The sequence below is a fragment of the Giraffa tippelskirchi genome, chromosome 12, assembly GCF_054371585.1.
Source record: "Giraffa tippelskirchi isolate mGirTip1 chromosome 12, T2T-mGirTip1v1.2.pri, whole genome shotgun sequence".
NCBI lineage: Eukaryota > Metazoa > Chordata > Mammalia > Artiodactyla > Giraffidae > Giraffa > Giraffa tippelskirchi.
In genome coordinates this window covers 124,234,463-124,378,641 of record NC_137286.1, presented here as the reverse complement: position 1 = coordinate 124,378,641, position 144,179 = coordinate 124,234,463, and the positions used below count along the sequence as shown (strand labels likewise).

Genomic DNA, 144,179 nt, shown 5'->3' with positions numbered 1-144,179 from the left:
AATAGTAACTCACCAAACCAGCCTAGAGACAAAAAGAGGATGTTGAGTCATGGTGAGAATCAGTTATGGGAGGTTATCAGGAAAAGAACAGTAAACAAGGGTGATTCTGATGCCACTTTAAGTCTCCATCTTCTCCATGGATACAGATCTTCAAAATTTTGGTCATTCACCTCTTCCAGTTACAGAAAGACATCCTTACAAATGGGGATTTCCCTTACAAATATAAATGTTCTTACTAAAGGGTAACTCCTACTTGGTTTTCCTAGCCCTTCCATGTGAACTGTTTCTCAGAAAAAAAACTAGATAAATGACATTAATATGTCAATGAGATATATTTTGGGTGGGGAATTTTGCTCCCTAAAACCATTTTTCATTGAAAAATAACCAAGAATTATTGGTTCAGAAGGTATTGTATAAGTGAATGAAACCTCATTAAAATGTGTTTATTATGTGGAATAAGGACAAATTGTGTCAGAAAAAAAAAAAAAAACACAGAAAGGGGGAGTCAGTTTTATATTTTCATTCTAAATAAATAGAAAAATAAAAAAAAGTATTCTGAGCTACTATGTATTAGCCTAATGGTGTTATTTTACTTCCTTTCTCTTTTTAACCTATTTCTTGACTTATTTTGTGTATGAATACTCCCTTAGGCTACTTATGCTAATCTTAAGAGCACTAATTATTCAGAATTCTTATCTGACAAATGCACACTCACATACCATTTGTCTCTAGGCTTAGCAGCATTTTAATGGTGATAAACAGAAATACTTCCAAGAGTAATTGACTGCCATTTTCTAATTATGTTTTATTCTATTACTTTGCTGAAAAGTTTTTATTGATGCATGAAAAAATATTGCAAAAGCAGGAGGCATGTGTTTAATTATTTTATTGTCTTCTGTGAAAGGTTTAGATTTTGCTTTAAATCTAGACACTTGAATATTTTTGTATCTAAGCATAACCTTTGCTTTTAGTAGTTGTACAGTTGATTATCACACATTTTAAAATTATTCACGGAAAATGATTCTGATAGTGAAGTTTATCTAAAGTGGCTATTTAAAAACCACACTCTATTATGTACACAGATGTTTTATGATGCTCATTTTTCATGGCAAGTATAAAGAATCTAAAGAAACATCTAAGTAATGCAAAGTGGATTTCAAGTGTTTGAAAACATGCCTTTTTATGATAATAACCAAAATACATGAAGGATGAAATATTTATTATTTCATAATAATATTTAATAATATAATGTCATTTGGCATTTGGGGCCATTTCAATTTAAATGAAGTTTTTATTTGTTTCTTTCATGAGACTAAAACTAAACTTAGATGGAGAAACTTCCCCTATTAATATCTACTTTGAATTTGAAGCAAATTTAGAGTAAATGAATGAATTCTATAGATATTTATTTAATTGAATTTTGCCTACACATAATAATTTCAGTCTTCAAATACATATTTGAAGTAAAAACATTACCATTAAATTGCTAATAATCAATGACATAAAGTATATAGCATACTTATTTACTTATACAAAAAAAAAGAGGCTTGTCACCATACTGTAACATAGCAAGGCCCTATGGGGCCTTTTTGGGAAAGACATCCTTACCCATGTCCTCTGCCTGGTTCTTATTTGTAGAAAACTGTAGTCTCCCAGGCCTCCCTTGAATCACAAAAGCCTGGCTCAAGAATTAATGACTGAAAGGACATGAACATGTAGTGACAAAAATAGCAGTTAGGCCAAGACAACTAGTAACACCTCAAACAGTAAATCAACCATATGATATTCACAGAATCTTTAGCTCCTCTCTGAAGTACTTGCTTCAGAACACTTGTTCCTTAGAAGAAAAGCTATGACAAACCTAGACAGCATATTAAAAAGCAGAGACATTATTTTGCCAACAAAGGCCTGTCTAATCAAAGCTATGGTTTTTCCAGTAGTCATGTATGGATGTGAGAGTTGGACTATAAAGAAAGCTGAGCACCAAAAATTGATGCTTTTGAACTGTGGTGATGGAGGAGACTCTTGAAAGTCTCTTGGACAGCAAGGAAATCCAACCAGCCAATCCTAAAAGAAATCAGTCCTAAATATATATTGGAAGGACTGATGCTGAAGCTGAAACTCCAATAATTTGTCCACCTGATGCGAAGAACTAACTCATTGGAAAAGACCCTGATGCTGGGAAAGATAGAAGGCAGGAGGAGAAGGGGACGATAGAGGATGAGATGGTCATGCTAGGTAGTTAGAATAGGAAAAAGGAGTCCAGAATGGCGGTGGCTAAAAGACAAAATAGGGAAAAGTCGATGAAAATAGAACAAAGGAATGTCAGAGGACCAGAGTGAGAACCTCAGGTAAAAAAAACAGCCCTACTGGCTAGCCCAATTTACATAGGGCAGGCTCCGGGAGAGGAGAAAAAACATAAAAAGAGGAGCCAAAATTGAGCTGGGGGACTCTCTTCGCGTCTTTTGGGTCGGCCTGCCCTCATGCCTCAAGGATGTATTTTCCTTTGCTTGCCAAATAAAACTGAGCTGTAACACTGGTCCATTCGTTGCTTCAAATTTTTGCTGTGGTGAGACAGAACCAGGGAAATTACACACCCCGCTGACATCTATGGTGCTGTGATTTGGACTTAACCTGGCTGAAACAACCTCGGCTTGGCACCCATGAGGTAGAGGCCAAGCACAGTAGAAGCCCAACTAGGTGAAAGTTCCCACAGTGGATGTTGAATGTGAAGGAAACCCAGCACAGGGAAAGTGACAAGAAGCCCAGAGTGCTGGAAACTAGGACAGCAAAAACAAACTCAGCAGAAGGCTCACACAGCTCAGTCTCAGTTTCCAGAAGACCTCTGGTTGGGGTAAGAAGTCCTCACTCCTATGGCTAACAAAAGCTTAATTCCTTTACAATCTCTCCTTTCTTGTTTCCCCAAATCCCCCGCAAAAAGGTGAGTGCCAGTGGGTTGAGGGACTCTGGCAGGAGCTACTTAATAGCTGTTGCCCAAGCGGTTAAGGGTTCTTCTGTCCTTAATCTTCTTTGTGCCAAGGATCAGGCCAATGAAAACTGTGAGCACAGGTCAGGTATTTAGCAGATTTTCTGGTAGGTTATGAAGGGGATTCCTCAGCACATTTTTTCCCACTGCTTTTTCCTTCCTTCCTCCATCTCCACTCTTCCAGGACTTGAGCCTGACCAAAACCCACAGTGTCTGATTTCAGGACCTAATGAAGCTCAGGCTCTTGGTGTCTCATTAAAAAAAAATTGAGTGAGAGACACAACAATAGCTAAGAGGTGGATTTGTTTGGATTTAGAGAGAGGCACACTCCACAGGGTGTGGGCCATCGCAGAGGGAAAGTGCTTCGGCCATGGAATGTGGTGTGGTTAGTTTTTGTAAGATGGGTAATTTCATATGCTAATGAGTGGGAGGGCCATTCCAACAATTAGGGAACCACACTCCTTGGTCTTTTGACAGTGCCTTGGGGCTTCTCCTCTGGTTTAGCTAGTAAAAAATTTGCCTGCAATGCGGGAGACCTGGGTTCGATCCCTGGGCTGGGAAGATACACTGGAGAAGGAAAAGGCTACCCACTCCAGTATTCTGGCCTGGAGAATCCCATGGACAGTATAGGTCATGGGATTGCAAGAATCGGACATGACTGAGTGACTTTCACTTTCACCTGGAACTGTCCTGGCACCTCTGGGTGTGTCATTTAGCTTGCAGATTGAGAATCAAGGTTTACTTGAATTTTACTTGTTTAGTTGAATTTTAATCTTGGATTCATTTGATTTTAGTTGGTTTATTTTATTCCTTTGGGCTATGTCATTCTTTCAAAAGTTGTGCCCTGCCCTCTTCCCTCCTGTTTCATACCCTTTTCCTGAGCCCCTTCCAGGCCCACAATGTTGCCTTTACAATCTTCTGAAGGACAACCAGAAAATAGCTGGACCTTGGGAGGTAAATACTATATAATATCCAATCCTTCTAGATATTCAGGCCTTCATCTTCCATGTTTCCTACAACATGTGCAACAACAGCATCTCTCAGTGAACCCTCTAGGGCGGGTGACAGGCGCACAATGCCTGCTAGAAGTACATCTGTCGGTGGCATCCCTTCAAGGGCAACTGGGCTTCCAGGGATAATGTTTGCCACTTTGGGAGTTAGTCCTGCAGGCCATTTGGGCAGAAACCCTTACCACCATTCTCCTAAAGTTACAAACATATCCCCTGGGTCAAATCTCCGTTCCACTTTTATGGAATATCTGGTCTGTTGCCTCATCAACTTGTCCTTAAGCCATTTACTAACTCCTACAACCAAGACCCTGCTCCCTTGTAGGCAACATTGCTCCACCCCACCTATTATTAAAATACTCTTATTGCCCCTAACAGGACCAGATAACCCGCTCCTTTCTCATTACTTTTCCTATTACCTAAAATGGGTCTATGACAATGAAATGTTTACTATTGGAAATATCCTAAACTGCTCTTATGGAGGACTAGGGGAAGAAATCAGTGACTTACATTCATTCAGAGCAATAAGAGGATATGGCTTATGGATGTTTTACCATGTTCCCAGTCTCAGGGCACAAACATGGATTGCTTTACATCATGATATCTATTCACATCTGTGGTGGACAAACCAGCAATGAGATAAGATTACAACCCCTTAATCCTACCCAGCACTGGTCATGCTGGAGACCTTTGGGACACCCAACTCCAGCCTGGGGTTCCAGGAGTTCAACCTGCCTCGATCTGCCTAGGGATCTGGTCCCTGGGAGGTTGTCATGCCTCAGCCTGCTCGGGGATCCGCCAATCCAGGGGTCTCAGGAAGTCGACATGCCTCGACCTGCCCAGGGACCCAATTCTTGGGAGGCCAACCTGCCTCGACCTGCCCAGGAACTCGATCTCCAGAAGGCTGTCATGCCTCAGCTTGTCCAGGGATCTGCACCTTGACCCTGGGATGCCTGGCTCTCAGGTTGCAACAGTACTGGGTAGGATAATATTCAGAAAGACTCACCCCTAAGGAAGTCCACCCATAAAAATAGAAGGAGACCTATTAGTTTTTTTCTTTTTTCTTTTCCTCCCTGTCATCATTGTCTTTCAGATGGGAAATAATCAGTTCACTTCCCGACAGACACCCTTGAGATGCATCCTTGATAACTGGAAGCTGTTTGACCCTCCAACTCTAAGGAGAAGTCGCCAAAAATTATTTTGTGACACTGCATGGCCATGGTATCCTCTGGGGGATAAGGAACACAGGCCTGAGGATGGGAGTTTAAATTACAATACCATCCTGCGGATAGACTTATTCTGCAAAAGACAAGGGAAAAGGACAGAGATCCCCTATGTCCAAATTTTCTTCTGACTAAGAGATATGAAGGAACTCTGTCTTAAGTATGGGATTGTTGTATGCCCTAAAAGTGAGCCTACTAGGCAAATGGTGTTAGGCACAGACAACCAAGAGAAGGAAGCCCCCGTGAAGGCTCACCTGCCACAGCTCCCAAGTTGCCTGGTGCTCCTTCCTTGTATCCAAATGTGCCCCCATATTCGAGAGCACCCCCTCCACAAAAGCCAACTCGAGTATGTCCCTTAGTTGAACCAGGAGAAAGCGATGGCATCCCACTCCAGTACTCTTGCCTGGAAAATCCCATGGACAGAGGAGCCTGGTGGGCTGAAGACCATGGGATCGGGAAGAGTGGGACATGACTGAGCGACTTCACTTTTCACTTGAAACTGGAAGAGAATTTAGACCAACCTGGGTCCATAAGCCCTTCTCCCTCTTAGAACTAAGACAGATCAAACAAGACCTGGGAAGCTTACAGATGACCCAGGCAAATATATAAATATATTCTAACACATTACCTTGGCCTTTGACTTGACATGGAAGGACATCATGGTCATATTTAGTCAAACTTTATCTGACGCTGAGCATGCTAGGGTCTTAAAGGAAGCCCAAAGGTATGCTACGGGGCTTCACATGTCAAGCGATAAATACCCAGTAGGGAAAACTGAGGTCCCTTCCTCAGATCCTAATTGGAATTATAAGGACCCTGAGCACATTTGGGAAAGGGACCATTTTCTGATCTGTGTAAAGGCAGGACTAAAAACAGCCCAGCAAAAAGCAATCAGCTATGCCCGGGTCTCAGCAATAACTCAGGAGCCCAAAAAGAACCCCATTGCCTTTCTGGAAAGGCTAAAAGAGGCCCTCCAAAAGTTTACCAATATGGACTTAGACTCTTACGAGGGATAGGTGATTTTAAAGGACAAATTCTTATCCCAATGTGCATTAGACATCAGGATAATGTTACAACAGCTACAGTAGCAGGACCCTGCTGCCTCTTTAGATGAGATGGTCCAGACAGCCACCAACACATTTTATAATAGAGAACAGGAGAGGTGGGCCAAGGCCCAGGAAAGGGAGAAAAGGAAAGAGGCAAGGCATGCCCAGATGCTGACTGCCCTCCAGGGAAGCCCTGTGGCAAACCCCGAGTCCTTGAAAGACAAGGCACCAGGCAAATGCCTAATCTGTAGAAAGGCAGTTTATTGGGCCAAAGAGTGTCCAAACTGTGACAAGTCTTCTAAAACAGCTTGCTACAAATGCCATCAACTGGGACATTGGTCGACATTCTGCCCTCAGGACCCAAGAGCCTCAAGGTCAAGTGCCAAGCCTTCCTTCATGATGGTTCAACAGGACTGAAGCAGCCCACTCCAGCCAGCCCGCCTGTCACAGATAACCATCACGGGGCTGGGGCCAAGGGTGCAACAGGATGTGGCAGGTAGGTCCGAGAATTTCTTGGTTGACACAAGGACTATCTACTCTGTCCTGACCTCTTACTCCGGAGCCTTCTCCTCCCTTCTCTGTACCCTTTTGGGTGCTACAGGGAAAATAATTACTAAAAAATTCACCCAAGCACTTCTTTGTTGATGGGAAGGAAAAATATTCTCCCACCAGTTTCTGGTGGTCCCTGAGGGTTCTACTCCCTTTATTGGAAAGAGATCTTTCCTTCCTTCGATATCTTGCAGCTATTGGAGTTCTGATAGAAGATGCTTTAAAACTCTCTTGGGGGCAAACTAACAATTTTTGCCAGCCACCAAGTGAAACAACTCCTGAATGGGAGATGCCATTTGTGGATGTATGATCAAAACATCCTCAGATATGAAGTAGTGCTCATGGAAAATCCAGGCCTGACTATATCCCCTTGTAAGGTTCTTAACCCAGCTTTCCTCCTGCCTACCCACAAGTGCTCTCACCCCTTTCACTCTTGCCTAGAAACTTTGGGCAACTGGACAAAACCCTGAGAGGGATTGGCAGAAGATCCTCTGACCAATCCTGAGGAAATTTGGTACACTGAAGGGAAGCAGCTTTGTCTTGGATGGAAAAAGAGCTGTATATGCTCTCCAGTTTTGAGACCATAGAGGCTAAACCTTTGCCATCAGGTACTTCAGTCCAGTTAGCTGAGCTCATAGACCTGACTCGAGCCTTAAAGCTAGGAAAAGGAAAAAGAGTAGCCATTTACACTGACTTCAAGTATGCCTTTCTGGTGCTACATGCACATGCTGCTATTTGGAAATAAAGAGGCCATTTGACCACCTGAGGGTCCTCAATAAAATATGGTGATCAAATCCTTGGGCTCTTGGAGGCAGTCCATCTTCCTACTGAGGTTTCAGTCTCCCATTGTAAAGGACACCAAAAAGGGAGCACAGAAGTGACACAAGATAACCAAGCAGCTGACCAGGCAGCTAAGAGAGCAGCATTACAGAACAATGACCTAATAGGGGTTGCCACCTTAGTTCCACAGGCTAATTTGCCAGAAACTCCTTCTTATACTGAAGGTGAGACTCCTAAAGCTAAGAGCGAGGGCTTTCAAGAAGATCATATGGGGTGGTTCCAAAAGGAGGGACTCCTTTTTCTGCCTGGGAACCTCCAATGGAAGTTGGCTAACTCCTTACTTGCCACCACTCATTTAGGGGAGAAGGACCTCCAAAGATTACTAGAAAGGTCCTTCAGAGGAACAGGTCTCCAAATGACTATAAGGTAAGTGGTCTCCTCTTGTCCCATTTGCCAATTAAACAACCGCCAAGAAGCTCAAAGACCCCAGCTAGCCATCCTGTCCGATGGCATGGGACCTACCCAGGAGCGGACTGGCAGATGGACTTCACCCAGATGATTCTAAAGGGTATAAATACCACTATTAGCCATGACAGGATGGATTGAAGGCTTTCACACCCGGACTAAGAAGGTTGAGGGAGTAAAAAAATTGCTCCATGAAATCATTCCGAGATTTGGTCTTTCCAAGTCATTACAAAGTGACAATGGGATATAATTTACTTCTAATGTCACCCAGTTCAGTTCAGTTCAGTTGCTCAGTTGTGTTCGACACTTTGCGATCCCTTGGACAGCAGCACGCTAGGCCTCCCCATCCATCACCAAACTCCTGGAGTTTACTCAAACTCATGTCCATTGAGTCAGTGATGCCATCCAACCATCTCATCCTCTGTCATCCCCTTCTCCTCTCGCCTTCAATCTTTCCCAGCATCAGGGTCTATTCAAATGAGTCAGCTCTTCACATCAGGTGACCAAAGTACTGGAGTTTCAGCTTCAACATCATTCCTTCCAATGAACATTTAGGGCTGATTTCCTTTAGAATGGACTGGTTGGATCTCCTTGCAGTCTAAGGGACTCTCAAGAGTCTTCTCCAATATCACAGTTCAAAAGCATCAATTCTTTGGAACTCAGCTTTCTTTACAGTCCAACTCTCACCTCCATACACGACTACTGGAAAAACCATAGCCTTGACTAGACAGACCTTTGTTGGCAAAGGGGGTCTCTAAAGCATTGGGCATTACTTATTATCTCCATTGTGCTTGGAGGCCTCAGTCTTCAGGAAAAGTAGAAAGAGCCAATCAATTCTTAAAATCAGTGATAAAAAAGATAACCCAGGAAAACATTCTGGGATGGAAGGAGGCTTTACCAATAGCTCTCCTCCACACCCATATTATCCCTAAGGAACAGGTTGGTCTTAGTCCTTATGAGATGCTATATGGGAGACCTTTTGTTTATGTCAATGACCTCTTCCTAGATCCAGAGGCTCAGACCCTCCCATCTTATACCGTGCCCATTGGGAAATTCCAACGGGATATACACTTATGGGGTGTCAAGCTGGACCCAAAAGATTCTAAAGAGCTACCACTATATGCTCCAGGGACACATGTCCTAATTAAAGTCTGGAAAGATGGGTCCCCAAAGGCTCAACTCCAGCCCACACGGAAGGGACCCTACCCTATAATACTTTCTACTCCCACAGCACTCAAGGTACCAGGACAAGACTCCTGGATTCACTACTCACAAATCAAGCCATGGAAGAAAACAGAAGAGGATACTCAATACACCTGTGAGCCCCTTAAGGATCTTAGATACTTATTCAGGAATACAAATGAGTGCCATTCTAATGATCACCCCCAAAATCAAGTTTCTGGGGATAAGATTTCTCAGGATAGCTGTAAAAGAGCCAACACAGTTTGGTGGAGGTGGTACTCCAAAATAGATAGGAGATAGATCTCCTGATCCCTGAATAAGGAGAGACTTGAGCCATCTTGAATGAACCATGTTGTTTCTGGGTAAATACCTCCAGCTAAGTTAAAGAAAGTCTCACAATCTTCAAGAAAAAGATTCAGATCCTAGAGGATCTCAAAGAAAGAGCTGGAGAGTTCTCAGGGGTGACAATAATCTCTTTTTGGGGGACTCCTTCACTTGATTATTGGGAATTTGGAGTTGGATAATGTCCCTACTAATCCTTATTATCATCATATTGATGCTGCTTATGATTGCTCCATGTATTTTCAATTGTCTAACCCATTTCATCTCTGCCCAGGTCAACAAGCTACAACATGCAGTGACAGTTCAACTACACCCAACCATGGAAAATATTACTCACCTTTAGATGGACACTGCTATAAGGATTCTGAGGCTTGAGACTAGCAAGAGGGAGAGGCCCATCCCAGTACAGAGGGAATTAGCCAAAGACACCTCGACATCCCTATTCCCAAAGAATTGGGCCTCCCATTTAGCGGGGAATGTTAGGTAGTTAGAATAGGAAAAAGGAGTCCAGAATGGTGGTGGCTAAAAGACAAAGAAGGGAAAAGCCCACAAAAATAAAACAAAGGAAGGTCCGAGGACTGGAGTGAGAACCTCAGGTAAAAACAAACAGCCCTCCTGGCTAGCCCAATTTACACAGGGCAGGCTCAGGGGGAGGAGAAAAAACACATAAAAAGAGGAGCCAAAATTGAGCGAGGTCCTCTCTTCTCTTCGCGTTTTTTGGGTCGACCCGATCTCATGCCTCAGGGATGTATTTTCCTTTGCTTGCCAAATAAAACTGAGATGTAACACTGGTCCATCCATCCCTTCAAATTCTTGATGCAGCGAGACAGAACTGAGAAAATTACAAACTCCCCTGACAGTTGCATGGCATCACTGACTCAATGGACATGAGTTTGAGCAAGTTTCAAGAGTTTGTGATGGACAGGGAAGCCTGACATGCTGCAGTCCGCAGGGTCGCAGAGTCAGACAAGACTGAGAGGCTGAACTGAACTGAACTGAACTTAGATAATAGCATATGATGCACATTTCTTGAGTTGTTTTACAGACACTGAAACTCCCACCAAATGTAAAAGGTTAACTAATTGATGGCCATGAGCACTTAACCCCCAGACCTACTGCAGCCTGAGAATTGATGTTAATCCTTTTGACGTGCCCTGACATCAGTCATGTCCAACTCTGTGCGACCCTATGGACTGTAGCCCTCCAGGCTCCTCTGTCCATGGGGATTCTCCAGGCAAGAATACAGGAGTGGACAAGGGGGTCCACCATGCCCTTCTCCGGGGGATCTTCTGGACCCAGGGATGGGCATGTTACTTCACCATCAACCAGTCAGAGAATTGTGTATGAGCTGATCACACATCCTGGGACTGCGCCTCCCTCTGCTCCCCATATGCCTTTCAAAATTCGTCTGTGAATGCCATCAGGAAGTTCAGGCTTTTTTGAGAATAAGATGGTCTGAACTTCTTGTCTGGTACCTTACACAATAAACACTTCAACACAAACAAACCTAAACCAAGGCATATGTAAGTAAAACTGGAAAAGGTAAAGATAAAGAGAGAACTATAAAGGCAGCAGGAGAAAAACAGAGTCATGGACAATGGATTCCCCATGAGGCTATCAGGCGATTTTGCTGAATGCACTTCACAGGCCAGAAGGGAGTGATGTGATACATTCAAGGTACTGAAAGGGAAGAGCCTGCAACCTAGCATACTCTACCCAGCATGATTATCACTTAGAATAGAGAGACAAAGAAATTGTCAGACAAGCAAAAACCTAAAAGTTTCCCATCAATACTAAACTTACCCAAAAAGAAACATTAAAGGACCTTCTCTAAGTGGAAAAGAAGACTCTATAGGAAAGGAGAAATCCCACAAGGAAAGGCAAATACATAGTAAGAACTGAGAATAAACCACTTAATAGGCAGGCAGGTGAAGAGTTGCTGCCCTGGTTTTCTTTGGAAAACTGGTTGTGAGGGGCATACAAATTAATGGGTGGAATATTCACAGGGGAAGGAGAAGTTTGGGGGTCATATTCCCTGATTTTCATCTCAGCTCCATCTCCTGGAAGGGAAGAGGGATTTTTGTTCTTATTTATCTTAGATCAGAAGTGTCATTGCATTGGTGCATGATGGGTACTTCTTATCTGCAAGACTAATTTTATTGTAATGAGAGTATAATGAGCAACAGATTACCTTCAGAAGCAGGAGGTCTCAACATTTCCTCACCTTTCTTTGTCTGCTTTCGGGACAGGTATCAACCAAAATGTGTGGTCCTTTTGGAGTTTCCTGTTTTACTCTGTCTCACCATGGACCCTCGCTCAGTCTATGGTATTTTGCTATAGCAGTCTGAATAAACTAAGATACCAGGTAAATTTAAATTTTAAACAGCAAAAATTATATGGGACATATTTTACTAAAATGTATTTGGTTGTTTACCTGTGACTCAAATTTAATTGAGTGAATGCACTTGTATTTGTTAAATCTAGCAACCCTACACAGGCTTAATCATAAAGCAGTTAATTATGACACCCAATTATCTAATCTTATCTATTATATTTTCTCAGGTACATAGAACATTTTTGACCCTGATATTCATTTTGATTATTTTAATTTTTTTAATATATTTTCTTTTCTGGTCATTATTTTCCTGACATATATTATTCACCTATTTATATTCAACTTCTCATTATTATTTTATTTCCAGTGATATAGAATTAATACATTGGATTTCTTCACTTATCAAATAAGGTTGCATATGACTTGTGACTTTGCTTCCTTAATAGGGCTCTGATTATTCATCTGCTGTATTAAATGGGTTTCCCCCATGAATGAGACAGTGACCACAGACTGACTAATTGAGGAAAGCTGGATAACTGAAATAATGCCAATTTCAAAGACATGGGTAGGATATGAGGAAAAGGCAAGTAACATTGTATTTTCCTGGAACCAATAATAATGGAGTGCTCAGCTGAACAAAATATTTGAGAGGGTGAGGGAACCTGAGAGGAAAGAAACTCCTGATGGCAATATGGCAGAGATTTAGCCAGGGTAATAATTATAACAACCCCAGTCCTTCTCCTCCTTCCTACAAATGTGTCTTCTCCAGTGGTCCCCACTAGCCTACACATTTGGAAGTCAGATTGCAAAAGAGCTTGGGATACAGGTCAGCTTCCTTTTGCTCATAAACAAGGTAAAGACCAGGAAAATTACAGAATGGATATAGAGTAGCAAATTGAAGATACTCAATCACTTCTGTGACTTTATTTTTAATTTGTATATGCTATGTTTTTCTGTCATTTTCTTATTCTATTTATTTTCTGGATCATTCTTCATTAATCAATTTTAGTTGGTCATTTCCCATTTCTTGCACAGTAATTTATTCTAATTTGCATTCATATTTGAATAGTAATTACATTTGAATGTTCTTAAAATATACTACATTTTATTTTTAATGATCAGTTACTCATACTTCCCTTCCAGTAAATGAAGCAATGATGAAAAGTAGATCAATCAGCACTCATCTAATATACCTCCATGGGTCTCAAACCACGAATGTTTATGTGAAACAGCCAGCAATACAATTCCTTTGAGAAACATTTAACAAAAAAATAACTAGCTTCATCTGGTTGAAATTGAAATGATAAGGGCAAGGGTTACCAGAGAAAAAATAATGAAATAAGGTATTGGCATACTTTGGAGGTGGCAGAGGTTAAAAATAACTGGTAAAGCCGAGGATAGAGAACAATATAAAATGACATAAATGAAAAAATACCATGACCAAAATTAAGTTTACAAAAAGATATGTCAACTCTTTACATTTAACTTTTATTTAAATGGGCTTTCCTTGTGTCTCAACTGGTAAAGGCTCCGCCTGTGATGCAGGAGATCTGGGTTCGATCCCTGGGTTGGGAAGATCCCCTGGAGAACGGAACGGCTACTCACTCCAGTATTCTGGCCTGGAGAATTCCATGGACTGTATAGTCCATGGGGTTGCAAAGAGTCGGACACGACTGAGCAACTTTCAGTTTTACTTTATTTAGATGCCTTTTCTATCTCAGTGCTTTCAGCAATGTTCTGAATGACATTAAGGTTCTCAACTCAAAAGCATATATAACTGCTTGATTTAAAACATTTATTAATTTGATATTTGCAACACAGTCCTGGAAGTCAAACAGGGATATAGATATTATATCCACTTCAAGGGAAAACAAACATACTCTTGGATATGGCCTTTGTCTTCTTGGGCAGTTATAAGGAAATGACAGACTGAGTGACTTTAAACAACAGAAACCTATTTCATGCTTCTAGAGAATAGAGTAGTCATGTATGGATGTGAGAGTTGGACTGTGAAGAAAGCTAAGCGCCGAAGAATTGATGCTTTTGAACTGTGGTGTTGGAGAAGACTTTTGAGAGTCCCTTGGACTGCAAGGAGATCCAACCAGTCCATCCTAAAGGAGATCAGTCCTGGGTGTTCATTGGAAGGACTGATGTTGAAGCTGAAACTCCAATACTTTGGCCACCTCATGCGAAGAGTTGACTCATTGGAAAAGACCCTGATGCTGGGAAGGATTGGGGCCAGGAGGAGAAGGGGACGACAGAGGATGAGATAGTTGGATGGCATCACCGACTTAATGGACATGAGTTTGGGTAAACTCCGGGAGTTGGTGATGGACAGGGAGGCCTGGCGTGCTGCGATTCATGGGGTCGCAAAGAGTCAGACATGACTGAGTGACTGAACAGAGAATAGAAGTCTGAGATCAGAGCACTAGCAAGGCCATGACTGGTGACAGCTTTCCTCCTGGCTTGCAGATGGCTGCCTTTTTTCTGTGTCCTCAGATAGCAGAGAGAGAGAGAGAGATAAAACTCTGGTCTCTCCTCCTTTTCTTATAAGGACACTAATTTAATTCTGGGGGCTCCATGTTCATGATCTCATCTAAACTTAATTACTTCCCAAAGGCCCCAAATGGACTCACTAATGCTAAGCTCCACAACACCAAATTGAGACTTAATTACAGTATTGCTTCTCCCAGAAATGGAATGTTAAACCAGCCAATCAGGAATTACCTAATCAGCACTACTAGGGTAATCTGCCTGATGACCTCTGCCATTCCCTAAAGGAAATTAACCTTGCAATAACCAACCTAATTTTTTGAACTAGTGTAACTTCCTTGTTCCTGTTCCTTTCTGGCTATAAAAATCTTCCATTTTGGTCAGCTCCTGGGAACTCCTTCCATCAGCCAAACTGGATGCTACAAAATATGAACTAATGTTTGTTCAAACATACTCAATATTAGTATGCCTCAGTTTATCTTTTAAGAAGGATGAGGGCTTCATCATATGAATTTCTTGAGGACACAAAATTTAGTACATAAGGGAGATGTGAAATTATGTCATTTACTGATTAGTCTTGCTAGCTCTATTAAAGAAACATAGTTTTACATTCTGTAGACACTGTTAATCGTACTATAGATCGATCTTTAAAAAGTGTTCATCTTATCAATGTGAAAGTGAAAGTTGCTCGGTTGTGTTGGACTCTTTGTGACCCCATGGACTATACAGTCCATGGAATTCTCCAGGCCAGAATACTGGAGTGGGTAGCCTTTCCCTTCTCCAGGGGATCTTCCCAACCCAGGATCAAACCCAGGACTCCCGCATTGAAGGAGGATTCTTTAACAGTTGAGCCATGAAGGAAGCTCTATCAATGTAATAACCTAGAAAATTAAGTCTGTCAAATGGAATTCACTGCAGATATTTATTTCTACCCATCAGTGGACTTCCCAGGTAGCTCAGTGCCAAAGAATCTGCTTGCCAATGCAGAAGCCACAAGAGATGTGACTTCAATCCCTGTGTTGGGAAGATCCTCTAGAGGAGGAAATGGCAACTCACTCCAGTATTTTTGCCTGGGAAATCCCATGGAGAGAGGAGCCTGGCAGGCTACAGTCCATGGGGTAGCAAAGTGTAGGACACATCTAAGTATGCATGAACATTCTCAATACTAAAATATCTTATAGTAGTAATGATGATTCTTTAATATTTCCAATTTTCAGCAGAATTTATTTGTTCATTTCAAAATTTTTGTAAATTTTTAGAAATTGACAGATGATATGGATCAAACTGATTTATTAAATGGAATATTTTATTGAATATAACCATATACATCGTTAGCAATTTATTGTGACCTAATCAGCTTTCCTGGTGACTCAGTGGTAAAGAATCCTCCTGCCAAGGCAGGAGTCGTGGGTTTGATCCCTGGGTCAGGAAGATCCCCTGGAGAAGGAAATGTCAACCCACTCCAGTATTTTTGCCTGGGAAATTCCATGGACAGAAGAGCCTGGCAGGCTATAGTCTACAGAGTTGCAAAAGAGTAGAACATGACTTAGTGACTAAACAGCAACAAGAAATCTGATTTTTACTTGAAAGAAACAAAGATCGCTAGAATGATAAAGATATGATAGGCAGAGATAGTTAGATAGATAGGATAAACCCCACTCATATTTGGGAAAATGTGGTGAATTCTGTACCCAAATATTCATTCTTCAACAATGAAGCATTAGATTCTAAAAGGAAAGGCAACTAGGATAATAAAGTAAAATGGTGTCATTGAGTCAGCTCTGTAAAATTTAAATAAATGTATCAAGCTAAATTTTAGATAATTCTAAAGGCATTAAATGCAGAAATAAAGGATTCTGCTAGCTAGCATCACACAGTTTTAAGTATGTTTACGTTGTTGCTGTAAAAATTTGAAGCCATACATAATTTTTTCTTAACTGTAGAATTCTGAAAAAAATCTAATGGAATAAGTAAAAATGTTTGCAAGCTATTATTATGGATAATAGTTTATCACTAATTTGTTCTGGAAAATGATGGTAGCATATGATAAAATAAGTTATACCTTTCAAGAAGCTTAAAGTATTCTTTACGTGCATTAATGAAGTTTGAAATAAAACATCATGCTGATTATAGTGAAAGCTGTGCTATATTGAGTGACTCCAGCATGCCAGCGTGGTCTGAATGTAGTAATAAATGCAAGACCAATTATGATTATGATTACATGCAATTGATTTTATATATAATATATCTCTTGGTATTCTCTAGTTAACTAAATTTTATTTCAATGACATTTTAGAAGCAAAGCCACCACTACAATCCAGTTGTTGGTAAATGGAAATAATAGAGACTGTAAGAAAAAACTCACATATTCATGAGTAAAAATTTCCAAACTCCAGACAGTTGAGAAGACAAGATACAAGACATAGCTTAAGTTTCTTTTATACGTGAAGAATTGCTATATTAAATAGAACCTACTATATCCACTGAATAATCAGTTCCTTTTAAAGTTAAACTGGGCCTATCTGGGGTATAAGTATCATTACACATGAGTCTATAATTGTTAGGTACAATTTCTTTTGACCTTACTCTTGTAGCCTCCCCTCTTCCAAATTACCACACAAATGAGTACATGGTAAAGAGATATATGACTGTGATTTAAAACATTATTACTACAAGAAGATGCAACAAGCTTAAATTGTATATACTTAATAGGAGAATCTCCCTCCAAAAAAGTTGAAGTTTTGACAGAACTAAATCCTGAGACAGAAAAATCCACAATCAGAATTTAATAGACCTCTCTCAAAATTTGATAATACAAGCAAACAAAAAAAAATCACTAAAACCATAGTAATGTACATAACACGGGTAAGTGTTGATGTATTTGAGACATGCGGAACACCATATCCAACATCTGTAAAACATAATCTTTCCAAGTGCATGTTCAAATTAACATGCTCCATTATAAATTATGTAGCAACTGATATAAAAAGATTGAAATCATGTGCATATGTTCTATTAATAAGTGGACTCAAACTAAAGAGAATGCAACATTAGAAAGCTAAGTGGAAAATCCCTAAATGTCTGGAAATTACACAATTCCATACAATCCATGGATCAAAGATGAAATACTACAGAAGTGATAAAATATTTTCAGTGGAATGGCTATGAAAATGAATATATTAAACATTATGAGGTATAGATAAAACATGATTAGAGATTCTTTTTTAGCAGCAAAGAATGGGAACCAATTCAACCATTATTTATTCACAAAATAGATACATAAATTGTTTCAGTCATACAGGGGATACCTCAGCAATAAAAATGAATGAAAGATGTATATACACAAGATAATGAATAAGTGTCATAGACATAAAACTGAGGGGAAAAGCCAGTTACACCATAACACTAATGCTATTATATTCTATTTATATGAATAATAAATACAAAATGGGAAAAACTAATCTTCGATGGCAGAAGTCAGAATAGTGGTTATCCTTAGGGATATACTGCTTGGATGGTAGGATTGGGGAGCCTTCTAGGATGCTGAGAATACTTTATATCTTGACAGGGGTGGCATTCACATGGTATACATTGTAAAAATTAACACACAGATATGCAAAAAGTCAACAAGTTGTACACTTAAGATGTATGTATTTTACAATACATAAATTCTACCTCAATAAAAAATAAAGCAAGCTACTGTCATACAATATTCCACCTGTCCATCCACCTGCAAAAGGCAATGCAGAAAATACATTCTTTGTGTGTGACTAAAGAACCAATAAGTCTGAAATATTATTGCTGAGTGTGTACATTGGCACAAACTTCCTGGAGGGGAAATTGGCAATATATATCAAAATTACACGTGTACATGTAGTTTTTCCCAGTGATTATATGCCTGGGGATTTATCTTATGGATATTCTTACACATGTGAAATGATATATGTACTAGTTTATTAACTTTAGCTTTCTTTGAAACAGCAAAATATTTTCAGCAACCCAAATAACCAGCTATGGAGAACTGGTGAAATAAATCATGATATATCCACAAATTTAATAAAGTGCACTAAAAAAGAAAAAGAATGAGAAAATATCATGGAACAATCTGAATTTTCTCCAAGGTAAACTGTTAGTCAAAAAACTATGTGTGAAACAGGCAAGTGTCTTATCTTTTGTATTAAAAACAAGTGAAGATAAGTATTTATTTCTAGGGGCTTCCCGCATAGCTCAGTCAGTAGGGAATCTGCCTGTGATGCAGGAGACCTGGGTTCGATTCCTGGGTCAGGAAGAGCCCCTGGAGAAGGAAATGGCAATCCACTCTAGTATTCTTTAAAAAAAAAAAAAAAGAATTTATTTCTATATTTGCCTTAGCAAACAATAACAATGCAAGCATACAAAAGAATTTATCAATGAAAAAGGACATTCAAATTCATAGGTTATTTTTTAGTTATATGAATATATTCCTTTTCAACTGTAATTTAAAATGAAAACACAGGAAACTGTCTAGGACACAGGTGCCAGTTTTTAATACAGAGAAAATACAGTGAAATTTACATAGTATAGTATATTGTTGCCACTACAGTATAGTATATGGTGGCAACAATGTGGCAAAAGGAGACATCTCCACTTACCATGGATGCAATTAGTATTTTCTCCTTTTCAGTCTCCAATATGGCTTCAGAATTCCTTTTATCATATGGATAATTATTTATACCAAATAATACAACAATACGTAACATTACAGATGTATTTGAAAAAGAAGAGTTCTGAAGACTGGGTGTGGTATGTATCAGCTTGTTGTCTATTATTTGTAATACTAGATTTTCTAAATTACCATCCTCCTTTCAATCTTTAGATAATTGATCAGGGCAGCTGTATCTATTGACAGTTTGTGCCCTGCCCTAGTGGATAGCAGAAGCAGAAACCAATTCATATTCTGTGCTCCAAGCTTTGTAACCCTGATCTGGGGTTAAAGAAGAAAAGGCAATGCCACTTTCTTACACAAAGCTACCATCTGCTAACCAAGACTTAAACCTCTTTATGCATAATTCAGAATACTGGAGGTCCACTCTTTGCAAACAGAAACATAAAGCCAGATGAGGATAACAAAATAGAATTGGTTCTACATTTATTTTTAAGTTATTTTTAATTTACATAATTTATGAAAGTATACAAACTTTGAGTGTAAAACCACATAGGCACTTTCTATGTAAAGTGTAGGTCACTCAGTCATACCTAACTCTCTGCAACACCATGGCTTCTCTGTCCATGAAATTAACACCTAAATCAAGATGTTGAAAATTTTCATCATCCCCAAAGATCTTTCATGTCCTTATCAAGTCAATTTCTACTGTTTCCACTATCAAGTAAATTTCTACTAAATTCTAATTTTCATCATATCACTTAATTTATCACCCCTTTTTTGAGAAAAGGCTATTCTTTGTGGGTTTTATCTGTAATCATCGCAGATAGGCAGGTAGATTTATTCAAATGCCTCATATATCTTCAAAGCAAGATATATGTATTGAGGCTTTGATGAGTAACACTTCCTTAAAAGGATAAAAAATATGCTATATCAGTAATTTAACTATGTTGAATAATATTAAAACTATTTAGTTGGTCTTTCTGACTAGGAAAAGCGTGTAGTCATTGTTTTTCTCCAGAGTTCTTTTGTAGATGAAATAGTTAAGCTTTCCAACTATTTGCTATTCTCATGGGTTTGTTTTACATGATACCAACATTGTTTTTTATCCTTTTTTCAATTTGTTCTTTTGAATTTTTATTTCCATTTTTGATGTATTGGCTTCTTCTCTTTGGGCCACTGGGTACAGTTCTATTTTAATCACGTTTCCTTTTTGCAGAATGCCCAGATGTGATGATAAAAAACAAATTCGTTGGAAAATGCAGAGCAAATACAGTTGACTTAGCATGCACTTTATTTTATTTGCTGCAGCTAAATGGCTTTCTTTCTATAATGAAATTAAAATGTTGAACTAAAATATGCAGAAATCTGCTTTTGATGTTGTAATTAATATCAAGTAAGACATTTGCAGTACATTTAAGTGATATGTCAGTTAGGTATAATTGTAAATTTTGGACATTAGTGGAAATTATTTCTTAGTGAGTAGTGTAATAGGTAAGCTAATATAAGCTAGACTATTGCGGTTTTTATGTTATTTGAAACTTTTGGAAATATTTTTCTGAAAATGAGTGGTTTTTTAATACTCACTTTTTCTTTTTTCCTATACACTATTTTTCAGTGTGCACTCTTACACCAACACTTTACTCAAAGTAAAGTAAGTAAGTGTAAGTAAATGTTAGCTGCTCGGTTGTGTCCAACTCTTTGCAACCCTGTGGACTGTAGCCCACCAGGCTATTCTATCCATGGAGTTTTCCAGGCAAGAATACTGGGGTGGGCAGCCATTCCTGTTTCCAGGGATCAAACCTGGGTCTCCTGCATTGCAGACAGATTCTTCACAGTGTGAGCCACAAGGAAAACCCTTCCTCAAAATAGATACCAACTAAAAATAAGCACTTGCTATCCACCTCTATACCATAAGAAGCATCACTATGAACAAAACTAAAGGAGGTAATAGAATTCCAGTTGAGCTATTTCAAATCCTAAAAGATGATGCTGTGAAAGTGCTGCACTCAATATGCCAGTAAATTTGGAAAACTCAGCAGTGGCCACAGGACTGGAAAAGATCCGTTTTCATTCCTATCCCAAAGAAAGGCAACGCCAAAGAATTCTCAAACTACCATACAACTCATCTCACATGCTAGCAAAGTAATGCTCAAAATTCTCCAAGCCAGGCTTCATAGTATGTGAACTGTGAACTTCCAGATGTTTAGGCTGGATTTAGAAAAGACAAAGGAAACAGAGATCAAGTTGTCAACATCCGTTGGATCATAGAAAAAGCAAGAGAATTCCAGAAAAACATCTATTTCTGCTTTATTGACTACACAAAAGCATTTGACTGTGTGGACCACAACAAACTGTGGAAAGTCCTTAAAGAAATGGGAATACCAGACCAACTTACCTGCCTCTTGAGAAATCTGTATGCAGGTCAAGAAGCAACAGTTAGAACTGGACACAGAACAACAGTGTCCAAATCATGAAAGGAGTACGTCAAGGCTGTATATTGTCACCTTGCTTATTTAACTTATATGCAGACTACATCATGGAAAATGCCAGGCTGCATGAAGCACAAGCTGGAATCAAGATTGTCAGGAGAAATATCAATAACCTCAGATACACAGGTGGTACCAACCTTATGAAGAAAGCGAAGAAGAACAAAAGAGCCTCTTGATGGAAGGGAAAGAGGAGAGTGAAAACAATGGCTTAAAATTCAACATTCAGAAAACTAAGGTCATGACATCTGGTCTCATCATATCATGGCAAATAGACAGGGACCCAATGGAAACAATGAAAAACTTTATTTTTAGGGGTTCCAAAATCACTGCATATGGTGACTGCAGCCTTGAAATAAAAAGATGCTTGCTCCTTGGAAGAAACGCTATGACCGACCTAGACAGCATATTAAAAAGCAGAGACATTATTTTTCCAACAAAGGTTTGTCTAGTCAAAGCTATGGTTTTTCCAGTAGTCATGTATGGATGTGAGAGTTGGACCATAAAGAAAACTGAGCGCCGAAGAATTGATACTTTTGAACTGTGGTGTTGGAGAAGACTCTTGAGAGTCCCTTGGACTGCAAGAGAACCAGCCAGTCAATTCGAAAGGAAATCAATGCTGAATATCATTGGAAGGACTGATGCTGAAGCTGAAGCTCCAATACTTTGTCCACCTGATGTGAATAACTGACTCATTGGAAAAGACCCTGGTGCTAGGAAAGATGAAGTTGGGAGGAAAAGGGGATAACAGGATGAGATGGTTGGATGGCATCACTAACTCAATGGACATGAATTTGAGTAAGCTCCAGGTGTTGGTGACAGACAGGGAAGCCTGGCATGCTTCAGTCCATGGGGTCACAAAGAGTCAGACATAACTCAGCGACTGAACTGAGTTGAATTGAAGTGACCTACCTCTACAACGATGAAGTCACTAGGACATTTTCACCGCTAACCTTCAACACTCCCTAAAAAAGTTCAGGGTGGAGATCAGGAATGAGGCATTCTGTGCTTTAGAAAAACTGGAAGTACAGGCTTTCAGGTAGTTAGATATTTTCAGAAAGAGATTTTATGAGCCAAATTCTTGTATCTAGAAAAGCAGGGGTTTCCAACCACAAGCTGCACAGCAAGAGGTGAGTGGCAGGCAAGCAAGAGAAACTTCTTCTGTCACTCCCATAACTCTCCATAGCTCACATTACCACCTGAACCATCCTCTCCCCACCATGGAAAAACTGTCTTCTATGAAACCAGTCCCTGTTGCCCAAAAGCTTGGGGACCGCTGTAGCAAAGCACTAAAATTATTCATGGTAATATCCACTCCTCATGACTTACAGAAAGTTTCTGCTAATATTGACTACACACCCCCTCCTTCACTAAAATCATATATTGTACTAACCTTTCCCCCTGCCTCTGCAGAGTCAGTTGTTGATCAGTTGTTAAGTCGTGTCCAACTCTTTGCAAATCCATGGACTGCAGCCTCTCAGGCTTCCCTGTCCTTCACTCTTTCCCAGTTTGCTCAAACTCATGTCCATTGTGTCGATGATGCCATCCAACCATCTCATCCTCGGCCATCCACTTCTCCATCTGCTCTTCATCTTTCCCAACATGAGGGTCTTTTCCAAAGAGTTGGCTCTTCACATTAGGTGGCCAAAGTATTGGAGCTTTAGCATCTCAGTGTTATTTGAGATCTGTCTCTCAGGCTATAATCCTCATGTTGCCCCAAACAAAACTTCACCTAGAGGTTTCACGTTGTGTTTTTTTAAGTCAAAATAGAGATTAACTAATTTTATTGCAGATGAACAAATTGTCCTTGTTCATCATTAATTTCATTTGAAACCTAAAATGTTTCACTATGAAAGTGATTTTATAATTTATTAGAAAATGTGTATTTTTAAAAATTCTTTTGTAGTGCCGAACTGACTTCATTAACTGTTAATTACTATATGCAGAATATGATTTCATGGAAAATAGGAGATGTAAAGTTCTCGTGTGTGTGTATATATACATAGAAAGTGAAAATGACTCAGTCGTGTCTGACTCTTTTGACCCCATGGAATAGTCCATGAAATTCTCTAGGCTAGAATACTGGAGTGGGTAGCTGTTCCTATCTCCAGAGGATCTGCCGAACCCAGGGATCAAACCCAGGTCTCCTGCATTGCAGGTGGATATTTTACTAGCTGAGCTACCAGGCAAGCCCTTGTGTACACATAACATATATACATATATACATATATTTATATATATATATATGCATATATTTTAATGAAATTATTTTATCTTTCAATTTGAGAGACAACATTAAATGAAAGTGTGCAGAGTGGAATTAGTTTCTCCTTGCCACAATGATGCTGGCATATGGAATGGTGTTTATAACTCACATTTCTAGGGTCATCTAGAAGTCAGCAAAACAATTTTGCTGACCTTGGCTGGTTAACACAAAGGGATTTGGCCAGCTGTCAGCTGATTTAGGATGGTTTTAGCTGGAACTATTGAAGCAAGTTATCACTAGCCCACATATCTCACCTGCTAACAGGCTAACCTGGGAACACTCTTGTGACAAAGTCAGAGCTGCAAAGAACATGTTCAATTGTACATGAACTTTCATAAGCCTTCGTTTGTATCACATTGCTTAAAAAAAAACTTTGGCAAAGCAAGTCACACGCTCAAAGTGATTATTAGAGTGGAAGGGGACTTCAAAGCCATATGTCAAGGGGATGCATGAAGAATTGGGGTCACTTTTGCAATTTTCTGCAACACATTTGTCCCACATTACTTAATCATGGCTGCTAGCTGATAAGCAGCATAGACAAGGTCATGGATTTTCGGTAAAAGTTTCCTGGATGATATAAGCAACAGTTTTTCTTTGCTTTTTGCTGATCCTTTTGTGTTTTATCTTTCTATGATCAAAGGGAAAGTATTTGTAGATATCTCAAAATATCATTTATACTCATCAGTATTTTAAAAATACAATAATTATTAGGCCACCTTTAAAATCTTGTTATTTAATACACTAGTAAAGATAAATTTATAATAAAATATAACAAGTTTATTTCACAAATTTTTAGCTACATTGCAACAGAATCTGTTTCCTTTGTAATCTTATACATTTTAAAACATTATTCTGAGAATGAACCAACAGTTTGAAAAGTGGATTTGTGGACCAAGGAAAGTTAAGAAACTCTACCCTATACAGACTGAATACAATAGAAAGGCAATTCTTAAATAAAAGAAAAAAGTGTGAAAAAAAAAAAAAAAGAAAGGCAATTCTATCTTCCTTTCCTTCTTGTCAGCTTTGGAAAGTACTTTATAATATTGTGGGCTGTCAAGATACTTTGGATCTAACTAAAATAACTGAATCTTGATTATGCAAAGATTTCTTTCTCCTCATATATTTTACCTTAATAATTGAATATTCAGCATTAAATTTTAATATAGTGTTAGTCGCTCAGTTGTGTCTGACTCTTTGTGACCCATGGATTGTCAGCCACCAGGCTCCTCTGTCCCTGAAATTCTTCAGGCAATAATATTGGAGTGGGCTGTCATTCCCTTCTCCAGGGGACTTTCCCAACCCAGCGATTGAACTTGGGTCTCCTGCACTGCAGGCAAATTCTTTACTGTCTGCACCATCAGGGACCATGTGTCAGTCTCTGTTGTTAATTCTTCTACTTACACTACAAGCATTCCTTGAGCAATTCTGCTACAGCTAAGTACTAAATTATAAGTTAGAAATTAAATGAAAACTAAAACATAGAACCCCATTTCTTGATTTAATAATTTAATAGTTAAAAATCACAGGCAAATACATAATTAAAACATCTCTTTACACATGCTACAATAAGCATGACCTCAGTGCAAGAATATGTAGTCAGTTAATTATGATGCAAATGGGGGGAAGGCAGAAGGTCTATCAAAATTGAATACTTCTATGACTATATACATGTCATTCCTTCTATGATAACATTTGTTACTACTTATTGGAATGATACTATTTATTAAAGTTTAGTTCAGATGTCACATATATGATGCCTTTCCTCTTTGCAACTGCATAAGATTTTGCTCATTATTCTATTTATCATATCATTTATTCACTAATATTACCTCTAAGATTAAACTGTGAAGGAAGTTTGTGAGTTCAAAGACTTAGTTCTTCCTGTTTGTATCCTTAATACTAAATCAATAGTTGATATATGCTTTACAGTAATGAGGAGCCAAGGATTTGGAGCCAAACAGCATGAATTCAAATACTAAACTTGGTGCTTTCTAACTGTGTCACATTAATTTCTCCTTCTATAGAAAGGACTTTGTAATATTATCTAGATTATACAGATATTCTAAGAACATATAAATTGCTTAACATGTTACCAGTATAGAATAAGTGGTAGTTCACTATTATTATCACATTCTTTATGATCAGTAAGATTTTCTTATGAATATGTGTAGCACTTATCACTAAATGGCCTAAAAGAAAGAAGAAAACTGTGATTATAAACTTCTGTATTTCCTAAAATCAAGTAAAAATAAAATATAACTTGAAATTTTAGATATTTAGAAAATAACTCAGGGCTGGAATTTCAATGACATTTCTAAAAGACATATTACTAATATACATGTTGAGTAATTGATATGGAGACTAAAATCTTTACTACAATTTTGCAATATTCCATCCTAAATATAGATGTGTGAATCAACTGCCATAATGGCAGCATGCAATATAACTGAATATGCTTTGTTTGAAGACAAATAATCATTCTCCTTATAATTAGTCACTTGGAGGAATCAAAATGTTAAATGCATACATCTGAATTTTAACATTTTATTTTTCTCTACTGTTAATCAATATGAGCTACCAGGTACAAATTAGAAAACCTCAAATTGTTTTTGTTACTAAATTCATTACTAAGTTTTAAAACACTTTTTAAAATTTGTTTTTTGGTTAGGTAAATAATTTGCATAAGTATTGTATGGATAGGTTTCATAGTTAAATTGAGCATGAATTATTTAGAATCTTTGCTATTAATCACATGATCCAGAAATACATGCAGCAAATTCCGTATTACTTCAACTGCATGACAATTCTTAAAATGCTTTTGGTGCATGTATTTAGTAAACAATACTAAAATTAAATTATTTTATATATTTAATGCAAATATCTTAGATACAGAGTTAATATACACACAGATAGTACAGAAGAATATGGATCAAGGCAAAGTATTAAATTTCCATCAGTTCAGTTCAGTTCAGTCACTCAGTCGTGTCTGACTCTTTGCGACTCCACGAGCTGCAGCATGCCAGGCCTCCCTGTCCATCACCAAATCCCGTAGTCCACCCAAACCCATGTCCAAAGTGTCAGTGATGCCATCCAACCATCTCATCCTCTGTCTTCCCCTTCTCCTCCTGCCCTCAATAGTTCTCAGCATCAGGGTCTTTTCAAATGAGTCAGCTGTCCACATCAGGTGGCCAAAGTATTGGAGTTTCAGCTTCAACATCAGTCCCTTCAATGAACACCCAGGACTGATCTCCTTTAGGATGGACTGGTTGGAATTCCTTGCAGTCCAAGAGGCTCTCAAGAGTCTTCTCCAACACCACAGTTCAAAATCATCAATTCTTCGGTGCTCAGCTTTCTTTACAGTCCAACTCTCACATCCATACATGACTACTATAAAAACAATAGCTTCGACTAGATGGACCTTTGTTGGCAAAGTAATGTCTCTGTTTTTTTTTAAAAAAAACCACTACAATATTGTAAAGTAATTAGCCCCCAACTGAAATAAATAAATTTATTAAAAACAAAAAATAAGCCGTCTAGGTTGGTCATAACTTTTCTTCTAAGGAGTAAGCGTCTTTTAATCTCATAGCTGCAGTCACCATCTGTAGTGATTTTGGAGCACTAAAAAATAGTCTGTGATGCTTCCACCATTTCCCCATCTATTTGCCATGAAAGTGATGGACCAGATGCCATGATATTAGTTTTCTGAATGTTGAGTTTTAAACCAACTTTTTCACTCTCCTCTTTCACTTTCATCAAGATGTTCTTTAGTTCTACTTCAGTTTCTGCCATAAGTGCGGTGTCATCTGCATATCTGAGGCTATTAATATTTTTCCTGGCAATCTTGATTCCAGGTTGTGTGTAAACAAGTCCAGTATTTCTCATAATATACTCTGCATATAAGCTAAATAAGCAGGGTGACAATATAGAGCCTTGACATACTCCTTTCCTGAATTGGAACCAGTCTGTTGTTCCATGTCCATTTCTAACTGTTGCTTCCTGACCTGCATACAGATTTCTCAGGAGGCAGGTCAGGTGGTCCTGTATTCCCATCTCTTGAAGAATTTTCCACAGTGTTTTGTGATCTACACAGTCAAAGACTTTGGCATAGTCAATAAAGCAGAAGTAGATGTTGTTCTGGAATCTTCTTGCTTTTTCAGTGATTCAGCAGATGTTGGCAATTTGATCTCTGGTTCCTCTGCCTTTTCTAAATCCAGCTTGAACATCTGGAAGTTCACGGTTCACGTACTGTGAAGCCTGGCTTGGAGAATTTTGAGCATTACTTTGCTAGCATGTGAGATGAGTACAATCGTATGGCAGTTTGAGCATTCTTTGGCATTGCCTTTTTTTAGGATTGGAATAAAAACTGACCTTTTTCAGTCAGTCCTGTGGCCACTACTGAGTTTTCCAAATTTGCTGGCATATTGAGTGCAACACATTCACAGCATCATCTTTTAGGTTTTGAAATAGCTCAACTGGAATTCCATCACCTCCACTAGCTTTGTTTGTTGTGAACTTCCTAAGGCCCATTTGACTTCTCATTCCAGAGTGTCTGGCTCTAGGTGAGTGATCACACCATTGTGATTATCTGGGTCATGAAGATTTTTTTGTTTGTTTGTTTAGTTCTTCTGTGTATTCTTGCCACCTCTTCTTAATATCTCATGCTTCTGTTAGGTAGATATCATTTCTGTCCTTTACTGTTCCCATCTTTGCATGAAAATTTCCCTTGGTATTTCTAATTTTCTGGAAGAGATATCTAGTCTTTCCCATTCTATTGTTTTCTTCTATTTCTTTGCATTGATCACTGAGGAAGGCTTTCTTATCTCTCCTTGCTATTCTTTGGAACTCTGCATTCAAATGGGTATATCTTTCCTTTTCTCCTTTGTTTTCACTTCTCTTATTTTCACAGCTATTTGTAAGGCCTCCTCAGACAACTATTTTGCCTTTCCTTTTCTTGGGGATGGTCTTGATCACTGCCTCCTGTACACTGCCAGGAATCTTCATCCATAGTTCTTCAGGCCCTCTGTGTATCAGATCTAATCCCTTGAATCTATTTGTTACTTCCACTGTATATTGTGAGGGATTTGATTTAGGTCATACCTGAATGGTTTAGTGGTTTCCCCTACTTTCTTCAATTTCAGTCTCAATTTGGCAATAAGGAGTTCATGATCTGAGCCACAGTCAGCTCCTGGTCTTATTTTTGCTGACTGGATAGAGCTTCTCCATCTTTGGCTGAAAAGAATATAATCAGTCTGATTTCGGTGTTGACCAGCTGATGCTCATGTGTACAGTCTTCTCTTGTGTTGTTGGAAGAGGGTGTTTGCTATGACCACTGCATTCTCTTGGCAAAACTCTATTAGCCTTTGCCCTGCTTCATTCTGTACTCCAAGGCCAAATTTTCCCATTACTCCAGGTATCTCTTGACTTCCTACTTTTGCATTACAGTCCCCTATAATGAAAAGGATATCTTTTTCAGGTGTTAGTTCTAGAAGGTCTTGTACATCTTCATAGAACCATTCAAATTCAGCTTCTTCAGCATTATTGGTTGAGGCATAGACTTGGATTACTGTGATATTGAATGGTTTATCTTGGAAACAAACAGAGATCATTCTGTCATTTTTGAGATTGTATCCAAGTACTGCATTTCAGGCTCTTTTGTTGACTATGATGGCTACCCCATTTCTTCTAAGGTATTCTTGCCTACAGTAGTAGATATAATGGTCATCTGAGTTAAATTTACCCATCCCAGTCCATTTTAGTGCGCTGATTCCTGGAATGTCAATGTTCACTCTTGCCATCTCCTGTTTGACCACTTCCTTTTTGCCTTGATTTGTGGACCTAACATTCCAGGTTCCTATGCAATATTGCTCTTTACAGCATCGGACTTTGCTTCTATCACCAGTCACATCCACAGCTGGGTGTTGTTTTTCTTTAGCTCCATCTCTTGATTCTTTCTGGAGTTAGTTCTCCACTGATCTCCAGTAGCATATTGGGTACTTACTGACCTGGTGAGTTCATCATTCATTGTCCTATGTTTTTGCCTTTTCATACCGTTCATGGGGTTCTCAAGGCAAGACCTAAACCTGATTTAAGGAAGGTAAGTTTATAAACATATAATTTTAGAAAAATATAAAAGGGAAAGTAAAACAGTATATTTAAAATTTATTTTACACTTTCTGAATTAAGTCCAGAATAAGTTATTTGGTGCCTTACAATATGAATTATCTGTTATTTTTTTGTCATTGTTGAGTCATTAAGTCTTGTCTGACTGTTAGCACTGCAGCCCGCCAGGCTCGTCTGCCCATGGGATTTCCCAGGCAAGAACATTGTAGTGGGTTGCAATGTTCCTTAGTCAGTCAAATTAAAAGTATCAGAAAATATGTATGAACAAAAAGTTGACAATTTTATCAAAATTGTGGATATGTCTATCCCATCCTACTCTTCAAGCAACGCTGCCTGGGAATGCAAACTTGACAAAGGACTGCTGTCCATATAATTACTAGTTCACTACATTTGCATTCGTTTTTCTATCATATACATTTTGACATTTTCTGTTTTAGAAGCTTACTTTAAGAAGAATTTTAATACAGTGGAAACAATTTAAAAGTGAATTTAACTTGAGGCTTCATTTTAAAAACAATACTCTCTGTCCTTTTTCTTTCAATTAATTATATTGTTAGGGGAAAACACCTCTAATCTATGCATCTTAAAATCTATATAGTGTAAAACTTTAAAATAAAAATCACTTTTCTTGTTTGTAAATTACCTCATTTGTTTTCAGAGTGCTGTCTTTAGATAACAAGTCACAACCAAGTTAACAGGTTTATATTTTCTGAGATGGCTGCAAAAGATACTTTTCTTTTTGAAAAAGGAGTTTAATTCTTCACTCTTAGAATCTTGGAAGCTATGACTGTGCCTGCCAGAAATGAGCTAGGAGACTTTCCAGGTGTGCTTATGAAAGTGGATGTAGCTTTGACCTTTCTTACTGGAAAGCTTTGACCTTTCTTACTGGAAAACTGCCTTACAAGACAGAGGCTCACAAACTTGTTCTATAAAGGATCAGATAGTAAATATTTCAGGCTCTGCCAGACATGGTTTATGCTACAACTACCCAGTTCTGTCATTGCAGTGCCAAAGCTCCCATGCATGCCATTGTTTAGTCATGTCCTACTCTTTGTGACCCCATGGACTGCAGCCCACCAGGGACAGAGATCCCTCTGTCCATGGGATTTCCCAGGCAAGAATACTGGAGTGGGTTGACATTTCCTTCCCCAGGAGATCTTCCTGATTCAGAGACTGAACCTGTGTTTCCTGCATTGCAGGCAGATTGTTGAACCATCAGTTTGGCTGTGTCTCAGCCACTAAAACTTAGTGTATATGAACAGAAGGCTATCCAAATTCGAGTCATGGATGCCACATTCCCTAACTGTTTTAAACAGGCCACCCAGTTAAATTTGAATTTCAGATAAACAACAAATACCTTTTTCTCCAAAGTGTAATTATATCCCAAATATTTTCCAGAACATATTTATACACAAAAAGTTGTTCATGTTTATCTGAAATTTAACTCACTGTCCTATCTTACCTGGCAATTCTATTTGTGCTATAGTTTGCTGACTTTTGATGTTAAGTCATCTCAATCACAAGAAGTGGTCATGCTCTGAGGAAGTAGAAAACAGCCAAAAGGAGAGAGAATTCATGGAAAATGACTAAGACAAAATGAAGACAGTGAAATCCCCAGCCTATACCCATCTATTTCACACGACCCCTCCTACTTCAGCTCCAGTTACCATCTTAGCCAGAAGTCTAGAGAAATCCTTGTTCAAATACAGACAGGCAAGACTATGAAATATAATAAAATGACAACTGTAGTAAGTCACTAATTTTTATGTGCTTTATTATGTAGTGATATTAACCGGAATATCCCTGCTACTCATTGTTTTTCTTTCTGTCTTTCCATTATTTTTCCTTTTTTTTTTTTTTTAACATTTTCAGTTTTCCTATGTGCATCTGGATTTCAATAACTCCATAAGGAATGATACCCTAGAAAGATTGTTCCATAATAGAAATATTTTAATTTTACGTCAACCATTATATCTTAATTTTCTGGTTCAGTGCCAACACAAGTAAAACAGTAGCATTATATAGAAACCTATGCATTCCACATTTAGATTTGTTTTTCACAAAATTCAAATGTTAGGGATAGTCCTTCTTCTCTTATTCACTAGAAATTTATTTGCAACCAAATCTTAACATACAGTGATGTTTATTCAAACTTTAGCAATGCAGAGCTGAAATGACTCCTGCTAAGTGGATAAAGGCCTTGACACTAATTTCATAATTTGCTTTGGGCCATTGACTATTTTTTTTTTTAATTCCTCTCAGAAACAGGAATAGAAGTTTTCTTTGATCAAGAAAGAAGACTATTTCTCAGACTATGTTATGAAAAATTGGAATAACTGTCACTGGGAAATTATTACCAAATGATTTAATGATTTGAAAATATATTTAGATTAGGAAGATGTCTAGAATAGAAATTTCTAACATGGTCTTACTGGTCAACTTTGGGAAACACTGAAATGAAGCTAAAACAGAGTGGTCTCAGTGTCATTTTTAAAAATATATCCTTATTCTTTTTTATTTATCTTTCAAATTCCTAGAGTAATGGAAATAAAAACTAAAACACACAAATGGGACCTAGTTAAACTTAAATGCTTTCGCACAATGAAGGAAACTATAATCAAAGTGACAAGACAGCCCTCAGAATAGGATAAAATACAGCAAATGAAATAACTGACAAAGAATTAATCTCTAAACGGTACAAGCAGCGAATACAGCTCAATGGGGCTTCCTAACAGACATTTCTTTAAGAAGACATACAGATGGCTAATAAATACGTGAAAAGTTGCTCAACATCACTCACTATTACAGAAATGCAAATCAAAACCACAATGAAGTATCATCTCACACCTGTCAGAATGACCATATCAAAAAGACTACAAAGAATAAATGCTTCAGAGGGTGTGCAGAAAAGGGAACCCTCTTACACTGTTGGTGGGTATGCAAACTGGTACAGCCACCATGGAAAACTGGAGATTCCTTAAAAAACTGGGAATAGAACTACTATATGACCCAGCAATCCCACTGCTACACATACACCCCGAGGTAACTGGAAGTGAAAGAGATGCATGTACCCCAGTGTTCATCATAGCACTATTTAAAATTGCTAGGACATGGAAACAACCCAGATGTCCATTGGCAGATGAATGGATAAGGAAGTTGTGGTCCATATATACAATGGAATATTACTCAGCTATTAAAAGGAACTCTTTTGAGTCAGTTCTAATGAGGTTGATGAACCTGGGGTCTATTATACAGAGTGAAGTAAGTCAGAAAGAGAAAGATAAATACTGTATATTAATGCATATATATGGAATTTAGAAAGACAGTACCAATAATCTTACATGCAGGGCAGCAAGGGAGACACAGATGTAAAGAACAGACTTTTGGACTTAGCAGGAGAAGGTTAGGATGGGATGATTTGAGAGAATAGCATTGAAACGTATACATTACCATATGTAAAATAGATGATCAGTGCAAGTTCAATGCATGAGGCAGGGGACCCAAAGCCAGTGCTCTGGGACAACCAAGAGGGATAGAGTGGAAACAGGTATACCTATGTCCAATTCATACTGATATATGGCAAAAACCACCATCACAATATTGTAAAATAATTATCCTCTAATTAAAACAAATTAATTAAAAGAAAAGAAACTCAAAACTCATTGAGATTCTGTCCTGCATCTTGGCAGAACGTTCTCAGATTTTGTAAATCTGTCCAATATATGTCCTGGACATATGTTCTTTTCACCAGTTTTCTTCAATTAATACTTATGTTGCTTCTCTAAAAACATAAGAAGCAAAGCTGCTAGAAACAAATCTTTAATGGCTGCATTAGACAGATGCTGAATGGCCCAGTGCTGCTTAGTTTTTAATGCTATAATTAACATCACCTTGTAACTACCTATAGTCCTTTAGCGCTCTTAATGTTTTCATTGGTCCCTTTTTTCCAAACTTTTTCCTGATTTGATGACATTTTTTTTTCTCAAAACATTTGGCTTTTTATCTAATATTTCAGTAAGCTTTTTATGGGGCACCGAAGGTTGATTTCTAAGAAACATCTTCCATTTCTCTCTTTATTAAAATAGCTATCTTTCACAGAGTCTGTATTTGTAAACTTCTAAAGTATTTTGAGCACATCCTGCAGCACAAGTTAGTCTGCAGTTACATAGTAGTATTTTGATTGATTTCTCCCAATGTTATATAATTTATTATGTAAGTGACATATACTTTGTTTTATGAAACTTGGTTAAGTTATAAAGCTTTTATATTATTTCATGTTAGAATCTTCTAGTATCTTCTGAACATATTTATTACAATTTGTATATAACCCTGAGATGATCAAGTGAAAACTGCAGTAAAGCAGCATTTCTGGTAGTAATGCTAGTTTGAAGCATAGAAAAAATATCAATATTCACACATTAAGATTATAAAAGGAGGTATCCTAAGGAATTCCCTGCTGGTCCAGTGTTTAGGACTCTGTGCTCTCACTGCCAAGGGCTTGGGTTCCCTCCCTGGTCAGAGAACTAGGATCCTGCATGCTGCATGACACAGTCAAAAAAATTAACAAGTTAAATTAAATGAAATAAAATGAGTTATCTTTTACAGACTTCACTTCACATTACAGATATAGATAAATAAATACACAGATGGATAGTTAGCAACAGATAGATAGGTAGATGCTGCTGCTGCTAGGTCGTTTCAGTCGTGTCCGACTCTGTGTGACCCCATAGACCGCAGCCCACCAGGCTCCACCATCCCTGGGATTCTCCAGGCAAGAACACTGGAGTGGGTTGCCATTTCCTTCTCCAATGCATGAAAGTGAAAAGTGAAAGTGAAGTTGCTCAGTCGTGTCGGACTCTTCATGACCCCATGGACTGTAGCCTACCAGGCTTCTCTGTCCATGGGGTTCTCCAGGCAAGAATACTGGCGTGGGTAGCCATTCCCTTCTCCAGAGGATCTTCCAACCCAGGGATTGAACCCAGGTCTCCTGCGTTGCAGGCACATTCTTTACCATCTGAGCTACAGGGTAGTCCTATTAAAGTCCTAGTTGGCATTTTCTTCCAATATAAAGCTGCTTTGGTCTTCCCTTATGGCTCAGCTGGTAAGGAATCCACCTGCAATGTGGGAGACCTAGGTTCAATCCCTGAGTTGGGAAGCTCCCCTGGAGAAGGGAATGGCTATGCACTCCAGTATTCTGGCCTAGAGAATTCCATGGGCTACATAGTTAGAACAGGACATGGAACAACAGACTGGTTCCAAATAGGAAAAAGAGTACATCAAGGTTGTATATTGTCACCCTGCTTATTTAACTTATATGCAGAGTACAGCATGAGAAACACTGGGCTGGAGGAAGCACAAGCTGGAATCAAGATTGCCGGGAGAAATATCAATAACCTCAGATACGCAGATGACACCACCTTTATGGGAGAGAGTGAAGAAGAACTAAAGAGCCTCTTGATGAAAGTGTAAGAGGAGAGTGAAAAAGTTGGCTTAAAGCTCAACATTCAGAAAAGTAAATGGCATCTGGTCCCATCTTCTGCTGCTGCTGCTAAGTCGCTTCGGTCGTGTCCAACTCTGTGCGACCCCATAGACGGCAGCCCACCAGGCTCTGCCCTCCCTTGGATTTTCCAGGCAAGAACACTGGAGTGGGTTGCCATTTCCTTCTCCAATGCATGAAAGTGAAAAGTGAAAGTGAAGTCACTCAGTCGTGTCCAACTCTTCGAGACCTCATGGACTGCAGCCTACCAGGCTCCTCCGTCCATGGGATTTTCCAGGCAAGAGTACTGGTGTGGGTTGCCATTGCCTTCATGGCAAATAGATGGGGAAACAGTGGAAACGGTGGCAGACTTTATTTTGGGGGGCTCCAAAATTACTGCATATGGTGACTGCAGCCATGAAATTAAAAGACTCTTACTCCTTAGAAGGAAAGTTACGACTAACCTAGATAGCATATTAAAAAGCAGAGACATTACTTTGCCAACAAAGGTCTATCTAGTCAAGGCTTTGGTTTTTCCAGTAGCAGTGTATGGATGTGAGAGTTGGACTATAAAGAATGCTGATCGTCGAAGAATTGATGCTTTTGAACTGTGGTGTTGGAGAAGACTCTTGAGAGTCCCTTGGAATGCAAGGGGATCCAACCAGTCCATACTAAAGGAGATCAGTCCTGAGCGTTCATTGGAAGGACTGATGTTGAAGCTGAAACTCCAACACTTCGGCCACCTGATGCAAAGAGATGACTCATTTGAAAAGACCCTCAAGCTGGCAAAGATTGACTGTGGGAGGAGAAGGGGACAACAAAGGATGAGATGGTGGATGGCATCACCAACTCAATGGACATGAGTTTGGGTAAACTCCGGGAGCTGGTGTTGGACAGGGAGGCCTAGCGTGCTGCTGTCCATGGGGTCGCAAAGAGTCCGACACGACTGAGAGACTGAACTGAACTGAACTGATATAGTCCATGGAGTTGCAAAGAGTCGGACATGACTGAGCAACTTTCACTTTCACTTTCAAGGCTGCTTTAATTACACTGAAAGTCTTAGTTTTAGTGAGGCCACCTTCATTAATTATCTGAGTAACTTGCTGCAGCTTCTACATCAGCACCTGCTTCATCTTGTACATTTATGTGATGGAGATGGCTTCTTTCCTTAAACCTCAGGAATGAAACTTTGCTAGTGTCACACTTTTCTTCCACAGCTTCCTCACCTCTCTTGGCCCTCAAAAAATTTAAGAGTTAGAGGCTTGCTCCGGGTTAGACCATGCTTAAGGGAATGATATGGCTAGTTTCACTTTTTATCCAAATCACTAAAACTTTCCCCATATTAGCAATAATGCTGCTTTGCTTTCCTATTTGTGGGTTGACTGGAGTGGCACTTTTAATTCCCTTCAAGTGCTTTTCCTCTGCGTTCCCAACTTGACTAACTGGCACAAGACTTCTAGATGCCAGCTTATCTAGGCTTTTGACAGGACTTCCTTACTGAGCTTTTTTATTTCTAACTTTTGATTTAAAGAAAGAGATCTGCAACTTTTCCCTTTAACAACTTACAGGGTACTGTAGGATTATTACTTGGCCTAATTTCAATACTGTTGTGTCTCAGAGAAAAGGGAGGCTGAGAAGAGGAAGAAAGGTGAGGAAGGGTCAGTTAAAACACATGCAACAATTATCAATTAAGGGCATCATCTTACATGAGTGATGTCCATGGCACCCCTAACCAATTACAATAGTAACATCAAAAATCTCTGATTACATGTTGTCATTACAAATATAATAATATTTACAAAGTTTGAAATTTTGGGAAAATTACTAAAATGTGACATGGAGTCATGTACTGAGCAAATGCTGTTGGAAGAATGGCATTCATTGAGTTACTAAACTAAGAGTTGCTACAAATCTGCAATTTATTAAAACACTGTATCTGTGAAGCTCAATAAAGTGGAGAACAGTAAAATGAGGTATGCTGGTATTGAATAGGAAATTAGCAGATGTCCAATATTTTGAAAAGACGTGTTTGAATATTTAAAAGTATAAACTATAAGCAAATGAAAGCTATTATGTACACATATGTATTGGAGAAGGAAATGGCAACCCACTTTAGTATTTTTTCCTAGAGAATCCTGTGGACAGAGGACCCTGGTGGGCTGCTGTCCATAGGGTTGCGTGGAGTCGGACACGACTGAAGCAACTTAGCAGCAGCAGCAGTATACACATGTATAAGCACCATTAATAACAAAAATTAAGCATAATCAGTATTTTTATTTCATATCTTAAATTTCAACTAAATTTACTGTGGATACTTTAAAATAAAAATTTTTTAAGCAAATGCAGTTTGTAGTACATCATGATTTCACTCAGGCTTTTAACATTTATATTTCCTTTGCTGGCCTTTGTATATTGGTTATTCTCAGGACTAAATCTTTAACCGGTGGTGGGGGGGGAATTATTGAACCACTAAAAAAAGATTACTTTTCTATTAAGTTACTAAAATAGCCTTTCAGTTTGCAATCATTTCTAATTCTCTTATACTTTTATTCTAAATAACTCAATGGAAATTCATACATTCACATATAAATATCATTATGAGGCTTCAGAGTCAATGCGCATTAGGCACATGTCTAAAAAATATATGAATTGATTTTACAGGAAGATATATTTCTCTGCTTACTTGATGAACACTTTATTGAGAATTTTTAAATTTGCTATTTATTTTCTTAGAATTCTAGTTTATAGAAATATACATACTATTTCAGAAATTATCTGCAAATAAGTGTGATATATTAATGTATGTAGATTTTTTATATTTCACATATGGTTAATATTTCACAGATGAGTATTTCTACATTTTTTTGTTTAAATACATTAAATTGTTTTCAGAGAATATTCAACTTGTTTCAGTATTTTCTAAATGAAAAGGATCATGGGAATTTTTAAATTGACTTTAGATGTTCTTAGTTTAATCTAGAAAGAAAAACAAATACTCAAAGTAGGAATTAATTAATTGGCAATTGCTTTAAGTCTTGAGACTAATGCTGACTTGAAACTCTGATAGTTAATCAGAGTGTAAGACAAAACCTCTATTTTAAATATGAGAGTTTGCTAATAAAATGCAATGTTTCAGCCAAGTTCTTATGCTTTGCTGGGAAAAATATGCTTAACTGCACATATTTCTTCTGCAGTATGAATTATAAATGTAAAGGAAAAATACACATAATTGTGTTAAATTATAAATCTCTATGGCTTTTTCCTAAAATAAAAGCCTCAACACTTTCCTTTATAGTCAAGAGTAATTTATAATGAAGTTTTTTTATTAGATTCTTAGATTCTAAGACTTTTTATTACAAAATATACTATGAACTTAGAATCCCTGAAATCTTCTACTAAAAATCCCTAGAAGTACAAAATGCATTAAACTGTTGTTTCTCATACAGAGACTTCCTATAGATCTCAAGGATAGACTAACCTTCTGAAACAAGACAACATGTAGACATACACCAGTAATGAATCTTACTCAATTAAACTAAAAACTTTTGTATGAAGAAGGCATTATAAAACAAATAATATGATAAGTCAACATTCAGTGCTTATGCACAAAAATAATATACAAAATAGAGAAAGACCTTTTACCAAATCCATACGAAATCATGCCAAATCTCAATGTGCATATATACACTACCATTGTAAAACAGTGGGAAGCTGCTGTATAGCACAGGGAGCTCAGCTCAGTGCTCTGTGATGATCTTGAGAGGTGAGATAGGGGTGGGAAGGAGGCTCAAGAGGTTTGGGATATATATGTATATCTATAGCTGATTCATGTTGTTGTACAGCAGAAACTAACACAATATTGTACAGCAATTATCTTCCAATTAAAATATTAAAAACATCTCAATATGATAAAAGGCAAAATATATAAACAAGCAATTTACAAAGGAAGGAAAATGGACAGAAAATGTTAAAAGATAGTTTAACTCTCTACAGATTAAGGAATAAAAATTAAAATGGAGTGGGATACATTTTCATATTCATCAGAATGCTATAATTTACTAAAGAAGAACAAAATAGATATAGAAAGATGGCAGGAAGGAAAAGAGGGATGAATATAGGAAGGAAGTAAAGAAGGAAGGAAGCATTGCAGTTTGATATATTACATTTTGCTTCTATAATTTTGAAAGCAAGAAAATGTTACAAGGAGGTATAGTGATTATTTACTTTGCAGAAAAAAATAAATGGAACAAACACTAAATCTGAAGGAGATTTTTAAAGCTAGTAAATGTTCGCATGTTTTTCCACCTGAGTTCATATGAAAGACAGTTAAAACTATATTAGTAATTCAGCACAATTACTAAGAAGTCATTAAGGAATTGTATTTGGGGTTTTGAATTTCTACAATTGAGTTAAATCCTGCTAAGCTACCTAATATTTGCCACCTGCTTAATCATTTACAGTGTCATATTAATCACTGCCTATGTTAATAGTCTGTTTAAAAGACATTTAGTAGAGGGGATGTTCTCTGGATGATAGCATAGTTCTAACTGAAGCTCAACATTTAGATATGCTCTAGAGTCTTTCTTAGTATCACATACAAGTAGCAGCCCTCATAACTTAAGATTTCAAATCATATTAATATGTTAGTAATCTAGAAGGTCATTTGTAGGTGCTTATTATGTATAATATAGAGTTTATTAAAATAATTACTCTTTGAACTGTAAAAATAAAATCTCATCATTTGAACAAAACAAAAATCAAGTATTTGCAAGCTTTCTTTCTCCACATCTTATTTTAATGCCAAAAACAATGGGGAGGAACATTATCCCCAATAATCAAAGAAGAAATATATATATAAAAGTTTGTCTGTGTATCAGTATGCTCTTTAGAGTGAAAACAGTATAATGAAGTTTGGCTATTTTCCCAGTTGAGCATACAGAAAACCTACTAATGCACCTTTCTGAAATGCTGAACATTTGCAATTTAAAACATTACATTAGATACTGTCATGATGATACTGATTATTACAAGAGAAAATGGTAAGACGGAAACATTCTAACAACTTGCTTTGAGGTTCATCAACCAACCTTAAGCCACAAAGACAAAGTTAACAGATAGGGACTTGGAAGCACTCTCAAGCAGCATATGCCATTAATTATAAGACCTTTCCTATGATAACTGTCTGGACTCATCCCCAAAACATAACTTCTCACAAAAGCTACTTGGTGTTCATGCCACTGCCTGCTCCTCCACATCCCTGTCCTTATATGTGTATTAGAACCAAATAAAGGAATTATTAATACATTTACTTGGGAACATTCTAAGATTTTTTTCTTAGGGGCTCTTAAAAATAGGATTGTGATCAGTACTTTTTTTTTTTTTTTTTAAGAGAGATCATTCAAGTCTGTGCTAATCTATATTTCAGGTTGCTATGGCCAGAAGCAATAAAAGTGACTTGGTTCATTTACAGAGCATATATCATCACTATCTTAAGATGCTCCCTGTAATGTTACATGAATAATCAACAACCATTTCTTATTTCCTGGCACAGTCATTTTTTTCTGAAATGACAAATTTCACCTTGCATGCCTACAACTTACTAAAAACTTCCACCAAGAACTAGGTAGAAGAATTTCGATAATCATGGTAAGGATATAATTTACTCTAATTCCTAGTCAAGTAGGAAAGGGAATATGTGAAAGGGTGAACATTGGAATCATCCTTCTACTTCTAAAAGCAACTCAATTCTAGTCATTGATATATTTCTAAGAAACTTCTTAATTATTTTCAAGATTTTCTGTTTAGCAGAAATCTTCCCTCTCTGCCTTTCTCTCTCTCACACACATATATGTATTTAGTTTTTGAGATAAAATACATTTTTCAGCTAATATTGACCATAGAGTGTCTGAAACAGCAATATTTTGAGATTTTTTTATTTTTACCTTGATTAGATAAAAGCATCATATTGACTATTTCTTCAGTGTATTTTCATTGTGAATCTCGAATATGACATAAGCATCATCTTGGTAACCTGGAAAGCAACCATAAAATAAGCTGTGATCTATGTTCAAGATAAGAAAATAAGCATTCTGGATAGTCAAGATCATGTTTAAATAAGATATTTCTACTTTACATCAAGTGAAAATATTAATTTTATCCAAAGCAGTGGTGTGATATAAATTTAAAAATCTGTAAGTTAAAAATGTAAATATTTATATTGCTGACTCAACATTCCCACCAGGATATCTAATAAGCTCACAAAATTAATGTTTCTAAGTACTAACTCTTGTTTCTTGCTGACTACTTTTATGCCTTTTGCTTATTTCCCTATTCACCTACCTAATTAAAAACAAATGTTGTTTCAGCTACTCTAGTCAAAGACTTTGGAATTAACATTCATCTGTCAGACACTAATTCCAACCCACTAACAAATTTGTCAACTTTTCTTTTGAATATATCAAGAAAACAAATTATTTTCACTTCCTGTACCTATATTCTGACCCTATGATTTCTTTCATAGACAATTCAAAACATCTCATACATGGTCTCTCTGCATTATACTTGCTTCCCTATACTCCTTTCTTCATACAATAAATAGAGGCTTGTTTTTAAAACTGCAACTCCCTGCAAGGAGATTTTAACTTTGCTCCCCAATTCATGCAGCAAAACCCAAAGAAAATACCATGATGCATACTGTCACTTATGATATAGTTCCTAGCTGTCTTTACATCATTTCTCTCTATCTTCTTTATTTAGTTCAAATTCAGTGGCCACCTCATTATTAGACAAGCCTAGTGCACCCCTGACTCAGGGTCTAAATGTTTGTTATTCACTCCTACTCAGATGTTCCCCAGATATTCACAAGGCATTCCTCACTCTTTTGGGATGGATCTATATTCAACGTTTCTAGTATCTCTGGCACTTCACCACTCCATATAAAACAGCACTGTTCTTTCACATTTTTTCATAATTTATCACTTGTATTGTTTTTTGTAAAACAACACGAGGAGACATTTTGACTTTATACAATCATTTGCTTAAAGCTGGTCTCTCCCATGAACACTGGAATATTTATGGATGAAGAGGAGGAATTCTGTATTTTCTTTATTGCTTTATGCTCACTACTTAGCATGATTCCTGGCATACAACAGGTAGTTAATATTAGCTGAAACTGGTTGCTGAATGATAGAATCTGGTGTTATACTGCACATGAGTTTACAATGTGTCTATTTTTATCAACAAATTTCTAACGTACTTCTCAAGTAGCAGGGACATTTTCTAGAATGCCAATATCCAGGTGTTCTCTAATTTCAATCATCAGAATCGTGTGGCTTATATAAAGCTTGAATATGTTTTGTTAGATATGTACATAAGCATTTTATTTTTACGGGTGCTAATACAAATGGTATTGTGTTTTTAATTGCTAATTCCACTTATTTATTGCCGCTTTTTGGAACTTTTTGGAATTTCTCATCTATGCTTGAAATCCTTAGATGAAGAATACATGGATATTGAGAACTGACTGTATATCCTTACTGATTTTCTACCTGATGGAACTTCTGATTTTTGATAAATAAATCTTGAAGTCTTCAACTATGGTAATGGATCCAACTATTTCTCTTTGCAGTTCTATTAGTGTTTGCCTCACATAGGAGCCTGGTAGGCTGCAGTCCATGAGGTCGCTAACAGTCGGACACGACTGAGCGACTTCACTTTCACTTTTCACTTTCATGCATTGGAGAAGGAAATGGCAACCCACTCCAGTATTCTAGCCTGGAGAATCCCAGGGACGGCGGAGCCAGGCGGGCTGCCGTCTATGGGGTCGTGCAGAGTCGGACACGACTGAAGCGACTTAGCAGCAGCAGCAGCAGCACATAGGTTGATGCTCTCTAACCTTAAATTTTTAACTATAAAAATAAATGAAAATTTCAGCACCAAATAAATGTTTTTTTATCTTATTCTATATACTGAGATACCAAGAATCTTTCTTCTTTATTCCATAATACAGCATCTTTCAATTCACTGTATCTTGGCAATAGTCAAAAAGCTTTCTACTAGCTATGCACATTTATCAAAGGAATCCTGTGATACAAATTACCTTGTTATAGATTTTAATAAGTTGAAATATGATTAATACATAAGCCAAAGGAGAATCCATCAGAGATTGTATAAATATTAAAATAGCTTTACATTTAAAGTTTCAACAACAAGATCCTACTATGTAGCACATGGAACTATATTCAACATCTTGTAATAAACTATAATGGAAAAGGCAAAAAATAATTACTAAAATGTAATATATCTTTGAGTTTTAAACTTTCATTACTTAAGACTATATTTCTAAATAATCAACATAAAATATAAAATCAGTTCAGTTCAGTTGCTCAATCATGTCTGACTCTTTGAGACCCCATGGACTGCAGCATACCATGCTTCCCTGTCCATCACCAATTCCTGGAGCTTGCTCAAACTCATGTCCATTGAGTTGGTGATGCCATCCAACCATCTCATCCTCTGTCATCCCTTTTATATTAAATGTAAAATAACAAGTATAAAATATGTATATATACTTAAGCATGCACTGTAATTTTTCCTTATTAGAATAACTTATTTACTATATAAATAAACTACATAAATAAATTTACTATATAAATAAAGAATGACTACAGAAACAAAAATATATTTTAATTATAAATACAATTAAACATTATCAAAAATATTTCATTACTCACTTATGATACAATTATTCCTCATGTGACATGCACATTTGTAAGTACTTCTGTTAAAGCTCTGAAATTTCTAAATTTTTGACCCCAAGATGCCAATTTTTTAATGGAAAAAGAAATACCAAACAAAAAAGTAATAAATGTATAATGTAATTGCAGGTATTGATGTTTTATTTAAATTTTTTTGTTTTTGTTCAGTCGCCATGCAGTGTCCAGCTCTTCATGACACCATGGACTGCAGTACACCAGGCTTCCCTGTCCCTCACCCATTCCCAGAATTTGCCCACGTTTATGTACATTGAATCGGTGATGCTGTCTAACCATCTCATCCTCTGCTTCCACCTTCTCCTTTGCCTTCAATCTTTCCCAGCATCAAGGTCTTTTAAAAAATACACCAAGGTAAATGCAGATAAATCTGAGAGACATGGTACTAATTTTGCCTAGAATGGGTCAAGGAAACATTCCAGAAGAATGTGTCATATAAAAAGACATTCGGGCTTCCCTGGTGGTGCAGTGGTTACAAGTCCGCTTTGCAACGTGGGGTATACCGGTTCCATCTCAGGGCAGAATTCCACATACTGAGAGGCAACTGGGCTGTGCACCACAACTGCTGAGCCTGGCCTCTGGAGCCTGCGAGCTGCAACTACTGAGCCCATGTGCCGGTTACTAAAGCCCATGAATCTTAGAGCCTGTGCTCCACAAGAGAAGCCACTGCAATGAGAAGCCAGTACATGGCAATTAGAGAGTGGCCCCTGCACTCTGTACCTAGAGGAGGCCCACACACAGCAGTGAAGATCCAGTGCCGCCAAAAATAAGTAAATATTAAAAAGGCCCTTGAATGAGGAAAAGGGGCCCATTCTATAGGATTTTCTTTTTTTTATATAAATTTATTTATTTTAGTTGGGGGCTAATTACTTTACAATATTGTAATAGTTTTTGCCATACATTGACATGAATCAGCCATGGGTTTACATATGTTCCCCTTCCTGGACCCCCCACCCACCTCCCTCCCCAACCCATCCCTCTGGGTCATCCCATTGCCCCGGCCCTGAGCCCTTGTCTCATGCATCGAACAAGGAATAGTGTTCTGTTTCACATACGATAATATACATGTTTCAATGCTATTCTCCCAGAACGTCCCACCCGCCCCTTATAGGAAAATCCTTATAGGATTTTCTTGAGAAGAAGATTCTAGGTACGTGGAATAAAAAATTCAAAGGTCCTCAGGCAAAAATAATTTTAGAAATTTAAGGCATCATAAACTGAAGTGTCATTTGCTCAAGGCTGATGTAGGAGGGTAGGGAGAATGTTGGAAATAAAGCCAGTGGAGATGGGAAGAAATTTTAGAACCTCAATTCTCATAGTAAAATATATGTAAGGATAACAACTTTCTTCTTTTAAAAAGATTTACTTATATATTATTTATGGCTGTGCTGGGTCTTCATTGCTGTGCGTAGATTTTCTCTACTTAAGGCAAGCAGGGTTACACTTCTTTGCAGTGCGTGGGCTTCTCATTGCAGTGGTTTCTCTTGCTGTGGAGCACAAGCTCCAGGTTTGTGGGCTTTAGTAGTTGCAGTGTGTGGGCTCAGTAGTTGAAGCTCATGGGTTTGAGAGCATAGGCTCAGTAGCTGTGGTGCATGAGAAAAATATTTCTTTCATGAGGTTGTTATGGAGACCATTTGGAATAGCCTAAGAAAACCACCAACCACTTTATCTGGTGATGAAGAGAATCTTAATAAATGATATTTAAGATAATTATTCATATTTCCATATGTGAAATAGTATTTTGTTCAATCATTTATATTTTCTCCAACAGTGAATTTATCCTTGCTTTAGCAAATTTATACAAGCAATTTAGGCAGAACTAAACAAACAAAAGTTTACAATTCATGGCTAGAGGTGGAAAGTATCCATGGTTAATAAATAAATCTCAGGGTCACACTTATTTTGACAAGTTGCAGATAAATGAGCACAGTGCTGCAGAACCAGAGTATGTGTGCATGTGTGCAGAAAGGAATGGAAGGAGGATTGGTTATCAGCTACAGGGTATTGTGATAGCTCTCCCATTACCTTGTCAATAAAGAATCTCATATAATTCTGATATATGACATGTTATTCATGTAATAGCTTGCTGCTGCTGCTGCTAAGTCGCTTCAGTTGTGTCCGACTCTGTGCAGCCCCATAGATGGCAGCCCACCAGGCTCCTCTGTCCCTGGGATTCTCCAGGCAAGAATACTGGAGTGGGTTCCCATTTCCTTCTCCAATGCATGAAAGTGAAAAGTGAAAGTGAAGTCACTCAGTCATGTCTTCCAGGCAAGAGTACTGGAGTGGGTTGTCATTGCCTTCTCCTTGTAATAGTTTGACTTACATTCAAAACTGTAGCTATGGTTCTTTATAATATTAGTCCATTTTTGCAGATAAAAAGCTAAGGCCCCCTCTTTGTCCTATCTCCAGACCAAAAGAGAGGATCACTGTTCAGACACAAATGATTCTTACACATGTTCCTCTTTTGCTGCTCAATATCCCAAAGCAAATCATTGTTTTCAAATTGGAGATATAAAGTTTCCATATGAAAAAAAAAAAAACACATTTATTTGTCACTTGAATATATGCTTATCAAGTTGTTATACATACATGGCACTTTGGGATGTGGCAAGCTAGTGTCTGCCCAACAGAGAGAACCAGATGCTAAGCCTGAGAATCCAGCTACCCTAACCAAATGGCATATGCTGGGGAGTGGGCAATATAGTGACACATAGAAATGTTGTTAGGAAAACAGTTAGGAACTTCCCTGGTCATCTGGTGGTTAACAATCTGACTGACAATGAAGGAGACACTGGCTCGATTCCTGGTCCAAGAAGATTCCGCATGCCACAGGGAAACTAAGCCCACATGCTATAACTATGAGCCTGTGCCCTAGAGCGGGTGCAATGAGAGAAATTACTGAAATGGGAAACCTGTGCACTGCAACTGGAGAGTAACCTCCGCTTGCCACAATTACTGAAAGCCCTTGTGCGGCAACAAAGACCCAGCACAGCCTAAAATAAATCAATCAATTAATTAAAAAATAAAAACAATTTTATGTAGATTTAAAAAGTTAGGTCATTATATGCCCCAACAAAGGAATATAGTGGATGATATGGAGTCAACACAAATACTGTCAGAGAAATCTTGCATAAAAACAAGAGCATAGGAGCAAAAACATTACTAGTGATAGACAATGACAAAGCAAACTGCCTTCTGAATTAGATGAGTAGGAAAAAAAAAAAAAGACAGCCGAAAAGAGGGTAAGATTCAAACGTTAACTTTTACAAAAAATTCTACTTATCAGAAATGAAAGAAAGTGAAGTCGCTCAGTCGTGTCTGACTCTTTGCAGCCCCATGGACTGTAACCTACCAGGTGCCTCTGTCCATCGGATTTTCCAGCAAGAATACTGAAGTGGGTTGGCATTTCCTTCTCCAGGGGATCTTCCAGGCCCAGGGATCAAACCCAGGTCTCCCGCATTGTAGGCAAACGCTTTACTGTCTGAGCCATCAGGGAAGTCACTTACCAGATATGGGATATAATTTAGAAACTATATCTGAGACAGAGTTAAGGAGTATTTATCAGAAACCGATCATAAGATCAAGGTGAGATGAGCAACAAGGATATTGATGCAAAATTCAAAAGCATGGGCTTCAGAACTTCAGTTTATCTTCATAAATTCTTTAACCATAGAACAGTGGTTCTCAAAATTCACTGTGCCTAAGAAGCATGTGTGATACTTCATAAAGATGCAGATTTCTGGGCATCATCTACAGAAATTCTAATTCAGTAGGTCTGGAGTAGACACAGAGATTTATTTTAGATTAACATTAAAGGGTTTTCCATGCAGTCTGTCCCTGAAGTTTCCTTTGCAAACCATTATTTAGAAGCTAGGGCATGCCTAAGCCATAAATTATTTAGTCTCAAAGTTGAGCAGAAGAATTGGGCTAAAAAAGGAAAAGAGAGTGATAGAAACCACAGGGAATCAAAAAAGGAAAGAAACACTGCTTATAAATATTCTCAGTTCCTGGCATTGCTGAAAGATACAAACACACACATGACAACAGTTGGTCTCATAGAGTTGAGCTTTTATATTTTTGTCACTGAATATTTTAAAGAGATTATCGTATTTCAGTGTACTTATGATAATACTCTCGAAAAACAATTAATACTTTAATTTTTAGAGAAGATATGCATAATGGATGGTATACTGATCAACCCTTCCACTGATATATTTACATATTTATAGTCATTTTCAAAAGGGTATGAAAATGACTTTATATGAATACAGCTCCAAAAAGGCAACCTTTAATTTAGCATCAGGAACAGCAGACAAAATGGAAAATTCTACATATCTATCTGCCTATCAACTATTGCACAGAATTGAGTTTGAGAAAGTCAGCTCTTGGTAAGTGATTCATGAGATTGTTATATGCCAGAGACTTTTAAAAACTGCTAACCTCATATTCTTTAATTCTTGTGTTAATCCCATTAGATGGTTAGTATTACCATCACCTTTATTGAACAGAGGAAAGAGAGGCAGAGGAGTTTCAGCACCTTGGTCAAGGTTACATACTTATTAAGTGTTAATACCTGAATTTCTATCTGGACAGTCCATTTCAAAAGTATGTTTTTTTATTTTATAAAAATAATTCTTTAAAAAAGTGATTGAATTAAGCTTAAAAAGTTTCATGAAGATTTGTTTTTAAAAAGAAAATAGATAAATGAATATGACAAAAGCTTGTTTAATATGAGTAGAACTACTATTTAATTTTTAAGATAATTGTTATAATTTTTACTTAAAACATCAATGAGAAGATGCCAGAAGAATAGGAATATATTAATTTTTAACTAAGAAAGAGGGAAACAAGAGTGTAACTGTTGTTGTTAGTTAAAATAGCAACATAGCTCTAAACTGCTTATTTACCCTAAACAATTATTTTCTTCTTCTTTTGGTATCATTACCTAAAATTATACATACACCAAATTATACAGAAGAAAAATGCCAATGGAAAAAACAATTTTGTTCAGAAAAAATGCATTATTTAAAACTATTTGTTTTATATAAAACATAATCAAAATAAGCTATTTAGGGTCATTAATATTTTCCAAGTATCCTTCATGACATAAGAAGCAATTGCCAGCAATTTTTTCTTTCAGTACAATAATCAAATATAATGTAAAAGGAATTAACATTATCAATGGAAACAAATAAAATTGCTATATAATCACCAATCAGGCAGCATCCTTTTAGGCTTAGTAATCACAGCCAGATGCATGATTCATTGATATAATTAGGAGACACAATTTAAATATTATAGAAATCCAGTATATTTACTCCAAGAATTTATGAGACACAGAGGCTCAAAGAAAACAATGAGGGAGATTTGTGGCTGTCTGTATCTGTACTAATGGATAGAGTAGCCACAGGTAGTAAACCAGATGATTACACATAAACACTGTCTAGCATTTTGAAAAAGGAAAAATGTATCAATAATTAGAAACACTGTAGGTGGGTAGCTCCAAGGTAGACTAACAGTGGGGTTTGCTAGTGCAAAGGTAATTGCTGCTGGTGGTATAAAGCACTGTGCTAGACTGTAGAATGCACAGCAGCACACTGGATATTGGAAAAGATGCCAAATTTTGCATTACATCCTCATTTTTATTTCCTAAATGTAACACGTATCAAAATGGAAGATAAACCACTCAGTTGTGAATAGCTAATGAGATTATCAAAATTGCATAATTTTCTTAATAAAAAGAATCTCAGAAACAATCTAATTCTTTATGTTCATTTTCAGATGTGAAAAGTTCCAGTAGGAAATAGCACCACATTGCAGATCAGAAGATATGGAAGCTACAGTTCTGAGATCAGACTCCAACTTTGCTGACAGCAAGGTCAATATTTCTTTGTTTTTATGTAATGTTATTGTCATTGATGTTCTTATCTGAATTGTGTCCTAGATTTATTCATGTAACAATTTTTTTTTACACACACACCATTTCTATTTAGGGGAAAAAAAAAAAGTGTTCTAGGTTATTTAGTTTCTGAGGGTCCTGAGGAGTCATTTCCTTCTCTTGGTGGTGACACCAGCAGATCAGAAATTACAAAAAGTTATGTTGCTTTGATGTTTAGATCAAAATATATCATATAGTCATTTACCTGAGTTACTGATAAAACAAAGTCTGGCAGATTATTCGTCACTATGCACTATGGGGTTACTTATTTTCTTGCTTCTCTGTATAGACTCTTACCAGAATCCATCTCCTAACACTTCCTTTTTTCACAGATTCTCACTTTTCCCTTTGGAACAGGAACTTTATATAGGAACATCCACTCTTAAAAAAAAAAAAAAAAACCTCTTCTCTTAGTGTTCCCTTCCAATTTTTGCTGTGAGGAGAACCTAGTTCTTCCTGAGAATTTGATTCCTCCTGATGCATTCTCCACATGAACCTCTTATTTTTCTGCTGTGAGTCATGTGCCTTACATGGAAGAAGGTTACTTAACTTTTTCATTTCCCACTTCTATCATCCATCTGTTAAGATGATAGCAGTTGAGGAGAGATCACAGAAATAATTACTGAAATATGAAAATATTGAAATATATTATTTCATAGGAACCTTTCCTAGGATTTTGAAAATCTACATTATGTAAGATATTACTTCTGACTGATGGACATTGAAGAAACAAATACGGAAGGTTAGTAGAATGGTTAACTAGTTAGGTGATAGAAAAACACTGAATAAACTCTTTTGCGATTTCTTGGAAAGCAGTTCATGCACCTAATGAAATCTTAGCTTGATAAAGAAGATTAAAGACAAAATATTAGTAAATATATTATGATACATCTGTCTACAAAAAAGGGATAAGCATAGGAAGTAATTTCTGATTTACAAAAAGCAAAATAAGAAATCTGAAAGTAAAAAGACAGTCCAGTAATTTGTGGACTTACAGGATTGGAAGAGGCAACCATCTCTCACAAAGGAAAAGATAGACGTGAAAAGCTATTTGAACAATGCTGTATGATTATGACTCAAGGCTGGAATAAATCAGAAAAGTGACAATGACTTATACTGGGACTATATCTGAATTAAATAAAGTGTCCCTAAAAGTAGGTATTTGCAAAATTTATATTTTCAACTGAGCAAATCTGCTCAGGAAACAGGAAACTTTATAGACAGCTATCTCACCAAAACCTAATCATCTCCATGTATCTGCAACTAAGTTGAGAAAATATTCATTAAGATACTGAAAGTAGAGTGAAGCAACAATAAAATTAAACAATTATCTATCTACGTATCTACACATTTGAAAAGAGTGAATGTTAATGTGTACAAGTTAAGAAAATTAATGAGCAAGTGAAGGGGAGCCAGATATAGAATAAAGACTACAACAAATAAATCTGTTAAAATTTCTCTCATAAACGTTGAAACTAATGGGCAAAAAAATGCTGCATTAACTGTAGATTCTAATTACAAGATGGAATATACGTAAACACCAGACTCTAGGTGAAGCTTTTTCCTATGTGGATATGGCTTAATAATTCTAAAATCACTAAACTTGTACATTGACACTGAACAAATAAGTGAATGGATGACAGATGGTAGAATCCAAATTTCTCACTATATGAAAGAGAGGTTATAGATATGCAAGGGGGCAATGGTTAGGAGGAAGCATGTCCTACTTTATAAATTTCAGAAACCTCAGCAACTGAGCTCATATTCAACTCAGTATAGGTACAAATATATGGAGAGATAGATTAGTATATACAAATATATTTCCTAGTTCTGTCCACTAAAGGGCCTAAAAGACACTCAGTTAATAACAGCACACCATTTCCCAGATCTTGGCTTCTAATGACATTCTTCAATAAGAGGAATATATATAGAGACTCCTTGGAGAAATAGATGATTCTAGGGTTAAGGTGAGGAATGAAAAAAAATAATGGGCCAGAGCATCTTGCAGTAAAGAAATGGTAACAAAACTATTAAAAACAAAATATATCACAATTATGGGGTGCAACAAACATAAGAGCTGAGAGCCCTAAATTAAGAAAAAATTAGAACAATTCTGGAACAAGTTGAGCAATAAGAAAATTATATGATATTAAATTATAACCCAAAATTGTAAGTATCCTTTAGCCCATACTGATATAAATGATTAACTGAATAAATACATAAATAAATAACAGATTTCCAGCACAGAATTTCAAAAATTTTTTGAAGTTACTATCCCTCCTTTATGTGAAGCATAACTCTCTAGCCCTTAAGTGTCAGATGAGCAAAGTAACTTTTATTAAAAGATTAATTGTTCTATAGTTGGAAAGGAGTACATCAAGACTGTATATTGTCACCTTGTTTATTTAACTTAAATGCAGAGTACATCATGCAAAATGTCAATTTTGAATGAAGCACAAGCTGGAATCAAGATTTCTGGGAGAAATATCAATAACCTCAGATATGCAGATGATACCACCCTTATGGCACAAAGTGAAAAAGAACTAAAGAGCCTCTTGATGAAAGTGAAAGAATAGAGTGAAAAAATTGGCTTACAACTCAACATTCAAAAAACTAAGATCATGGCATCAGAAAAAACTAAGATCATCCCATCACTTCATGGCAAATAGATGGGTAAACAATAGAAACAGTGACTGACTTAATTTTCTTGGGCTCCAAAATCACTGAATATAGTGACTGCAGCCATGAAATTAAAAGATTCTTGCTCCTTGGAAGAAAAGCTATGACCAACCTAGAGAGCGTATTAAAAAGCAGAGACATTACTTTGCCGACAAAGGTCTGTCTAGTCAAAGCTATGGTTTTTCCAGTAGTCATGTATGGATGTGAGAGCTGGACCATAAAGAAAGCTGAGCACCAAAGAATAGATGCTTTCAAACTGTGGTGTTGGAGAAGACTGTTGAGAGTCCCTTGGACTGCAAGGAGATCCAACCAGTCCATCCTAAAGGAAATCAGTCCTGAATATGCATTGGAAGGACTGATGTTGAAGCTGAAGCTCCAAACCTTTGTCCACCTGATGCGAAGAACTGACTCATTGGAAAAGGCCCTGATGCTGGGAAAGATTGATGGCAAGAAGAGAAGGGGACAACAGAAGATGAGATGGTTGGATGGCATCACTGACTCAATGGACATGAGTTTGGGCAAGCTCTGGGAGTTGGTGATGAACAGTGAAGTCTGGAGAGCTGCAATCCATGGGGTCACAAAAAGTTTGACACAACTGAGTGACTGAACTGAGCTGAACTTGAAAAACAGTATTCCAGCTGGGTAATAAAGGTCAATACCAGCAGTGATATCATGTTGATAGCATAGCATATACCTTTGATATGAATTGGTGAGAATGACACTTAACCTCTGTGGTCTTCATACCCAAACCCACAGTCACTGTATAATGATAAAAAAAAGAAAATCACATCAATCCAAACTAACTACTCATACCTGACAAGTACTCCTGAAAACAGTCAAGATCATCAAAAGAAAGGGAAATCTGAAAAACTTACACTTCAAAGAATTCTAAAGAAGCTTGGAAACTAAATGCAATGTGGTACCCTGGATAATGTTTTGGAACAGCAGCAATAGGTAGAAACTAAAGTGAAAGTGAAAGTCGCTCAGTCGTGTCTGACTCTCTGTGACCCCATGGACTATATATATAATCCATAGAATTCTCCAGGCCAGAATACTGGAGTGGGTAGCCCTTCCCTTTTCCAGGGGATCTTCCCAACCCAGGGATCGAACCCAGGTCTCCCGCATTGCAGGCGGATTCTTTACCAGCTGAGCCACAAGGGAAGCCCAAGAACACTGAAGTGGGTAGCCTATCCCTTCTCCAGCAGAGCTTCCTGACCCAGGAGTCAAACTGGGGTCTCCTGCATTGCAGGCAGATTCTTTACCAAAAGAAGCCCTAAAGGAAATTCAAATAAAGTCTGAAGTTAGATAACAGTAACATGTCAATATTGGTTCATTGTTTTACTTGCATGTGATAAATGCACCATAATAATAACAGGGACATCTGACCATGGATATATTTAAGAACTCTCTATAATATTATTTCAATTTGCTTATAAATCTAAAACAAATTTAAAATAAAAGTTTATTACATATGAAAAATCAAAAATAACCATGGATTTGAATGAAGACACATAGGACTTACAGGAATTTCAGGTTTACCATTCCAAAACAAATAGGTTACACAGTTTTTAAAATACTACTTTTTAATCAATCAAAAATCAAATTAATAAAATTAAACACAAAATTAAGCAGGTTTGATTTATGTGTGTTGTTATGTATCTCTTAAAAGTTTATTTGTCTGTATTTTGCATGTGGAAATACCAAAATAATAGGAAAGAGATCACACAATCAGGACAAATCAATATACTGATATTTTCAATTATGTCATAGTACTAAGTTTAGAAGATACATTCACTGTTTTGGCAATTATATGTTATCTATAATAGTTGTACCATTTGAGGAAACTTAGTTTCCTATTTAATGTTTTTTAATTTATTTATTTAAATACATAAATTTAATTTAATTTATTTAATGATAAATAAATACTGTTCTGTGCTTAGTCTCTCAGTCATGTCTGACTCTTTGTGACCCCATGGACTGTATAGCCTGCCATGCTCCTCTGTCCATGGGGATTTTCCAGGCAAGAATACTGGAGTGAGTTTCTATGCTCTTCTCCAGGGGGATCTTCCGAACCCAGGTTTCCCGCATTACAGGTGGATTCTTTACCCTCTGAGCCACCAGAGAAGCCCAAATAAACACTAACATAAAGCAAATCTAGAACACAGAGGCTGCCAATGTAGCATTCCATGCAGGAGAAGATTTTTCCTCTTCATTGCATTTGCCTTACTATTTACTTAAAACCTTCTAGGGGAAAGTTTCTCAAGTGAATTCTTTAAGGTACAGGCTGTCATTGTTTGCAATATCTCAGTGCTATAACGTGTAAAATTGTATACACAAATTAGTGAGAATAATAGCTAGATAGCTGTTATGAACAGGAGGATAAGGAGCTAGACACTGAGGAAATGCAGAGAAGAGGATATGAGCCAATCATTTTGCATGATAATTTTTAGAAAAGGAGTAACCTTTAAAATTAACTATATTAGGGATTCTATAAGGTATTCAGTTAATATATCATACCTTTTGACCCCGAGGGAGTGTCATGTAAAATTCAGAAGACAGATATAGATAAAGGTTATGTACTTTTTATTTACTCTAATTTTTATCCCATCATTCCTGTATATCATATATATATAAAAAAAACAACATTTCTCTACTCATGCAGTCTTCAAAATAATGAGATTCCTGGAGAGGGGAATATCTTGTATGTTTTTTGCTAAGCCTTCTAATTCAGGTCAGACTCCAAATAGCTGCTGTTTCAGCATGATTCCACCCTTTATGATAAGAAACTTGTGAAGCAGCATTCACTGGGTTATATGTTCTTTGCTTGGGGAAAGAAAAAAAAAAAGAAAAATAGGACAGACTGTCTTTGGGAATTATACCCTTGCCTACTCACTAGGATGGGTTCTTAGTCCATTGGGTGTTGTTGTTCAGTCAGTGGATACTGGATTTGTAAAAATCATACTGACAATACTAGCATATATTATGTCTCAAGTTCATTGAATATTCATGGCATCTTGATATCTTGAAAAGGCATGTGTTATTTATTTTTTTCTATTTGCAAAAGAGCAAACAGATGCACAGAAAGTTTAAAGTAGTCATCCACATTTACTCAGCTATGAAGTGCCTGGGCACATATTAAAATCCTGTGAGCCTGATTTATAAACTTTATAATTTATCACCAACATTAAATAAATTCTAAATATTTTGCCATGAGTAGTTGGATTGTATTCCTGGCAACTGAAAGATCTCTACTATCTCTTTGACTTCAAACAAATTGAGCAAAATAATAAACCATGGTTACCAGGGTCAAAAGCATTAATGCAGTGAGATCACTTTAGTGTAAAATTGTCACCACCTTCAAGACTAATGTAACACACAGAAGATGGGACATCTGGAGAATCTACATGTCATTTGGTTCCAGAGGCCTAACTGCCAACTCTGACAGAAATTCAGATGATTTCAGCCTAATGTTGTAGGACTTGAGGTGGAATGGAACTATTTCAAAGCTTGGCTATGCAAGGGTGAAACAATTGAAAAATTTACCATAGGAGGGGAAGCACATAAAGTTTAATTTTATTGTAATTAGCATCAACATCGTTTAGTGTTTGAATTCTCTTCTTTGGTCCTCAATCTTGTACAAACTTATACTTCTTTCCCTTTTTCAGAGATGCAATACTTACATGGTCTATATTTTCCTAAACAATATGGGTATTTGCATCAAGTATATGATATAAAACAAAAGCCTAAAAATGAAACTTCACAGTGTAATAACTGGGAAAAATAGTGTTCTAATCTCTTGGTTTCTATGATAATTAGCAAACACACATGACCTAATTGCACTGACCAACCTCACCCCTAACATTCCCTGGTATATTTACACTAGTTGACACCAGTACATAAAAATTATATTCCTTTCTGTTTCATTGGAGTTGAGTTCAATCCCTCTTTCTTACTGCAAGAGTCTTAAATAAAGCCTCTCCTCTTGTTTAAATTGTCTGGTGCATTTTTTTTTATTTTGTCATAAATGCATAATAACTAGATGATTGATTTGCGAATAACTTAATCTACATACATTTCCCATATAACTGAAGTGAAGTGAAGAGAATTGAAAGTCACTCAGTCATGTCCAACTCTTTGCGACCCCATGGACTGTAGCCTGCCAGGTTCCTTTGTCCACGGAATTCTCCAGGCAAGAATACTGGAATGGGTTGCCATTCCCTTCTGGATATCTTCCCAACCCATGCATCAAACCCTGGTATCCCGCACTGCAGGTGGATTCTTTACCATCTGAGCCACCAGGGAAGCCCTTCCATATAATTAATCTTACATTTTTTGACAAGTGACTCTTCAAAATCTATAGTAGATATCCTCAAATTCTAAACCCATTTAAAATCTCCACTTTAAACGTTTCTTTTATTGTTGTTGTGGCTGTAGTTTTTCTCTGTATACATTCATCATATATCTTCACAAAAATTAGGAGAATGTGAAAAAAAAATCACACAGAATCCTGTTACTATTTCTTTCTTATTTCTTTGTTTGTCAGTGTTGAGATTGCTGAAACATAGACTATATTATTAAGCAGGAAGTTGTACCTTCAGCTGCAAGTAAAATACACCTTATTCAAATTCTTCTAACTCATAGAAGCTTTTGTTAGTTCTGTTTTAAGTCCAGAAATAAGCTTTTTAGGACTGTTGACTGCTCAAAGATTTTATTAATACCTCATCTTCCTGTTTTCCTTTTTAACTCCCCTGACACATGTTTCTGTTCTCATGGCTGTGAAACGATGGCTGTCAATTCAGTTATTATATCCACATTTGAAAAGTAGAAGTGCAAAGGTTGCACCAGTAACATTGAAGGGTTGAAGGAGTCCTAACAGTAAGCTTCTCCCTTTAATAATCTTTCCTGGAAATTAGGAGTGACTTCACTTTTAATTTTATTAACCAGAATTAGTCTAAAAGACACGCCATAGCTACAAGGTATTCTAAGAAGTAAGTCCATTTGTTCAATATCCATGCTAGATGAAGTCAAGAGAGAAAGACTATGAAGGACTTTGAAATAGTCAATTCACAAAGTCAGCTTTTACATTTCTATTTGTGTTTTATCAGCATTATGCAAAATAATTTATGTCAAAGCAGGTACATTTTATTTCAATGGATGTCTCTCTCTCTCATGCACAGACACACACACAGACACAGACACAGACACACACACACACACACATATACACACACACAATCACATTTAAGCATCACTGGGTTGGGAAGATCCTGGAGAAGGGAATGGCAACCCACTCCAGTATCTTGCCAGGAGATACTCCAGTATCTTGCTCCTCTGTGGACAGAGGAGCCTGGTGGGCTACAGTCCACGGGGTCACAAAGAGCTGGACACGGCTGAGCAACTAATACTTTCCCTTTCTATAGTGGCGATATTATAGGCAGAATATGTACAAAGTACTTGAAGAGGTAGAAAAAGTTCATTCTTCCTGGACAAGTCAGAAACAACCTCAAAGGAACGGTCAGATTCGGCTGGTCGCTGGAGGTGATATACTCTGAAGATGGGAATAAAAGGTGATATTAAAGGACATTGCAAGAAGGAAAACAGCACGGATACAAACAAAGCATTGTGCAACTGCATGATATGTTCTGGGAGATGTAAGTAATTTAAGATTTCTAGATGTGACATTTTTTCACACTTTTTAATGTAACACTTCTTAGAAGTGAGTCTTTTTTTATTTTAATTCATTTAATGAGCACTTGGCAAGATGAAAGATATATAAGCAGCAAGTAGCACTGTGCTTACTCCCAAGGAATTCATAGTTTCACTGGAAAATATGGCTGTAATATTCCAGGAAACAAAACAGGTATTTTGAAATTTTAATAAAGTGACCTCTGGTTAAAAAAATACAAAGTTCTCATTGAGAAAGTTATCCTAACGATAGTCTATGCTTATTATTTTGTGACAAGATACTAGAATATAGTAATCTCCATGTATCTTTTAAAAGATGGCTTCCCAGGTGGTGCTAGTGGTAAAGAGATGGCCTGCCAATGCAGGAGACCTAAGAATTGTTTGAAAAGCCATTTAGGATCATGAAATGCTAAAATTGCACGTGTTATTTCTGTATGTATGGGTGAAGTCACTCTTAATTCCAAATATTTTAATTCTTTGCAAGCTTCGTATTCTTTTGCTTTTTAGTAAGACTTCCAGAGTATTTATTATCTCTTCTCCTAATAAAACCAAATATTCTACTACTCTTTAATCAGAATAGGGGCTACATTTTTGTTATTTTAGTGTTTTATTATTTCTAAGACACATGCAGAAAACTAAATGCATAGTAATTAATAGCTAAGTGACTGTATTTTTCTTAGGGATACATTTTCATCCAATACAGAGAATCAACATTTATTTTATTTGGTACAGGTCTTAATGGCATTTCTGACTAATATAATAAAACTATATATTTTATACTGAAACGTTCACTTTGTAAACTCAAGAACTTTTAGTGAGGCTCATTTTATGACATGACATTTAATGAAGAAATAATTTTAAAATTTACCTTTAGAAGATTCATCTTATATAGTCTTAACCATTCTTACTTTCATTTACCTCATCTCTTGGGGAAAGCATATCATATGTAAGTGCATACTCAGACATACACAGACGTACTCTCCTACTAAGCAGAAAATATGTTAGAATATTAAAACAAAAAATTGAAGATTATTTTTAAAACTTTGAAATTGTGATACTCATTGAGGTATGCTTTTGTAAAAAAAAAGGAGAAAAGCACTGGATTTTTGCAGAAAGAGTTCAGCATACTGAAATTGTATAAACTGATTAAAATACTTTTGTGTGCATGTGTATTGTTTTTATGATTTCCTTATAACATTACTTGAAAATAAACTAAATATGGGGAAGATTCTTCAGGACAATAATTTAGGGTTAGAGAATCTTTTAATGTGTTTTTAGTTAGAGATAGAATTATAAGTTGCAGATGTTTATACAATTTAAGAATATTGTTTAATGTATGACAAAACAAAACATACGAGCTTCACAATGTGAATCCACTTCATTTTTGGCAAGTACAAGACTTCCCTCAACAGACTAATTACGAGCTCAGATTGGCTACTTCCTCTTCCAAGGTAATTAATATTACCATGATTCTTTCATGACAATCCACTGCAGCCTACAAAGGAGGTGACCATCTCCCCTCTGATATCCCTAGAATACAGTTCAAAATTTTATAGGAAATAATTTTTATTTTACTAGTTTTCTCTTTGAGGGCTTCCCTGGTAGCTCAGCTGGTAAAGAGTCTGCCTGCAATGCAGGAGACCCCAGTTCAATTCCTGGGTTGGGAAGATCTGCTGGAGAAGGGATAGACTACCCATTCCAGTATTCTTGTGCCTCCCTGGTGCCTCAGCTTGTAAAGAATTCATCTGCAAGGTGGGAGACCTGGGTTCGATCCCTGGGTTGGGAAGATTCCCTGGAGAAGGGAAAGGCTACCCACTGCAGTATTCGGGCCTGGAGAATTCCATGGACTAGACAGTCCATGTCGGACATGACTGAGCGATTTTCACTTTCTTTTGAAATAATGTCTATGAATATCTCAGCTCGTTCTCTGTGTATCATCTCTTTAGTACCATCTCTAATGGGCTGGTGGTGTATGTGTGTGTCTGTGTGTATGCATGTACTCGTGCGTTCCTCATATTTTCATGCCTGTTTTAGTCGCCTGACGCCACTGGAGAGGTTTTAAATTTGAGCTGTGGTTGTCTGAGTGATTACTAGTATATTAGGAAGCCTGTTGATGTCAAGCAGCCCAAAGAGAGAAACAATGAACTTGCATTCTTGTAGTTGTTTCCTGTGAGCAATTGGTAGTAAGTTATAGATGAGAAGCTCATGGTCTGTTCTGTTAGTTCAGTTCAGTCGCTGAGTCGTGTCCCAATGCTTTGAGATGCCATGGACACCATGGACAGCATGCCAGGCCTCCCTGTCCATCACCAACTCCAGGAGTTTACTCAAACTCATGTCCATTGAGTCGGTGATGCCATCCAACCATCTCATCCTCTGGTGTCCCCTTCTCATCCTGCTTTCAATCTTTCCCAGCATTAGGGTCTTTTCAAATGAGTCACTTCTTCACATCAGGTGGCCAAAGTATTGAAGTTTCAGCTTCAGTATCAGTCCTTCCAATGAATACTCAGGACTGGTTTCCTTTAGGATGGACTGGTTGGATCTCCTTGCAGTCCAAGGGACTCTCACGAGTCTTCCTCAACAGTACAGTTCAAAAGCATCTATTCTTTGGCCCTCAGCTTTCTTTATAGTCCAATTCTCACATCCATACATGACTACTGGAAAAACCATAGCTTTGACTAGATGAAACTTGGTTGGCAAAGTAATGTCTCAGCTTTTTAATATGCTGTCCAGGTTGGTCATACCTTTTCTTCCAAGGAGCAAGAGTCTTTTAATTTCATGGCTGCAGTCACCATATGCAGTGATTTTGGAACCCCAGAAAATAATCAGTCACTGTTTCCCCATCTATTTGCCATGAAGTGATGGGACCAGATGTCACGGTCTTACTTTCAGAATGTTGAGTTTTAAGCCAACATTTTCACTCTTCTCTTTTAACGTTCTTCAAGAGGCTCTTTAGTTTTTCTTCACTTTCTACCATACAGGTGGTGTCATCTGCATATCTGAGGCTATTGATATTTCTCCAAGCAATCTTGACTCCAGCTTGTGCTTCATACAGCCAAGCATTTCTCATGATGTACTCTGCATATAAGCTAAATAAGCAGGGTGACAATATGTAGCCTTGACATACTCCTTTCCCAATTTGGACCAGCCTGTTGTTTGATGTCCTGTTCTAACTGCTATTTCTTGACCTACATACAGATTTCTCAGGAGGGTGGTCAGGTGGTTTGGTATTCCCATCTCTTGAAGAATTTTCCACAGTTTGTTGTGATCCACACAGTCAAAGGATTTGGCATAATCAATATAACAGCAGTAGATATTTTTCTGTAACGCTCTTGCTTTTTCGATGATCAACAGATGTTGGTAATTTGATATCTGATTCCTCTGCCTTTTCTAAATCCAGCTTGAACATCTGGAAGTTCACAGTTCAAGTACTGTTGAAGCCTGGCTTGGAGAATTCTGAGCATTACTTTGCTAGCATGTGCAATGAGTGCAATTGTGCGGCAGTTTGAACATTCTTTGGCATTGCCCTTCCTTGGGATTGGAATGAAAACTGACCTTTTCCAGTCCTGTGGCCACTGCTGAGTTTTCCAAATTTGCTGGCATATTGAGTGCAGCACTTTCACAGAATCATCTTTTAGGATTTGAAATAGCTCAACTGGGATTCCATCATTTCCACTAGCTTTGTTCATAGTGATGCTTCCTAAGGCCCACTTGATTTGATCACCCATTCGTGGCTATCTGGGTCATGAAGATCTTTTTTGTATAGTTCTTCTGTGTATTCCTGCCACCTCTTCTTGATATCTTCTGCTTCTGTTAGGTCCATACCATTTCTGTCCTTTATTGTGCCCGTCTTTGCATGAAAATTTCCCTTGGCATCTCTAATTTTCTTGAAGAGATCTCTAGTCTTTCCCATTCTATTGTTTTCTTTTTTTTTCTTTGCATTGATCACTGAGGAAGCTTTAGGGCTCTATAAAAGGCTTGCACCAAGTGAAGTCATTCTGTCATAAGTGGTACTTGTAAGAATCATGGGTCAGGTGTCTGGTTGCTAGAAGTGGGTCAGGTGCGCATACTAGTTGATTGACTGTTCAGATTCTATCAGAACACTTTTGTATCAGTTGTGAGTATGACAGAGACAGTTATAGAGTCACTGTGACAGATATCTTTCAAATCTAGTAAAGACAATGAAATAATCTCATTTCCTTTAAGAAAGACCATCAAAAATATGCCCATCTCTATTTTCAAAACAACCAAATTGAAGAGGGAGTATAGATAACTCAAGAATTATTTAAAATTTAAAGTTAATAACATCTCTGTATTGAGAATAATCACAACATTTGTCTCCACTGGATGAAACATTTTATTTGCACTCTTTCCTAATATTTTGAGATTTTTCCATTAGCCAGAGATCTAAGATATCTGACAACCAACTTGCTGATATTTTAAAAATATTATAAAAGTGTTAAAAGAAACCTGGAAGAAAACCCAATTTTTTCTACAATGAGTTGTATATCAAATAACCTTTAATTATCTCATTTTTTATTGTTTTATTCAGATGTCTTTGTCAGTGATAGTTCTTAGTGACTTTACCCTCTAATGTAAACCTAAATAGAGAAGACCTGGTACCACAAACATAAATCTACCAGTGGATTCCTGATACATCTTCCTGGTTAAATAACACACCCTAACACCAAATTTTTTCATAAAAGCTCACAAACAAAAACAGAAGTAAAAAACTAGTAAAATTAATTAAACCTGATCAGTAAAATAGGTAAGATATAGTTAATAAAACTGGATAAATATCAAATACTAATGACTATATCACTAATTCAAGGTCTAATATATTTGGTCATATAGAGTTCAATTGACATATTGGAATTCTTCTAAATAGATAAAATAACTAGCAAATTGCAAGGCTGTATAACAACAGCTCAATATAATCAAACTTTTAAAGATCACAGGCAATAAAAGCATATCATTCACTGGTACTTTGCATCAGCTTTTACAATATTAAAACACTTCATTTGTCACTCAAAATAAAAATACTTAAAATATACTGCCTGACTTAGAATTTCTAAGCCAAGAAGTGTCTCTGTTCATGTTTCAAACTTCCTTGACTCTTCAGTCTAGCATTCCTTATTCTATCATTGCATATAATTTTAAAAAGCATCCCTAATTTTTCTTTCAGAATTTTGTTATCAAAGCTGATAGTATAACTTAACTTTACATTAAAACTGTTGAAATTTTACCACAGGTCCTGCATAATAAATATTCCATCTGCCAGCTGTCATTTTACCTTTAATCTATGTGTTTTTATACACAGTTGTATTATTAAATTTCCACACACTTCAAATGTATTCAGCTATTTTACTTTTATCTAGTCTCTAATTTTACTGTGGTCAGGATAGATATTCTCCATGTGGCAAATTATTTTAAATTCATGGAAACTTGTTTCATTGATTAGAATATGTTTTGTCTTGGTATGTCTTATGTGGATTTGAATGGGCTGTGCATTCCTATAGTGTTGAATAGAATTTTTAAAATGTCAGTTAGGTTAAATTGATTGATAATTTGTGCTAGTATTCTAAATGCTTACTGATTTTGTTGTCTAATTGTTTTAATATAAACTGAGAATAATGGTGAAATATTCAACGATATGTGAGCATTTATCTATGGCTTTTTCCAGATATACCATGTTTTATTCTATGTTTTGAGACTGCAATTGGGTACTTAATACTTTTAGCACAGTGTCTTCTTGATAAACTGATCTTTTATTACAATGCACTGTCCCTCTTTATCTTTGGTATTATTCTTTAAGTTCTAATTTGTCTGATATTAATATAATTTTAAGACTTTCTTTTTATTAGTGTTGCACAGGATATATTTTCAACTACTTAATCTACATCTGTATATTTAAATAGTGTAGATACCATATAGTAGATTAGCTTCTCTTTCAATCCAGTCTGATAGTCTGTTTTATTATTTGGGCTATTTGTATCATTTATATTCATTTTAATTTTGGATGCATTTAAGTTCAAGCATGGCTTCCCAGATAACCCAGTGGTAAAGAATCTGCCTGCCAATGCAGGAGATGCAAGAGACGCAGGTTAGATCCCTGGCTTGGGAAGATCCCCTGGAGTAGGAAATGGCAACTTGCTCCAGTATTCATGCCTGGAAAATCATATGGACATAGGAGACTGGAGAGCTCCTTGTAGTCCATGTGGTTGCAAAGAGTCAGACATGACTGAGCAACTGAGCACATAAGTTCAGTGTCATTATTTTACTATGTTCTCTTAAAAATATTTTATTTTCCTGTCTCCTTTTGTATTAACTTTAAAAAGAATAGTTTTGTATTTCACTATATGTATACAATTGATTTCTCAGCTCTTCTTCATTGTTTGATTCTTATTTTTCTTGTGGTTACACTAGATTACACTAGATTTTCAACGTGTGTTTTAGTTTCCTACAACATACCTTCAAGAAATAGGCCACCATCACCCTAATACCAATTCTGACAAAGATGCCACAAAAAAAGAAAACTACAGGCCAATATCACTGATGAACATAGATGCAAAAATCCTTAACAAAATCCTAGCAAACAGAATCCAACAACATATTAAAAAGATCATACATCATGACCAAGTGGGCTTTATCCCAGGGATGCAAGGATTCTTCAATATCCGCAAATCAATCAATGTAATATACCACATTAACAAATTGAAAAATAAAAACCATACGATTATTTCAATAGATGCAGAGACAGCCTTTGACAAAATTCAACATCCATTTATGATAAAAACCCTCCAAAAAACAGGAATAGAAGGAACATACCTCAACATAATAAGAGCTATATATGACAAACCCATGGCAAACATTATCCTAAATGGTGAAAAACTGAAAGCATTTCCCCTAAAGTCAGGAACAAGACAAGGGTGCCCACTCTCACCACTACTATTCAACATAGTTTTGGAAGTTTGGGCCACAGCAATCAGAGCAGAAAAAGAAATAAAAGGAATCCAGATTGGAAAAGAAGAAATAAGGCTCTCACTGTTTGCAGATGACATGATCCTCTACATAGAAAACCCTAAAGATTCCATCAGAAAATTACTAGAGCTAGTCAATGAATATAGTAAAGTTGCAGGATATAAAATTAACACACAGAAATCCCTTGCATTCCTATACACTAACAACGAGAAAACAGAGAGAGAAATTAAGGAAACAATTCCATTCGCCATCGCAACGAAAAGAATAAAATACTTAGGAATATATCTACCTAAAGAAACAAAAGACCTGTATAGAGAAATCTATAAAACACTGGTGACAGAAATCAAAGAGGACACAAATAGATGGAGAAATATACCGTGTTCATGGATCGGAAGAATCAATATAGTGAAAATGAGTATACTACCCAAAGCAATCTATAGATTCAATGCAATCCCTATCAAGCTACCAAAGGTATTTTTCAGAGAACTAGAACAAATAATTTCACAATTTGTATGGAATTACAAAAAACCTCGAATAGCCAAAGCAATCTTGAGAAAGAAGAATGGAACTGGAGGAATCAACCTGCCTGACTTCAGGCTCTACTACAAAGCCACAGACATCAAGTCAGTATGGTACTGGCACAAAGACAGAAATATAGATCACTGGAACAAAATAGAAAGCCCAGAGATAAATCCACGCACATATGGACACCTTATCATCGACAAAGGAGGCAAGAATATACAATGGAGAAAAGACAATCTCTTTAACAAGTGGTGCTGGGAAAACTGGTCAACCACTTGTAAAAGAATGAAACTAGAACACTTTCTAACACCATACACAAAAATAAACTCAAAATGGATTAAAGATCTAAACGTAAGACCAGAAACTATAAAACTCCTAGAGGAAAACATAGGCAAAACACTCTCTGACATAAAGCACAACAGGATCCTCTATGACCCACCTCCCAGAATATTGGAAATAAAAGCAAAAATAAACAAATGGGACCTAATTAAAATTAAAGGTTTTGCACAACAAAGGAAACTATAAGCAAGGTGAAAAGACAGCCTTCAGAATGGGAGAAAATAAGAGCAAACGAAGCAACAGACAAAGAATTAATCTCAAAAATATACAAGCAACTTCTGCAGCTCAATTCCAGAAAAATAAACAACCCAATCAAAAAGTAGGCCAAAGAACTAAACAGACACTTCTCCAAAGAAGACATACAGATGGCTAACAAACACATGAAAAGATGCTCAACATCACTCATTATCAGAGAAATGCAAATCAAAACCACAATGAGGTACCATTTCACGCCCGTCAGAATGGCTGCTATCCAAAAGTCTACAAGCAATAAATGCTGGAGAGCGTGTGGAGAAAAGGGAATCCTCTTACACTGTTGGTGGGAATGCAAACTAGTACAGCCACTATGGAGAACAGTGTGGAGATTCCTCAAAAAATTGGAAATAGAACTGCCATATGATCCAGCAATCCCACTACTGGGCATACACACTGAGGAAACCAGAACTGAAAGAGACACGTGTACCCCAATGTTCGTTGCAGCACTGTTTATAATAGCCAGGACATGGAAGCAACTTAGATGCCCATCAGCAGATGAATGGATAAGGAAGCTGTGGTACATATACACAATGGAATATTATTCAGCCATTAAAAAGAATACATTCAAATCAGTTCTAATGAGGTGGATGAAACTGGAGCCTATTATACAGAGTGAAGTAAGCCAGAAAGAAAAACACCAATACAGTAAACTAACACATATATACGGAATATACTAAGTCGGTAAAGATAACCCTCTATGCTAGACAGCAAAAGAGACACAGATGCATAGAACAGTATTATGGACTCTAAGGGAGAGGGTGAGGGTGGGATGATATGGGAGAATGCCACTGAAGCATGTAAATTATCATATGTGAAACGAATTGCCAATCCAGTTTTGATGCATGATACAGGGTGCTTGGGGCTGGTGCACTGGGATGACCTGGAGGGATGGGATGGGGAGGGAGGTGGGAGGGAGGTTCTAGAAGGGGAACACATGTACACCCCTGGTGGATTCATGTCAATGTATGGCAAAACCAATACAATATTGTAAAGTTAAAAAATACATAAATTAATTTTTTTTAAAAAAAGAAAAGAAATATTATACTTCTTTGCACAAAATGGAAAAACCTTACAAAAATGTGAATCTTATCTCCTTGGTCTCCCATAATTTTACCAAAAGCACAGGCAACAGAAGCAAAAACAGACAAATGAAATACATTGAGCTTAAAAATGCTTAGCATTAAAGAAACAGTCAATAGATTGAAAGGTAATTTATGAAATGGAAGAAAATATTTTCAAATTGTATATAAGAGATATATAAGAGGAAAGATATACAGTAGATATAAGAATAGGTTAACTCTTACAACTCAACAACAATAACAATAATAGTAATAATAATAAACTCAATTAAAAATAAGCAAAGGACTCTGTCATTTCTCCAAAGAAGACACACAATGAAAAATAAGTATAGAAAAAGATGTTCAGCACTATCATCAGTGAACCACAGGTGCAAGCACAATAAAGTATCTCAAATCTGTTATAAAAACTATTATTTAGGGAATAAAAAGGATAATAAGCATTCGTGAGCATGTGGAGAAACTGGAACCAAGTATATACTCTGTTGGTGGAAATGTGAAGTTTTGAATATGCAATGGAAAACAGTATGGAGGTTCATCAAAAACTTAAAACTGTCCAGCAATCCCATTTCTCTATATTTATCCAAAGGAACTGAAAATAAGATCACAAAGAGGTATGTGCACTCCCATGTTCATTGCAGCATTTATTCACAAAATCCAAGACATGAAAATAGACTAAACATCCATCCACAGATGAATGGATTAAAATAATGTGACACATGCACACACACACAATGGAATGTTATTCAGCCTTAAAAAAAAAAGAAAGAAAGAAAGAAAGAAATCCTGCCCTCTTCAGTAATGTGGAGGACCTTGAGGATATTCGGCTAACTGAAATGAACCAGTCACAGAAAGATGAATACTGTATTATTCCACCTCTATTATCTAAATTGCAGAAACTCATAGAGACAGAAAGTAGGATGGTGGTTGCCACAGCCTGGGGATAGAAGAAAACGGAAGAGGGAAATTGTTGTTCATTGATTATGGAATTTCAATTCTGCTAGATGAAATAATTCTAGAGACCTGCTTTATAGTGTGAATATTATTAACAGTACTAAACTATACACTTTAAAACTATTAAGATGGTACATTTTATATTTTACCATAGTAAACAAAATTAATAAAATATAGCAATGAATAAAAATAATAATATGGGAAACTATATATGGAATCTCTTGGCATTATCCTCTCAAAATTTCTTGGTCTAAATCATGTTTTTAAATAAATATCTAATGTTAAATATATTAAAATCTAAATTTGAAGGTAAATGCAAAAGAAAAATATAGACATTTTTAAAGTAAATTTGGAAAAGCATTTTAAAAATTATTTCCTGTATATGATCTATTCATTCACTATGAGCATTTCAATAAAGCCATTCATATCTTTTTAAGAGGTGGTCAGGTAGCAGACATGCAAATGGTGTCTAGAGAAGGCTTTGGGGACCTGTACTGTTCAGCACAGGACAACACAGGTGCTCAGTATAGCAAATTAGTATGAGAGCAATTGAAGAAAATCATGTGGAAGAAATAAGAGAAGGGAATTGATATGAGGAAGATGAGGAAGGGCCAAATAGTGGTTATATTGTGAATGGCCATGAATGGTATGCTCAGTATTTGGCCTTTACCCTGTAGTATATGCTGCACTGTTGGGGAATATTTGTAGGGGATGTTATGTATAACCCTCAAATCCATTTCAGTCTTTGCTATTGGGTAGCAATAAATATATCTGGGGAAATGACCATCAGCTCCAGAAGTGGGTACCAGTGAGCCGTCAACAATCACGGTCATCCCATCTGCCTTACTCTTTTGCTATAGGGATGGAAACACCCAAGCAAATTTGATTCAGTGAAAGAAAGGAGAGGTTTATCAGTGGCTTCAGTATGGAAAGTCAAATTAACACTTTAGATGAATCAGAAATCTTGGGATGCTGGCTGCTGATGCAGCCATTTAAAACCATAAGGGGAAGAATTCAGGCTAAGAAAGTAGAGCGAATAAAGCTGCAGTGATCACGTTGGGCACAAATTTCAAACTACCACTGTACTTTCAGTGCTGTGGGGCAATGGAATTCCTCATTGTCAGATTCAATATGAATCACATTTCTATTTCTTGGAACTCAAAACATCTTACCTAAAAAATGTTTTGGCAAGAAAAAAATAACAATAAATGATTATTTTAAAGAGTCATATTTTATATACACTTTAATTAGAAAATGAAAGCATATTATTATATTGGTATTCTATGCTGCATAACAAATTACCACAAACAGAATTTTAAATAGCCTAAATTTGTTGTGTCACAGTTCTAAAGGTTGGAAGTCTGGGCACAGCTTTTCTGCTTTAGAGGGTTCACAAATCCAGGTTCACACAACAACACAGATGAGCTTACAAAACAGTGCTGAGTAAAAGATGCAAAATAGTGCATACTGTACTATCCTATTAAATGAATTTCAAGACTAGTGAAATCTAATTGGTAGTGATAGAAATTAGAAAGTGACTATTATCCAGCATGAAGACCATTGTAAAACAAGGAGGCACAAAGGAAATTTTCTAGGTGACAAAACTGTGCAGTGTTTGGATTTCATAAAATTTAATTTGTTAATATTTTGATAATAATTTTTGAATGTCTGTTCATGAGAAATATTGGGGTGTCATCTTCTTTTCCAATAATGACATTGTCAACTCTGGGTTCTGATGTTAGCATCAAAAATATATATGAATGTTTCTGTGAGAATGATATTGTCTCCTTTTCTGGTGTTTGACAGACTTTACCAATAAAATCATAAATACCAAATTTTGTATCCCTAACAAAGAACTATCGGAGAAGGCAATGGCAACCCACTCCAGTACTCTTGCCTGGAAAATCCCATGGACAGAGGAGGCTGGTAGGCTGTAGTCCATGGGGTCGCTAAGAGTCAGACATGACTGAGCGACTTCACTTCACTTTTCCTGTTCATGCACTGGAGAAGGAAATGGTAACCCACTCCAATATTCTTGCCTGGAGAATCCCAGGGATGGCAGAGCCTGGTGGGCTGCCATCTATGGGGTCGCATAGAGTTGGACACGACTGAAGCGACTTAGCAGCAGCAGCAGCAGCAACAAAGAACTATAAATTTTCTGTCTGTGCGTGTGCATTAGAGTCTGTGTGTGTGTGTTTATGTCTGTGCCATGTAAAATGAGTAATGAGAAAGCTTTACTAATTTATATTCACCTAATTCCAAATAATTTTACCAACATAATAAAATTTGTAGAACTGACACACACTTGTATTTTTTTTCTATTTTGTTTACCGCCAACCTTAGTGCATTAAAAATGTATTCTATATATAATGCTACTATATTGTCTTTTTAAAAAAAATATTGTTTAGGAAATGCAAGAGTGAAGTCATTGGAATTTTTCCTTCATTCCTACCCAAAAGAAAGTTATGTGTGTGCTCAGTCGTGTCTGACTCTTTGCAGCCCCATGGACTGGGGTCTGTCAGACTCCTCTGTCCTTAGACTATTCCAGGCAAGAATTTTGGAGCAGGTTGCCATTTCCTGCAGGGGATCTTCCAACCCAGGGATCAAACATGCATTGGCAAGCGGGTTCTTTACCACTAGCACTACCTGGGAAGCCTTAAAAGGAAGTTGCTTGCGTGCAACTATAAGATAAGGTTATACATATTAAAGTTAGTAATTTGCACAATTTCAATAACTTAGCAACTAAGTGATGCAACAAATCCCACATTTTTACTATTCTATATGTCAATATGTAACACATCAGGTCATGTCTGCACCTGGCTTATTTTTGACAAGGACAGAGAGCTCTCATCTCTAACTTCAGGGATAAAGTTGGCCTTCACATATTAGTCAACACTTTAGACTAACCCATTTTCTTTTAAATATATAACACATATCTTTAAGAACTTTCTTTTGCACTTCTTTTGCACTACCTTTGCTGGCATATTTGCATTCATCGACAACATTCTAAGACAATATTTTATTCCATAAAATTGTCTAATACAGAACTTTTAAATGCAGTAATTTTTTTAATAAAGGAATTTTGAGGCTGGCTACTTTCCTGCATACCTCTGAATTCACATTAAGAAATTCTGATTAAGAATAGAGTGAAGTCTGGTTTATAGTCTTTCCTTTTGTGACATAAGGACACAGGGACCATTCTTAGATCAGTTCTCTGCTATTAGAAAAGAAAAGGGTTGAGAAAATACATCTTTCATATAAAACACTGCAGTAGAATCAACTAATGCAACCTTGTGCAAAATGCAGGCTTGCCATTCAAATAGAATGTCCCCGAAGTTGTGTGACACCCTATTCCTGAAATAAAAACAGCAAAACAATAGAAATACATTACAAAACATGACTTGTTTTTGTTGCTTTATGATCAACTCAATCTTTATAGAGACTCTTCTAATATATTCTAACAACTATTATTATTACCTTTATAAAAGGACCTATCAAGCCTCACTTCCTTTTACTCTTTTGTTTTCATTAAAAATTAAGAATCTACCCTGAAAATAAGAATTGTTAGTTATTACTCATTATTGGCTGAACACTCCAGCAATTTAAGAATCCTAGACAATTCTAAGCACTGATTCTTTGTTATAATAAAGAATAGACATAAATAGGGACAAGTCTGTATTGTCAAAGCGGATATTACTTTTTAGCACATTGACTATATGTTTGTCACAATTATGGCTTTTTGGCTTATAATCCACAAACTAAAAGTGCTGAAATTGGCCTTGACAGGCCCAGCTAATTGGCTCCCAAGGAGCTGTTATGTTCTGTCTGGTGAACAGTCCATGAAGTACACAGCCACTTGTCCAAACAATGCACAGAGCTAATTATAAAGCAGCAGGAGATATCACATGGTAATAGGCCATGCACTGTTATTAGTACATAATAATTCCATATTCAAATCATCAATTACAGTACTCTTGCTTCCTTGAAGAAATAGTATTGTGCAGGAATGATTACTTGGGGACTTTCTGTGAGTAGAAGCCATGTTATTTTTATTGTTTCAAATGACTAATTCTTATTTTCCTTAGGAAATTAGATACACTAACACCAAAAACAAACAAAAATTAAATAAAACAAAAAAAGAAACAAAGAAAAGTATCTTTCTGCTCTGCAATCAGAAAAAGAAATATGATTCAAAAGCTATTTATTTGAAAAGTAAAGTGTTACTGATCAATTTTATTCTTTGCCATTACTATCATTCTTTCAGAATGATCAATTTATATTCTTATAGAAGTGTTCTGCCTCAACTTAGTGAATTATTTGAAAGTAATAAGTTCAAAAAAAATTTTTAAGCTCAATTTATTCCAGACTAAGTCTAAGAATTTTTTCTGCTTACTTAATTACCTTCTTTCAACAATTTATTTTATTATCAGATTCAGTCTTATCCCAGACTAGTTTGATCTTGGTTTGGGGTCATTAACTCTGATCTGCTCTTGTCTTTAAGTGAAAACATGAAAATTCTTGTCATTAGGCACCCTTCTAAAGTTTTTCTTTCTCTTTCAGTTGTTTTTCTTCAAAAATAAACGTTAATATTGTTCTTTAATTATAATTTAAGCCACATATATTTCAAAACATAGCTTTATCTTTAGCTGCTAAAAAGAGAGTATAGTTCTTTCATTCTTATCCACTTTAGTAACATTAGAATTTCTCCTTAACTAAACGCCTGGAATTCAGTGGGGAAATAGAGATGAAGACAAAGTGAGACGTAATATCCATAAGAAGGGCCATCTCACAAATTTTTGTATACTATGAAATGAAGGACTCATGGTATGAATGGGATTGAATGAGGACTTTCAATTCTCTCTGTAGTTGTTAAGAAAATTCAAAAGAATAAGCAGGCCAGTATATATCAGCTTGTTATATGAATCATTTTACCTTACAAATGTGATTTCTGTTAAAAATTCTTTAACTATTAATTACTATTTATCTAAAACAATTCAGAATTTTCCCACATAAAAATGAACCTATAGGATGAGTTTTGAAGTTATACCTCTCCTTGTGGGATCAGAAGGGACTTAAAAAATTAATTTTAAAAAAATTGTTTCTGTGATTGTGATCTGGGTTCCTAAAATCCCCATATCCTAAGCATAGCTATTTTCTATGACTTTTTCATCATCATGAATGTTTGTGAAGCAGAAATACTACTCAACTTGGGGCCACATTGTCACAGAGCTTAAGCCATAATTCAAAATTATTCATTAGGTTAGTTAACATGTTGAGAAAATTTCACAAGAGAGTCAGGGAGATTTATGATTTATTGTCCAGTGCCTATTTCTACTGCTTATTTGAACAATAATTGGAAGTTATCCAAACCCTGTAAATCTGTATCTTTTCAATAGTACCTAAGGATTAGATGTGCTTTGGAACTGGAAATAATTGGATCTTATGCATTTAAACTAATACAAGTTCTAGGACTTCATGCAAATTTCATTTGATAGTGGCTTTTTGTGTAGTCTAGCTAACTACATCTAATTGTTACATCTTAAAGATGGTTAATTTGCATTAACCATAAGATGCTACCACATCTTAAAAGTGAAAAGCAATCCAAGGAATAGGAAGATATATTACAAAACATGTATCTGTTAAGGAACTAATATCTGAAATATATAAAAACTCTCCTATAGTTCATCAGCAAAAAAAAGCAACCCCCAAACTACGATTATACAACAAGTAAAGGACTTGAATATATATCTCTCAAAAGAAAACATACAAGAGGCCAAAAATTTAAAAGCATATAAAAAGATGTTCAACATCATAAAAATCTTCCTATAAGTTCATTTTACTGCTTCATCACCATTCATAGAAACTACCATACATTTTTCTGTGCACCGCATTATCATACATGTAATTAATAGTTCAAGTGAATGAGGTTGTTTTGTTCCAGTGGTGACTTAACTGTTTGCCTGTTTACAACACCACCCTCTTTCATTTATTGTTGCATTAGATACATAGAACAATATATGTTGTTCAGTTGCTAATTTGCATCCAACTCTTTGTGACCACATGGACTGCAGCACTTCAGGCCTCCCTGGTGTAATAAATAAAGAGTGCAAATATTTTATATGAGTTCTTTTTTTTTAAGTTGTTTGGATATTATTGGTTCTTTGTATTTCTGTACACATGTTAAAATAAGGCTTTCATTTTCACAAAAAATGGGATTTTTATTAGGCTAAGATGAAATCTATAAATTGCTTCAGGGAGAACTGACAATTTGGAGTAATATGAATATTATTTGTTAGTTGCTTTATTTTTGAGTATTTGATGTTTTTGATATAGCTTTTAATGCTATCACTGTGATCATTACATAATAATGCAAATTAAGTTTGAATACCAATCTATAATTTAATGAATGTGCTAAATTAATATATTGGTCCTATGGTTCATCTGCAGTCTTTTCAGATAGTCTGTATATAAAATCAAGATATATGAAGACTTACAGCTTTATTATTTCCTTTCCAATATTTATGCGTCCCATTACTTTTGCTCATTTTCTCACATTGCCTTGGATCTGTAATAAAGTGTTAAATAGAAGTGGGCATCATGCCAAGTTTCTGAACTAAAAGGGAATTTCTTTTTGTTTCACTAAAAAGTATGATATTTTTTCTAAGTTTTTCTAGACATCCTTTACCAGATTAAAGGTGTGTTTTTACATTCTTTTTGGGAAGTGAAAACTTTAATGTGCAACAATAGAGTGTTTTATAAAATGCTTTCAGCATCAAATACCATTTCCTTCCCATCATGTTAATGCAGAGAATTAATATTTTTGATTTTTGGATGATAAACCAACTTGCATTCCTAAAATCAACTATAAAATTGAGCACAATGCACTATCACTTAAATATATATATGCATATATGTTAAGTTGTTTCAGTTGTGTCTGACTTTTTGCAACACCATGGACTGTAGCCTGCCAGGCTTCTCTGTCCATGGGATTCTCCAGGCAAGAATACTGGAGTGGGTAGCCATTCCCTTCTTCAGGGCATCTTCCCCACCCAGGAATCAAATCAGGGTGTCCTGCATTGCAAGAGGATTCTTTACCAGCTGAGCTACCAGGGAAGCCTTCCTTCTCCGTATATATAAATATGTATATATATATATAGAGAGAGAGATAGAGATATGTGTGCATGCTAAGTCACTCCAGTCATGTCTGACGTTTTGCAACCCCATGGACTGTAGTCCACCAGGCTCCTCTCTTCATGGGATGCTCTAGGCAAGAATACTGGAGTCAGCTGCTATGCCCTCCTCCAGGGGATCTTCCTGACCCAGGGATCAAACCCAGGTCACATACATCTCCTGCATTCACAGGTGGGTTCTTTACCACTAGCGCCACCTGGGAAGCCTATATATATATATATATATATATATATCACACATATATATCAGTTCAGTTCAGTTCAGTCACACAGTTGTGTTCAACTCTTGGAGACCCCATGGACTGCAGTATGCCAGGCTTTCCTGTCCATCACCAACTGCCAGAGCCTACTCAAACTCATGTCCATTGAGTCGGTGATACCATTCAACCATCTCATCCTGACATCCCTTTCTCCTCCTGCCTTCAATCTTTTCCAGCATCTGGGTCTTTCCAAATGAGTCGGTTCTTTGCATCAGGTGGCCACAGTATTGGAGCTTCAGCTTCAGAAGCTGTCCTTTCAATGAATATTCAGGATTGATTTCCTTTAAGATGGACTGTTTTGATCTCCATCCACATGAAAAGGCTAACGAATGGCTAACGAATGGATTGGATAATAAAAACTATCAGAACATTTGTCTCCCTGAAGTCTTTAAAAACTTATAATACCTTCTTATCAGAGAAGATATAAAAATAAGATTTTTAATTTGTCATTTGAACATCATTCCTATAAACATGATTTGATGCACTTTTGAAATAATACAGCATTAAGTTTTAAATTGTGATGAAAGGGAATGAATGTGTTCTACTTCCTCTCCCCAGCCAATTGAGGCAGATTAAGACTACTTTTTTGGAAGTGATTAAGAAAAGCAGAATGAGTCACAAATGCTGGAAGTTAGACAGAACTGAAGTGGTAAATTATTTCAAAGCAGATGTTTAAAGGGAAAGAAATCAACATCTGAGAGGAAAGAATGGGTGTTGGAGAACTGTAATAGTGACCTGTCCTATACTTGACTTTTGAGAGACACAACATGTCATATCACTGACTGTTTGAAAACAGCTGCTTTGAGTGGAGACATTTTAACAATCCTAACTACTGTAAATCTAATGACTGAAAATAATTCTGCAGGCAGGTATTCTGTAATGATAATAACTACTAGTACTATTTATTGACACCTGTACCCTGAAATGCTTCTCATAATAAGACTGAAGTATTAAGAATAATAATCTTATGTTGTGTACTAAGAAATAGAATTAGAGAGGTTATATGAATCACCCTTGCTTTTACAAATCACTTGAATGATTTCTGGAGACAAAAACTTCAGTTACTTTTTTTTCCCAAGACCCAAACATTTCACAGCACTATGATGCTTTATATAGTTATAATAATTCCATTCTTTTTTGTTTGTTTATTCTGAGGGAGAATATTGTCAATAAAAAATGTGAAAGTAAAAATCAAATTTTATTAATTGTGAATATATGTTTAAGAATAATCAAAGGTTACCTAACTGTCTACCCATTGAAAAGAAAACAATAAATTTATAAATACCTACCATGGAAGGCACACTAATGGACTTCCCAATATTTTATGTCCTACCTTTCAATACATGTGAATTTGTAAAGTTACACGACAATGGATTGTTAAGGTCCAGATAAAATTAAGGTTGCTAATTAGTTGACCTCGAAATGGGGAGATTATTGTGGATTATCCAGCTCCTGGAGGAGGGCATGGCAACCCACTCCAGTAATCTTTCCTGGGGAATTCTATGGACAGAGGAGACTGGTGGATTACAATCCATAGAGTCACCAAGAGTGGGACATGACTCAAGTGACTTAGCAGGCACGCTTCCAGCTGGGTCTAATATGATAATAAGCATTCTTATAAAAGGAAGAGAGAGGCAAGAGAAAGAACTAGAGAGACAGTAATGTGATGAAAATTCAACGTTGCTGGCTTTATAGATGAAGGAATGGGGCCCTGAAGCAAGAAATGTGGACAGCCTCTTGAAGCTGGAATAGTCTAGGAAGTGGATTTTCCCAGAGCCACTGGAAGAGGCAGCTCTGAATGTGAACACCTTGATTTTACCTTTTTATACCCATTTTAGACTCTTGACTTCAGAACTATAAGGCAATAAATTTGTGTAATTTTAAGTCACTAACTGTATCATATTTTTTTTAACATCAGATACAGGAAATGATTGCAACTACTGTAGGAGAGGTAAACTTTACATCTAGTCATCTTAGGTTTCAACTGGTACTCTAGCAAAAAGATCAGTGAGATAAAATCAGTTTATTCCCATGTGCAGTACACATCATGCAGAGGAAACATAAATAAAAGGCAAATGAAAAACGGTGTTTTATAAGTCCATTTTATACAGCATCTTCAACAAAGAACAATAAATTTGTAGAGAAATTAAAGGACAAAGGAAATCAGGCTCCGAGTGTGGAAATCTCTGAAAGCATACAAATATGGAAGGAAACTAATGGAATAAGATTTGTTGGTAGATTCCTCAATGGTATCTCTGGGGCTAGTAAGAGTCTGTCTCCAGTAAAAGGTCTCCCGCCTTAGGCAAAAAGAGGAAGGCATGAAAAGTTTTCCCTGCATTTGCTTCTTCTTAATTGCATTCAGCTCAAAGTAATTTTTTTTTAATGTCAAAGAGGCATATTTTAGAGTAACATATTCTGGTTTCCTTTACTACTATACCCTAGTATCTTACCTAGGTACTAGCAACAGACTATTAAACAAGATAGAAAATGCTACTTGCCCTATAAGAGCTTAAATTTTAGAAGTTACTAAAAGAAAACTAAAGAAAGAAACATAAAAAAGAAAAACAAAACTAGGTTGTTAATATCTATAAAGGGAAAAGCATGATGTTAAACAACAAATAAAAGACCTAATCAGATTGTTGCTGTTGTTTAGTCGTTCAATTGTGTCCAGCTCTTTTGCGACCCCATGGACTGCAGCACACCAGCTTCTCTATAGTTCTGTAGTTTTCAAAGGGCTAAACTGTCAGAAAACAACACAGGCACTTATAACTATAAAATTAGGAGTCAGCTATGCTTGTGCTCAGAACATTGTAAAACAACATTTCCAAGGCAGAATAGTGAGTTCACAAATTGTAAAGAGCATTTTCAAAAGTTACTCAGAATATAGAATTTTGACGAGAAAGTGTTTACCAACTGGAAGGGTGCAAATGTTGATCTTGGGAAAGCACTTGAATTAAGTTTTACACAGAAAATTGTAGACTGTGGTAAGTAGTTTAGTACTTACACAAGCTACAATGAAAACTATCATATGACTTAAAAGAGATAGTGATGTTATTGAATATAACTATTTTTAAGATGATTTCTTGCTGATGGATAATGCTAGGTGGAACATGAATAAAAGCAGGTTTGAAGGAGTATAGTGGTTTTGATTAGTTTAATTGCAGCAATATAGAGAGGGTTAAATAAAAATGAGATAGGGCAAGAAGAATTGTTAATGGAATTAATATAACAAATAGGGCGGTGAAAAATGGAAAAAGTATGAGTGACTATTAGGTCTCTAACTTAATTAACTAGACAAATGCTAAGGCAATTTACTAGGATGGGAGAGAATTGCTAAGAAACAGTTTTGGGAAAACAATATAACACTCCATTTTAATAGACTGACTTTAAAAGGTCTAGGAGAAATTTAAATAAAATATTAAGTATGTAAAATATTCAATAGATAGACATACACATGTCTATAGGTGTATGTGTACATACATATACGTACACATACATGAAACATATATGTATGCATGAACATACATATATGCTTGTCCTTGGGTATAAATTGAATGAGCTAGGCCACTGCATTTTGTTTCAGATTTTAAAATGTAAAATACTTTAGCAATGTTATCAATAATAAATTACAATTTGTTGAGTATATTAATAATAGATTCTTAAGGTTACAGTTAATGAACTATCATGATGTTGGTAAATAAAATGGATCATCTATAGAAAAAATAGATACAACTTTAAATGAAGCCTAAGTTAACATCTATTGTTACAGGATTATAAATTAACAGTGAACCAAACACAAAACCAAGCAAACAACATTTTGATATCATAAGAGAGTGTTTTTGCTGTTTTTTAAATAGATGATTAAATGTCAAAACAGACAAAAAATGAATTAAAAATTTAAAGTGAATTAAATTATATGGTACCTGGTAAGTGAAAGTGAAAGTCACTCAGTCTTGTCAGACACTTTTTGGCCCCATGGACTACATAGTCCATGGAATTCTCCAGGCCAGTACTTGGTATGTTAATATTTATTAATATGCTTCCTTTACTATCAAAACAATACTAATTGTTATGTGCTTTGAATTCTCAAAAGCATCTGTGTCCTGTCAAGTTTTATGCTATTGACATGAGGCATATGATATTAATCAAATTTCAACAAGGCTAAATTAAAGGTATTTATGGCCTATGATAGCTGGGAAGAGAAGAGAAGTGAAAAGCAAAGGAGAAAAGGAAAGATATTCTCATCTGAATGCAGAGTTCCAAAGAATAGCAAGGAGAGATAAGAAAGCCTTCCTCAGCGATCAGTGCAAACAAATAGAGGAAAACAACATTGGGAAAGACTAGAGACCTCTTCAAGAAAATTAGAGATACCAAGGGAACATTTCACGCAAAGATAGGCTCAATAAAGGACAGAAATGGTATGGACCTAACAGAAGCAGAAGATATTAAGAAGAGGTGGCAAGAATACACAGAAGAACTGTACAAAAAAGATCTTCACGACCCAGATAATCACGATGGTGTTATCACTCACCTAGAGCCAGACATCTTGGAATGTGAAGTCAAGTGGGCCTTAGAAAGCATCACTACAAACAAAGGTAGTGGAGGTGATGGAATTCCAGTTGAGCTATTTCAAATCCTCAAAGGTGATGCTGTGAAAGTGCTGCACTCGATATGCCAGCAAATTTGGAAAACTCAGCAGTGGCCACAGGACTGGAAGAGGTCAGTCTTCGTTCCAATCCCAAAGAAAGGCAATGCCAAAGAATGCTCAAACTACCGCACAATTGCACTCATCTCACATGCTAGTAAAGTAATGCTCAAAATTCTCCAAGCCAGGCTTCAGCAATACGTGAACCGTGAACTTCCAGATGTTCAAGCTGGTTTTAGAAAAGGCAGAGGAACCAGAGATCAAATTGCCAATATCCGCTGGATCATCGAAAAAGCAAGAGAGTTCCAGAAAAACATCTATTTCTGCTTTATTGACTATGCCAAAGCCTTTGACTGTGTGGATCACAATAAACTGTGGAAAATTCTGAAAGAGATGGGAATACCAGACCATCTGACCTGTCTCTTGAGAAACCTGTATGCAGGTCAGGAAGCAACAGTCAGAACTGGACATGGAACAACAGACTGGTTCCAAATAGGAAAAGGAGTACGTCAAGGCTGCATATTGTCACCCTGCTTATTTAACTTATATGCAGAGTACATCATGAGAAACGCTGGGCTGGAAGAAACACAAGCTGGAATCAAGATTGCCGGGAGAAATATCAATAACCTCAGATATGCGGATGCCACCACCCTTATGGCAGAAAGTGAAGAAGAACTAAAGAGCCTCTTGATGAAGGTGAAGGAGGAGAGTGAAAAAGTTGGCTTAAAGCTCAACGTTCAGAAAACTAAGATCATGGCATCTGGTCCCATCACTCCATGGGAAATAGATGGGGAAACAGTGGAAACAGTGTCAGACTTTACTTTTTGGGCTCCAGAATCACTGCTGATGGTGACTGCAGCCATGAAATTAAAAGACGCTTACTACTTGGAAGGAAGGTTATGGCCAACCTAGATAGCATGTTTAAAAGCAGAGACATTACTTTGCCAACAAAAGTCCGTCTAGTCAAGGCTATGGTTTTTCCAGTGGTCATGTATGGATGTGAGAGTTGGACGGTGAAGAAAGCTGAGCGCCGCAGAATTGATGCTTTTGAACTGTGGTGTTGGAGAAGACTCTTGAGAGTTTCTTGGACTGCAAGGAGATCCAATCAGTCCATCCTAAAAGAGATCAATCCTGGGTGTTCATTGGAAGGTCTGATGTTGAAGCTGAAGCTCCAATACTTTCGCCACCTCATGCAAAGGGTTGACTCATTGGAAAAGACCCTAATGCTGGGTAGGATTGGGGGCGGGAGGAGAAGGGGACGACAGAGGATGAGATGGTTGGATGGCATCACCGACTCAATGAACATGGGTTTGGGTAGACTCCGGGAGTTGGTAATGGACAGAGAGGCCTGGCGTGCTGCAATTCATGGGGTCGCAGAGAGTCGGACACGACTGAGCGACTGAACTGAACTGATGGCCTATGATGATAACTATAAAAGTATGGAAACACCAGCCAGAAGCCAGGGAGATGATCAGCGTTGATTTGTATATAAAACCGCAGGAATAGAAGGGATGACTCACAAAGTGTGAAGAGAAAAGAAAGGAAAACTCATGAATGGATCATCTGGAGCTTCATCATAAGATACTGGCAAAAGTAGATAGGACAAATGAGGTGGGAGGAAAACCCCAAGAATCTAGGGGTATGATATTCATCTAAAATTTCCAGAGAATCATTATCTGTATTAAATAAGAGGTTGAGCTTGATGAGGGTGGATGTCTATCAAAACCTAAATAGTGGTATCCCAGATTACATTCCGTGCAATGGAAAAACTAATAAACTTAGAATGAGTGACAAGGGGAAAAATCAGATGGTTGCTTGAATGAAGGGTTGAGCGTCTTTTCCCATTTTACAGCTGTAGTTGAAAGCTCTTTTCAGATTGGCTTCCAGTGCAGACAGCAATTAGGTGTTTCCCTGGCCTAAAGAGAGGATGCAGAGACGCCTGTGCAAATGGAAACCAAGACTGGTAACTGTCTTTTAAAATAATTGTTAATTCTGATAAACGATTATTAATCTCATTTCTGAATTCCATAACCATTTTTTCTAGGAAGGAATAATTTATGGCTTAAGATAGCATTCTTAACCTAGCAAAATGGAATAAAAAATTCAATCGTTCTTCATTAAATATAGGATTAAATTATGCCCCTATTTAAAATTTAAGTGTTCTTCACAATTTCATTCCAGCTTTCACTGAAAACATATTTTCCTATTATCCTTTACATGGATTTTTTAGCTATCAACTAATTACAAAACCATGTGCATTCTTAATCAAGCTTGACACCCTCATTCTCTTTGCTAACTACTCCTGAACACTAGTCATTTTATAAAACCTTTTAAATTGCAGTGTAATTTTTCTTCATAAAGAAAAATCACACTAATGACCTCAATGAATTATTTCAAAGTGAACCTATCGTTGTAAACACTGCTGCTGCTGCTGCTAAGTCGCTTCAATCGTGTCTGACTCTGTGCGACCCCACAGACGGCAGCCCACCAGGCTCACCGTCCCTGGGATTCTCTAGGCAAGAACATTGGAGTGGGTTGCCATTTCCTTCTCCAATGCATGAAAGTGAAAAGTGAAAGTGAAGTCGCTCAGTCGTGTCAGACTCTTCGCGACCCCATGGACTGCAGCCTACCAGGCTTCTCCATCCGTGGGATTTTCCAGGCAAGAATACTGGAGTGGGTTGCCATTGCCTTCTCCGTTGTAAACACTACACAGGATCAAGAAATAGAATATCACCTGCATATCACAGAAGCTTCTTTAGCACCTTCCCTATCACTATGTCCTATTCTTCTCTTACAGAGACAATATTAAATTCTAATTCTTGTTTACAAGTTTTGAGCTTTATATAAATAGAATAACAGAATAGGTTATTCTGAACCTTCCTTCAGTCATTAACTTGATGAGTTTCATCTATGTCAAGTAGCAGTATTTTCACTTATTTTATTGTTGTAGTTTTTTTATCATGATTATACACATTCTACTCAAATGTGTACAATTGCAAATAATGCTGCTATTAATATTTGTGTACGTCATGAAAGTGTATGTATACATTTAAACTAATACAAATATCTGAATAACTAGACATTAAAGAATTAGGGAGATGTTATCCCTGGCTGAAAACCATAAAATCAAGATCTGAATAAAAAAAAAAAATAAAAAAGAGTTGAACATCATCATGAAATAGAGCACACACACATATACAACACCAATTCACAATGGGGAGAGTAATAGGAAATAAAATGATAAAACAGGACCCAGATCTTGTAGGTCTTGTTATTTACTACAACTAAGTTTGAATTGCAATGGGAGATACTGAGAGATTTTTAAGTTGGTTTATTGAAGTATAATTGGCATATAAAAATCTCTAGTTATCTGTTGTGATATATTCAGGCAAAAGATGTTCTTGATTTGTTTTGCATTGTTATAGTGTAGATGAAGGGTAAACTGAATTGATTTGTGGGTTATTGTTGAAAAATTAGTAGGGGAAACATTTAAAGAAGGAAAGACAAATCAGACATAACTCTGAAGTTTTAAAATGAGCAACTAGGCAGACATGGTCCCTACTTTCCAAAGACTGGAGGAGGCTCAGAATTGGTGATGGGTAAAGAGGGAAATGGGGCTTCCCTGATGGCTCAGTGGGGAAAGAATCCACCTGCAATGCAGGGATACAGGAGATGCAGATTTGATCCATGGGTCAGGAAGATCCTCTGGAGGAGGAAATGGTGATCCACTCCAGTATTCTTACCAGAAAAATCCCATGGACAGAGGAGCCTGGTGTGCTATAGTCCAAAGGATTGCAGAGTTGGACATGACTAAGCACATCATAGCACACAGAGGGAAATAAAAAAAAATTTTTTTTTTATCATGTTGATATAAGGAATAATGCCAAAGGCAGAGAAAGTGCTCATAAATACTGGTTTCTCTTTTCTACCTTTGGGCTTTTAAAAATAATACTTTCTCATTCCAAACTACTGTAACTAATCTAGTAGACAACTTGTCATTTAAAGCAACAGAAAATAATGGATTAAAAAAAAAGCTATACATATAACTCTTAGAGGAAATAATAGTTACTATGTCAGATATTTTATAAATATACTGTTTAATTTTTAAAACAATTTGGGAGTATAGCTAATGATGAGAGATAATGATATGCTATTGTTAAAAAAGTTTAAGTAATTCTCCATGACATGGTTTCCCCATAAAATGTGGTGAGTCAGGATCATACAGTTTTTGGAATATAAATTACTGTATATAAATTTTACTTAAGTTTTCAAACTTATTCTCCCAAGGACATCAGGGTACTCTTCCACAGAAATGTGACAGTGTGACAACTCTAAAAAAGAGACTATAACTGTAAACTAGCCATGGAGAAAGGGGGTTGGTGACAAGACAATCATGGATATCGTAATCTATATTTGCAGAAGGTACACCATGTATTATGTCCCATTTTACATCTATTATGTCCCATTTTACATTAAAGAAAGGTAGAATCACAACTCAAATATTCTGATTTTTTTTTTCCCTAGAAATGAATTAGCTGCCACTGCATGTGTAGGAAGTTGCTTCAGTCCTGTCTGACTCCTTGTGACCCCATGGCCTGTAGCCTAGGGGCTCCTCTGTCCATGGGATTCTCCAGGCAAGAATACTGGAGTGGGTTACCATGCCCTCCTCCTGGGGATCTTCCTTACCCAGAGATCAAATCCATGTCTCTTATGTCTCTTGCACTGGCAGACAAGTTCTTTACCATTAGCACCACCTGGGAGAGCTGCTACAAACTAAGTTAAAGAACAGATGTCTAGTCTAGGACATTTTCCAATTTCCATTAAAATAATGAAGCATTTTACAAATACTTTTATATAGAGGTTTTTAAGTGGTCAGCAATAATGTGAAAATTTCCCAACCTAAATATACATCTAAAGTGTAATAAAATGGTAGCTTTGGGAAACTCCCCATATAAAGATGTGAAACTACAATGTCATAAAGCAGACACTTTGAGTTGTGATTAAAATAGGATTGCTCTGAATGCAATTACTCTGCTTATGGTTTTGCTTTTACTACTTCACATGGGTATAATATTATTATTATTGTCCTAATGTATTTACATTTTTTTGGTTTTATATTTTTCCAATTAATCAAGTTTTCATTGTTTAGTTAACAGCTTATACATTTGAATAAAATGACACTGTTACCAAATATTACTAGCAATAATCATGAATGGAAACCTCATCTTTGTTCTTGGAAATAGTTTTTCATTGTCACTTGATTGATCTAATTTTGTACATGCATTTAGAATATAATTTAATTAATTATGAAGATAAAATAAAATCCATAAATTTCATGCCATAGTATTAAATAAATCAGTTTTTATCGGTAAAGAACTAAAATTTTAAAAACTTATTTTCAATTGTAAGAGTAACTGAGAAGAATTTCCAATGAAGTGTTAATAATTAGAAATTTTATGGTTAAAAAAATAGTATAGAATTCCATTAATAGTGGAACTATATTTGTGTGCAGTACTCCTTAAGTGTTTTTGTGTGTTATCATAGTTTTAGGGTTTACAGATCACTCTGACATATTGATAGAAGAAGATTTTGCTTTATTAACTTTAGTTCTGTCATTAAACTTTTCATCCTCATTAATTTTTTCAATCTATGCCACTTCCCACCCCAACCACTAGACTGGCTTTTATGGTTTAGGAAAGTAGCTTCAAAATAAAAGAAATGGGTTTTTGACCTTTAATAGTCCACAATTAAGAATTAGAAAAATTAAGAATCTGAAGAAAAATATAGATATATTATGAGACTGTACTGGATGTAATATATATATGCATATATATATATATATATACACACACACACACATTTTATATATAGACATTCACACACAGAAATCAAAGCACAGAAGAAAACCTTGAATAGCATGACTTTACCCTGAACTGTATAAATTTAATTTTATTTTATAACCAACTATATAAAAGTATAGTCTGTGATTAAAATTAACTCCCCTGGCCACCTCACAAACCTGAATTAGTTATCAAGAGAATACGACCCTCTGACTTACATTAATCAATTAACTGAAGTAAAGAGAGGTTAAGTTATTTGCAAAGGTTACAGACCTAGACACTAACAAATGTGGTGCTTAAACTTCTTTTAACCATAAATCTAGGGCAAGGTTCAGTAGTGCAATAAATTCCTTCAGTGATGGAGATAAACAATGACTGAGAATGATCAAGTACAACATGTAGAGAAATCATATCTCTAAGACTGTGAGATTTCAGCTGCTCAAGGAAGGCTCAATGTTGGGGTTTAGCTGAATTTGTTTATGCTGGCGATGACATATATCTAGTAATTTTTATTTACCATTTTTTCTGAAGTTGTCAGATACTATGAACTCTTAACTATGTAATATACAATGGAAATGAATTGCTTACTTCTATTTTAAGTACAGAAAATGAAATATTGCATTAAAGAAAAGCTACCAGATGTTGGAATTTGTATCTGTATCCTGATTTATGAATAATAACTAAGGAAATTTTAAAAACAAGGTAGATCTACCTTCTCATGATGTTTTTCTATGTAACTGAGAATTACTTCTTTTATTCATGACAAATTTAAGGAGGAGTAAGCATTAAGCTCTCTTATTTTTCTGGCTTGACTATATGAATGTTAATGTTTTATTTAGACTGTTTATTAAAGCATGAAGAAAAAAAGTTTCAATGTCATGAGCTAGTTTTAGTTATTTGTACATTGAGAAGATACCTGGACTATAAAAGTCAAATATTAGGTGATAAAAACAAAATAAAATGTGCAAATATCTAGAAGGTAATTAAATTTTAAATCCTTAAATTATATGCCTTTATATTAGACCAGTAAGTTTTACACAAAGACTATTTCCAAACCAAAGAGAGAACAGAGCAAAGGCTTGTGGCTCCTCTACACACAAGATTAATTCTCTTTCGGCTACCAGAATGGCCCAACCACATCCAAGAGATTCTTGGATAGAATGTGCAGACATCATGAATTTTAATGGTAAAAAAATTACATCTTTATTTTATCACCTTCTCAATGAAATTTAATTTTTCTTTCAATTACAAATCTTGATCATGAACCACATTATAAGAGTAGTTGCTAAGATGTTTTTAGAAACAGTTGTCACAGATATTTACATATCCCATTATACTTGCATATTACCCTAACAGTTGTTTATGCTCATCACATCTTTGAAATTATGGTGCTTTATTAACATGATATTATATGCTACTAAATGGTTAATACAGAGGCACATGAATTTCCATATCGCAAAATTTTAATAACATGCCAACAGAAGTGGATCCCTTTATAATCCCATCTGTTTTAGTTATTTATTTAAAAACATTAGTCTGAAAAGAAATCCATAGGCTTCACCATATTGCCAAAAAAGTCCATTGTAGCACATACAAAAATGGTTAAAGCTCTTGTTAGGAGTGGGCCAGGGGAGAGGAGACGAGAAAGGAACAAGGGAAGAAGGGGAGAGGAGAGAAAGATCAGGAGAGGAAGGAGAGAGGGAGAGAGCAGTGACAACAGTATGGAAAATAGAACTACTGATTCTCATGGTCTAACTTTCCCCTACTTCACTTAGTACTGGCAGAAAAAATACCCATGGATAATAGTCAGAGACATGACCGAGTGACTGAGCACAGCACAAAGGAAATATAACAGAAATTGTACTTATCTCTCTAGGTAACTACTGCGATTTGAAGCGTTATCAGCATAATTATTTTTATTGTACATATGGTTCACTGATCTGCCACTATAAAATTCTTAAATCATATGTCAGCAAGGAATTTCCATGCTTCTAATTAAAAAAACAGTAACTATAATAGAAATAGTAACATAAAGTGATTGAGGTATTCATTACATTCATGTGTGATAGTTGCTCAGTCATGTCTGACTGTCTGTTTGTGACCACTGTTGCCCACAAGGCTCCTTTGTCCATGGGATTCTCCAGGCAAGAATAATGGAGTGGGTTGGCATTCCCTTTTCCAGAGGATCTTCCCAACCAAGGGATCAAACCTGGGTCTCCTGCATTGCAGGAAGATTCCTTTTTTTTTTTTTTTTTAAGAGAGATGTATTTATTTTTTATTATTTTTTATTTTCTTTTGTCCACACTGTGCAGCATGTGGGATCTTAAGTTTCCCAAGCAGAGATTGAATCTGTGCCCACTGCTGTGGAAGTGCAGACAGAATCTTAACCACTGGACCACCAGGGAAGTCCCCAAGTAGATTCTTTATCATCTGAAATATCAGGGAAGCCCATTATATTCATGATTCAACATTTAAAAAAAAAAAACCAAAAAACAAAAAACTCCAGTCCCTCAATAGTTTTTTTTCAAACTATGATATTCTCGATTTACAGTATTGTGTTAGTTTTTGGTGTAAAACAAAGTGAATCATCTATATGTATACATGATATACCCTTTTCCTCTTAGACCTCCCTCTCACCCTACCCCTTCATCCTGTTACCAAGTCCAAGTTCGCTCTGCTTGCCACACGGTTGGTAAGTAAATCCAAAACAAGGTATTGGGGCAAGGAAAGGACTTTATTTTGGAGCTGGCAGACCGAGATGATGGCAGGCTAGTGCCTCAAAACAACCATCTTGCCGGGGCCTGGATGCCAGGTTCTTTTATGTATCAGAGATGGAAGAAAGTGAGGAAACAAAGTAAAGAGACTATTCGAACCTTGCAAATGTCCGCTAGAGTCACAAGCCTCAGGCAGGGGAATGTGTTAGTTTCACTTCCTTACAGTCCTTCAGAGTGTTAGTTTCACTTCCTTACCGTCCTTCATAGGCATATAGGCTCAAGGTCATTTCCCTGAGGCAGGCCATTATGTATGCCTACCTTAAGGAGAGCCGCAAGATGAGGGTTAAAGTCACAGAAGCAGATCCAGCATGAATTCAAAAGTTATCTTTCCATGTTATAATCCCACCCATATAGCTCACCAAAGAACACTGAGCTGAGCTCCCTGTGCTATACTTCAAGTTCCCACAAGCTATCTATTTCACACGTGGTAGTGTATATATGTCAATCCCAATCTCCCAGTTCATCCTACTCCCCCTTGCCCTTCTTGGTATCCATGTCTGTTCTCTACATCAGCATGTCTATTCCTGCCCTACAAAAATGTTCATCTGCCCCATTTTTCTAGATTCCACATATATGTGTTAACATATGGTATCTGTTTTTCTCTTTCTGACTTACTTCACTCTGTATGACAGTCTCTAGGTCCATCCAAGGCTCTCAAATGACCCAGTTTCATTTCTTTTAATGACTGAGTCATATTCTATTGTATATATGTACCATATCTTCTTTATCCATTCATCTATATATGGATATTTAGGCTGCTTCCATGCCCTGGCTACTGTAAATACTGATGTAATGAACACTGAGGTACATGTCTTTTTGAATTAAGATGCTGTCAGTATATATGCCCAGCAATGAGATTGCTAAATTATATGGTACCTCTATTCCTAGTTTTTCAAGGAATCTCCATACTGTTCTCCATAGTGGCTGTATCAATTTACATTCCTGCCAACAGTGCAAGAGAGCATCCTTCCCTCAACATCCTCTCCAGCATGTATTATTTGTAGATTTTTTAATGATGGCCATTCTGATGGTGTGAGGTATACCTCACTGTGGTTTTGATTTGCACTGTAGTCCCTAATTTTTAAATGCAGGCTTTAATAACATATTGTTTAATACATAAAAAACATTTGACTATTTTGAATTTTTATTAAAATTTTGTAATTTTTTTCTCCTGTCTCATTGTGAAATTTGAAACATATCTACATATTTTTTTCCATGTGTTAATAAGAAGTATTTGATTTCTGCCTGATTTCCTGTATCATCATTTTGTAAATAATTTCAGCTCCTTTAAACAAAATATTTAATACAGTCATTTTATTTCATGTGGATTTTTTTCCCCAAAAGGATAGCTATTCTGTGAGTACAGTAAGTCTGAAATCATACACATTTCTATGAATGTGTATACTTAGTGTGAATCAGCAACACATGTGATTTCTATAAGTAGAATCCATTACATCCCTTTATTATCAAAACATGATGCTCACCAACAGCTGAAGACTCTTCTGTATGTCTTCTCCTGTTGGAAACATAATTTGTTTCTTTCCTTCCTTCTTTCTCTTTGGTATTTACCATTTACTGTTTCTCCTGAGATAGTTGTTTTCCCTGAGTGATGAGTGAGCATAATATCTTCTTTGTGGCTCGCTCTTCTCTACCAAAAATAATTTCAAATGTTGAACTTGATTACTCTGTGTACAGACTTTCTTGATTTCTACTCAATGGATATTATTTGGATACTTGTTATCCCTGGTCCTCTATTTGACACTTGGCTTAAAAAGAAGCATTTAAAATGTAATATCAAATAATCCTCTAAAAGCTTACACATATAGGGTATGTGTTTGGGGTTGGGGGGAAGCAAATATATAAATGCAGAAATATTATCTTACCTAAAAAGTACATTTACTAAGGAATATACATGAAATCCAACTTGAGAATATATCAAACCTCACTACTTAAGATAAAAGACAAAAGTAAACTAACAGAAATGAGAAACAAAAGTTCATTGCAAACAGTTAAAAATATTTTAGCATTTATTGTGAACATTAAAATTAAAAATTATTGTAATAAAAAATTCATCCTGCATTTGTATTTATTTACATTAACAAAATATAAGTTATATTTGTATATGTGCTGATTCTTTCATCAGAATTTGAATCCAGTGATGATTATCTGTTTTCATTTTCTTAATACTACAATATAAAACCATGTCATCAAGTCTCACATTTAGTTCTGAATTTTTCATCATAACCATAAAGGGAAGTATTGTTTTCAAAAATAATCAAGGGAGGCCTCAACTGTCTACAGAATATTTTATTGTTTCCTTTCATGCATCTAACTGTCATTTTCTCCAAACGTTTTTTCTTTCTTTTACTTTGATTTTTAGCATTTCTCCAGGATCATGATCAAATTCTTACTGAAATTCTTTTGGCTGTATTTGCAATTTTATTTGCAATTAATATATGCTGCATATTTATTGCAGATTTCACAAATCAGCAAGAAACTGATTCACAAACAGATTGATATTAAAAATAAGGAACCAAATTCAGACTTTTAAAAAAGACTTAAGAAGACTAATTTAACAATTTGTCATTTCGTGATGCTTGTCATGATTCATTTTGCTTCTATACACAGCAGGAATTCGAGTAAGAAACCCTTGGATAATTAGGATCCCTGTAGCTAGAGAGAGTAAGAAAGTAGTAGAGTGAGGCAAGGGCAGGACAGGACAGGAAAGACATTCCAATTGGATGGAGCAAAATAACAGTATAACATGCTTGTAAAGCAAATTATGTAACTTATGCTACACCATGGTTAGATAGGTAGTCAGCAGAGACAAATGTGCAAGGTACTAGAGATGTGAGAGAGGCAAGTCCAACATACTGTCAGCGGAGTGTGTAATTTCCTCGGTTCTGTCTATTCACAACAAAAATTTGAAGCAACAGACCAGTGTTACAGCTCCATGTTACAACTCAGTTTTATTTAGAAAATAAAGAAAAATACATCCTCGAGGTGTGAGGGCATGACAACCCAAAAGACACATAGAGAAGAGAGAGACCCCCAGCCCTTTGGCTCTTCTTTTTATGTTTTTTCTCCTCCCCCAGGGCCTGCTCTATGTAAATTGGGATAGTCAGGAGTGCTGTTTGTTTTACCTGAGGTCCTCACTCTGGTTCTCTGACCGTTCCTTTGTTCTATTTTCAGGGGCTTTTCCCTTTCTTATCTTTTGGCCATTGTCATTTTGGACTCATTTTTCATATTCTAACTATCTAACAATACTAAAAAGAATGCATTTTATCACAAAGGGAATGAAAAACTACTGCAAGGCTCCCAGTTGAGAATTCATTGATCAGATTATGTTTAAGACAGAGACTTTACCAGCAACAAGATAAATTGGCCTAATGGGGGAAAACTGGAGGAAAAGAGACAAGTTAGAAAGTTAAACAATTATTAAGGAGGAATGGTTGTTAGTTGACATTCCATGACACATAAGATTAACCATCAAAAGTAGCCAAGACAAAGACAAAAAGGATAAATCTATTATGCAACAAAGAAGCAAAATAAGCAAAACATTAATTGACTATATGTCCAAGGTTTTAAAAAAGGAAGTTAAAGGCAAATAATACATTTCTGACTTGGGATTTTGAAAGATCATGAAGGCAGAAGATGAAAAATACTGACATTGAAGGAACGGATATAGGACAGGCATGTGCAGAATCTAAAATGTCTGTGGCAAATACATATGAGGCTATACAGCAGGAAACTGGGCTGTGAGTCTGAAGCACATCTGTGACAACTGTCTTAGGGATCTGTATATTTGCTGGTCCTTGTCTGACAGATATCGGAAATGGAATGCAGGAGAGGAATACTAAAAGTGATTCTCTAAAAGTATGTTGAAGTGGAGATATATATATATACATATATATATATGTATATATATATATATACACAAAACAATAAAACCAAATATTAATAATAAAATTTTAGGGAACTTTTGACTGAAACCCCCCACTTTGGCCTGGCCTGCTTGCCTGATTTGTCTCACAATAAGAAGTTTGGATCTGTCTCACTATAACAGATCTGGATAAAGAAAAGGGAATGGCACAGATGGTAAAAAATCAGCCTGCAATGCAGGAGACCTGGGTTTGATCTCTGGGTCGGGAAGATCCCTGGGGAAGGGAATGGCAACTCATTCCAATACTCTTGCCTGGGAAATCCTATGGACAGAGAAGCCTGGCAGGCTACAATCCGTGTCATTCAGTCACTCAATCCTGTCTGATTCTTTGTGACCCCCATGGATTGCAGCATGCCAGGCTTCCCTGTGCCTCACCATCTCCCAGAGATGGCTCAAACTCATGTCCATTGAGTTGGTGTTGCCATCCAACTGGCTCATCCTCTGTCATCCTCTTCTCCTCCTGCTTTCAATCTTTCCCAGCACCAGGGTCTTTTCTAATGAATCAGCTCTTCACATGAAGTGGCAAAGTACTGGAGCTTCAGCTTCAGCATCAGTCCTTCCAATGAATATTCAGGACTGATTTCCTTCAGGATTGACTGGTTTGTTCTCCTAGTTGTCCAAGGGACTCTCAAGAGTCTTCTCCAATACTATAGTTCAAAAGCATCAATTCTTCAGCCTTCTTTATGTTTCAACTCTCACATCCACACATGGGGCTACAGCCCATGGGGTCACAAAGAGTTAGACACGACTTAGCAACTAACACACTTTCATTAGGAACATGGAAAAAAAAAAAATTCTATGGAAAGCTAACCTGGGCAATTCAGGAGAGGTCCAAAAGAGAGAGGATTCAACCATCCTCTCAGAGCCCTTCTTGTTGGATTCTATCTTGGCTGAGAGATGCACGTGCCACCAGGAAGGACCCTGAGTGAGACTATGGGCCAAGCAAGATAATTGACCAGGACAATCCAAAAATTAGCTGTATTATCATAAAACCTGAGATGGTGAGTCACATGGTGGAGAAGTTCTCCCAGGCTCCCTTACCCTGCTATGCTCAACCTGGATCCCCTTCCCAATAAAATCTTTTGCTGTATCAGCATGTGCGTCTCTTCAAACAATTTATTTCCAAGTGATAGACAAGAGTCCAGCCTCAGGCCCTGGGAGGGGCCCCTTTCCCGCAGCAAAATAATAGAATAAAAATTTAAAATAATACTTTAGAAATAGATAATTAGATTCTATTGTTATAGAGGACATCCATATGGAGACCATCTGAAAAGATGGCTGAAGACCCAAAAACGTTCGTTGCAAAGTGTGCCAATTGGAGCTGGATCTAAGGATTTGTCAATACTTAAAAATAAGTATCAGTTGAAGCCATAGGAATAAATTTCTTAGGGAAAATGTACAGAAAATAGAGAGTAGCATTTTAGAGAGAAAAATGGAAGGATAACAATCAAACAATGATGCTAAATAAGGTTCTGGAAAGAGATCTAGAAGAAAAGTGTAAAAAGCAGAAATAGGATCAATAAAATATGTTTGGAAAGAATTGAAAGGTGTAGAGAATCCAAGAAAGAGGCTGCAATGAATAGCATAAAACATCTTCTAGATTTTCTTGTAAGAAAAAAATTGAGAGGGTATCTAATGAAATGACAGATCACTAGAATAACCATGACTTCATTGTGAAGATGAAGGAAGAGCTCAGATTGAAGTATGTTGAGAGCTGAGGGTAGATAATAAAACGGCCCCTTATATTTCATGGGAAGCTATCACGGGGTGCAGGGATAGGGGGTTTTCCCGTAAAAATAAAAAGGCCTGAGCATCTTTCTAGATTGACTTAAGCAGTGAAGCAACAATAGATCCCGTGTACTGAAAAAGGTAAAAAAATATATATATATATGGATAGTAAGACTAAGGCAACCAGTGGAGGAGCTGGAAGAAGACAGAGTGCTCAGAAGTGTGCAGGTGCATGCTTGTTCTGAGTGCATGTTTATAGAATTTTTTTTAGGGCAAAAATATTGAAACTGATGCAGTTCTGGCCCAATTACTTCAGTTTTCTTGAAGGAAGAGATGGTTGCCCAGGGAAGTTCTAATATCAGCAGAATGGAGATGTGCAAACATCACTGAGATACATGAAGGGGAAAAATAACTGAGGAATAGTGCCAATTGCCGGAGAAGGCAATGGCACCCCACTCCAGTACTCTTGCCTGGAAAATCCCATGGATGGAGGAGCCTGGTAGGCTGCAGTCCATGGGGTCGCTAGGAGTCGGACACGACTGAGCGACTTCACTTTCACTTTTCACTTTCATGAAAAGTGGTAAATGGCAACCCACTTCAGTGTTCTTGCCTGGAGAATCCCAGAGACAGCGGAGCCTGGTGGGCTGCCGTCTACGGAGTTGCACAGAGTCGGACACAACTGAAGCGACTTAGCAGCAGCAGCAGTGCCAATTGCCCTACACAGGTTAGAAATCATTTATCTGAAGTCATCCAGCAGTACTGGAGTTCTTAACCCTTATTAACTATTGGCCATAGGCCTGAAAAAGCTTTCTGACTACGCTTTAAAATTTTTCAGGGATATTTCCCTTCCCCATTTTTGTTAACCAAGCATATGATATATGCCTAATTTTGGCACATACCAGTTGTAAAAAATGAATCTAGTAAAGGTTATCTCCTTAGGGGGCTGCGCTGAACGGTAAATCAATTCTTGGCTTCCTTTTTCTTAGATTTACTTTGCCTTCAGAGCAAGTACAGGCACTGACACAAGCAGTGAAGGCCAGGAAACAGAAGTAAATCCAAGATAATAGGTCAAATTACATTTGCTATGCTCCTAGTGGGCACTCGTCTATGAGAAAGTATGCTTCAAATATGCTATCTAAAAACAGTGCAAAATATAGAGAATAGGAACCATCCTGAGGGTGAAAATCCCTGCTGTTTTCTTCAGGAAACAGAATAGAAACACAGAAGCATCCAGAAGCATTTTTCTGAAAATAGTGTCTTCTAAGAACTTGGCCTTTACAGTGAATATCATTTTCTGAACAGAGTAGTACAAATAGCCAGGAGGCCCTCATAGCTGATTCCAAGAGTACAAAGGGAAAATATGAGATTACAGCATCAATGTCAATAAACACAAAGACAGGACTGTCCAACTGATGCCCCTAAACTCTCTCTCTCTCAGACACACACATACACACACACATGCACACACAAGGCATAGTTGGAGAGAGTACCTGATTTTTCAGATGGTATCATCTTCCCCTTACTTGATCAGGGAAGTAACTATCCCTCTCCATCAATCAAGAGTCTTTGAGAATTTCCTTTCTATGTCCGTGGGTATAGTTTTCCCAAAAGCTGTCTGGGTGGGTTTACTTAGAATTGCTTGCAGACGCTCCTCAAAAATCAAAATCACCTGACTCTAAAATATACACACCATTGACAGAATGGCAGCAATCATCATAGCCATCAACACTATACAATGATAGTTAATACAAACCCCACAGCTCTAAACCTATGTGTTTCTTTCTCTACCACAACATTCACAGCTGGCACTCCTATTTATTTATAACACTGCTTTAAATGCAAGCTTTCTATCTTCTTCAAAACAGAACCCTAATATTGTATTCAGCTGCTAAAAATGGGTATGTCTCTATTGGTTATTTCTAGTCAGTGCCTGTTCTGATTATTTGGTGCCTATACCATACTGATATGTTGGGTATTTAGTTTAAATTACTCACTACCAGGATCTGTGCTTGTAGGTTCTATATCTGATGATTCAACTAAAATCTGGATAAAAAAATATTTTTTAAAAATTTCAGAAAGTTCCAAAATACAAAACCTGAATTTGCCAATGCTGGCAAATAGTTACATAACAATTACATTGTACTTACAACTATTTGCATAGCATTACACTGCATTAGGTATGATAACTAATCTAGAGACGATTTAAATAAAGTATATAGGAGGATGTGAGTAGGTTTACATAAGAGACTTGAGCATTCTCAGATTTTTCTGTATGCAGAGTATTTGGGAAACAATACCCCACCAATATCCATGGGCAACTGTATTTAAAAGTTTTATTCATTCAACTGACTAACTTTTCTAGAATGTATTTTAAAACTTCAATTTATGATCAGCAAATGTTCCTCTGAATGTTACTCTTTATTTTTGTTAAAAGATTACTATCATCTGTGGTTGTTATTTTTCTTAATGTATTATTTTTCTTTCATGCTACATATCTAGCATATTTAACTTAGGCTGTGAAAAAGATGGCCTTGGTATCTCCCTTGCTTCAAACACAATTTTCAAAATAACATTTTTTCTATCATGTGGTAAAAGTGGCAGCTCCTCCAAGTGTCATTTTATATCTATTGTGTTCCTGTGGCTTTCATATGCAGATTATTAATTTACCTTCTCTTAATCCCGTATCATCCTTTAACAGCTTAAACTCCTGTATCACCTTTCACTACCATATTAAACTCTTCTCACTAACATATATCATTTAAACATTCATGTGAATAGCCCATCCATCACAGTCTGTCCCTTCTACTCTACTTTCACAACCCCTATCTAGTATAAACTTGAATTTTTCATCATCTAAAGTGAGTCATCTCTTCAAGAACAAACTCAAAACAAACTTTTCAATTGCAACTCTTAACTTGCTTATCCAAGTACCTTCTCCCTTTGCTCTTTTTCTTCATCAGATTTTCTCTCCTCTAATACATTCACATCCTATTCATCATCAACTTTATTTTTTCTCTATTTTCTTCATATCTCACTTTATTGATATACTCTGAATATGCTGGGTTCTCTGAAAAAATATTACACTTTTATCGTCTAAGTTTATATCAACTCTATTTAAAGACAACCATCTGTCTTGTCCATATGCAAGCAGTAAGGTGCTTCTAAAGAAAACAAAATCACATAAATTGTAATAGAACTGTAATTTAAACTGTTCATCATCAGTCTCAAAGAGGCCCTAAGATTTCTGGATATGTTACCATGGTGATAAATCCAGGAAATATGGAATAAAATTTTGGATGTCATCTGGCACAAGAATTTTGATCAGAGCATGATCAGACTTGACATTCACATATTGGGAAGAGTCAAGAGCCTTCATGAACTCCTGCAATGGGAGAAAATCCATAGGTCTAAAAACACTGAAGTTCCCTGCATTTCAGTAGGCAACTTTCTGAGATTGATTTTTATTTCATACTCCATCTTCATTTTGTTATTTTCATTAACCACACATGGTGATAGGTAGAATACAGTTCCCCCAAATGTCCACATTCTTATCTCTGGAACCTGAGACTATGTTACCTCATGTGGTGAAAGGGGCTGCAAATGAAATTAAGTTATGAACACTAAGGTAAGAAATTTATTCTGGATTATCCAAATGAGTTATTAATAAATCTAGGCAAATAGGTTATTAAGATAGGAGAATATTCTCTGGCTGAGTTCAGAGTCACAGAATCATGCCAGAGAGATGCAATGTTGATGATGATGTAGGCATGTGGGTGATCTCTAGAACCTAGAAAGGCAAGGAACTTGGATCCTCCAAAAAGGAACAAGGTACAACAAAATAATAATTTTAGCCCACTAAGACCCATATCCAACTTCTACAGGACTGTGAGATAAAAAATTTGTGACTTTTTAAGTGAATGATGGTTTGCAACAACACCAATGGAAAACTGTTACATGTAACAATAAATAATTCAACCTCAAATATTTATTTAAGTCAGATATCAATGATATGTTGACTAAATCATTACCACATATTTTACTACAGAATTTTTATGAAGGTGCAGTTATGCAGCCCTCATGTGACACTGATGAGATATAGTATCGACATCACTTCCACTTCAACTTTGCAATCAAAACTTTACCATGATCCATAAATGATAACACATTTTCACTTCTATAGTTTTGTGAAATGTCTTAATATCTAGTGAAAATATTAACTACTTTTATGTTTTGTGTTATAACTGATCTTGCTATTGTGACTTTTAATTCTTCCACATACATTTTAAGAAATATTTATAAAGTTTCTAAGTGCTAAGTCACTTCAGTCATGTCCAACTCGAGATCCCATGGACTGTAGCCTGCCAGAGTCTCTGTCTGTGGGATTCTCCTGGCATGAATACTGGAGTGCGTTGCCATTTCCTTCTCCAGAGGATCTTCCCAACCCAGGGATCAAACCCATATCTCTTATGTCTTCTGCATTGGCAGGGGGATTCTTTACCACTAGTGCCACCTGGGAAGCCCTCATGAAGTTTCTAAATATATATACAAATGGAATTTTTATCTAACAGGATTAAACTAGAAAATTAATTGAAAAACAGAACACGTATATAGGCATACCTTGGAAATATTGCAGGTTTGGTTCTAGACCCCCACAATAAAGCAAACGTAGGAAAAGAAAGTCATATGAATTTTTTGGTTTTCCGTGCATATAAAATTATGGTGCACTATGCTGTGGTATGTTATGTGTGCAATAGCACTGTATCTAAAAAAGCAATGCACACACCTTAGTTTAAAAGAATAAAACTGACACCAAATTTTAGAGCATAGAAAATTTTTTTTGTTTTATTTCAATCTTCCAAGTCTCACACTAATTTCTATCATGTGTATGCTTATTCAGTCATGTCTAAATCTTTGTGATCCAATGGACTGCAGCCCACCAGGCTCCTCTGTCCATGGGATTTTCCAGGCAAGAATACTGGAGCAGGTTGTCATTTCTTACTCCAGAGGAACATTCCAGATCAGGAATTGAACCTGTGTCTCCTGCATTGGCAGGCAGATTCTTTATTAGCACAGTTCCTATCATAGCTGACCATATTTTGAACCTAAAGAGGATTTTTTCAAAGTATTATTCCAACTTTGGTAGGTTTGTAGAATACAAAGTCACCACAGCATCTAATGTTTAGAAATCATATTGGGATTTTCATGATAAAGTAAAATAATAATAAATTGTAAGTTGATCTTGGAGGTGCTATTCTATTGAACTGCTATGAATTTTAAAAACATTGATTCTGTATCTGGTTTTACAGACACTCTTTAAATAGCATCTAATTAACTTTTCCTTCCTCACACTAAAAATAATTACTTTATTCCTTTGTCTTTCCTTACAGCATTGGCCATGACCGTTAAGTATTACAGTACTAACCATATTCTTCAGCACTGATCAAGCTCATGTTAAGTAATCATGATAGGGGTAAACCTTCTCTCATTCTTAAGCTTAAAAAGAATATGTTTTAAAAGTCTTGAGATAGAGTACTAACCTACATTAGCTGTTAGTACTAAATGTGTTCACAAGTGTTCTTAAAAAGTCAGAGGGAGTCAGGAGGAGACGCAAGTACAGAAGAGAAATATCCATTACACCTGATTTGCAAATGCACTTGGTGGCTCAGATGGTAAAGAATCTGCCTGCAATGTGGGAGACCTGGGTTTGATCCCTGGGTTGAGAAGATCCCCTGGAGAATGGAATGGAAACCCACTCCAGTATTCTTGCCAGGAGAATTCCATGGACAGAGGAGCCTGGTGGGCTATAGTCTGGGGGGTTGCAAAGAGTCAAGCATCACTATGAACAAAGCTAGTGGAGATGATGGAATTCCAGCTGAGCAATTTCAAACCCTAAAAGATGATGCTGTGAAAGTACTGCACTCAATATGCCAGCAAATTTGGAAAATTCAGCAGTGGCCACAGGACTGGAAAAATCAGTTTTCATTTCAATCCCAAAGAAAGGCGATGTAAAAGAATGTTAAAACTACCACACAACTGTACTCATTAAAATGCTAGCAAAGTAATGCTCAAAATCCTCCATGACCCACCTCCCAGAATATTGGAAATAAAAGCAAAAATAAACAAAAGGGACCTAATCAAAATTAAAAGCTTTTGCACAACAAAGGAAACTATAAGCAGGGTGAAAAGACAGCCTTCAGAATGGGAGAAAATAAGAGCAAACGAAGCAACAGATAAACAATTAATCTCAAAAATATACAAGCAACTCCAGCAGCTCAATTCCAGAAAAATAAACGACCCAATCAAAAAATGGGCCAAAGAACTAAACAGACATTTCTCCAAAGAAGACATACAGATGGCTAACAAACACATGAAAAGATGCTCAACATCACTCATTATCAGAGAAATGCAAATCAAAACCACAATGAGGTACCATTTCACGCCCGTCAGAATGGTTGCTATCCAAAAGTCTACAAGCAATAAATGCTGGAGAGGGTGTGGAGAAAAGGGAACCCTCTAACGCTGTTGGTGGGAATGCAAACTAGTACAGCCACTATGGAGAACAGTGTGGAGATTCCTTAAAAAACTGGGAATAGAACTGACATATGACCCAGCAATCCCACAGCTGGGCATACACACTGTGGAAACTAGAACAGAAAGAGACAGGTGTACCCCAATGTTCATTGCAGCACTGTTTATAATAGCCAGGACATGGAAGCGACCTAGATGTCCATCAGCAGACGAATGGATAAGGAAGCACTGGGACATATACACAATGGAATATTACTCAGCCATTAAAAAGAATACATTTGAATCAGTTCTATTGAGATGAATGATACTGGAGCCCATTATACAGAGTGAAGTAAGCCAGAAAGAAAAAACACCAATACAGTATACTAATGCATATATATGGAATTTGAAAGATGCTAATGATAACCCTATATGCAAGACAGGATAAGAGACACAGATGCATAGAACAGTCTTATGGACTCTGAGGGAGAAGGTGTGGGTGGGATGTTCTGAAAGAATAGCATCGAAACATGTATATTATCATATGTGAAACAGAACACCATTCCAGGTTCGATGCATGAGACAAATGCTCAGGGCTGGGGCAGTGGGATGACCCAGAGGGATGCCATGGGGAAGGAGGTGGGGTGGGGGTTCAGGATGGGGAACACATGTAAACCCATGGCTGATTCATGTCAATGTATGGAAAAAACCACTACAATAGTGTAAAGTAATTAGCCCCCAACTTAAATAAATAAATTTATTAAAAGAAAAAAAAAATTCTCCAAGAAGGCTTCAATAGTATATGAACTGAGAACTTCCAGATGTCCAAGCTGGATTTAGAAAAAGCAGAAGAGCCAGAGATTAACTTGCCAATATCTTTCAGTTCACAGAAAAAGCAAGAGAATTCCAGGAAAACATCTACTTCTGCTTTCTTGGCTACACTAAAGCCTTTGGCTATGTGGATCAACAAATTGTGGAAAATTCTTAAAGAGATGGGAATACCATCCACCTGACCTTCCTCCAGAGAAATCTGATTGCAGGTCAAGAAACAACAGTTAGAACTGGACATGGAACAACAGGCTGGTCCCAAAGGGGGAAAGGGTGATGTAAAGGCTGTATATTGTCACCCTGCTTATTTAACCTATATGCAAAGTTCAGTTCTGTTCCATCACTCAGTCTTGTCTGACTCTTTGTGACCCCATGGACTGCAGCACAGCAGGCCTCCCTATCCATCACTAACTCCTGGAGTTTACTTAAACTCATGTCCATCGAGTCGGTGATGCCATCCAGCCATCTCATTCTCTGTCATTCCCTTCTTCTCCTGCCCCCAATCCTTCCCAGCATCAGGGTCTTTTCCAATGAGTCAGCTCTTCGAATCAGGTGGCCAAAGTATTGGAGTTTCAGCCTCAGCATCAGTCCTTCCAATGAACACCCAGGACTGATCTCTTTATGATGGACTGGTTGGATCTCCTTGCAGTCCAAGGGACTGTCAAGAGTCTTCAACACCACAGTTCAAAACCATCAATTCTTTGGCACTCAGCTTTCTTTATAGTCCAACTCTCACATCCATACATGACTACTGGAAAAACCATAGCTTTGACTAGATGGACCTTTGTTGGCAAAGTAATGTGTGTGCTTTTTAATATGCTGTCTATGTTGGTCATAACTTTTCTTCCAAGGAGCAAGCACCTTTTAATTTCATGGCTTCAGTCACCATCTGCAGTGATTTTGGAGCCCCCAAAAATAAAGCCTGTCACTGTTTCCATTGTTTTCCCATCCATTTGCCATGAAGTGATGGAATCAGATGCCATGACCTTAGTTTTCTGAGTGTTGAGCTTTAAGCCAACATTTTCACTCTCTTCTTTCACTTTAATCAAAAAGGTCTTTAGTTCTTCTTCGCTTTCTGCCATAAGGGTGGTGTCATCTGCATATCTGAGGTTATTGATATTTCTCCAAGCAATCTTTGATTCCAGCTTGAGCTTCATTCAGCCCAGTGTTTGTCATGATTTACTCTGCATATAAGTTAAATAAGCAGAGTGACAATATACAGCCTTGACATACTCCTTTCCCCTAGCTTTGTTCATAGTGATGCTTCCTAAGGCCCACTTGACTTCACATTCCAGGATGTCTGGCTCTAGGTGAGTGACCACACCATCGTGATTATCTGGGTCGTGAAGATCTTTTTGTACAGGTCTTCTGTATATTCTTGCCACCTTTGTTAATATCTTTTGCTTCTGTTAGGTCCTTACCATTTCTGTCCTTTATTGAGCCCATCTTTGCATGAAATGTTCCCTTGGTATCTCTAATTTTCTTGAAGAGCTCTCTAGTCTTTCCCATTCTGTTGTTTTCCTCTATTTCTTTGCACTGATCACTTAGGAAGACTTTCTTATCTATCCTTGCTATTCTTTGGAACTCTGCATTCAAATGTATATATCTTTCCTTTTCCCCTTTGCCTTTCATTTCTCTTCTTTTCATAGTTATTTGTAAGGCCTCCTCAGACAACCATTTTGCCTTTTCCCACTTCTTTTTCTGGGGGATGGTCTTGGTCCCTGCCTCCTGTACAATGTCACAAACATTTGTCCATAGTTCTTCTGGCACTCTGTCTATAAGATCTAATGCTTTGAATCTATTTCTCACTTCCACTGTATAATTGTAACAGATTTTATTTAGGTCATATCTGAATGGACAGGGAAGCCTGGTGTGCTGCAGTCTATGGGGTCGCAAACAGTTGGACATGACTGAGCAACTGAACTGAACTGAATGGTGTAGTGGTTTTCCCTACTTTATTCAACTTAAGTCTGTATTTGGCAATAAGGAATTCATGATCTGAGCCACAGTCAGCTACCAGTCTTGATTTTGCTGACTGTATAGAGCTTCTCCATCTTTGGCTGCAAAGAATATAAACAATCTGATTTCAGTATTGACCATCTGGTGATGTACATTTGTAGAGTCTTCTCTTGTGTTTTTAGAAAAGGGTGTTTGCTATGACCAGTGCATTCTCTTGGCAAAACTCCATTAGCCTTTGCCCTGCTCATTCTGTACTTCAAGGCCAAATTTGCCCGTTACTCCAGGTATTTCTTGACTTTCTACTATTGCATTACAGTTCACTATAACAAAAAGGACATCTTTTGTTCGTTGTTAGTTATAGAAGATCTTATAGGTCTTCATAGAACCATTCAACATCAGCTTCTTCAGCATTACTGGTTGGATTACTGTGATATTGAATGGTTTGCCTTGGAAACAAACAGAGATCATTCTGTCATTTTTGAGATTGCATCCAAATACCGCATTTCAGACTCTTTTGTTGACCATGATGGCTACTCCAATTCTTCTAAGGGATTCTTGCCCACAGTAGTAGATATAATGGCCATCTGAATTAAATTCACCCATTCCAGTCCATTTTAGTTCGCTGATTCCTAAAATGTTGATGTTCACTCTTGCCATCTCCTGTTTGACCATTTCCAATTTGCCTTGATTCATGGACCTAATATTCCAGGTTCCTATGTGATATTGCTCTTGACAGCATCGGACTTTACTTTCATCATCAGTCCCATCCATCATTGGGTGTTGTTTTTTCTTTGGTTCCATCTCTTCATTCCTTCTGGAGTTGTTTTTTTTTCCCCCCGATCTCCAGTAGCATATTGGGTACCTACCGACCTGAGGAGTTCATCTTTCATTGTCCTATCTTTTTCGCTTTTCATACTGTCCATTGGGGTTCTCAAGGCAAGAATACTGAAGTGGTTTGCCATTTCCTTCTCCAGTTATATTCAAAGTGCATCATTTGAAATGCAGGGCTGGATGAAGCACAAGCTGGAATCAGGATTTCTGGGGGAATACATAACCTCTGATATTCAGATGACACCACCCTTATGGCAGAAAGCAAAGAGGAACTTAGAGTCTCTTGATGAAGGTGAATGAGGAGAGTGAAAAAGCTGGTTTGAAACACAACATTAAAAATAAAGGACAGGGAAGCCTGGCGTGTTGCAGCCCTTGGGGTTGCAAAGAGTCGCACATGACTGAGTGACTGAACAACATCCATTACACCTGTAACCTGCCTTCACTGTTCAAGCTCACCTTGTTTTTACAAAAGCGTGTATGTGTTCCAAGTTTCACTTAACCTAAACAATAGGATGCCTGCCTAAGCTGTTTTCCAGGAACTTGGAATCAGCTCTGTCAAGTCTGAGCTCAAGCCATTTAAGACAGGTTAAGGCCACTGCCCTCCAACTGGCTATATGCCAGTTCAGTTCAATTCAGTTCAGTTGCTCAGTTGTGTCCGACTCTTTGGAACCCCATGAATTGCAGCACGCCAGACCTCCCTGTCCATCACCAACTCCCGGAGTCTACCCAAACCCATGTCCATCGAGTCAGTGATGCCATCCAACCATCTCATCTTCTGTCGTCCCCTTCTCCTCCTGCCCCCAATCCTTCCCAGCATTAGGGTCTTTTCCAATAAGTCAACTCTTTGCATCAGGTGGCCAAAGTATTGGAGTTACAGCTTCAACATCAGTCCTTCCAATGAACACCCAGGATTGATCTCCTTTAGGATGGACTGGTTGGATCTCCTTGCAGTCCAAGGGACTCTCAAGAGTCATCTCCAACACCACAGTTCAAAAGCATCAGTTTTGCGGTGCTCAGCTTTCTTCACCATCCAACTCTCACATCCATACATGACCACTGGAAAAACCATAGCCTTGACTAGACGGACTTTTGTTGGCAAAGTAATGTCTCTGCTTTTAAATATGCTATCTAGGTTGGCCATAACCTTCCTTCCAAGGAGGAAGCGTCTTTTAATTTCATGGCTGCAATCACCATCAGCAGTGATTTTGGAGCCCAAAAAGTAAAGTCTGACACTGTTTCCACTGTTGCCCCATCTATTTCCCATGAAGTGATGGGACCAGATGCCATGATCTTAGTTTTCTGAACATTGAGTTGTAAGCCACCTTTTTCACTCTCCTCTTTCACTTTCATCAAGAGGCTCTTTAGTTCTTCTTCACTTTCTGCAACAAGGGTGGTGTCATCTGCATATCTGAGGTTATTGATATTTCTCCCAGCAATCTTGATTCCAGCTTGTGTTTCTTCCAGCCCAGCGTTTCTCATGATGTACTCTGCATATAAGTTAAATAAGCAGGGTGACAATATACAGCCTTAATGCACTCCTTTTTCTATTTGGAACCAGTCTGTTGTTCCATGTCCAGTTCTAACTGTTGCTTCCTGACTTGCATACAGGTTTCTCAAGAGACAGGTCAGATGGTCTGGTGTTCCCATCTCTTTCAGAATTTTCCACAGTTTATTGTGATCCACACAGTCAAAGGCTTTGGCATAGTCAATAAAGCAGAAATAGATGTTTTTCTGGAACTCTCTTGCTTTTTTGATGATCCAACAGATGTTGGCAATTTGATATCTGGTTCCTTTACCTTTTCTAAATCCAGCTTGAACATCTGGAAGTTCGGGGTTCACGTATTGTTAAAGCCTGGCTTGGAGAATCTTGAGCATTACTTTACTAGCATGTGAGATGAGTACAATTGTGCGGTAGTTTGAGCATTCTTTTGCATTGCCTTTCTTTGGGATTGGAGTGAAAACTGACCTTTTCCAGTCCTGTGGTCACTGCTGAGTTTTCCAAATTTGTTGGCATTTTGAGTGCAGCCCTTTCACAGCATCATCTTTTAGGGTTTGAAATTGCTCAGCTGGAATTCCATTACCTCTACTAGCTTTGTTCGTAGACTTGCTTCCTAAGGCCTACTTGACTTCACATTCCAGGATGTCTGGCTCTAGTTGATTGATCCTACCATCGTGGTCATCTGGGTCATGAAGATCTTTTTTGTATAGTTCTTCTTGTATTTGTGCCTCTTTTTCTTAATATTTTTTGCTTCTGTTAGGTCCATACTATTTCTGTCCTTTATTGTGGCCATCTTTGCATGCAATGTTCCCTTTGTGTCTCTGATTTTTTGAAGTGATCTCTAGTCTTTCCCATTCTTCTGTTTTCCTCTATTTCTTTGCATTGATCAGTGAGAAAGGCTTTCTTATCTCTCCTTGGTTATTCTTTGGAACTCTGCATTAAGATGGGTATATCTTTCCTTTTGTCTTTGCATTTAGCTTGTGTCTACATAATTGTGTTACAATTGTGTCTACATAAATATATATTCATATATTCCACTATTTTGTCTAAAGACCTTTTGTATTTTTTGTCTAAAGAAGGTTAATATTTAAAGGAATGAAATCATAGGAATTACAGAATATATTACAAATTCTTACAAGTGTTATTCTTCCCCAAAGTTCCCAAAATAGGAATTTATATTACCATACCAAAAATACTGTATTCTAGAGTTTCAAGAACTAAGTCTCCTGTATTCCCCTTATTACTCAAAAAGAGTAGAGAGATAGCAGGTCAGGTTAATGGAAATTTCTTCTTTTTATTAATAGATATAGAGGAGGTGACATTTTCCCTCCACCTCTTTGGGTGTTTGACTGGGACCAATAATTAAGATGACATAAGATAGGTTAACAAGAGAAAAGTATACTAATTTAAGTTTTATATGATAGCAGAATCCTCATAATGAAGACTCAAAGAAATGGCAAAATTAAACGCTTTTAAGTTAAGGTTGAACAAAGAGAGAATTGTGGAGATGTAACTAAACTATGTGGGGAAACTGAAGGAAGAGAATAATTATTTTAGCAATATCTCTGTACAGAATTTTCTCTTGAGTCTGACTCCCTGTTGAAGAAAGTTTCTCTTTTCTTGGTACAGGGAGGGGACCTTTCACATGGAGTTCTTATCTCCTCTTTTCACAAAGAAAAGAGGAGATTAGAATGTTCTTCTAGCATCTGCTATTTTTCAAGTACCTTCAGCTCAAAATAATATTATGTCAAAGTGTCACATTTTTGGATGGTGTATTCTGCCACCCTTGATAAGCTAATTGGAGAAAGTGGTTCCAAATCTGAGTATCTGAATATATATCAACATCTTGAAGTCCAGAAAAGCCCATCCTAGAAAAATATTGGTATAAAAGACTAGATACATTTATACAGGCTTACATTGTCACAGAGTGTAGAGTAGAGGAAAAACAAAAGAGAAAAAGAACTCTTGTGAGTTTGTCGTTTATTTTTTCTGAATTTATTTTTTATCACCCAACTTACCTATATTGTGCCTTCAAGTTCAGTCATATCCAACTCTTTGTGACCCCCTGGACTATAGCCTGCCAGAATCCTCTGCCCATGGGATTTTCCAAGTAAGAATACTGGAGAAGGTTGCCATTCCCTTCTCTAGGGCATCTTCCTGAGCCAGGGATTGAACCCACATCTCTTGCATCTTCTGCACTAGCAGCTGGATTATTTAACACTGAGCCACCTGGGAAGCCCATCTTATGCAATTAGTGACAACCTATATTCTGACTTCACTCTGACTCCTTTCTCAGTTTTCCCAAAGCTTCATGTTTCCACCCTACTGGGGTTTGAGGCCAGAAACTTGTATGATCCTGGGTAAGTTAGTTTATTTCTCTATGTCTTGATTTTTATCTGTAAACTGAGAAAACTTGTGCATCCCACCTCATATGTTGTAATAAAAAATAAATGAAGTAACCTATGTAGAAATTTGAAAATTTGAATGATATAAGGTAAGTACTCAATTTTAGCACTATTACTATTATAATTTCTTCCTCTATTTTCACCTTCCAATTAAAAGGACTGAATGGTTTCTATTTGCTAAATTTCAGCTAAATAAAAGAAATGAATATATCATATTTTTATGTTAGTAAACATGTCTTTTAGATGAAAATGGGCTTCAGTAAATGCTTTAGGGCTTAAACAATTTCAGAGCAAGAACATGATTACTGATGAAACTTCACTGCAAATCACCACCAATACCCATCTGAAACTGATAGCTATATTTTAAAGAACAGGTACCACTAGAAATAATAAAACTAATTCATCTTCTTAGTTGAGATATTGGGGAAACAAAATATATAAACAATTGTTAGGAGATAGTCCACTTCCCAGACTTGAATAAGTATCACAGTTTTTATTTATTTTAAAGATTTCTTTTTGATGTGGTCCATTTTTAAAGTCTTCATTGAATTTGCTACAATATTGCTTCGGTTTTATGTTTTAGCTTTTTGGCCACTAGGCTTATGGGATCTTTAGTTCCTTAGTAACTAAAGAATATCTTAATGAGGGTGAAGGAGGAGAGTGAAAAAGCCAGCTTAAAGCTAAACATTAATAAAACAAAACTAAGATCATGGCATCCAGCCCCATCATTTCATGGCAAATAGAAGGGAAAAAGGTGGAATCAGAGATGGATTTCCTCCTCTTGGGCTCTAAAATCACTGCAGATAGTGGCTGCAGCCATGAAATTAAATGATTGCTTCCTGGCAGGAAATAAATGACAAAAAAAAAAAAAAGAAAGTGTGTTGTAAAGCAAAACATCATTTGCCAACAAAGGTCTGGAAAGTCAAGGCTATGGTCTTTCCAGTTGTCACATATGGCTGTGAGGGCTGAACCATAAAGAAGGCAGAGTGCTGAAGAATTAATGTCTTTGAACCATGGTGCTGGAGAAGACTCTTGAGAGTCCCTTGGACATCAAGGAGGTCAAACCAGTCAATCTTAGAAAAAATAAACACTGAATACTCATTGGAAGGACTGATGCTAAAGCTGAAGCTGAAGCTCCAATATTTTGGTCACCTGATGTGAACAGCTGACTCATTGGAAAAGACTCTGATGCTGGGAAAAATTGAAGGCAGAAGGAGAAGAGGATGTCAGAGGATGAGATGGCTGGATGGCATCACTGATGCAATGGACATGAACTTGGGCAACTCCAGGAGATAGTGAGGGTCAGGGAAAACTGACATACTGCAGTCCAGCGGGTCGCAAAGAGTCATACATGACTGGACAACAGAACAACAACAGCAACATATGGGATCTTAGCTCCTTGACCAGTATCAACCCACATCCTCTGCATTAGAAGATGAAGTCTTAACCACTGGACTGCCAGAGAAGTCTCAGTTATCTCAAATTTTAGAGTTGACATCTGAAAGCAACTTTTCTGGAAGTACAGAAAGCATTAATGAGTTTTCACTTAGCATCTTAGTAACCCAGAGAAATGTTTTCAGCCTTTCAACATTTGCACGTTACAAAGATTCTGGCAAGGTTATAAGCCAAGCAGAGAGGGTGCTGCTGTGCCAGGCTGTTTATTTAGTGGACTATATTGTCCATATGGTCATAATTATCTTAGAATTATTTTTTTCCAATTACCTGGCTTCATGAAAATTATATCTTAAAATAAAAGCAGGATAAATCTTTTCAAAAAGTGTAATACAGATTTGTAAATAATCATGCCTTCCTTCTTCTATTGCCCCATGTATTTGTCCTTTCTTTGGGGTCATTTTCCTATCAACTACACCCTCTAGGATTCATTTGGATTCTTGTTTCTCTTCAAACTAAGCTATTCTGCATGAACTTAGTATCTGTTCTGTGCTCAAGAATTAGAAGTCTTCCTGCATATAATAAATGTGTCAGTTCTATATAAAGTTGTAGTAACTACAATGCACGTGTATCACTTTTTCAAGCATGTTGCTAATCTTATTTTATATATTTTCTTATGTAGTAATCACAAGTGCAAAGATATCTTATTTTTAATCATATGAAACTGTCATTCCCTTAAATAAAAAGTTATTTAATGCTGGTAGTTCATGTGTCTCACTTAATATTATTATGGAAGTTTCAAAAATATGGAAGTAGATGCTTATAGCTAAATTTCTCACAGTCACTTAAGTAAACTGTTCATTCTAAATACAGATAAAAGCTCATGGTCTCTAGATCATTATGAGCAATGACAAACTATTCCCAGTTTAATCACATGAAATATTTTGTTACCTGCAATATTTAAATATTTAGTAAACTTAGTGCTGCTAGTAGTAGAGAATCCACCTGCTAATGCAGGAGACGTAAGAGACATGGGTTTGATCCCTGGGTCAGGAAGATCCCCTGGAGTTGGAAATTGTAACCCACTCCAATATTCTTGTCTGGAAAAATTTCCTGGACAGAGGAGCTTGGCAGGCTACAATCCATGGAGTCACAGAGTCGAACACAACTAAATGCAAACACACAACAACGATTACACTCTTATAGGAACGTCCACTAAGTATATAGTCTGCATAGTAGACAGAATAATAGCTTCCTTAAGAAGTCCAAACCTTAATCTCCAGGACCTGTGAATTTGTTATTTTACATGGAAAATGAGACTTTGCAGGTGTGATTAAATTAAGGGTCTTCCATGGGGAAATATGACTTCCCTGGTGGCTCAGTGGTAAAGAATTAGCCTGCCAATGCAGTACCTGGGTTGGATTCCTGGATCAGGAAGATCCCCAGAAAAGGAAATGGCAATCCCCCCCAGTATTGTGGCCTAGGAAATCCCACGGACAGAGGAGTCTGGTGGACTACAGTCCTTGGGGTCTTGAAAGAGCTGGACAATTTAGCAACTAAACAATAACAACAACCACAACAATGGGGAAATTACCCTGGATTATCTGAGTGGGCTCAATGAAATCATAGGGTGTTTGTTAGAGGGAAACGAACAAAAGACAGAGCAAAAGTTAATTAATAATAGAAGCAGAGAGAAAGAGAGTGGTTGAAAGATGATACACTACTGGCTTTGAAGATTGAGGATGAGGCTATAAGCCAAGGAAGTCAGATGGCCTCTAGAAGCTAGAAATGATACGGAAACTGATTTTCTGTTGCAGTATAAAAGGAATAGTTCTGACCTCCAGAACTGTAAGAGAATATATGTGTTGTTTCAAACGCAATCTTGTGGTAATTTGTTACAGCTGCTATACAGCTGGTATAATTTATAGTCTGCTTATTCTAAATTTATATATTGATTTATAGGCACATTGAGATATTAAATTTTATCACTTGAATTCAATAGCCCACTGTATGATACTATGACACAGATTCCTATAAAAAGATGTATAAAAATACATTTGAAGGTTAGACTAAGTGTTCAAGTTTAATAACATAAATTACTTTTAGTTCAATTTATCCTCCTTGAGAGATTTACAATTAAAGGAAACAAAATTTTCAAACTGAAGTCACCATTTCTAGTAGGCTTCAGTGCAGATCTGCTTGAATAGATATAAGCAAGAGACTATTCAAGCAGTTAATTTATTGGTATAGTTCTTTTCTTTGTACTTTGAAGGCTTGTACTGGAAGGTGCAAAATATGTGGGTCTGATAAAGTGGCTTGAATAAATAATGGAAATAAATTATGGTGAGAAAGAATTAATCTCCCATAGATTGACATAACCTTAGATGCAAGGGATATTTCTCTTTTATTTATATGCAAATTAGATGTTCCACTTGAGTTTTAAGAATTTCTTAGTTATTTAACTGGTATTTCTTATGTTATCTGGCAATATCTAAATAAGAAAAGAGGAACATACTGTGTTTATTCATTCATTTTAACACTGATCAATTTTGCATCTGGTACAGAAATTTGCTTAGGATCTGTTTTACTGCTTAACAAGCTTTCTCAATTTCTTCTTCAACACCCCAGAATCCTGACATTTTATCAATATATTTACCTTAGTCTTCCATTAAAAATTCTTCATATTATCAAAAATATTCTGTCTCTACTGTCTCTCTCTCACACTTTCATGCCCTTAACATATGGTGTAATAGTGACAAGTTGTACATTTTCTCATAGATTTTCATTTTTCTTTTTAGATCTTTTCTGAATAAAACCATTTCTTTTGCATGCCATGCTCAAGCTGAACTTAGAAAATCACTAAAGCTCTAACAGGAAATAACAGTAGAAACAGTCTACTAATAAATATTTGTGAGAGTAAATAAATGGATTACAAATATCATGAAGCTAATATAGAACAGAATTCAAAAACTTGCTAGTCATAAGGTATAGGTTTCTGGGAGCAAATTTATATATACTTGGTTGGGGTCTGGATTCAGCTTAAACTAACTGGTTTACAAAAGAAAACTAGAATATCCCCATGGGAATCATGGAATTAATATTGTTGCTTTTGACTTAGCTTTGATCTATAAATATACATACATATTTTCAACAAGATTCTCTAACTCACATCCTCTCCAGAATGTTCAGAAACGTCAATATTCAAATAATGCCCATGAATCATATCCGTGAAGTGTTGTTTTTTCTTTACAAGCTGAAGATGCTGCTAATGAAAAAAGTGTTCTTATGCCAGGTGCATCTTCATATTCATGACACATACTTTTCCTCTGGCTCACTTCATGTATAAAAATACAAAGATGTGTCCATGGACTTGAAAACTATGCATATTAATCCATTATATCACTTTTTCTGTGAGCTTTACCAGAGTTTATATTTTCCTGGTATGATATTCTCACCAATCATACTCCAGAATTCTGTTTTTAATACTGAAGAAGTTTCCCTAGTATTCTATTTGTGATGTAATGCCTCTAGAACAATCTGAGAAGTTCACTTAATATTTATGTTTTCAGCACTTAGTTCTAAAACAACTTTTAAAAATATGTTTACTAAAATATACAACACTGAAAAATAAAACCAATTCAAATATATGATTTAATCAAATATTATAAGGCAACTATCGTCAGGTCAAGGAAAATAAATCAGTCAGCCACTTCACATGCTATCCTGTACCAGGTACACCAATCATAGGCCCTTCTTCCATAAGTAACCATTATGGACATAGTGACTTGCTTCTAGTGAGGAGAATAGAGTAAATGTAATCAGCTTATCCCTTATAAACATTTAGTCTTAATAGTTGCATTTCCAAAATATTAATACAATTTAGGTCATATTTACCTAATTAAGGTATTCTGTACTTTCTCTTTTAATTATTCTATGATCTATCATTGCATCGCACTGGCTAAAATCTCTCTTTCACTTGTTAATCTTAAGCAAAGAACAGCTATATAATTTTACTTATTGCAAACTTCTTTAAGCCATAATAAATTAAGCTAAACTGAACTAAATATTATTTTAAGAATTCAGTTATCAGAATAAGATAATAATATGAATGTGAGTGCCTGGTTTAGATTACATTTTCTTTATTGTTATTTTAATAACTATTTAATCTTAGTAAATTCTTATTAATAAAAAGATTACCCTGTCTTCCTCCTTCCCAACCCATGGATCCAACCCAGGTCTCCCACATTGCAGGTGGATTCTTTACTGACTAGGCCACCAGGGAAGCCCATTAAAATTTATTAAATTTGATTAAAGGCAGTGGAAGTTTATTTGATGAGATAAATAAATGTTGCCATAAAAATTTTATCAGTACTCTCGATATTAGGGTTACTTGATTCAATTATTTATGTAAGCCTATAAGCTTTTTTCTATATCATTCTTATCTCTGTTTCAATGTACATTAAAAACAACAAAATTAATCAAATATTTGAAATATAATTACAGACTGACATTATTTAAATACATAAGACTGTATTTATATTTTCCTCAAGATGATGTTTTTAATTTTTTCCCTCTAAGGTAATCTTGACATGACTAAGAATGTTGAGGTCAAATCCAAATGTAGATCTTGACCTTCATACAGCTTTAGCAGATCAGGCAAACACAAAAATCACACTTCTTATTTTAACTTCCAGTATTTATTACGGAAAACAAATTATTTTGTAGATAGACAACATGGAACATACTAATACACTTCCTTGCTATAAAAAGGTAGAAACTATCGAGTTGTCAGTTTATCAATTTAGATAAGCATTGTTGATCAATAAACCTAACAATGAATAAGTATAGTGTATCTTTCAAGTAATTTTTGATAAATAGAAAAGACAGGACTGCCTAATAGATAATTATATGACCTATAACTAGAATGGTGATCAGTAGAATAATCTTAATAAGAAGGAGGATTTATTTTGGTGTTATCCAGGACTTTTCCTTTTCTGCCATTCAATATTCTTAAAATAAATCCATATCTTAAAAATATGCATACATACTAATACAAGTAGTTTAGAAAGTTAATATAAATATATGACAAGATTGGAATTCAAAATATTTGTTGTCAGAAACCAATAATAACACAAATTTAATTGTGTAGCATTTACAGTATGTCAGTGGACATACCTTAAAAATATAAAATTAATCATAGCTATCACTACTATAAGAAGAAGGAGGAGCAGAGATGACCACAGAAGGAGAAAAAGGAGTTGGAAAAATAAAGTCTGGTGTCCTACGAGGGAGCTGGGCTATCATGGCTGACTTCTGCCAGAAGAAGTACTTGAGTATCAATGTCTCTATGACTAAGCCTCTGATGCTACTGCTGTCACTTCAGTCGTGTCCGACTCTGTGCGACCCCATAGACGGCAGCCCACCAGGCTCCGCCGTCCCTAGGATTCTCCAGGCAAGAATACTGGAGTGGGTTGCCATTTGCTTCTCCAGTGCATGAAAGGTGAAAGTGAAGTCGCTCAGCCGTGTCCATCCCTTAGCGACCCCATGTACTGCAGCCTACCAGGCTCCTCCGTCCATGGGATTTTCCAGGCAAGAGTACTGGAGTGGGATGCCATTGCCTTCTCCGAAGCCTCTGATAAGCATCGTTAAAACTGATTTTATAATCTCTGTTTGAGTGGATGCCTTTGTGGTTCCTCACAGGGTATTTACCAAAGTTGAATAACAAACTAAATTTTTTAGTTAGCAGAAGTGGAAACTAAAATATCTCAACTGGTATGTGCATTCAGACTTGCCCAGTGTGATCATGAATAGAGTTCAGTACAGTTCAGTTCAGTTGCTCAGTCGTGTCCGACTCTGCGACCCCATGAACCGCAGCACGCCAAGCCTCCCCGTCCATCACCAACTGCGGAGTCTACCCAAACCCATGTCCATTGAGTCGGTGATGCCATCCAGCCATCTCATCCTCTGTCATTCCCTTCTTCTCCTGCCCTCAATCTTTCCCAGCATCAAGGTCTTTTCCAATGAGTCAGCTCTTCGCATCAGGTGGCCAAAGTATTGGAGTTTCAGCTTCAACATCAGTCCTTCCAATGAACACCCAGGACTGATCTCCTTTAGGATGGACTGGTTGGATCTTCTTGCAGTCCAAGGAGCTCTCAAGAGTCTTCTCCAACACCACAGTTCAAAAGCATCAATTCTCCTGTGCTCAGCTTTCTTTATAGTCCAACTCTCACATCCATACATAACCACTAGAAAAACCATAGCCTTGACTAGACAGACCTTTAGAGTAGATAAACCCACAAACCCTTAGAACTGATTCACAACATCACAATATACTAATACATTTGTATTACATGGAGAGAAAGGGGATAAAACCTTGCAAGTTCTGAGGCAAGCGGGATTTTTAACCCACAATAAGTATAGTTGTATTTAGGTTGAGTTCTTTGACTATCATTAATTCGTTCATGTCATTTATATAAAGGTTGAATTTGCTACTGACCATATCAGCTCTAGAATATAACAATTGTAGAGAATGTAGTTGTGTTTCCACTATTCATAATTATAGAACCCTGATATTTAGGTGGTGCAAGATCATCTGGAATTCTTTACATTTGTTAGTTCTCCTTAAAACTGGATTTTTTTTTAAATTAAATTCTGATTAATGAGATGGAATGTGATTAGAGTGGTTGGGTAAGATGGAAGAATTTTGGATAGTTTGCAGAGGTTGGGGTTGGGGAAGGGATATATTGGGATTTGGGATGAGCAGATTCAAACTATTATATATAGAATGGATAGTACAGACATCCATTCTACTGTATAGCACAGACATCTGTATTTAATATTCTCTGACAAACCTTAATATAAATCAATATGAAAAAGAATATATATATATGAATTGCTTTGTTGTACAGTAGAAATTAACATGATATTGTAAATCAACCATACTTCAGTAAAATAAATTAAAAAATAATCTTGGATAAATGTTATATATATATATAATCATGGTATTTTAATATGAATGTGTTTCAATAATGGTTGAGATTTTATTTATATTAACATACTTGTTGTTTATCAAAGTTAGCTGAACATTCTGAAATTTTACTTAATTTGTTAACTGGAGATTTGAGTAGAGATAATATATATAATTCTATAATGTTTCCATCAAGGAAATTGAATATGAGTCTACACTTATTTTTTTATCCAGTTGCCAGGAATATGCCTTGCTTCCCTGATAGTTCAGTTGGTAAAGAATAGACCTGCTATGCTGGAGACCCCGGTTCAATTCCTGGGTCAGGAAGATCCGCTGGAAAAGAGATAGTCTACCCACTCCAGTATTCTTGAGCTTACCTTGTGGCTTGCTTGTAAAGAATCCACCTGCAATGTAGGAGACCTGGAATAAATCCCTGGGTTGGGAAGATCCCCTGCAGAAGGGAACGGCTGCCCACTCCAGTATTCTGGCCTGGAGAATTCCATTGACTGTATAGTCCATGGGGTCACAAAGAGTCACACATGACTGAGTGACATTCACTTTCACTTGCCAGGAATGTGGTCAACATAATCCAGTTTTTCAAAATGCTAATTAGTCATAACACTAAAAACAATGCAGCAACAAGACATAAGGAAACAGGGTACTAGATTACATTTTGGTACAGATATCTCTTACAAACCCTAACAAGGCTACTACGGATTATCTAAGATATTACGTTGGAAAAAATAAAGTTCAATTCTGCTTAAGCAACTGTCAAATTATGTTCTCTGTTATGTACAGAAATTATATCCTAGCTAATATACTATACTAACAAGTTATCCTCATCATCATTAATTAGTCTTAAATTATTTTCTTTTCCTCTTTTTTTCATTTGATACTTTGAGATAAATTATACTGTTTGTCAGAACTGCTAATAGCCTAATTATGATTAATTGCTTTCCTTCTATGTTCATTAATTGGCCTTAATAAATTGAAAGCAATTTAAACTGTGTCTTGCCCCGAAGAACCCTATCATAATTATGTAAGTACAAAAAAGACTGAATATTTAGTAAAGACATTTCAGAAATGAGTAATGAATGGATTTTTAATAATTAGGATACTTTTTAAAGTAACACCATATTAGATAATTTTTAGGCTCATAGGAAAATTGAGGGGAAAGTACAGAAATTTCTCATACAGTCCTGGCCCCTACACATGGCTGTCCTCCCCTATTTTCTATATCCTTCAACTAGAATTACATCAATATGTTATAACTGATGAACCTACACTGCCTCATCACTGTCACTCAAAGTCCATTATTTACCTTATGGTTTACATTTGCTACTGTGCACTCTATGGATTTGGACAAAAATGTGACAGCATGTGCCCATCGTTATGGCAGCATATAGAATATTTTCACAGACCTAAAAATCCTCTGCTATCTGTCTATCCTCTCTCCTTCCAAACCTCTGTTAATGCCTGATCTTTTTACTGTCTCCATAGTTTTGCCTTTTCCAGAATGTCATATGGTTAGAATCACACACAAAGTAGCTTTTTCAGACTGGCTTCTTTCCCTTAGCATTACTCATTTAAAGCACCTCCATGTCTATTCATGGCTTGACAGTTCATTTCTTTTTACTGCTGAATGATATTATCTGGACATACCACAGTTTATTTATCTGTTCACCCATTGAAGAACATCTTGGTTGTTTATAAGCTACTTATGAATAAAGCTTCTACAAACATCCATGTGCAAATGTTTGTATGTTCGTAAGTTTTAACTTCTTTGAACAAGTGACAAGGAGTGCAACTGCTGGCTCATGGCTCTTAGCTTTGTAAGAAACCGCCAAATTGGCTTCTAGAGTGACTGTACCACACCAGCCATGAATGAGAGCTCCTGTTGTTCCACATCCTCATCTGCATTTGGGTTTTTAGTCATTCCGATAAGTGTGTTGTGGTATCTATTTTAATTTTGTTTTAATTGACATTTCCCTGATGACATGTGGTCTTGAGTACTTTTTCATGTGCCTATTTACCATATGTTTATCTTCATTGGTCAGGTGTCTGTCAAGGTCTTTGGCCAAATTTTAATCAAATTTTTGTTATCTTACTGCTGAGCTTTAAGACTTTGAGTATTTTTAAAACATTTTTTTTAATCAAATGTGTCTTTAGCAACTATTTTCTCTCAGTCTGTGTCTTGCTATAAATTATTCTCTAAGTGCTATTTTTACTGCATCCAGTAAATTTTGATAAGCTGCTTTTATTTTGATTTTGTTCAAAATATTTTAAAATCTGTCATGTATGGTTGGTGTTCTCTGAGCTTTCTTGATCTGTTTGGTGTCTGACATTAACCTGGGGAAATTCATTGTTTCAAATGTTATTTTTGGTCCTTTATCTCTTCTCCAATATCCCATAATGTATTTGTTGCACCTTTTGTAGTTGTCCCATAGTTGTTGTATATTGTTTTGTGGTTTTTAGTCTTTGTTCTGTTTTTCATATTTGAGGATTCTACTGATCAGATATTTATAGATGGGATTTTTTTTTTCCTCAGCTGTATCTAATGTGTTGTTGAGACTATGACAGGCATTCTTCATTTCTACTAAAGTATGATTTATCTCCAGCATGTCTTCTTACTTCTTTCTTAGGATTTTCATCTGTTTCCTTATATGCCCATTGATTCTTTCATGCTATCATCTTTATACATTAGAGCCTTTAGCACATTAATTATAGGTGCTTACTTCACTCTGTATAATAGGCTCCAGTTTCACCCAACTCATCAGAACTGATTCGAATGTATTATTTTTAATGGCTGAGTAATGTTCCATTGTGTATATGTACCACCGCTTCCTTATCCATTCGTCTGCTGATGGGCATCTAGGCTGCTTCCATGTCCTGGCTATTATAAACAGTGCTGCGATGAACACTGGGGTACACGTGTCTCTTTCAATTCTGGTTTCCTCGATGTGTATGCCCAGCAGTGGGATTGCTGGGTCATATGGCAGTTCTATTTCCAGTTTTTTAAGGAATCTCCACACTGTTCTCCATAGTGGCTGTACTAGTTTGCATTCCCACCAACAGCGTTAGAGGGTTCCCTTTTCTCCACACCCTCTCCAGCATTTATTGCTTGTAGACTTTTGGATAGCAGCCATTCTGACGGGTGTGAAATGGTACCTCATTGTGGTTTTGATATGCATTTCTCTGATAATGAGTGATGTTGAGCATCTTTTCATGTGTTTATTAACCATCTGTGTGTCTTCTTTGGAGAAGTATCTGTTTAGTTTTTTGGCCCACTTTTTGATTGGGTCATTTATTTTTCTGGAATTGAGCTGCAGGAGTTGCTTGTATATTTTTGAGATTAATTGTTTGTCCATTGCAGTAAGCCAGAAAGAAAAACACCAATACAGTATACTAACACATATATATGGTATTTAGTTAATCGGTAAAGATAACCCTGTATGCGAGACATCAAAAGAGACACAGATAAATAGAACAGTATTATGGACTCTATGGGAGAGGGCAAGGGTGGGATGATATGGGAGAATGGCATTGAAGCATGTGAATTGTCATATGTGAAACGAATCGCCAGTCCAGGTTCGATGCATGATACAGGGTGCTCGGGGCTGGTGCACTGGGATGACCTGGAGGGATGGGACGGGGAGGGAGGTGGGAGGGGGGTTCTGGAAGGGGAACACATGTACACCCATGGTGGATTCATGTCAATGTATGGCAAAACAAATACAATATTGTAAAGTTAAAATAGATAAATAAACTAATTTAAAAAAAGATAACAATGGAAAAAAAAATTATAGGTGCTTAAATTCTAGGTTTGATAATCCCAACATCTCTGTCATGTACAGTCCTGATGCTTGATCTATGTCTTAAAATTGTGTTTTTTGCCGTTTAGTAAGCCTTGTAATTTTTCTCAATAGCTAGGCATGATGTATTGGGCTAAAAGGATTGCTGTATATAGACATTAAGTACTCTGGTGGGGAGGGATGCAGAGAAACAAAATATACTATTGCCCTATGATTAACCGTATTAGTGAGTTTATGTCTCTGGGTTGTGAACTTTACAAGTGTTTCTAAGTTTTGTACTTCTCTAGGTAGGACAGGATAGTTAGTGCAGACTGAAGTTGGGTGTTCTAGTTAGGCTCTGATAACACTTCATCAGATTGGTGGTAGTGGTTTAGTCGCTAAATCGTGCCTGACTCTTGTGACTCCATGGACTGTGGGCTTTTGTAAACTAGTTTCCTTTGAGGGCAGGGCTTTTTAAGAAGGACACAGTGATTAGGATACTTTTTATTGACACAGTTACACTCCTGATATTCTAAAGTCACATCTTTCAATTGGCAAAATTTTCAATTTCAATTGTTTTGACACATTTCCATGATGGAATGAAATGGTTTACCAAAAAACAAACAATCTAGCCCATCTTTTTAGAATAGCTAGAAGTTCTGTGTAGTCTAATAATCCCCTTTTTCTTTTTCAAACCTGAGATGGACTTATTAATAGCCAGTATCCTTGAAAACAACCATTTGTACTTGAAGAGATAAAGGTACATTTCTACAAAGAGAAAGAAATTTACACCATCTGAGAATCAAAACATAATTTATCTTCAAACAGGGACTCTGTATAAATCTAGAGGGGTGGGATGGGGTGGGAGATGGGAGGGAGGGTCAAAAAGGAGGGGATATATTTATACCTATGGCTGACTCATGTTAGGGTTTGACAGAAAACAATACAATTCTGTAGAGCCATTATTCTTTAATAAAACAACAAATTAAAAAAAACATAATTTATCTAAAACTTATCCCTGTCTTATCCCACCTCTAGGTTAGATCTTTCAGTATTCAGAGAGACTCAAGTTAATCCATGTCTACAGTATGGTAGTCATGCAATAGGGAGATATATTTATTTCTCCATATTCCCCTGCTGTTCCTTTGTTTATTTCAACCTGGGCACATTTCTTATTTATTTATTTAGCTAGGTTTAGCTAGGATAGAATAACATGGGGACCCATGCCCCAACAACACTTAGTCATTGATTTCTGGAATAATAAAACTTAAATAAGATCATTTGACTTTCTGAACTTTAGATTTTATCAGCACATAGAATAGCCTGCGGAATAGGAGAAAAAGAATGTCTTGTTCAAGCATAAGGGAACAATATCAAATATTAAACAGATTTAAAAGCAATATAAGAACAAAAATCTTCTCATTCCTCCCAATTAGCTTTCCTCCCAATAGAATATACTGTCTTCCAATGTGCACGTAATAGAAAAGAAAGGACAATTAAAAACCATAAAAGTAGTTGCAGAATAATTTAGCTTGTTATGGTCCCTTTTATCTTCTGTCCTGGGAGGCCCTTCAGATTATTTTCTTTTGAAACTATTATTTTTTATTTAACATCTGTCTATACATAGGACTATCTGGATTTAAGTATGATTTTTTTTTTCTTGCAGTACTCCATAGATCCAGTGACTTTAACAGAGAAGGGAAATAAAAATTACAAAATATTACGTATTACTTGAATTAATACGTAATCTCTAGGATGTGTTAACAGGATGATTGTGATCAATAGACATAGATACATTCTGGTCAGTTTCTATGCTGCTGAGTGCAGATATGGAGGAACATGAAACATTGACTAAGTATTAAGACATATAACCCAATTTAAATGTCTAAGTTGTGAGAAGATCAAATATTTTCTCACTTCCAAATTCTATCCTATCATGATACACTGAGTAAACCAACCACATTGTGTAGACAGATTACCTTTTCTCTTTTTCAGCTTAATGATCATTTAATTAAATGGCTTATAATTTCTGACTATGAAAGTATAATATATATAAACGTATGTATTATACACACAAACATCCACACATGCACAATTTTCTTTTTTTCTGTACAAGAAGTTGCTGGTTCACCTTTCATTTTCTCTGCCTCAACTATGAAATTACCAATGCCCCAAAGTCCTCTTGTTCCTTTTCATAAGAAGTATTTAGAAAGTAAGATCTGGGTACTAAGTCTACTCATCACTAGTGGAATATCATTGTTTATTTCAGTGGACTGTAATAGAAAAGTGGCAATTTCATATGGTCAGCTAAGAGCCATAGGTTCATATGGATAGTTCTGATTCTACTCCAAAGCAAAAGGATTTTTCCTTGCCTCTCCTCATGTACATAAGGAAATTCTGAAACCCAACATTACAGATGCATTAAAAAATTGCTTAATCTGATAATGCACAAAAAGCTTCAGAATTCTTGAAAAACTCCAAAGAGTACTATATCTACATATATGTCTCACAAAATCAATGTACGTGGATTAGAAATTCTAGGTAAAAGGAAGTTTGGCGTTATAAATAGCTGCCTTTACTCATCCTTCAGTTCATTTTTCAGTCTGTTGTGCTGCTAGAGCTCTAATTATTTTATTTTTCCACTTTAAATTGTCAAATACTTTCTAATAGCCATAAAAATGCATAATTTGCTCTTTGGACATGTTGGTCATTTATTGTCTTATATGCCATATCTACTTCTATACATGCTCTTCATTTTACCCTTTTAGCTATGTTGGCTTTACCAATATTCACCACAATGCTGCTGCTAAGTCGCTTCAGTCGTGTCCGACTCTGTGCGACCCCATAGACGGCAGCCCACCAGGCTCCGCCGTCCCTGGGATTCTCCAGGCAAGATACTGGAGTGGGGTGCCATTGCCTTCTCCATTCACCACAATAGACCCTACTATTTCCCAGTCCTGATAATATTGCATCTATTAAAAAAAATTTCTTTTTCTCCTCCAGCAATAAATCCCACTCAACCCTCAAACGTGAATACAGTCTTAAAAAGATTTCTTTTTTTCAGTTTTGTATTCTTCCTTTTATGAAAACTATTTTTCAAAATATTTGGAGATATTTGCATAATCTACTATAATATTTTGAGATGATAATTCCAACAAACATTTAACAGAGTCCTAATATGACTCTTACAAGTTGCTACTTTGAGACAGTACTTAGAATGTGTTTTTTTATTATAATCACTTCTTGTACATAGAATAGATTTTAATATTAAAGAACTGAGACTGATGACCAATATATGTAGACAGATGAGCTATAAGAGGCTTCTATCAAAGGTTTTCAATGAACCATAGATAAGAATATTAAAATAATATTTTAGAATTGTTACTTAATCAACAATATTATCCATTATTTTATGGAATATGCGATTTGATCCTAAACACATTTGAAAACACTGTTGTCTGTAAGTTAATGCCACACATAATTTTCAAAACTAACACCTTTCAAAAGACTGCCTTTTAGTACATTTTAAAGTTCATCAGTAATGTGAAATAATGATCATTTTACAAAGTCAGCATACTGAGTTAGATGGATTAGCAGTCAGTTCAAATGAGATCAACATTATATTGCAACTGGGAAAATAGCGTTGGCCTTGGTAAATGTTGCTCTCTCAGCAGTTGCAAGTTAGTCACAATAAGGTATAGAGTGATCCAAAAAGTAATATATATTTTTAAATCAATTTTAAGTCTATGAACCTTGATGTGTATGTTGTTTGAAGATTCTTCGTAAAATAAACACAAACATACATACATACAAACTTCTCATAGCCCCTGTAGACTTTTTTGAGCTTTGCAAATATTCAATCTTCTTGACATACAAGATACCTGGAGTCCTGGTTTCCCTGCTGTTACTCCAAGAAATAAGGATTTCACAGCATGCATATCCACTAAATAAATCACTACATGAGCCAATTATCAGGGTCATCTAAAAAGTGCACTGCTTTCCTGCTGTTCAAAAAACTTTGGATCCAGCAGGAAGAACATGTATCTATCCTATGTATTTTTTTTTTTTTTTACTTTTATGGAAAGAATTACTTGATTAAAACAAAGAAGAAAGAAGTAAGCTTCACTGGACTGATGCAAGTTTCTCAATGTTATCTATATTGGGAGAGCTAACTTCCTTGAAGCACCATTTTTATGTTGACTTCCGACTCTAAAAACCAGAATGTTCTATGTTAATTGAGTGAATTATTACAAATTCTTTAGTATTTTAGTCAAAATGTTTTCCTCATGTGGTTCAAGATACTTAGTACTTGTGATTAGCATCAGTATCAACTTACATATTTTTCACAATTTATCATGTGTTCAACTTAACATAACTCATTTTAAAAAACTAATCAGTGAGTGCACAAAGTGCTTACTTTAAACATTGGATGTAGTCATAGAGATTTCAATTAGCCTATGTTAATTGGCCAGAAGTCAATACACTGAATTAGTATTCAAAGAGATACAACTGTAGTCTTGACTCTCAAATTGCCTCTTATGCCAGATTTAGGATGAAAATATCCTGTGAAATTTGACAAAACTATTATTATAACTGTTTATTTAATTTTCTTTAAAAATTACCCCTCTGTGCACTACCAGGTAGTTACAGTTTGCAATGTTTTTTTTTTTTTCAGTAAATAGAATATCTGTCCCTTTCTTATAAATATCTTGATACATTATGCAAAATGCCAGACTGGATCTAGTATAAGCTAGAATCAAGATTGCCAGGAGAAATATCAATAACTTCAGATATGTAGATGACACCACCCTTATGGAGAAGGAAAAGAAGAACTAAAGAGCCCCTTGATGAAAGTGAAAGAGAAGAGTGAAAAAGCTAGCTTAAAACTCAACATTCAAAAAAATGAAGATCATGGCTTCCAGTACCATCACTTCATGGCAAATAGATGGGGAAACAATGGAAACAGTGACAGACTATTTTCTTGGGCTCCAAAATCACTGCAGATGGTGACCGTAGCCATCAAATTAGAAGATGCTTGCTCCTTGGTAGGAAGACTATGACAAATCTAGACTGCATATTGAAAAGCAAAGACATCAATTTGCTGACAAAGGTCCATACAGCCACAGCTATGGTTTTTCCAATAGTCATGTACGGAGTAAGAGTTGGACCATAAAGAAAGGTGAGCGCTGCAAGACTGATAGTTTAGAACTGTGGTGTTGGAGAAGTCTCTTGAGAATCCCTTGGACTGTAAGGAGATCAAAGCAAACCAGTCAATCCTAAAGGAAATCAGTTCTGAATATTCATTGGAAAGACTGATGCTGAAACTGAAGCTCCAATACTTTGGCCACCTGATGGGAAGAACTGACTCATTAGAAAAGACCCTGATGCTGGGGAAGATTCAAGGTGGGAGGAGAAGGGAACTACAGAGAATGAGATCGTTGAATAGCAGCACTGACTCTATGGACATGAGTTTGAGCAAGCTCCAGGAGTTGGTGATGGACAGGGAAGCCTGGCATACTGCAGTCCTTGGGGTTGCAAAGAATTGGACACTACTGAGCAACTGAACTGAACTGATCTGCATGAATGCCATGCATATTATTGTGTGAACAAAGTGTTATCAGATATTTGAATAAACATCAAATAAGAATTGCAATTTCCCTTTGTTAAAACCTGAATATAATTTTTCCCATATGTATTTGTGAGACTTGTTCCAAGATACAGTTTATTGAGAGTTTGAATGTTCAGGTTCATTATGATCTTATGATTTTCTAGGTGTGTTCAGAATAATTCTCTGTTTAGAATATGTTATTTGCAACTTCTGAGGTTAGATTTTTCTGAGAATTCTATCTGCTATCATATAAACTATTAAGTTTTCCTGCTCTGAATGGTGGGATAAGCACTTTCTCAGACTTGTGTGAGAAACTGGGCATTGTTCTTCAACATTTTTGCATTTTTTTTTAGTCTTCTCAAACACTTGTACTGATCAGTATTCAGACTCTATTCAGATTCGCAGAGCTCTTTGTGAATATCTGCTCTCACAGAAATCTATGTTGTAATCTCCAGCCACATTTTTTTCTCTGAACTCTCAGCTCTGTCTTCTCAATTCATATGCTCCTTGGAATCATGTCTTGCTTTGCCTTTCCCTGCTTTGGCCTGGGAACGCTCTCAAGGCAGCTAGTGAGAAAAAGTATCTTTTTGTTTTTCATTTGTCCAAAAGCATTAGCCACTATTGTCTGCGATCTTGAAAACAAAACCATTGTGTGTGTTCTTAGAGATGATATATATAGCCAGAGATACAGATTATATAGATGATGTAGGTATAGACATAAAGTCTGTTGTTTTTTGGTTGTTCCAGACAGGAGGGCAAATCTGGTCACTGATAACCTACCTTGGAAAGAGATGATAGCCTCTCACGCTGTTTCTTTTAAATGAATCCATTACTAAAGCTTTAGAGACATTGAGAAATATTGATACCAAGTTAAATATTATATTGTTGTACAGAATAAGCTCTTCCTTCATTAAGGATGAAACCTTGATCTTTCAAGGAAATGTAAGCTTAATGGCCACAGAACTTGAAATTTACTCTTCCTATTTACCCAATTGATTTTCTTGCACAAATATGCAACAAAATCACTTGGCCTAATAAAAATGCAGATGCCTATGCACTGTCTTATCCCCTGAAGAAAGGAAATGGTAACCCACTCCAGTATCCTTGCCTGGTAAATCCCATGGACAGAAGAGCCTGGTGGGCCACAGTACATGGGGTTGCAAAAGAGTTGGACATGACTGAGCAACTGAGCACCTGAGCACAGACACATGCAGTGCTTTAGACTAAATGAAGCCAAATCTCTGGGTCTGGGCCATTTAGGTAAACAACACGATGATTTTCATATTTATACTCTTAAACTTTGAAAACTCCTATTCTATATTACTCATGTGTTCCCTTCTTCTTAGTAATACTATTTTTCTTTTTTTAACATGTACAATACTTGTACTGTTGCAGTTTGTAGCACCATCCATTGTGAAGAAATAAATATAACTAACACGTATTGAGGACTTAGTTTGCATCAAACACTGTGCAAGGTATAATTCAGACATTATTTCATTCCAGAGTAACTGTTATAATTTTTGATAAGAAGTCATGGGTTATTTACACATCTTTTTGCATTGACTCTTACAGCTCAGATTTCAAACTCCATATGTCTGACTCCAGAACTAACGCTTCTTCACAAAACCTCTCCAATATGTTTGCTGTTGTTGTTGTTCAGCTGCTAAGTTTAGTCCAATTCTTTGTGACCCCATGGACTGTAGCACACCAGGCTCCTCAGCCCTTAACTATCTCCCAGATTTTGTTCAAATTCATGTCTATTGAATCAGTGATGCCATCCAACTCTCTCATCTTCTGCTACCCCCTTCTCTTGCCTTCAATCTTTCCCAGCATCAGGGTGTTCTCCCTATTCCTTGCTTTTGCTTGCTCTTGCATTCCAAACTATTAGAATATATTTTCACCTTGTTCCAACAACATCACCCCCTCTTGCATCAACCCCATGCTCTGTTTGTTTTTGTTTTTTTGGTATGTGTGTATATATGTGTGTCCTTTTCTTCAATGTCAGACCATTCCAATCCTGGCTCACTAAATGGTTAATGGGAAACAGATATAAATTTTTAGTATAACATAGGCGTATCAATAACACCAATAAAGTTTTGTACATAAAATATCAACTATATCAAGTAGCTATTTTAATTATTCATAAAAATAAAATAAAAATAAGAAATATGTAACACAAATTGATGCCTGATTATCTGTTTTTTTAATGACTTTGGAAATATATTTCTAAGTCAATAATATAACATTTTTCAAGAAGCTTTTTTAAAGATCAATTAAAATACAAATGATTTAATCTTTGTTAAAAGAGTAATGTATTTCAAGAGACTATTTATTTTGCTAGAATTAATAAATGGCATTCCAAATAACAGCATCAGATTTTCAGCTATGCATTTAAGTCAATGAAAAAAAAATCTCACATTTAAATAAATCTCAAACTTATTTGAGAATGAAAAAATTATGATCATGAAAGCACTAAAACTTTTCCAAGAACAATAAACAGATAAGGATGCATGATCACTCAGAAATAAAACTTCTAGTAATGCCTTACATTAAAAACATAAAATAAGAATAAGTCAACTTTTTAAAAGTTAAGTAACTATAACTAGAATACACTTGAAAGCTATTTCCAAACCTTAGAGTTTTAACCTGCCATGTAGGCATTGGTTGATCATTTTTTAAAAAAAAAATAGAATAGCTAATGCATTTGACAAATGTACGAGGAATCCACATTATGAAGAAAAAAATATAAATCTATTTTCTCTTCTCTGGCCAACATAAATCTTTATAAACTCTGTGGGTATTTATCTGAATGAATGCTTAACAAAAAATCTTTTAAAACTTTTTAGAAAAACATAATATTATCTTTTGCATTTTAATTCATTTTATATTTTACTCATACACTATTACTATCTAACAGAGGACAGGTAAAAGGTAATATATGACTAGGAAAATATATAAGTGGCTATGGTTATATATATGTTTATCAGTGATTTATAACTTTATAATGTTATAAAAATACTGGCAAGAACTGTGGGAATTTCAGAGGTCTCCTTCTTGCCATGACTTTATAACAAAGATATTTTGTCTATCAGTGTGTGTTTTGTGAGGACTTATGAATAATTCTATGTTGAGTATTACAAAGGATAATAAAAAGTTTTAGGCATTTTTTTTTCATTGGAAGATAATTGCTTTACAATATTGTCTTGGCTTCTGCCATACATCAATGTGAATCAGTCACAGGTATACATATGTCCCCTCCCTCCTGAACCCCTCTCCCATCCTCTACCCCATCTTAGCCACTAGGTTGTCACAGAGCACTGGGTTGAGCTCCCTCTGTCGCTTAGCAAATTTCCACTTGCTATCTATTTTACATATGGCAGTGTATATGTTTCCATGCTATTCTTTCAATTTGTGCTATCCTCTTCTACACTCACTGTGTCTGTTCTATATGTCTGCATCTCCACTGCTGCTGCTGCTGCTGCTAAATCGCTTCAGTCGTGTCCGACTCCATGCGACCCCATAGACGGCAGCCCACCAGGCTCTCCCATCCCTGGGATTCTCCAGGCAAGAATACTGGAGTGGGTTGCCATTTCTTCTCCAGCATCTCCAGTACTGCCCTGCAAATAGGTTCATCAGTTCCATTTTTCTAGATTCAATATGCATTCTGCCTATGTTCCAGCAGAGAAAAACGCTGGAACAGGACTATTTTGTATTAAAATATGCTTTCAGTTAGGTCCTCATGACCTGAGTGAAAGTTGCTCAGTCATGTCTGACTCTGCAATCCCATGGACTATTATACAGTTCATGGAATTTTCCAGGCCAGAATACTGAAGTGGTTAGCGTTTCCCTTCTCCAGGGGACCTTCCCAACCCAGGGATTGAACCCAGATCTCCCACATTGCAGGTGGATTATTTACCAGCTGAGCCACAATGGAAGCCCGATCACTTCCAAGAGGCCCCTGTCCTAATGCTGTCACCTTGGGGATTAGGATTTAACATATACATCTTAGGGAGACACAAATATTCAGACCATAGAAGACAAGTATCTAGCATATAAAAAGAACTCTCACATTTGGACATAAATGAATAACAATTCAACCAGAATATAGTCAGAAGACACACAGGCATTTTATAGAAGAGCACTAAGTATGTTTATCTGACATGCACATAAAATATTCACCATTATTAGCCATTTTAGAAATATTAATAAAGTCATAACAAAATATCACTATACACCTATCAGAACATTTAAACAGTGATATCACTAAATGCTGATAAGAAAGCAGAGAAACTGTATCTCTCATACACTGATGATTAGAATGCAACATAATTCACCATTCTGAAAAAAGAGTTTGGCAGTTCCTTTTAAAACTAAAAGGAGAGTTACCATAATACCCACTAATTACCTTCTTGAACATTTATCCTAGATAAATGAAAGCATATATTCGTGTAGAGCCTTGGTACATATGAAATATGAGTAAATGCAAACACCTTTTTGGAGAGCCTGAATGAGAGCAGCACCATCCATGGATAACCAAATAAAATTTTCACAAAGCTTGACAGAGGAAGAAACTTGATAGCAAGGATATAAAGCATCAGGGAATTAATTACTAGCAGGCAATAATATCCAATGAACAAAGGAAAGAGTTGGCATGGCTGCTTGTTGCAAAGCTCTGTGATCTTACTCAACCCCAAGGCTTTCAATACCAACTAGGTACAAATGACTTTCAAGTCTACATAAGTAGCAGCTAACATCTTCTTGAAATCTAGAATTTTTTTTTTCAATTATATAATGAACAACATCTCCATCTGGCTGTTTAATAAGCATCATACAACTGACACATCCAAGATAGAATGCATGGTATTTCTACTCCCAAATCTTTCTCTAATTTTTCTCTTCTTAATCATTTTACTATCATTTGTTTTGATGATCAAATTTAAACCCTTAGGTCATTGATTTTTTTTCGCTTCACAGTTCATATCTCATCACCTAATATTGTCAGTTCTAGTAAACATTATGTCCTCAACTTAACAACTTATGACCACTTCTAATACTAAACTTAATTGCAAGACATCAGCATCCCTGACCTGGAGCAGTTGGTTTACCTTTCATTCCAATTCTTTGTATCACTCATATACCTGGTACCATTTTACCTTCCATACAGTCTGTTCTCTAAATCAATTTGGATGATGCTATCTATATTCTGCACATCATATTACTCTTTTGATCAAAATTCTCAAATGCCTTCCTGCCACATTAGATTAATATCTTCTAGAACCACATGCACATGGAGACATATCTTTCTTTACAAAGATCCTCAAAGTAATTACTAGAATCTTCTTTACCTGCCTTTTTCTCCCACATTCTATTAGCTTAGCTACACTATTTATATTTTTTACATGAAAATTCAAAGCTTAATCATACCCTAGAGATTTTATAATACTTGCTGCCTTCTAGCATGAAATGATTTCCCCATAGATAATCAAAGATTAAGGTTTTGTTTAAATGTCACCTCCTTGGAGAATATATTAGTGATTTCTATCACAAACACCTGGCCTTTACTACACATTACTCACTACATATTCTGATTTGTTTTTCTTCACAGCACTGACCATTATATGAAATTGTATTGTTCATTTTCCCTCTTCATTTTATTCTGTTAGCACAAAAATTTAAGTTCTGTAAGTCAGGATGATGTAACACCAGCAATAAAAACAGTGACTTGCATATAATGGGTAATGAGCAAATACATTTTGAATGGAAATAAGTTAATAATCTGATTGAGTACAAAATTAACAATAATCAAAAAGGAAATCTCGTACACAAGGCTAAAATACAAAAAAAAAAAGACCCAAAATAGGATAAATAGTGAAATTAGAGAACATCATGCCTTAATACAATATATCAATACAAACTGAATTATAAATTGGGAAAACTGTTGCAGAGAATGGTTATCCTTATTTTAAATAATGTTATTCATATTTTATCTCTATTTTATGCCAAAGACCGGGGCTTCCCTGGTGGCTCAGATGGTAAAGAATCTGCCTGCAATGCAGGAGGCCGGGGTTTAGTCCCTGCGTTGGGAAGATCCCCTGGAGAAGGGTATGGCTACCCACTCCAGTATTCTTGCCTGGAGAATTCCATGGACAGTGGAACCTGGCAGCTACAGTCCATGGGGTCTCAAAGAGTTGGACACGACTGAGCGACTAACAGTTTCACTTTCACTTATGCCAATGACTAGCTCACATTTAGTATAGATTAATAAACTAACACTCTCCAAATACATCCTTATAGTTGAGGATAAAAATGGAAACAATTTGTAGAAAGCCTTTTTTAGCTATATAGATACTGAGTTCTTGTGATCATATTTCTTCACTTCAAAACAGATAACTTCTAAAAGATCAGTCAACATTGGAGTCTCCACTTGATTAAGTTACTATCATTCTGAGTCATTCTCTAAAACCCATCCATTTTTCACACTTGCCAAACTGGTAATTGAAAGGAAATGAAGTAGGAATAACCCACACAAATCTCATTTATTTTTTATGGTTACACCAGCTAATGAGATTTCTGAAGAGAGTCAGTCTTACTTTTGAATACTCCTAGCCCACGTGAGAATTATTGTTAAACATGTGTAAGGAAAATTCTTGAGAAATAACCTTAGATGATTTCAGGGAATTGAATTAGAATTAAAATTCATTTCTCACATGGTTCTGAATCTCCTGTATCTCCTCTAGTCTGAATGATAGATTGTTACTATGTTTTAAATATCCAAGAATCATGAGCATGATTGCACTCTCCAGTAGTCCATGAAGTTTCTGCATTTCCATTTATCTCTATACATAGTAGCAGGGACAAATACATGCATGACTCTTTGAGGAATACTAGGGGAATACTAGGAGAGTTGGTGATAGACAGGGAAGCCTGGCATGCTGCAGTCCATGGAGTTGCAAAGAATTGGACACAACTAAGTGACTGAACTGAGGGGAAGGTTCAGAAGACACACATAATTTTGATGATACATGATTCTGATATACAGAAAGGATTATCCATGGGTGTTTAATCTTAATGATACTTTGACTAAATTCAAATATATATTAAATGAAATGTTTGAAAAATTCAATATGGACTGTATTTAATCTAATTTCCTTCACATTAAAATTAAATTATAATAAATTACACATTTTAATGATTTTTAAAAACCTTAACTGCAAAATGACAAAACAAAAATGTGAAAAAAATTTGCAATTATTACTATAATTACTTCTAAAACAATTATAAATTTTCTGGCATTATTTAATAATCTTATATTTATTTTCATATATTCCTAGCATTATTGCTTTACTCCTAATAAACTTGGTGCAATCGTACCAAATTAAAAACAAAAAAACATATTGTCATCTCAAGGCTAGGCAACAGTACACATTTTGAGTTATCTTCTAATTCTTGATTATGGTAAAGGGCTTGATGACCTCCCCCAAATTATGTAAATATTCATCACTAGATAGGTCTCAGCATCCATTTAATATGTAAAAGGAATTTGTTACACCAGGAAACATTTCTAAGTCTATGCCTGGTGATTATGTTTATGGTTATAATAACAAAAAAGGAAAGAAAACCATGCTATAAAATATAATTCTTTGAGCTTTGGACTTTAAAGTTTGCTAAACCCATTAAGAAACTGATAATATAATATACTTCATGTAATACATTATCTGTGCAGTGATAGATTAAACTAAGTATGGGCTAAGTGTGGTTCTTGGCTTGGCATATGACTCAGATAGTTAAAGACAATTCATAACAAGTATCCTGAAAAAAGAAAAGAGAAAGATTCATAAATCAGGACACTTGTATCTGAACTTTACGTCAGTGATTCTGTGAGAAAATATTTCTCTTATAATGTTTTATGTATAATTTTGACTATATGCTGCTGCTGTTAAGTCACTTCAGTCGTGTCCTTCTCTGTGCGACCCCATAGATGCCAGCCCACCAGGCTCCCCCGTCCCTGGGATTCTCCAGGCAAGAACACTGGAGTGGGTTGCTATTTCCTTCTCCAATGCATGAAAGGAAAAGTGAAAGTGAAGTCACTCAGTCGTGTCCGACTCTTAGCGACCCCATGGACTGCAGCCTACCAGGCTCCTCCGTCTATGGGATTTTCCAGGCGAGAGTCCTGGTGTGGGGTGCCATTCCCGATTATCTATATACTCTATGATATAAGATTTATTAATTACTACTTAAATGGGTGTTAAGTAAACCGAATATTTATTTATTCTTCAATATATATATGGTTGTTATTATCCAAATACATTTGTTATAATAGTCTTTCCTGTGCTACTAAACAAAGGCATCTAAGGCATAAATTAGACTCAAATGTCAATAACTGTCCAAATATTGATAAAACATACTATCTATAATAGGCAAATATTTTCTGTACACAATTTATCTAGAAAAATCATATTTTTTAAACGATTCATGCAAAATAATTATTTATATTATAATTATAACTTTTTAAAATATACAGGTTATAAATTCCATCTCAGCATACATAGTTATTTCTCCTGGGAATGTAAGTGAATGATTGTTTTTATTTTGGATATCTTGATATTTCAGTTTCACGGTATGTGTGAATCATAGTTGTCTTTCATTTAGGGGACAGTGATTTAACGCACTGAATAATGATATGAACTAAAACCAAGGTGAAATGCGTGCGACACAGTAGCACTTAGGGTAAACATTTACTGAGCACTATGGCAATATATACATTTTGTTAGGAGGGGTTCTCAACATGGAGAGTAGCGGCTCCTCTTTCAGGAATACCAGGTAAATTAGTTGTAAAAAATGGATAGAAAAATGAGGCCTGGGACAAGAGATACAGGGATTACAACAGTGATTAATTGGAAAACATGTATTATTTGAAATTCAGTGATGCTAGGAATTGTTTTTACAATGTTCTTGAACAATGTTGAAGTCAGATTTTATTTAGAAAATCATTACTTAGTTTTATTATACATTTTATGTTTTAACAAGTGCTATTGTATTTGTTTTGTCAAGAACTGTGTCAACAATTTTTAATCAATGCATAACAACTTGATATTTTCCTAAGCTCTCAGAATTCCTATCCATATGTGTCATACACTTGAATTAAATTCAAAATCTCTATGCTCTTCCTAGGTTAAAACCAGGGTTTCATTTTGTATATGCATAATGTTTACATAACTAAGTGAAAATATGCACGTTGAATCGATGAAAAATTATGACATTGAAAATATACTATTGATTGAAATTATATGTGTGTATGTGTATATATATATAATCATCCTCCCTGATGATGACCTGTCAACAAAGGTCTGTCTAGTCAAATCTATGGTTTTTCCAGTAGTCATGTATGCATGTGAGAGTTGGACTATAAAGAAAGCTGAGAGCCAAAGAACTGATGCTTTTGAACTGTGGTGCTGGAGAAGACTCTTGAGAGTCCCTTGGACTGCAAGGAGATCCAACCAGTCCATCCTAAAGGAAATCAATCCTAACTATTCATTGGAAGGACTGATGCTGAAGCTAAAACTCCAATACTTTGGCCATCTGATGTGAGGAAGTGACTCATTTTAAAAGACCCTGATGCTGGGAAAGATTTAAGGTGGGAGAAGGGGACAACAGAGGTTGAGATGGTTCGATGGTACCACCAACTCAATGGACATGAGTTTTAGAAAGCTCTGGGAGTTGGCTGCAGTCCATGTGGTCCCTAAGAATCAGACACGACTGAGCGACTGAACTCATATATAATCATACATAGGATATAGTCATATATGCATTATTCCTTCATATATATATATTTCCTCCTGAGAAGGAAATGGCAACCCACTCGAGTATTCTTCACTGAAGAACCTGATGGACAGAGGACCCTGGCAGGCTACAATCCATGGGGTCACAAAGAGTTGGACATGACTGAGTGACAGATGGATGGTCAACTGCATTTCCTGAGAGAAAACGTTAAAACCTGAACAACCTGTTTGGCCAACTCAATTAATATTTACTAAAATTTTAGATTACTTATCTCTGTCCCTCCAGGAGGATGTTTCTTTTAAAGTCATATACACATATGTTTATATGATGATAATAACAATTATAAGAGCTAACACGAGTGCTCATTCAAGAATTTTGCTTTGAATGAGTCATTTAATCCATCATGTTGATAATAATCCCATTTAAAGATGAGACACCCGAGGTATTAAAAGGTTATAAAACATGTCTGTAATGGGTTAAATTATGTCCCATAATGGGATAAATTATTTAAGACCTAATCCTCAGTATCCCAGAATATGAATTTATTTGTAAATAGGGTCACTGAAGACCCTACTAATAAAATCACCTGTAGGAAAACTAAACAGGCAAATCATATTTTGCAGAACTTATAGGGAGACGTAATTCAGTTTTTGTGCAATTACATAAATGTAATTTGAGATGCTTCCCAGGATATAGTTGATATCAAACTTATTTTTTTATGTATGTCTTCTGTAATTAACTGTTGAACATAATTGAGAGTGACCAAGTGATTGTAATCATCCCTAATTGTTGTGCTAAGTCACTTCAGTCATGTCCGACTCTTTACATCCCTATGGACTGTAGCCTGCCAGGCTGCTCGGTCCATGAGATTCTCCAGGCAAGAAGACTGGAGTGGACTGGATGCTGTCTTCCAGGGTATCTTCTCAACACAGGGATTGAACCTGCCTCTCTTAATGTCTCCTGCTTTAGCAAACAGGTTCTTTACCACTAGCACTACCTAATTACTTCTCATTTATCTCGACAAAATTTAATAAAACTTCTATCTGCTTTATAGCCTCCTAAACTTTGGATGGTTCCAAGTTTAAACTAAGATGCAGAACTTCCCACCTTAATTGTTCATTCTGAAATTTGGCTGACCAGACAGACATATTTCCTGTAGAAAATCCCTAGTGTTTTGTTTTTTTTCCCCCATATGGTCAGCCCACTTTACTGCCCTACTCTTCACAATGTTCTTGCTGGTCCTGCTTTTCTCTCCTTAGCTAAGAGAACTCTTTTCCTTTGATTTAGAAATGCTTATGGATCATGAGATCTGAGTCCTCTCCCTACTGCAATTTTGAATAAATGTCTGCTTACCTAAGTTCAGATTTGCTTTATTTGACAAGTGCTAGATTTTCCATGAATATTAACCTTTCTTACATACAATATCCTGTTACTTTTAGAGTTTACAGAGAACATAGGAGTAATAAAACAAAGGTCTCTGTAAATAGGTTCAACAATTATGTGTGTGTGTATATATATATATATATATATATACATATATATATATACACACACACACATATATATACATATACACACACATACATGCATATACACTTGTGTGCAAGTGTGTGTAGAGACTGTGATAGGGTACAGATATACATAAAAAAGCAAAAAGAAAAATTTTAACTACATAACTGAGAGATGAAGTATCTATCTATGTACTTATTTTGACTTGCAAAGCATCAGTGACTTTACTAAGCTCCAGAGCAGTGTATTGAACAGAATAGTATTAGTGAAAGACATCTTATTTCAAAACAACTTGACATTTTCCAAAGTTCTCAATACTCAGCTTCATTTTAATTCAACATTCTTATACTTCTTTTGAGTGGATAATGTTGTAAGTCATGGAATAAGAATTTTAAAGATATAAGAGCACTGTTTATGCTAGTCATATATATAATACAGTTTTATAATAAACAGCAATTTCTTGGAGGAAACCAAACTCTCTATAAATAAATATACAAAATAAAGTGACCCTTATTCTTTGAATACAAATTTTCAAAACATATATATATGCAAATGCATAGCTTGATAAGAACATGTACAAATTTAAATGACTTAATGTTAAACTGTTACTATTTTTCTCTAAAAATATATATTGATATACTTCTATGTATTATAATACATTATGACATTCATAATTTCTTAATTAAACAACACATTTATTGAGATATGATTGGCATGCCAAAAAGATTATGAGTCAGTTATTTTTTTCTTTTTTAGTTGGTGGAAAATTGCTTTACAATGTTATGTTGATTTCTGCCATACAACAATGTAAATCAGTCATTACAGAGAGCCAGGCTGGGCTCCCTGTGTTACACAGCAACTTCCCACCAACTATTTTACACAAGATAGTGTATATATGTCAATGCTACTTTCTCAATTCATCCCACCCTCACCTTCCCCCACTGTGTCCACAAGTCTGTTCTCTACTATGTTCATTAGTACCATTTTTCTAGATTTCATGTATATGCGTTAATATATGATACTCTTTTTTTCTCTCTGTATGAGTCAGTTACTTTTACTTTATTGATAGAGTTGTACAACCACCCCCACTCTAGAACATTTCTATAACCCAACAAAGAAATCCTGTATATTTTTGTAGTTACTCCTCATTGTCCTCTGCCTGTAGCCCCTGGCAACAGCCATTCTGCTTTTTGTTATTATGGATTTGCTTATTTTCAACAAATCATATAAATTTCAAAAATTTTTTATTCAGCACACGAGGTTTTTGTAAATGAATTAATTTCCTTATAATGTTTTCAAAATGTATTCATGTTGTAGAATTTAAATGCTTTTCCATTTATTGGTACACACAATTTGATTATCCATTCATCTGTTGCTGGGTATTAGGATTGTTTCTGCTGGCTACAGGCACATCTCAGAAACATTGCAGTTCATTTCCAGACCACCACAGTAAAGCAAATGTCACAATAAAGTGAGTCACACACATCTTTTTTGGTTTCCAAGTGCCTATAAAAGTTATGGTTACACTATACTACTGTATTTTAAATACACAATAGCATTATGTCTAAAAAATGGTATAATTAAAAATACAAAACAAAAACACCAATTACAATAGTAACATTAAAGATCTCTGATCACAGAGTTCCATAACAAATACAATAACAATGATTAAGGTTGAAATATTTCAATAATTACCAAAATGTGACACATAAACAAAGTGGGCAAATGCTGTTGGAAAATGGTGTCCATAGACTTGCTCAAGGCAAGGTTACCACAGCCTTCATTTTTTAAAAAATGCAGTATCTGCAAAATGCAATAACGCAAGGCTCTATTAAAGTATGCTTGTGTTATGAATAAGGCTGCTATGTGCTTAGGTGTACAAATTTTTGTTTACCGTTAATTTTTAACTTGTGTGTATCTATATGGCAGCAGAATTTTGGGTCATATTGTAAACTAACATTCAATATTGTAAGAAAGCGCCAACTGTTTTTAAAGTGGCTACGTCATTTTGTGAGCTTCCCTTGTGTTTCAGCTGGTAAAGAATCCACCTGCAATGTGGGAGAGCTAGGTTTGATCCCTGGCTTGGGAAGATCCCCTGGAGAAGGGAAAGGCTATCCACTCCAGTATTCTGGCCTGGAGAATTGCATGGACTGTATAGTCCTCGGGGTTGCAGAGTCGGACACAACTGAGTGACATCATTTTACAACCTTGTTCCCAATGCACAATGGCTTTAATTTTCCACATCCTAGACAAAATTTGTATGTCTTATTAAAAAATTTTAGCCAATTTAGTGAGATTATTATCTTATACAGTTTTTAATTTTTCATTTTCCTAGTAACTAATGATGCTGAACATCTTTTCTAGTGCTTCTTTGCTACTTGTGCATTTCTTTGAAGAAATGTCTGTTCAAATTCTCAGCCATTTTAAAAATCAGATGCTCTGCCTTCAGATTTTTGAATTGGGAGAATTCTTGATGTGTACTGGATATCAGTTTTTTATCAGATGTTTGAAACATACTTGATAAATAGATCTGGTATCACAAATATATCCAATATAACAGATATCAGATCTGATAATATAAATATATCTGATATTATACAACTGATAAATGACATTTAGTTTTCCCTATAATGGGCTGTCTTTATTTTCATAAAAGTATCATTTGAAGCAAAATATTATTAATTTTGATGACATTGAAAATTTTTGTGCTTTTGCTTCTATATCTAAGAATCAATTACCGAATCCAATATCACAAAGACTTACATCTACATTTTCTTCAAAGAGTTTTATAGTTTTAGTTTCTACTTTAGGCATATGACAAAATTTTAATTAATTTTGTATATGATATGTTCAAACATATTATTTTATATGAGGATAATCTATTATCCCAGCTCTGCTTCTTATAAAGACTGGATATTGGTTGATAATCTTTTTTCTTTCAGCACTTTAATATGTCATCTAACTGTATTCTGTCCTCTTTAGTTTCTTAAATGAAATCAGCTGATAATCTCATTTGACTCCTTGTACATTCTAAGTAATTTCTCCGTTTTTACTTTTGAAAACCTCTCTTTGTCTTTCAAGAGTTTGATTATGAATAATATAAGTGTACCTCTTTATAGGCATCATACTTCTTTTGCTAAGCTCCTTGGATACATAAATTAATCTTCTTAATAAAATTTGAGTTTTAAATTATTATTTCTTCAAATATTCCTGCTGCTCTTTTATTTCTCGCCTCACTTCCTATGAATTGTATTATGTGCATTTTGGTACTGTTGATGGTGTTCCAAAGATCTCAGAGGCTTTAATCATTTTTCTTTTTCATTTTTCTTTCTCTTCCTCTGACTGAGTACTTTCAATTGACCTACAGTCGAGTTTTCAAAACTAATTTTTCTGCTAGCACTGAGTACCTTCTTCAGCTGCTGAGTTCCTCTAGTGAATTTTTAATTTCAGTTCTTGTACTTTTCAATTTCAGAATTATATTTGGTTCTTTTAAGTCGTTGCCTAATAACACACAGGTTCTTTCTGGGAGAGTGTCTACTGACAGTTATTTTTGTCCATTATATGAGGCATCCTTTCCTTCCTTTTATCGTCACATGTCTGGATGTTTTTGTTTGTTTCTAAACTGGAAATTTTAAATAATATGATGTGATAAGTATGATAGTTAAATGCCCCACTCAGGATGCATCATCAATGCTGTTTGCTGTTTTCATCACCGCTCTTGTTTTTTGACTTTTGTAGACTACATTAATTCATTAAAATATGTATCATTTGGCCAGTGAAGCCTCTGCTTCATTACTGAAATAACCACCAAAAGATCATATAGAGATCATAGTTCCTTGAACTAAGAAGTCTCCCAGTCTCAATCAAGGAGCTCCATGTGCACACTCTGACAAATTACAACCCTGACTTAGTCTTCACTTTCTGATTGTGCAGAGCCCCATTATCAGCTGGAGATGAGAGCTAAGTGCTTTCTCAGATATTTCCCGGGCATGTACAGAGCCCTGCACACATGAACAGCCTTCTGCATTTGCAGGTACATCTTGGAGTTTTTCAGAGCACCCTATGGGCATTCCACTCCTCTGCTTTAAGTTGTTTGGTCAATCTCTTGTTTTCTGCAGCTGTTATCCCTGCTTCAGACGGGTGCAAAGCTAATTAATTTTTGCTTATTGATTACAACAAATGATGCAGGGAAATTGCTGCTCACACTGAGTGAGCTCTCAGTTAGTTAATACAGATAAGCTTTATGAGTCAGAATTTCCAAATAGTGGCTAACTGTGTTGCATATAGAAGGTCTACAGGATTAGAGCTTTTGGGGACTTTCAAACCCATTTTGCCATCTAGTGGCTGCCGGTTTCTAGCTTTCATGGCTATTGTAGTTGAGAAGCTGATGGTTTTCAAGGCTCAGTAACAAAGAGTCAAGGGGGACTGCAATAATACAAGGTAAAACATGGCACACTTCTCCATTTGTTCTGGTATTCAGCTATTTCTCTTGAATGAATGATCCTCATATGTTGGTAAAGTGTAAAAGTGTTAGCTGCTCAGTCATGTCTTGACTCTTTGTGACCCCAAGGACTGTAACCCACCAGGCTCCTCTGTCCATGGGTTTCCCCAGGCAAGAATACTAGAGTGGTTAGTCATTCCCTTCTCCAGGGGAATCTTCCCAACTCAGAGATTGAACCCAGGTCTGTGGCATTGCAGGCAGATTCTTTACCATCTGACCCACCAGGGAAGCTGCCTTTGATTAATTTAATAGAGATTTGCTCTTATAAGAAGGATAAATGGCCATGAGAAGATATAGATTCATAGGGAGAATGCCATCTGATGATGAAAGCAGATACTGGAATGAAGCAGTTGCAAGCCCCCAAATACCAAGAATTGAACCTAGAAAGAGTCAAGAAATATTCTTCCCAACCGAAGTTTCCCAAGTTTCAGAATAAAAATGGCTCTGCTGACACCTTAATTTCAGACTCTAGCCCCTATAAGTGTGAGATAATAAATTTCTCTTCTTTTCAGTTCAGTTCAGTTCAGTTGCTCAGTCGTGTCCGACTTTTTGTGATCCCATGAATCGCAGCACACCAGGCCTCCCTGTCCGTCACCAACACCCGGAGTCTACCCAAACCCATGTCCATCGAGTCAGTGATGCCATCCAGCCATCTCCTCCTCTGTCGTCCCCTTCTCCTGCCCCCAATCTGTCCCAGCATTAAGGTCTTTTCCAATGAGTCAACTCTTCGCACCAGGTGGCCAAAGTATTGGAGTTTCAGCTTCAACATCAGTCTTTCCAGTGAACACCCAGGACAGATCTCCTTTAGGATGGACTGGTTGGATCTTCTTGCAGTCCAAGGGACTCTCAAGAGTCTTCTCCAACACCACAGTTCAAAAGCATCAATTCTTCCGTGCTCAGCTTTCTTCACCGTCCAACTCTCACATCCATACATGACTACTGGAAAAACCACAGCCTTGACTAGATGGACCTTTGTTGGCAGAGTAATGTCTCTGCTTTTCAATGTGCTATCAGGCTGGTCATAACCTTCCTTCCAAGGAGTAAGTGTCTTTTAATTTCATGGCTGCAATCACCATCAGCAGTGATTTTGGAGCCCCCAAAAATAAAGTCTGACACTGTTTGCACTGTTTCCCCATCTATTTCCCATGAAGTGATGGGACCAGATTTTAAGCCACCTAATTTGTGTCACTTTGATATGGCAGCCTCAGGAAATAACTATACTGATCAAAGAAATTTACTTCTCTATGAGTATAACATCTGGAAGTACATACTATCAATGCCATTTTACTGCTGATGCTAACTTTCATCACTTAATTTGAGGTATTGTCTGTCAAGCTGCTTCACTGTAAAGCTATGTTTTTCTTTTGTAATTAGTAATTATCTTGTGAGAAATACATTAAGATTATGCAGCTACCCTATTTCTAATTATAGTGTCACATACTATATTTGCATTTATTAATGAATCTTGCCTCAGTTCAGTTCAGTCACTCAGCCATGTCCAACTCTTTGTGACCCCATAGACTGCAGCACACCAGGGTTCCCCGCCCATCACAAACTCCCGGAGTTTACTCAAACTTATGTCCATTGAGTTGGTGATGTCATCCAACCATCTCATCCTCTGTCGT

The 144,179-nt window shown here is 36.4% G+C and overlaps 1 long non-coding RNA gene across 1 annotated transcript; it reads right to left on the bottom strand.

Annotated features, from left to right (window-relative positions):
- Positions 1-41,318: 41,318 nt before the first annotated feature.
- Positions 41,319-113,885, bottom strand: LOC145529440 (uncharacterized). The gene is made up of 2 exons (XR_014071231.1): positions 113,568-113,885; positions 41,319-41,432 (listed from the first exon to the last, which is right to left on the bottom strand). It is a non-coding gene; the product is annotated as an uncharacterized LOC145529440 (long non-coding RNA).
- Positions 113,886-144,179: the final 30,294 nt, after the last annotated feature.